Source organism: Anomaloglossus baeobatrachus, chromosome 1 (genome assembly GCF_048569485.1).
Source record: "Anomaloglossus baeobatrachus isolate aAnoBae1 chromosome 1, aAnoBae1.hap1, whole genome shotgun sequence".
Taxonomy (NCBI): Eukaryota; Metazoa; Chordata; class Amphibia; order Anura; family Aromobatidae; genus Anomaloglossus; species Anomaloglossus baeobatrachus.
In genome coordinates this window covers 630,666,521-630,788,416 of record NC_134353.1, presented here as the reverse complement: position 1 = coordinate 630,788,416, position 121,896 = coordinate 630,666,521, and the positions used below count along the sequence as shown (strand labels likewise).

The following is a 121,896-nucleotide window of genomic DNA, read 5'->3' as shown; positions in this document are numbered from 1 at the left end:
GACCGCCCGGGCGGTTTGGGGCCCGCGGGGACCCGGCAGATCAGCAGCCAGCTCCTCTCAGTGAGAGAGAAGCTGCGCTGATCTGTCACAGTGCACGCGCCCACTATATGACCCGCTGCCGCCCCCGACACCGGGGCCCCCCTCCCCCGTCACCGCGCACAGTAATAATGAAGCATAGAGCGGCCGGCGCCGCTCTGCATCATCATTCTCCCCCTGTGCCTGCGCGGTGACGTCACTCCTGTGCGACTGCTATGCTGAGTGCACAGAGCTCAGGGAGGGAGGACGCCGACCGCAGCACCAGGAGAACGAGGAGAGGGGAGGACGAGCAGCAGTGGAAGGAGGAGAGCAGGGAGTACAGCAGCAGTGGAACAAGGAGACGTCAGGACAGAGCAGCAGTGGAAGGAGGAGAGCGGTGAGTACTTGTTTTTTTTTTTATATATATATAAGTGAGTACACGGTGGTCAGAGGCCTGGAGTGGGGAGGCTGCATTATACTGTACATGGAGGCCTGGGGTGGGAAGGCTGCATGATACTGTACATGGAGGCCTGGGGTGGGGAGGCTGCATGATACTGTACATGGAGGCCTGGGGTGGGGAGGCTGCATGATACTGTACATGGAGGCCTGGGGTGGGGAGGCTGCATGATACTGTACATGGAGGCCTGGGGTGAGGAGGCTGCATGATACTGTACATGGAGGCCTGGGGAGGCTGCCAGCATTATTATAGATGGAGGCCTGGGGAGGCTGGCAGCATTATTATACATGAGGCCTGGGGAGGCTGGCTGCATTATTATACATGGAGGCCTGGGGAGGCTGGCAGCATTATTATAGATGGAGGCCTGGGGAGGCTGGCAGCATTATTATACATGAGGCCTGGGGAGGCTGGCTGCATTATTATACATGGAGGCCTGGGGAGGCTGGCTGCATTATTATACATGGAGGCCTGGGGAGGCTGGCTGCATTATTATACATGGAGGCCTGGGAGGCTGGCTGCTATATTATACATGGAGGCCTGGAGAGGTTGGCTGCATTATTATATATGGAGGCCTGGTGAGGCTGCATAATAAACATGAAGGACACCTTATACATTGAATATAGAGGTGTAATATACATAGAGGTCTATGAGGCTGCATTATACTGGAGGTCTATAGGGCTGCATTAAAATGGAGGTCGGGGGGGGGCTGTATAATACAAAATGAAGGGACACCTTATACATGGAATATAGGGGTGAATTATACATGGAGGAGTATGGGGCTGCATAATACCATCTGAAGTTTTATGGGGTTGTGTTATAATACATATAGGACTATGGGGGCTGCATTATAATATATGGAGGACTATGGAGGCTACCTTATACACGGACTATGGAAGTGCATTATAAAACATGGAGGACTATGTGGTGCAGTATAATATTTGGAGAACTATGGGGTGAATTTTAATACATGGAGAACTATGGGAAATGCATTATAATTGAAGGGCTACTTTATACATGGAGGATTATGGGGGTGCATTATAATATATGGAGGGCTATGTATCTGCATTCTAATATATGAAGGGTTATGTGGGACCCTTTATACAATTATTTGGAAGGCTATGTGGGGGCTGTTATAGTATTTTGAGAACTTTATACAGGGGGGACAAAGATACAAGTATGGGATGGAAATGTTTTGTGCTGAGGGAAAAAGGCTCTTTCCCTCAGCAGCCAACTTTCCCATGCTCTGCTATACATCTCTCAGCACCCAGCTTTCCCATGTTCTGATATACATCTCTCAGCATCCAGCTTTCTCATGCTCTGATATGGGAAAGCTGGGTGCTGAGGACAAGATAAATATCAGAACATAGGAAAGCTGGGTGCTGATAGAGGGATTTCAGGGTGCTGTGGGTGAGAGCGAAGTGTCAGCGTCATTATCCTGTACCCCGAGTGTCAGTGTCATTATTCCCTACCCCAAGTGTCTGTGTATGTGGAGGGGGGCCCCAGGTCTAAACTTTGCACCGGGGCCCATCCAACTCTAGTTACGCCACTGTGAGCTGGTATACATGGAAATTATAAGCGCACGTTCACACTGGCAATTAAACAAACAAAACCCAACATACAAATTATATGGACATGTACCCTGCTGTAAATAAGTAAAAAGCAATAGTGCATATAACAAATCCCATTCATTTACACAAAATATTTGCTTTCTTTGTACACAGACAGGTCTGAACAGTTCCGAGTATTACAGGAGATTTCGCAGCTCAGTGCGTCTTGGAATCCCCTTCGGTCTAGGATGTGCAGAGCTGTCTCTGAGGTATATACATATGTATATATATACACGCACACTCTGAGGTATATACTTTAACCCCTTCATCTCTCGTATGATAACCCAGCCTCTTTCTCTAGCTCCTCCTTCAAAAAAGTCCCTTCTTCTTTACTTTCACTTTCTCTTCAAGACTCCAACGTCCCTCCTAAGCAGAGGCAATCATACAGACACTGCATCTATTGTGCAAAAATAATCAGGAATGGCGAACGTAACTGTGTCCACAGCAGCCATCGAAAAGGTGAGCGACCCTGGTGTATGTCTGTAGGGTTTGAGAGCAGGTGTGAATGTGGCCCTAAATCTGCCCCGTCATGTCTGTCTGTCTGTCTGCATGTCTATATTTCCTTGAATAACAATTTGTTGACACCTTCTGATCATTTGTATATCCTTTAACATAGTGAATAAATATCTTTACTTTTGTGCATAGGAAACATTAGATCTGAGCGGTAGATATTGCCAGAGATAGTAACATTTATATGCGGTCAGTATATCATTTACAGGGACAGGGCAACTTCATAACAAAAACTTACAGGCCGGAAAAGGGAAGAAATCTGATCTGAAATGAAGTTACAGGAAGAGTCTAAGTGCTAGATACTTGTAGATTAAGTGACCTGCAGACCGAAGATTAAATGTCGCAGCAGATCTTTGGTCTGAGGCCAGGGATTTGCTTTCAAGTGCACGTTTTACCATATACCGAGGTATAAAATGGAGTTAGGCACTGAGTTAACATGCAGGAACAAGGCCAAGTGTTTCCTCACTTACTGAGTTACAGACATGTCACAGTAGTTATATCACAAGCAGCTTTTCTTGGGACTGCCGTACATTTAAAACCTGTAATGTAGTTTGATAAATGAAAAGCAAGAAACATTGTATGTAGACATTATGGGGATTGTGGTACTACAGGAACATGTACACAGCATTGTCTGCTTTACTCTTCACAGAAAGTTGTTTTTGTTTGTCAGATATATGATCATATAGCTGTCAAAAGTAAGGCTCATCCTACACAATAGATGGCTACTAGTGATGAGCGAGCACTACTATGCTCAGGTGCTCGGTACTCGTAACAGTTAGTGATGAGCAAGCACTACCATACTCAGCTGCTAGGTACTCGTAACAGTTAGTGATGAGCAAGCACTACCATACTCAGCTGCTAGGTACTCGTAACAGTTAGTGATGAGCAAGCACTACCATACTCAGCTGCTAGGTACTCGTAACAGTTAGTGATGAGCGAGCACTACCATGCCCGGGTGCTCGGTACTCGTAACGATAATGAGCAGTCAGATACTTGGATAGGCTTGACTCATGTACCAAGTATAATGGAAGTCAATGGGAAACTCAAGAATTTACCTGAAGTTCTTCGCCACTGACTTCCATCATACTCGGGTACTCGAGTCATGCCCGTCTGAGCATTAACTGCTCAATATGAGTATCGAGCACCCACAGCGGTAGTGCTTGCTTATCACTAATGGCTACCTGATGATTCGGTCATGGGGTCGGCAGCCATCTCGGCCAATTTTATCATTCACAAGAGCGATCATTCAGCTGAGTGCTCCTATGTTCTCTAGGAGACACATCTCCAGAACAAAGTGATTGTCTGTTCGACATCTTCCACAACAATCAGTAGTCCGAATGTCACGCTAGGTACGGGGAAGTACCAAGCGAGTGGCAAAAGGGAAGGGGACCCCTGCGTCTAGGGAAAGGGGAAATGGTGACCCTTGACTAAACATAGCGCTGGTCTCTGGGGTCCCTCACCACCCTAGATAGGTTCCGCACCTATGCGCTGAGCCGGTTACCTGACCAGGTATCAATAGTGCTGGACTCTAAATAGGGAACAGGTTGAATGAGCTCTTTGTCAACCCAACTAAATGCTACAGGAAGACTCAAAGAGGATACACAGGGAAAAGCATGAACTACATACAGTGGGAGAAATAAGTATTTGATCCCTTGCTGATTTGGTAAGTTTGCCCACTGACAAAGACATGAACAGTCTATAATTGTAAGGATAGGTTAATTTTAACAGTGAGAGATAGAATATCAAAAATAAAATCCAGAAAATCACATTGTATAAATTATATAAATTTATTTGTATTTTGCAGAGAGAAATAAGTATTTGAAATAAGTATTTGATCCCTCTGACAAAGAAGACTTAAAGGGAACCTATCACCAGTATTTTCGCTATTAAACTAAAAGGATCCCCTTCTTCAGCTCCTGGGCTGCATTCTAGAAAGGTTCATCGTGCTACTGGCCCCCCTTTCAGACCTAAATAAACACTTTATAAAATATTACTTTTCGGTATACTAATGAGGTTTGCTGGCCCTGGGGGGGCTGTATTTCGTGCGTTATTCCCTTTCCTGACGCTGTTCGCCATCCCCCAGTGTTCATTTACATAGATGAGGCTGCCGCCCTCATGTTATGCAGTGCTCCTGAAGTCTCGCGCATGCCCAGTGGCACTATCGCGGGACTGAGCACTGTTCAAAACACGAGCGCCGGAGATGTTATTGCGCAGGCGCGAGATTATGGGCGGGTGCTTGGATGACGCTGGTGATGACATTGTCATCCAAGTACCCTGTCATCACCAGCGTCATCCAAGTACCCGCCCATAATCTCGCGCCTGCGCAATAACATCTCCAGCGCTCGCGATTTGAACAGTGCTCAGTCCCGCGATAGTGCCACTTGGCATGCGCGAGACTTCAGGAGCACTGCGTAACATGAGGGCGGTGGCCTCTTTTATGTAAATGAACACTGAGGGATGGCGTAAAGCGGCAGGAGGGGGAATAACGGACGAAATACAGCCCGCCCCCAGGGCCAGCTAACCTCATTAGCATACCAAAGGGTAATATTTTATAAAGTGTTTATTTAGGTCTGAAAGGGGGGCCAGTAGCAAGATGAACCTTTCTAGAATGCAGCCCATGAGCTTCAGAAGGGGATTCTTTTAGTTTAATAGCGAAAATTCTGGTGACAGGTTCCCTTTAATACTTGGTGACAAAACCCTTTTCTTCATCGTTCCTTATGGGAGACCCAGACCATGGGTGTATAGCTTCTGCCTCCGGAGGACACACAAAGTACTACACTAAAAAGTGTAGCTCCTCCCTCCGAGCATATACACCCCCTGGATGACCACATCTAGCCAGTTCAATGCTTTGTGTTCAGGAGGTCACACACACATTCATTCTCATCTGATTTTTGATTTTTGATTTCAAAGAGTTGGAAGAAAAGCGGGTCCAAGCTGGACTCCCGGCATGTCCCTTCTCACCCCACTGTGTCGGCGGTGCTGTTAAGGTTGATTTACAAGGCTGGAGCCTTACATGCAGCGCTCCTTCACCATCCCTCGGGCTCTGGCTTGAAGTGGGAGCCATCACGGTTCTCTCTGCCTTGCAGGAGACCGGTCTCCATCCGCAGCCCTTTCAGGACCCTGCCGGACGGAGCGCTCACCCCTCAGGGACCTGGCCCTGCGTCTCATAAGCTAAGTATTGAGACGTTATTGAAGGGTCCCTTGTGCATTTATTGTGGGGAGAGTGTGTTATGTCACTGTGCTGTGATTTCCGGCCGGTTCTCTGGTTTTCTCCTGAGAACCGCGCCGAGGGTGCCTGCTCGTCAGCCGCATGAGAAAATTTAGGCCCCAGCTTCGGCTGCGGCCTAGTTTCGTTTTCACTGCCGCTGCATGTCAGTCATGCAGAGGGACAGTGCGGCGCCGCCCACCGGCCGTTCAGCTCAGGGGAAGACACTCCTCTCTGAGGAGATGTTTCCCTCCCCTGTATTTCTCCTTGGCCCTCCGGTTCCCGCTCTTGGACTAAACCCCGCCCCCCCTCCTCACTCCGGCGCCATTTTATCAGCGTGCTCACACTGATCGGCGCTGGCTGCTGCAGCTCTGCATCTGTCTGGGGGTCCAAGCTGTGGAATCCGGAGGGCACACAAAACTGTCTGGTAAGCCACAACCTCTGGTTGTGGACTTTATTATACAGTGGGTGGTTGTCTCTCTGGGGGTCATTCTGAAGGAGTGTGTTTCTTACTGCAGAACCTCCACCTCAGCAGCATGTCTCTCACTAGGAGCAAGGCTGCAAGGCTTTACTCTATATGCACTGCATGTCAGCTCATACTGCCTGAACCGAGCACATATCCACATTGTGATGCCTGCTCTAACATGGTGGTGCCTCAGCATGGAGTCTCCCCAGGGGTCCCTCCGGCTGCTCCAGCCCCGGTGGCTGAACCCCCGGCTTGGGTAGCATCGTTTTCTAAAGCTATCTCCCAGTCCTTTGCCGACTCCATGGGACAGCTGTCCCGGACTCTGCTGACCATGCATCAGCCCCCTTCTCAGGGCGCCTCTGCTGCTCCGCCTCGCTCTGCAGAGCTCACAGAGGATTTTTCATCTGTTCCCGGACCCCGTCCTCCTAAACGGAGACGCAGGGACTCTTCTCCTTCCTCGTCCAACGGCTCTGATTCACGAGCTGAATTGCAGGGCGAGGAGGATGCCTTTACTGTGGGCTCGGACACTACCTCTATGTACCCCATTGATCTATCTGAAGGGGATGCGGATGTTAGTGACTTGATTGCGTCCATTAATTCCGTACTGGACCTCAATCCACCAGTGTCAGAGGAACAAGCCTCTCTGGTAGAAAAACACCAGTTTACCTCACCTAAGAGAGCAAGGAGTATGTTTTTTAACCACTCCAGTTTTCAGGCCACTGTGACCAAGCCCAGAGCCTGTCCTGACAAACGCTTCCCAAAGCGTAGTTCTGATGAACGTTTTCCCTTTCCACCAGAGGTGGTCAAGGAGTGGGCTCATTCACCAAAGGTAGATCCTCCGGTGTCTAGAATCTCAGCCCGGACAGTTGTATCTGTGGCCGATGGCACCTCACTTAAGGATCCCACTGACCGCCAGGTTGACCTTCTGGCCAAATCTGTATATGAGGCGGCAGGGGCCTAGTTCTCCCCGTCTTTTGCAGCGGTGTGGGCTCTTAATGCCGTCTCTGCTTCTCTGGAGGAGATGCATTCCCTCTCCAGGGACTCTATGCCCGAAATGGTTGCCTTAACTTCCCAGGCTTCGGCTTTTTCATCCTATGCCATGTCTGCCATTCTGGAGGCTTCTCACCGCACGGCGGTGGCTTCCGCTAATTCCCTCGCGATCCGCAGGATCTTGTGGCTTCGAGAGTGGAAAGCAGACGCTTCTTCCAAGAAGTACCTTGCTGGGCTCCCCTTTGCTGGGTCCCGGCTGTTCGGTGAACAACTGGATGAAATTATTAAGGAAGCTACTGGCGGGAAGAGTACTTCCTTGCCACAAACTAAAGCCAGGAAACCTGTCCAGGGCAGGAACCAGTCGAGGTTTCGTTCCTTTAGTTCCTCTAACTGGTCATCCTCTAAGCCCTCAGCTTCGTCCACTAACTCAGCCAAGGATCGAAAACCCAGCTGGCGCACGAAGCCGCGTCCTCAGAAGAGCGGAGGAGCCGCTGCCACTAAGGCAGCCTCCTCTTGACTATCTGGCTGCGCCAGCAACGTCCTTGGTCGGTGGCAGGCTCTCCCACTTTGGCGACGTGTGGTTCCAACACGTCTCCGATCAGTGGGTGCGGGATATCATCTCCCACGGCTACAGGATAGAATTTTCTTCCAGCCCGCCAAACAGATTTTTTCTGTCCACTCCCCCCTGCTCCAAAGCCGCCGCCTTCTCTCAGGCTGTGGCATCCTTGCAGGCCAACGGAGTAATTGTACCGGTTCCCGCCCGGGAACGGTTCAGAGGTTTCTACTCAAACCTCTTCCTAGTCCCCAAGAAGGACGGTTCCTTCCGGCCCATCCTGGATCTCAAGCTTCTCAACAAGCATGTTCAGGTGCGGCACTTTCGCATGGAATCTCTGCGATCGGTCATTGCCTCAATGACCCAAGGAGATTTTCTAGCATCCATCGACATCAGAGATGCCTATCTGCATGTGCCAATTGCAGTTTCACACCAGCGTTGGCTACGTTTTGCAATCGGAGAGGAACATTTCCAATTCGTGGCTCTCCCCTTCGGGTTCGCCACGGCCCCCTCGTGTATTCACCAAGGTCATGGCAGCAGTGGTTGCGGTTCTGCACCTCCAGGGGTTGGCAGTGATTCCTTACCTGGACGACCTTCTAGTCAAGGCTTCATCCAGTGCAGACGGTCAGCGGAGTGTCTCGCTCACTCTCGCCACGCTTGTTCAATTCGGGTGGCTTGTCAATCTGCCCAAGTCCACTCTGACCCCGACCCAGGAACTTACGTACCTAGGGATGCAATTCGAGACTCTGCCGGCACTTGTGAAGCTGCCCTTAGTCAAACAGCAGTCCCTTCATCTGGCGGTACGCTCTCTGCTGAGGCCCCGCCGTCATTCCATCAGGCACCTCATGCAGGTGCTGGGTCAGATGGTGGCGTCAATGGAAGCGGTTCCCTTTGCCCAGTTCCATCTGCGTCCCCTGCAGCTGGACATTCTCCGCTGTTGGGACAAGCGGACCTCTTCCTTACACAGGCTAGTGGCTCTGTCGCCACAGACCAGGAGCTCTCTTCAGTGGTGGCTTCGGCCCCTCTCTCTGTCCCAGGTACGCTCCTTTCTGGCCCCGTCCTGGGTGATTCTCACCACGGATGCCAGTCTATCCGGCTGGGGAGCAGTGTTTCTCCACCACCGAGTACAGGGCACTTGGACTCCGTCCGAATCAGCCCTCTCGATCAATGTGCTGGAAATCAGAGCTGTGCTCCTAGCTCTCGTAGCCTTTCACCACCTGTTGGCGGGCAAGCACATTCGAGTCCAGTCAGACAACGCGACAGCAGTTGCCTACATCAATCACCAGGGCGGGACTCGCAGCCGCCTAGCAATGTTGGAAGTTCAACGTATCCTTCAGTGGACGGAGGACTCCAAGTCCACCATATCCGCAGTCCACATCCCAGGCGTAGAAAACTGTGAGGCAGATTATCTCAGCCGTCAAACCGTGGACAGCGGCGAGTGGGCCCTGCATCCGGCAGTGTTCCGGTCAATCTGCCGCAAGTAGGGCACTCCGGAAGTGGATCTAATGGCATCCCGGCACAACAACAAGGTCCCGGTTTACGTGGCTCGCTCCCACGATCCTCAGGCCTTGGCGGCGGACGCGCTGGTTCAGGATTGGTCCCAGTTCCGTCTGGCCCCGTTTCCCCCTCTAGCTCTCTTGCCCAGAGTCCTGCGCAAGATCAGAATGGAGGGCCGTCGGGTCATAATCATTGCTCCGTCTGTCCGTAGAGGTGCTGTGGCATCTCCCGAACCGCCCAGACCTTCTCTCACAAGGTCCGTTTTTCCGCCAGAATTCTGCGGCTCTCAGATTGACGGCGTGGCTCTTGAGTCCTGGATCCTGACGGCTTCAGGCATTCCTTCCGAGGTCATCTCCACTATGACTTAGGCTCGGAAGTCTTCCTCGGCCAGGATTTACCACAGGACTTGGAGAATTTTCCTGTCCTGGTGTCGCTCTTCCGGCCATGCTCCTTGGCCGTTTTCCTTGCCGACCATCCTGTCCTTTCTACAGTCCGGTCTGCAGCTAGGACTATCCCTCAATTCCCTCAAGGGACAGGTCTCGGCTCTGTCAGTGTTGTTCCAGCGGCGTATCGCCCGACTGGCCCAGGTGCGCACCTTCATGCAGGGCGCATCTCACATCATTCTGCCTTACCGGCGGCCTCTGGATCCCTGGGACCTTAATCTGGTCCTCACGGCCTTACAGAAACCCCCCTTTGAGCCTCTTAGGGAGGTTTCTTTGTTTCGTCTTTCACAGAAAGTGGTCTTTCTGGTGGCCATAACTTCTCTCAGGAGAGTCTCTGATTTGGCTGCGCTCTCTTCGGAGTCACCCTTTTTGGTTTTTCACCAAGACAAGGTGGTTCTCCGTCCGACTCCGGACTTTCTCCCTAAGGTGGTGTCTCCTTTCCACCTTAACCAGGACATTTCATTGCCTTCCCTTTGTCCGGCCCCTGTGCATCGCTTTGAGAAAGCGTTGCATACTTTAGATTTGGTGCGGGCGCTCCGGATCTATGTGTCACGCACCGCTGTTCTTAGGCGGTGCACCTCTCTTTTTGTGCTGACCACAGGTCAGCGCAAGGGTCTCTCGACTTCTAAACCGACCCTAGCTCGTTGGATTAGGTCGGCCATATCCGATGCCTACCAATGTTCTCAGGTGCCTCCCCCGCCGGGGATTAAGGCGCACTCGACCAGAGCTGTCGGTGCCTCTTGGGCTTTCAGGCACCAGGCTACGGCTCAGCAGGTCTGTCAGGCTGCCACTTGGTCTAGTCTGCACACCTTTTCGAAGCACTACCAAGTGCATGCTCATGCTTCGGCAGATGCGAGCTTGGGCAGACGCATCCTTCAGGCGGCTGTCGCCCATTTGTGAAGTTAGGTTTTGCCTACTTCTCAGTTTCTGTTTATTTCCCACCCATGGACTGCTTTGAGACGTCCCATGGTCTGGGTCTCCCATAAGGAACGATGAAGAAAAAGAGAATTTTGTTTACTTACCGTAAATTCTTTTTCTTATAGTTCCGACATGGGAGACCCAGCACCCTCCCTGTTGCCTGTTGGCAGTTCTTGTTCCGTGTGTTTTCACCGGCTGTTGTTGTAGACAGAGGTTCCGGTTATTCCGGGTTTTGCTCTATCTCTACTTGTGGGTGGATGTCCTCCTTCAGCTTTTGCACTAAACTGGCTAGATGTGGTCATCCAGGGGGTGTATATGCTCGGAGGGAGGAGCTACACTTTTTAGTGTAGTACTTTGTGTGTCCTCCGGAGGCAGAAGCTATACACCCATGGTCTGGGTCTCCCATGTCGGAACTATAAGAAAAAGAATTTACGGTAAGTAAACAAAATTCTCTTTTTTGGCAAGCTCAGCAGTCAGATGTTTTTGTAGTTGTTGAGGTTTGCGCACATGTCAGGAGGAATTTTGCTCCACTCCTCTTTGCAGATCATCTCTAAATCATTAAGATTTTGAGGCTGTCGCATGTCCATTCGGAGCTTCAGCTCCCTCCATAAGTTTTCTATGGGATTAAGGTCTGGAGACTGGCTAGGCCACTCCATGACCTTAATGTGCTTCTTTTTGAGCCACTCCTTGGTTGCCTTGGCTTTATATCTTGGGTCATTGTCGTTCTGAAAGACGCAGCCATGACCCATTTTTAATGTCCTGGTGGAGGGAAGGAGGTTGTCACTCAGGATTTTATGGTACATGGCTCCATCTATTGTGCCATTGATGCGGTGCAGTAGTCCTGTGCCCTTAGCAGAGAAACACCTCCAAAACATGTTTCCACCTCAATGCTTGACAGTGGGGACGTTGTTTTTTGGGTCATAGGCAGCATTTCTCTTCCTCCAAACACGGCGAGTTGAGTTAAGGCCAAAGAGCTCAATTTTTGTCTCCTCTGACCATAGCACCTTCTCCCAATCATTCTCAGAATCATCCAGGTGTTCATTGGCAAACTTCAGACAGGCCTGCAGCACATGTGCATTCTTGAACACTGGGACTTTGTGGGCACTGCAGGATTTTAAGCCAGTACGGCGTAATGTGTTACCAATGGTTTTCTTGGTGACAGTGGTCCCAGCTGCCTTGAGATCATTAACAAGTTCTCCCCATGTAGTTTTAGGCTGATCTCTCACCTTCCGCATGATTCTGGATACCCCATGAAGTGAGATTTGCATGGAGCCCCACATCGATGTCGATTGACACTCACTTTGTATTTCTTCCATGCAACAGTTGTCTCCTTCTCACCCAGCCTCTTACTTATGGTATCGTAGCCCATTCCAGCCTTGTGCAAGTCTATGATCTTGTCCCTGACATTCTTAGAAAGCTCTTGGGTCTTGCCCATGTTATAGAGGTTAGTGTCTGACCGATTAATTGAGTCTGTGGACAGGAGTCTTTTATACAGGTGACAATTTAAGACAGCTGCCTTTAATGTAGGTAACGAGTTGATTAGGAGTGTCTGTAGGGGATCAAATACTAGTAGGGGATCAAATACTTATTTTAAATACTTATTTCTCTCTGCAAAATGCAAATAAATTTATAGAATTTATACAATGTGATTTTCTGGATTTTATGTTGCATATTCTATCTCTCACTGTTAATATTAACCTAGCCATAAAATTATAGACTGTTCATGCCTTTGTCAGTGGGAAAACTTACAAATTCAGGAAGGGATTAAATACTTATTTCCCCCACTGCATCCACAAACGACAGAGTTAGACGTTCAGCAAAGCTTCAGCAATGATACCACGAATGAGTACAAGCCACCTGCTTGAAACCAGAGCTTGAACGAACTGAATAATATCGCAAGCACAAGTCCAGGGAAGATGGGAGTATTTAAGCCTAAGGGTCAGCACACACGGAGAAAAAATCGCATTCCACTTGGACCAATAATACTCTATGGGGTAGCTCCCATGAGCGATTATTTTTCGGCCCTAATCGGACCGTTTAAACATTCGCAGTTTGCTGCGGGTGCAATGCGATTCTGTTTCACTTGCACCCATTCAAGTCTATGAGGCGAGAGAAACATCGCACTGCACTCGTGTTACACCGGTGTACCGCGAGAGCAGTCTGATTCTCGCATCAGCTGGCAACAGAGGAGACAGTGAGATAAATCCCTCCCTCCCCTCCTCAGCGCCAGCCCTCCCCTCCGCAGCTGTGGTCTGATCACACGATCGGACCATAGTCGCATGTCACTCAACTCTCGCTGTGCTGCAAGCGTGTGCCGAGTGTCATGCGAACACTCGTACTAATCCCCGTGTGGCCTCAGCCTAAGGATAATACTGATAATCAGCGGCTGGACAAAAGTTTAGCTCCCCTGGCTCCTAAAGGGTAATAAATGAAAATCCAGCAGAAAAGCTACCTAGTACAATGAATACTAACAGCAGGAACAACAGAAAGTCAGGGAGGATATTGCGCAGCCAAACGCTGTGAACTTCTACTTCCAGAAACCATATGACTGTCTGCCACCCGTGACACACTCATGACACTGAGGCCCCTATACACATTAAACCAATGGCCAAATCCATCGATATCAGTAGGTTCAGACGACGTTTGTCTAATGTGAATGTGGTCCCTTAGGCGGGCTTTGCACACTACGACATCGCAAGCCGATGCTTGCGATGCCGAGCGCGATTGTCCCCGCCCCTGTCGCAGCTGCGATATCATGGTGATAGCTGGCATAGCGAACATTATCGCTACGCCAGCTTCACATACACTCACCTGCCCTGCGAAGTCGCTCTGGCCGGCGACCCGCCTCCTTATTAAGGGGGCGGGTCGTGCGGCGTCATAGCGACGTCACATGGCAGGCGGCCAATAGAAGCGGAGGGGCGGAGATGAGCGGGACGTAAACATCCCACCCACCTCCTTCCTTCCGCATATCCTACGGAAGCCGCAGGACGCAGGTAGATGTTCCTCGCTCCTGCGGCTTCTCACACAGCGATGCGTGCTGCCGCAGGAACGAGGAACAACATCGTAACATCGGTCATTTCCAAATTATGGAAATGACCAACGCTACACCGATGATACGATTACGACGATTTTGCGCTTGTTAATCGTATCAAAAAGAATTTACACACTACGATATCGTCTGCAATGCCGGATGTGCGTCACTTTCAATTTGACCCCACCGACATCGCACCTGCGATGTCGTAGTGTGCAAAGTACCCCTTACTCATAGCACCGATGTGGTTTATCTTTTGACATATCTCTCTTTTACCCCTTTTCAGAGTGTTCTCATTTTCAAACTGATCACTTTTATGATTTTACTTTGGTGTACCCATAGAAAGGGTCAGTTTATATGTTGCGTATTTGGTGAAGATTTTTCTGTAGCATATCTGCAACAAAATCTACACTTGTCACATGCTGATTTGGTGCACAAATAATTGATAGGTTGCAGTTTTTAAAATCATTCTGTATCTGTCAGTTACATGTAGATAACATTTGTTGAAATCTCATTTACGTTTTTTAGACAGTTCAATATTTTGCTGTGAATTTTCAGCGCACAAAATCCGAAGAAATTCCAACCAAATACGCACCATGTGAATTTATCCTAAATATTCTCCTGGAACTGGCTTGGTGCATTAATTTATGGGAATGTACTAGGGTCTGCAGTCTGTGAGATCCCTGCTGAAAGTGATGACTTCTGGCAGGCACCCGAAGCTTGTGAACACTGCATTTCTTAACCGCTTCACGGCATATGATGTCAGCCGAAATGTGCCTCTAGCATCCGCGGGTGGATCGGAAATCTGCCCGTAGTTGTTAACCTGTTATATTCGGCTATCAGACTCTGACAGCCGGACTCACCATGCGCCAGCAGGGGGCACGTCATTCCCTACACCCATCGATGCTCACGAGACTTGACCGCAAGGTGCCAATGGGTTGTCATGACCACCAGGGGTCAGCTGATGACCCCTGTGCCTGTCATGACGATATCTCGGTGTTCATAGGACATCATGATTTTTGCTATATAGAGCAGTTCTGATGCTCATGCACTGCTCTGTATAGCTCAAGCTATCGGATGATGAATTTCTGTTTTTTTGGTTGAAGCAACGTTACAATAAAATGCAATAAGAGGCGATAAAAACATTGTATCTACACAATAATAGTATCAGTAAAAAGCTCAGCTCAGGACACAAAAAATAAGCCCTCACACAGCCCCAAATCCCGAACAATAAAAATGTTACGGGCCTCGGAAAATGGCAACATTTTTAGATACAAATTTTTGATATTTTTTTTCACCACTTAAATAAAAAAAACTATACATGTTTGGTATCTACGTAGTCGTACTGTATGTCCAAAGACATACAGATAGGGATTTTAGATTGTGAGCCCCAATGGGGACAGTGTTCCTGATGTATGTAAAGCGCTGCGGAATATGTTAGCGCTATATAAAAATAAAGATTTGTTTTTTTTATTTTTTTTTTTATTTGTACTGACATCCAGAATCATACTGCCAAGTCAGTTTTACCATATATTGAACATATAGTGAACATGGAAAATATAAAACTCAAAAACAATGGTTGAATTGCATTTTGTTTTTTTTGTAATTTCAACGCACTTGGAGTTTTTTTCCCATCTTCCAGTACATTATATGGTAAAATCAGTGGCATAACTAGAGTTTGATGGGCCCCGGTGCAAAATGTGGACTTATGTGTCCCTCTCCCCCCCACCCCCGTATGTTGCCAAGATGTATGGGCCTGTGTAGCATTCTAAATCCTGTAAAGATATAAAGACATATGAGTCTCCCTCCCCCTTATGTAGTAATGTCCCCCATCCTATTTTAATGTCCCTCATCCTTAGCTCCTTCCTGGTAACTATGTCCTCCATCCTGATATATATGTTCTTATCCTAGGCCCCATCCTGGTGTATATGTCCCCATTCTAGGCTCCATCCTGGTGTATATGTCCCAATCTAACTAAGGCTCGGTGCTAGTATAAATATCCCCATCCTGGTATATATGTATGTATACATGTCCTTATCCTGGGCCCCTTCCTGATATATATGTCCCCATCCTAGGTCCCCTCCTGGTATGTATGTTCCCATCCTGGACCCCTCCTGGAATATATGTCCCCATCCTGATAAATATGTCCCCTCCCTGGTATACAGTACAGACCAAAAGTTTGGACACCTTCTCATTCAAAGAGTTTTCTTTATTTTCAGGACTCTGAAAATTGTAGATTCACATTGAAGGCATCAAAACTATGAATTAAAACATGTAGAATTAAATACTTAAAAAGTGTGAAACAACTGAAAATATGCCTTATATTCTAGGTTCTTCAAAGTAGCCACCTTTTGCTTTGATTACTGCTTTGCACATTCTTGGCATTCTCTTGATGAGCTTCAAGAGGTAGTCACCGGAAATGGTTTTCCAACAGTCTTGAAGGAGTTCCCAGAGATGCTTAGCACTTGTTGGCCCTTTTGCCTTCCCTCTGCAGTCCAGCTCACCCCAAACCATCTCGATTGGGTTCAGGTCTGGTGACTGTGGAGACCAGGTCATCTGGCGTAGCACCCCATCACTCTCCTTCTTAGTCAAATAGCCCTTACACAGCCTGGAGGTGTGTTTGGGGTCATTGTCCTGTTGAAAAATAAATGATAGTCCAACTAAACGCAAACCGGATGGAATAGCACGCTGCTGCAAGATGCTGTGGTAGCATGCTGGTTCTGTATGCCTTCAATTTTGAATAAATCCCCAACAGTGTCACCAGCAAAGCACCCCCACACGATCACACCTCCTCCTCCATGCTTCACGGTAGGAACCAGCCATGTAGAGTTCATCCGTTCACCTTTTCTACAAAGACACGGTGGTTGGATCCAAAGATCTCAAATTTGGACTCATCAGACCAAAGCACAGATTTCCACTGGTCTAATGTCCATTCCTTGTGTTCTTTAGCCCAAACAAGTCTCTTCTGCTTGTTGCCTGTCCTTAGCAGTGGTTTCCTAGCAGCTATTTTACCATGAAGTCCTGCTGCACAAAGTGTCCTCTTAACAGTTGTTCTAGAGATGAGAAGGTGTGTCCAAACTTTTGGTCTGTACTGTATATGTCCCATTCTGTCTCTAATGTAAGAAAATATAAACATTCTACTCACCTTCCCCTCCGCCCAAGTAACAGCGCATCCTCCTCTGTAGCCAGCGTGCAGTGGCCAGCAGCTTACATCCGCATCCGTGCTATAGCGACACATGACGTCACCATCATGCGCTCCCAGTCACAGTACCACTGATGTCAGCTGCTGGCCACTGTTTGGTCAGTACCTTGTATTGCAGGGCAGGGACCAGATGGGTCTTTGTGCTGCAATGCATTTCAGCTGGATATGTGTCCTCAGACACGCATTCACCTAAATCAGGTGCTAGGGTCGGTGGGCCCCCCACCCTTAAGCTCCTCCACCCCTGGGCCCCCCAACCATCGAGCCCATTCATGGTCACTACCCCTGTGACCAAGATCGTTATGCCCCTGGGTAAAATTAATGGTGTCATAATTTAAAACTACAACTCATCCCATAACAAAACAAGCTTTCATACAGTTATATTGGCAGAAAAATAAAAATGTTATGGGTCTTGGAAGAAGGGGAGGAAAAAACGAAAATAAATAAATGTATTTATTTTTTGCAGTATCTACTAGTTGAAGCACTATAAAGCATTGGTATTTAGGCATCTGTATGGAAGTTTGTCTTTGTCCTCCTATAGAGCACTGTAGGGTACATGTTTGCTGATACTTTGAATGACATTACACCTTACAGGTTGCCAGAAAAAGGTATCACACAGAGGTAAGTATCAGAATTTTTCAGAGTATGCTAAGCCATCTGTTATTGCTTCTTGTTACAGATAAATGGATTCCAAAGCCAACTCTGCAAGCAGGTAAGTTTTCAATGTTACTACTATGAGTTGTGTAAAAGTATGATGTATTTTCAATAGTTAATCAATAACCGTTGTTCTTCTTTACTCCTCATTTTTTATTGATATTTTAGGCTGATGAGCTAATCTCGGTGGGATTTCCTAAGAAAATTGATGAGTTAGACAAACTTCTCAGTGTAAGTTAAAATCTTAAAGGGAACCTATTACCAGATTTGAGGCCTATAAGCTGCGGCCACCACTAGTAGGCTCTTATATACAGTATTCTAACATGCTGTACATAAGAGCCCACGACGCTGTGTAGAACGTAAAAATCACTTTATAATACTTACCTAAATGGTCGGTGCGGTGCAGACTCGTTGGATGGGTGTCTCCGTTCTCCGGCTCTGGCGCCTTCTCTTTCGGCCATCTTTGTTCTTCTTCTGAAGCCGGGGTGCATGATGCACTGGTATTGAGATGCTGCACAGGCACACTATAATACTTTGATCTGCCCTGGTGCAGTTTGTAAAATTAGGTCACTTATTGGGGGCTATCCTTTCCTTGCATGTCAGAGGCTATGCCAATGTGACATGGCACCCCCAAACTATTCCAACTAAGTCTGCACTTTAATATGGTACTCCTTCTCTTTTGAACTTTGCATTGTGCCTCAAAAGTAGTATTCAACTACATATGGAGTATTGGCAAACTCAGAAGAAATTGTGTAACAAATTATATGGTTCATTTTCTCCTTTTACCCTTTTTGAAAATTAAAACTTTGGATTGGGGGCGTGGCCTGAGCAGCATGTGAGGAAGACCTGTGCAGAGAGAGCTCCTGCAAAAAACTCCTGTATAATCCTGTCCAGCTGGGGTTAAAGTTTGTTTTACTGCTTTCCTGGAGTGGTGACCTCTCCTAGACTGAGGAGGGGGCTTCAAAGACCTGAGTGATATGACCAGAACTCGGGCTGATAAGAAGCGCGGGACACAGGCCACACTCATGGACGCTGGAGCTTCATGTGGGGGCAGGGCGTCTGATGCAATAGCTCGCCTCAGCAAGTTTGCACGAGATCAGCCTGAGATACCTGAAGCTGTTAAGCAGTCTGACCCCAGCGTGGAGGAGTTGCAGATCCCAGGACAAGAACTGTTGGAGGAGGAAGAGCAGCAGGGAGCTGTGAGTATGTTGGCTGCTGCCAGTAATGTGGAGCAGGGGGACAACCTCAGAGCTGCAGATGAAGACACAGATCCTGGGAGAGCAGAGCCCACCCTCAGTGATGTGCTTGCAGCAGTAAACACCTGCAACAATATGCTAGCCACTTTGAACATACAGATGGGAGGAATTAAAATGGACATTTCATCTATCAGGCACGAGCTGCAGGGGGTCAATGTACGGGTGGGGGCCCTGGAAGACCGGGTCAGTGCCACAGAGGATAAGCTTCCCCCTCTGACTCGGGACCTTGGCAGAGCAATCCACAATATCTCATTGCTTAGGGCTAAGGTGGACGATCTAGAAAACAGATCCCGCAGAAGCAATCTCCGTCTGGTTGGGGTCCCAGAAAAGGCAGAAGGCAATAATCCAGTAGCTTTTTTTGAAATGTGGCTCCCCAAGACTTTGGGCATGGATCTGTTTTCTCCTTTCTTCACTATTGAGCGGGCACATAGGGTCCCCACTAGACCCCCACCATCAGGGGCACCCCCTTGTCCTATCCTCCTCAAGCTACTGCACTTCAGTGACAGGGACACTGCGCTCCACAGAGCCCGGGAGATTAAGGATCTGGCTATTGACGGCCATAAGGTCTCATTGTACCCGGATTTTTCCACTGAAATCCAGCAGAGGAGAGCGCAATTTATTGATGTCAAAAAACGCCTGAGGCAGCTGCGGATCTCTTACTCAATGTTATAAACTACCAGGCTGCGAGTGGTGGCGGATGGTGGGACAAAGTTTTTTGACACTCCAAAGGATGCAGCCGCATGGCTCGATACCAATGAAAAAGGACTGCGCAGAAATCACCGCTGAGGATTATTGCGGATTCCTTGCTGTTGGACTTGCTGAGGTGAACTTGCTATGTTTCCCAGCTGGAACACTTATGGACGGTTGGCAGGAGCCACCCAGATAGGTTACTATGCAGTTAATGACTGTTCAGGAATTTAAACTGTTATGTGCTCTTTGGGTTATGTTTAGCCCCACTTCCCTCTGTTTGAGAGGAATGTCCTGGTTTACTGTGTATGTTTTTATGTTGTTTGACCTTTTCGTTTTATGCACCTGTTTGGTCTATGCTCATCTATGGGAACTGCTGCAGATGGGTCCGGAGGTCCCCGCTTGCTGCCCCCTGCTGTTGCATATGTGCACTCACCCTTATGGCGAAGGAGGTTAATATAGTGGCCTGGAATGTGCGAGGATTGGGTGAAGCCACTAAAAGATGTGCAGTTTTTCTGTTTCTACAGCAGCTTAAGCCAGACATAATATTCTTATCAGAAACGCACTTGGTGAAGGAGCGGCTCCACTTGCTCCACAAAAAATGGATAGCCCATGAGTACCACTCTGTATATACCACACATTCCAGGGGGGTGAGTGTCCTAGTACACAGGACAGTGCCGTTTGAGTGTCTTAAATCTTCTGTGGATCAGGAGGGTAGATTTGTATGTCTTTACTGTGTCCTTCATAATGTGCGCTGTGTTCTAGTTGCAATTTATATTCCGCTGCCATACACAGGGGAACCATTGAAACGTATTCTCAATTTTGTTGCTTCCCTCCCTGAGGTCCCCACCCTATTAGTAGGAGACTATAATAATTACTTGCACCCGTATTGGGATAAGTTACACACAGGGAATATCTCAGTGGGGGCGGCAGCTACATCCCTTGCCAGACTGATGGAGGAGGTGGGATATGTAGATATTTGGCGTATTAGAAACCCGCAGGTCCGGCAGTACTCATGCTATTCTAGTTCTCATCATTCACTGTCCCGGATTGACATGGCCATTGGAAATGCTCAGCTGCTGCCTTGTGTAGCTTCAGTCACGTACCTGGCCAGGGGGGTGTCTGACCACTCCCCACTACAGGTCCGTCTAAGGCTTGGGGACCCAGACCGGCTGGCGGGGATACCGTGGCGGCTCAACCCTTTTTGGATACAACTGATAGGGGGCACTCTGACTGACACTATACGGGAATATTTTGTGACAAATGACGGTACTGCATCTAAACATATAGTGTGGGACACAATGAAGGCGTATGTTCGTGGGACATATATTAGGGAAATTTGCACCCGAAAGGCGAAAACCAGGGCTGTGGAGTCGGTAAGCCAAACCTTCGACTCCGACTCCGACTCCGACTCCTCAAATTCTCTTGCACCGACTCCGACTCCGGCTCCGACTCCGACTCCGGCTCCGACTCCGGCTCCTACATATATTGCTTATAGTTAGGTGAAAAATTTATTGTAGTACATGAATATGTGTATGTGAACATCAGACATTTAATAATTTTTATGATACAATAATCAAGATATTTGGATAGAACATAAAATATATTTATTGGAATACAACTTTAGAACACAAAAAACTGTAATAAATTGTAAATATGTAATACACTATGTAATATACAGTAGATTACATATATATCTTGTGTGTGTGTATATACACTGTATATATATATATATATATATATATATATATATATATATATTATATATATTACATATTTACAATTTATTAGTTTTTTTGTGTTCTAAAGTTGTATTCCAATAAATATTTTATGTTCTATCCAAATATCTTGATTATTGTATCATAAAAACAATTAAATGTCTGATGTTCACATTGTACTACAATAAATTTTTCACTTAAATATAAGCATTATACTAAATGTTGTTATTTAGTAAAATATTCAGCACATTCTGCATTGCACTCCTGTCCCCAATTTATTATATATTTTAGGAGTCGGAGTCGGTGCATTTTATACCGACTCCGACTCCGACTCCGACTCCACCAAAATGAGCTCCGACTCCGACTCCGACTCCACAGCCCTGGCGAAAACAAGGGAGCGCACTAAGTATCTGACGGACACTTTAGGTGATGCAGAACGACTTCTTATATCTAACCCTACAGATGATGCCAAGCGGGACTTAGAGAGGGCACAGAGAGCTCTGAGAGACCATATGACTTCCTTGGCCACTAACAAACGCTTTTTCCTTAAGCAGAGGTACTTTACGGAGGGGGAGAGTGTGGGACATCTCTTGGCTACAATTGCTAGGGCACAGGAGGGATTGACCTATATCACCAAATTGAAACTTGACACTGGAGAGGAGGTGAGGGACAGCGGGAGGATTGTGGAGGTCATGCAACAGTATTACACCCAATTATACTCCTCTAAATCGCATTATGGGGATGAGGAACTGCGGGACTTTGTGGAGGAGATCACTCTCCCCAGTCTGTCAGATAGTGAGAGAGAATCCCTGAATAGAGATATAGACCTGGAGGAGCTGGAGGAGGCGCTCGGTCAAATCCAAAATGAAAAGGCCCCAGGTGCGGACGGACTCCCGGGTGAATTCTACAAATTATATACCCATCTGCTGCTGCCAAGACTCTTGGATGTGTTCAGAGATGCTGAGGAGAAGGGATCCCTCCCTGCATCCATGAGGGAGGCTATTATTGTTCTGATTTTAAAACCCGGGAAAGATCCGACCGCGCCTGACTCCTATCGCCCCATCTCGCTGCTTACATTAGATATTAAATTAATCGCTAAAATTCTAGCTAACAGATTGTCCCGGGTGATCACGTCAGTGATCCACGAGGATCAGACTGGATTCATCCCCAATAAATCTACTTCCATTAATTTGCGACGTTTATTCCTGGGGATACAGCTAAGTTCTGAGGGGAGAAACAAGGAGAGAGCAGTCCTGTCATTAGATGCAGCCAAAGCCTTTGACAGTATTGAATGGAATTTCCTATGGGTAGTTTTGGAGAAATTGGGTCTTGGCTCCAGATTTATTGGCTGGGTCAAATTGTTATATGCCTCTCCGAGGGCCAGGATTCGAGTTAATCGTTGTACCTCCTCGTCTTTTAATTTGGCCAGGGGCACGAGACAGGGCTGTCCTCTCTCTCCATTACTATTTGCAGCGGCAATTGAACCATTGGCAGCTATGCTTCGTACATCCGCTGGCGTAAAGGGGTTTGAGATAGGCGGTCTGGAGCATAAGGTTTCTCTCTATGCGGACGATTTGTTGCTGTATCTCAGGGAGGTGGGGACATCGGTGGGCCCAGCAATTAATATTATTAAAGAATTTGGTAGGCGCTCGGGACTCCTAATAAACTGGAAGAAATCGGCCCTGCTCCCTATAGATCCACTCCCATCTAATTTTAGTACTCTGGGGCTGCCAATTCCGACGGTGGATAAATTTAAATACCTGGGGATTGTGGTTAGTGCCCGACCGCGTGATTACTACTCTCAAAATCTGGAACCAGTGTTGGCTCAGTTTAGGAACAAGATAGATGCCTGGTGTCGACTCCCACTGTCCCTTATTGGCCGTGCTAATCTACTAAAAATGGTACTGATGCCCAAACTTCTGTATCTTCTCCACAATGCCCCAATATGGATCCACTGGAAATTTTTCCGTAAAATCAGCACTTTGTTTCGGGAACTCTTGTGGAAAAAGCAGCAGGCTAGAATCCGCCTTGAGACCCTGCAGAGAGGGAAGGAGGATGGGGGTCTGGCAGTCCCCAACCCGTGGGTTTATTATGTTGCGGCACAGATGCAGCACTTCAGGGGGTGGGGAAAGGATGAGGCATATGACGCTGGGGGCAAATTGGTGAGGGGCCTTGCAGAATGGGGATACCCAGTGGCTTTTTTGGACGCAGGATACTCACCCAGAGGAGGAACATTATATCCAACATTATCATTGATGTACAAGGTGTGGGATAGAGGGAAGCAGTTGCTGGGAATATCAGGAATGACTGAGTACTGTCCCTTATGGCATAATCGTGGACTGGCGGAGCTGCAGAGACTCCCGGGTTGGAGAATGTGGGTGAGCAGGGGGGTGCATCAGTTGTCTCAGATTCTTCAGAATAATATACTTAAAAGATTTGACCAGCTTCAAGCTGAGTTTGGGATACCGCACAGTTCCTTTTACCAATACCTGCAGCTCCGTCATGCCTATGAGACACAGACACGTCGTATGGACATTAGGATAGAGCGGAATCACACTCTTACTCATTTGTTGACATCTGACCGCTCCTATGGTATTATTTCTAGGTTATATACAGTGATGTTATCTAGACACCTCGACAAATTCCCTTTGCAGGCTAGAGAGAAGTGGGAGAGGGACCTAGGCCCTATGACAGAGGAACAGTGGGGTGAGGTCCTGTCTCAGACTCCAAGCCTTGCTGTATCTGAAGGCCAACGACTGTCACAGCTATTCCTGTTACATAGAGTATATAGGACACCTAGTCTATTGCATAAGATGGGAGTTAGGATGGATGATCTGTGTCCCAGGTGCGGGCAGGAGGGTGCTAATCTGATGCATATGATGTGGTCCTGTGGGAACATTGAAGATTACTGGAGGGCAGTACTAGAATTGGTTAGACAAGTTTTCAATATCCGTCTACAGCCAAGACCTATTATATGTATCCTGGGTCTACTGGAAGGGGGGGTGGACTTGAGTTTGCCGGTAATGGTCGGTATTACACGTCTCTTGTACCAGGCTAGAAAACTGTTGGCCTACCACTGGTTGGACCCAGCGCCTCCGGTCATCGGGGATTTTAGGGAAAGAGTAAACGCTATACTTCGACTGGAGAGAGGAGTATACCTTAAAAGAAATGCATTGAAAAAGTTCTATAAGATCTGGGGGGCATGGTTGGATACCCCAGGCCTTCCCTCCTCGGCGTTATTGCAGGACAGTGCGAGTGACCAGGTCCTTCTCCTTCTGACCGGTTAACAAATTTCCTCAAATAGGGTGATATGCGTACTGCTGGAATATGTGTGTGTGTGTGTATGTGTGTGTGTATGTGTGTGTGTGTGTGTATGTGTGTGTGTATGTGTGTGTATATGTGTGTGTGTGTGTGTGTGTGTGTATGTATGTATGTATGTGTGTGTATGTATATATGTGTGTATATATATATGTATATATGTGTATATATATATAATGTCATAATGATGCTGGGTAAGCTATACTATGGAGAATATATTGGGAAATAATATGCACTTTGAGACCCATATTGAAATGAGACGTGGACTGCGGGTGCATTGTTTATTATGTTATTTGTGTGGTTTTTCTTATTGACGAAAGGTTTTTCCCCTTTCTGTGATATTTCTATGCGGGGAATTTATTTTATGTGTTGTATAATTTTGCTGTTAAATAAAAATGAACCTGATTTAAAAAAAAAAAAAAAAGAAAATTAAAACTTTGGGGTCAAAACAACATTTTAGTGTAAAAAAATGTTATTTTTTTATATTCACAACCAAAGTTATTCAATTTCATGAATGACCTGAGAGCGAAAATTACTCACTACACCCTTGATGAATTCCTTTAGAGATGTAGTTTCCGGACTGTAAACAGTTGGGGGGGTTTCGGCTGTTTTGGCATGTCAGGGATCTTCAAATGGGACATCGCGGTACACAATCTGTTCAAGTCAAAATAGTGCTCCTTCCCTTCCAAGCCCTGCCGTGTGCCTAAACAATAGTTTTCCACCACATACAGTTATAGCCGAAAGTGTTGGCACCTTTGAAATTGTTCCAGAAAATGAAGTATTTCTCCCAGAAAATTATTTCAATTACATACAGTATGTTTTGTTATATACATGTTTATTTCCTGTGTTGGATCAACACAAAAAAAGAGAAAAAGGGCACATTGGACATAATTTCTCACAAAACTCTAAAAATGGGCCAGACAAGATTGTTGGCAGCCTCCACTTAAAATTTGGCTGCGCACCCTTTGTATAACTGCAATCAATCACTTCATCTAACCATGAGCAAGCTCCTTACACCTCTCACCTGGAATTTGGACCACTCTTCTTTTGCACACTGCTCCTGGTCTCTCATATTTGAAGGGTGCCTTCTCCCAACAGCAATTTCTTTGTCGCTCCATTGGGAGACCCAGACAATTGGGTGTATAGCTTCTGCCTCCGGAGGCCACACAAAGTATTACACTTTAAAAAGTGTAACCCCTCCCCTTTGCCTATACACCCTCCCGTGGACCACGGGCTCCTCAGTTTTATGCTTTGTGTGGAAGGAGGCACACATCCACTCATGCATTCTCATACTTAGTTATGTCGGTTGGAAGAAAAGAGGGCCCCCACGGGGCCCCCGGCATGTTCCCTTCTCACCCCACTATGTCGGCGGTGTTGTTAAGGTTGAGGTACCCATTGCGGGTACGGAGGCTGGAGCCACATGCCGTCTCCTTCACCATCCCTTATGCGGCTCTGGGAGAAGTGGGATCCAGAGCGGTCTTCCATTTGCTGGGACCGTGCTCCATCCGCAGCCCCTGGTGGAACCTGCCGGACCGGAGCCTCTTCAACCTCAGGGACCGGGCCCTGCAACTTAAAGGTACTCTGTGTCTCCATAGGGGACTGTGCAGGGAGCGCACCTTCTTCCCGGAAGCCGCGGTAGTTGTGAAATTGAGGAGGCCGGTGGACTTCCGTGCCGACCGTGCCTGCTTGTCGGGCGCGGCCTCAAATTTAGTCCCCGGCTTCACTGCGGCCTAGTCGCGAAAATCCCGCCCCCGGGCCTGCCTGTCAGGGGTAAGGGCAGGATTACCGACATGATGTCGGATGTGAGGGCTGGAGCATCCTGCATGTCTTCCTCCCCCCTCACTGACCACTGTGGGGACCCCAGATTCCCGCTCTTTGCTGGCGCCGCCCTCGGCCCCACTCCTCCCCTGAGAGCTCCGGCGGCCATTTTCTGGCATTCTGCCGGTGGATGCTTCTCAGTGAAGCAGCTCTGCAGCTCCGGGGGATCCACGACAGGGAATCTGGAGGACACACTCCGCTCGTTAGCGGTCGGTAAGCCACACCGGTCACCCGGTGCTGGTTCCCCTAGGGTGCCGGAATAGATACATATATATATATATAATAGAAATATATATCTGTTCGGTCAGGCTGTATACCCTTTTCCCATATACCCTCAGTGGTCACTCTCCTAGGAGACAACAGCATGTCGTCCACAAGGAGCAAAGCTACTAAGGCACAGGTTTTTTTTGCGGCCTGTACCTCTTGTGGGGCTATGTTACCTGCGGGTTCCACCTACCCTCACTGTGAGCAATGCTCGACTCCTGCTTCGCTTGCTCAGCCGGAGCCTCGGGCACTGGTGGGCCCCTCGGCTCATGTAGACCCCCCTGCTCCCCCTGAGCAGGCTGCAGGGACAGAGTCACCGGTGTTGGCCTCTTTTGCTGAGAAACTCTCTCAGTCACTTTCCCAATCCATTGCACTGTCTATGGACAAATGGTCTTCTAAACTCCTTGAGGCATTGCAGTCCAGACCGGACCTTCCACAGGCCCCGGCCCCTGTTAGCTTGTCTCCTCCAGGCCCCTCTCGGTCCGAGCCGCAGCGCGCTCCCAGGTTGGCCCCTAGGTCTCAGGCGGAGGACTCCTGCCCGGACCGCAGTCCCAGACCGGCTAAGCGGACTCTTCCCCGACTTCCTCACGCTGCTTGGGATCCCAGCTTGAGGACTCTCAGGAAGACGAGGCGGACGTGGGAGCTCAGGGCTCTGACCCTGACTTCGCCCTTAACCTTGATACACCTGAGGGGGACGCCTTAGTAAATGATCTTATCTCGTCCATCAACCAGGTGTTGGATCTCTCACCTCCGCCTCCTCCTGTAGAGGAGTCGGCGTCTCAGCAGGAGAAACACCAGTTTCGGTTCCCCAAACGTACGCGCAATACGTTTTTTGATCACTCTAACTTCACGGATGCTGTCCAGAAGCCCAGAGCGGTCCCGGACAAGCGCTTTGCTAAACGTCACACTGACACGCGTTACCCCTTTCCATCTGAAGTCGTTAAGGGTTGGGCTCACTCTCCCAAGGTGGATCCTCCAGTCTCCAGATTGGCTGCTAGGTCCGTTGTGTCTGTTGCAGATGGCTCATCCCTGAAGGATGCCACTGACAGACAGATAGAGCTCTTGGTGAAGTCCATCTATGAGGCCACGGGCACGTCTTTCGCCCCAGCCTTTGCAGCCGTGTGGGCTCTCCAAGCAATTTCGGCTTGTCTGACTGAGATTAATGCTGTCACACGGAATTCTGCTCCGCATGTTTCGTCTTTGACCTCGCAGGCATCAGCCTTTTCGTCCCACGCCATGAACGCCATCCTGGACTCCACTAGCCGTACGGCTGTAGCATCTGCTAACTCCGTGGCAGTCCGCAGGGCCATGTGGCTGCGCGAATGGCAAGCAGACTCGGCTTCCAAGAGGTTCTTAACTGGTTTGCCTTTTTCTGGCGACCCTTTGTTTGGCGAACGATTGGATGAGATTATTAAGGAATCCAAGGGAAAGGACTCCTCCGTACCCCAGTCCAAACCTAAGAGACCTCAGCAACGAAAAATACAATCAAGGTTTCGGTCCTTTCGTCCCTCCGCCAAGCCACAATCCTCCTCGTCCAACAGGCCGGAGAAAGGCCAGAGGAACTCCTATGCGTGGCGGTCCAAGTCACGCCCCCAAAAGGCCGCAGGAGGCACTGCCTCCAAGACGGCCTCCTCATGACTCTCGGCCTCCCCTAGCCGCATCCTCGGTCGGTGGCAGGCTCTCCCGCTTTGGCGACGCCTGGTGGCCACATGTTCAAGACCGATGGGTGAGAGACATTCTGTCTCATGGTTACAGGATAGAGTTCAGCTCTCGTCCTGCGGTTCGTTTCTTCAGAACCTCTCCGCCCCCCGCTCAGGCCGACGCACTTTTTCAGGCAGTGGACGCTCTAAAGATAGAAGGAGTTGTGATCCCCGTTCCCCTTCAGGAACGTGGTCGCGGCTTTTACTCCAACTTGTTCGTGGTGCCAAAAAAGGACGGGTCATTCCGTCCCGTTTTGGACCTCAAGCTACTCAACAGAAATGTGAGAACCAGACGGTTTCGGATGGAATCTCTCCGCTCGGTCATCGCCTCGATGTCACAAGGAGACTTCCTAGCATCGATCGATATCAAGGATGCTTATCTCCATGTACCGATCGCACCCGAACATCAACGTTTCCTGCGTTTCGCCATCGGGGACGAACACCTTCAGTTCGTGGCATTGCCTTTCGGCCTGGCGACAGCCCCACGGGTTTTCACCAAAGTCATCCGTCGTGGCGGTCCTGCACTCTCAGGGCCACTCGGTGATCCCCTACTTGGACGATCTCCTAGTCGGGGCCCCTTCTCGGGTGGCGTGTCAACAAAGCCTTACCGTCGCTCTGGCGACTCTCCAGCAGTTCGGGTGGATCATCAACTTCCCGAAATCCAAGTTGACACCGACCCAATCACTGACTTACCTCGGGATGGAGTTTCATACCCAGCAAGCGTTAGTCAAGCTACCGAGCGACAAACAGCTTTCTCTGCAGGCAGGGGTGCAATCACTTCTTCGGAGTCAGTCACACCCCTTAAGGCGCCTCATGCACTTCCTGGGGAAGATGGTGGCTGCTATAGAGGCAGTGCCGTTCGCACAATTCCATCTACGGCCACTCCAATGGGACATTCTCCGCAAATGGGACAAGAGTGCGGCTTCCCTCGACAAGAACGTCTCTCTTTCCCTTGCAACCAAAACATCACTTCAGTGGTGCCTCCTACCCACATCTCTGTCGCGGGGAAAATCCTTCCTACCCCCAACCTGGGCTGTGGTCACCACGGACGCGAGCCTGTCAGGTTGGGGAGCGGTTTTTCTCCACCACAGGGCTCAAGGAACCTGGACTCCGATAGAATCGTCCCTTCAGATCAATATCCTGGAGATAAGGGCAGTATATCTAGCCCTATTGGCTTTCCATCGGTGGCTGCAGGGCAGGCAGATCCGTATCCAGTCGGACAACGCCACTGCCGTCGCCTACATCAACCACCAAGGCGGCACTCGCAGTCGTCAAGCCTTCCAGGAAGTCCGACGGATTCTGCAGTGGGTGGAAGCCACAGGCTCCACCATCTCCGCAGTTCACATCCCGGGCGTAGAAAACTGGGAAGCAGATTTTCTCAGTCGTCAGGGCATGGACGCAGGGGAATGGTCTCTGCACCCAGACGTGTTTCGAGAGATCTGTCGCCGCTGGGGAACGCCGGACGTCGATCTCATGGCGTCACGGCACAACAACAAGGTCCCAGCCTTCATGGCACGGTCTCAGGATCACAGAGCTCTGGCGGCGGACGCGTTAGTCCAGGATTGGTCGCAGTTTCGACTGCCTTATGTGTTTCCCCCTCTGGCGATGCTGCCCAGAGTACTACGCAAGATCAGGTCCGACTGCCGTCGCGCCATTCTCGTCACTCCAGACTGGCCGAGGCGGTCGTGGTATCCGGATCTGTGGCATCTCACGGTGGGTCAACCGTGGGCACTTCCAGACCGCCCAGACTTGCTGTCACAAGGCCCGTTTTTCCATCTGAATTCTGTGGCCCTCAACCTGACTGTGTGGCCATTGAGTCCTGGCTCCTAGCGTCTTCAGGGTTATCTCAGGATGTCATTGCCACCATGAGACAAGCCAGGAAGCCAACGTCCGCCAAGATCTATTACAGGTCTTGGCAAATCTTCCTATCATGGTGCGCTGATAACGGTTTTCCTCCATGGCCGTTTGCCTTATCCACTTTTTTTTCATTCCTTCAATCTGGAATGGACAAGGGTTTGTCCCTCGGCTCTCTCAAGGGCCAAGTATCGGCGCTCTCCGTGTTTTTTCAAAAGCGTCTAGCCAGGCTTCCGCAGGTCCGCACGTTCCTGCAGGGGATTTGCCACATGGTCCCACCTTACAAACGTCCGCTGGAACCCTGGGATCTTAACAGGGTTCTGTCGGCTCTTCAAAAACCACCTTTCGAGCCGCTGAGGGATGTCTCTCTCTCACGTCTTTCGCAGAAGGTGGCCTTCCTAGTGGCAGTCACATCACTTCGGAGAGTGTCTGAGCTCGCAGCGCTGTCATGCAAAGCCCCCTTCCTGGTTTTTCACCAGGATAAGGTGGTTCTGCGTCCTGTCCCGGAATTTCTCCCTAAGGTGGTATCCCCTTTTCATCTCAATCAGGATATCTCCTTGCCTTCCTTTTGCCCTAATCCAATTCACCAGTGTGAAAAGGATTTGCACTCTTTGGATCTAGTGAGAGCACTCCAGTTCTACGTGTCTCGCACGGCGCCCCTGCGCCGTTCAGATGCGCTCTTTGTCCTTGTCGCTGGCCAGCGTAAGGGCTCTCAGGCCTCCAATTCAACCTTGGCTCGGTGGATCAAGGAACCGATTCTCGAGGCCTACCGTTTTTCCGGGCTTCCGCTCCCTTCAGGGCTGAAAGCCCATTCTACCAGAGCAGTGGGTGCGTCCTGGGCATTGCGGCACCGGGCTACGGCTCAGCAGGTGTGTCAGGCAGCTACGTGGTCTAGTCTGCACACTTTCACGAAACACTATCAAGTGCATACCTATGCTTCGGCAGACGCCAGTCTAGGTAGGCGAGTCCTTCAGGCGGCGGTTGCCCACCTGTAAGAGGGGGCCGTTTTCGGCTTTTTTTATCGAGGTATTCTTTTACCCACCCAGGGACTGCTCTTGGACGTCCCAATTGTCTGGGTCTCCCAATGGAGCGACAAAGAAAAAGGGAATTTTGTTTACTTACCGTAAATTCCTTTTCTTCTAGCTCCTATTGGGAGACCCAGCACCCGCCCCTGTGCCCTTCGGGCTAGTTGTTCTTTTGTGTACACATGTTGTTCATGTTGAATTGTTCTTTTGGTTCATGGTCTTCAGTTCTCCGAACATCCTTCGGATTGAATTTACCCTAGACCAATTTATAAGTTTTCTCCTTCCTGCTTTTGCACCAAAACTGAGGAGCCCGTGGTCCACGGGAGGGTGTATAGGCAGAGGGGAGGGGTTACACTTTTTAAAGTGTAATACTTTGTGTGGCCTCCGGAGGCAGAAGCTATACACCCAATTGTCTGGGTCTCCCAATAGGAGCTAGAAGAAAAGGAATTTACGGTAAGTAAACAAAATTCCCTTTTTGAAGATCTTTCCACAGATGTTCAATTGGATTTAGATCCGGACTCATTTCTGAGTTTAATTGTATCATTTAAAAAAATATATGTATGAACAAAGTGAAATCTAAATTAAACCAATGTGTGGAGTGACCAGCCTATGCCCTGAAAACAACATTAGTTCTAGGAACACTTCCACAAAGCAGGGATTTTATAGGGTAAGGCTAGGACTACATGGTGACTTTGGCCATGACACAGTTCATGTTGCAAAAGATCAATATGTGTATGCTACAAAGGAGCATAATATGTGAATGGGGCCATATTGCAAGCCCTAGGGTACCGTGACTGCAACATGCACCAACTTGGATAATATTTTTGGCTACTTGCTTGTCACAGTCGCAGTAGGTGTCACAATATGAACCCATTCACTGTGATGTAGGAGCTACAAATACCAAAGTGATCTTTTGGAGCGTCACCTGTGTTGTGGTCATGTGGTCAGTGTCACTGCACAGTCCTAGTCTTATAGTCAGGCGCATCAGTAACCAGTTATACAGGTGCAGCCGGCATGGCTTCCAACATAGCTCAACATATATAGACCGGTGGCTGTATCCACCTCCAAGCACAATGACTGACAGCCATATCTGCAGTGTATCAGTGGTGGGAGTGGTGACTGAAGCCACACTGGCATACCTCTTTGACTGAAAGCCAGAGGCTGCCTGGAGGAATAAAGATAATTTCTTCCCACTAGCCGACCTTTCAGTGCGGTGACAGGGCAGCTTTAGCACACTACTAACCTACGCATTAACACCATATCTGCTGGCTAATAGTGTTTGGAGACATGTTCCCTCTTATATTTTATTTTTTCATTTGTTTATTTTTCTACAAAGCTAGAAACAAAGGTCAATGCCAGAATTCAAATCAGCAATCAGTGATATGAAAGGCAAAAGCTTTACTACGGAGCCCTGAGCTGCTACATTAAATATTTCTGCTCTCTTAAAGTCATAAATGTATCAACAGAGATTTAAAAAAAAAAAAAATTAAAAAATTCAGACATAATTGTAATTTTTGTTCAGTATAACTTAAACAACTTTTATTTGGATGCTTGTCCAGTATAATTGGTAACATTCTGCTAATCTTGTCAATCCTCGCCATATTAGAAGTGGTATGAATTGCGCAAGTCAGGAGCAAAGTATAGAGTATGTTGAAAAATACTATTCTTTCTGGTGAAAATATGAAATTTCTAAATATGTCTAATGTAAATGCACACTTTTGTTCATAAATATGCCCCGTTATTCTAGGCTTTTGGCTCTAATGTGTATTTTTTGTATTATCAGTCTCCAGAACTGAATGTTTCTGATTTGACAACATTAAAAGCTGAACTAGATATACCAATCCCAGACCCTGAGAAAGAAAAACAAAAGGAGAAAGAGGTAAGCGTGTTAGTCACTTACTATCAGTCTCCGATTAAAGAGCTGCAATATGGAGATCCTCAAGACAATCACTAAGAAATTGCATTATTTGGGATTCTTTAAAGGGGTTGTCCACTACTAGGACAACCCATTCTATTTCACATTTTCTCCAGGTAAAATAAAATAGGTTATACTCCCCTCCACAGCCGGCGCTGTTCCAGCTATGTCCAGGCTTACGTTTCGGGGCTCACGTGACGTCACCTGAGCCCCTTATCCAATCAGCGCCGGCCTCTGTCTCCCCGCCTTGGGACAAATTAGTTAATCAACAGGAAGTGAGCTCTTCGATTGCCACTCACTTCCTGTTGATTGCTAACGTGTCCAAAGGTGGCGAGACAAAAGCCAGCGATGATTGGAAATTGGTCTCACGTGACATCACGTGACTCACAATTTAATTTATCAGCTAATGTATCTCTGTAATCCATTTCTACTGACAGCAACCTGACACCTTACGTTCTAGGGGACTATTCAATTTCAGGTTTTTTTTGCTGCTTAATGGTCTACATAAAAAAACATGTCTTACTCCAATCTGACAGAAATTTCCCATTCAAGTGAATGAGCTGGACAAAAAAAAAATCACGCAAATGAAAAATGGTCACTTTTTTGTAGACACAAGACAAACTATGATGAATAAATAAAGCCTTAGGGGTACTTTGCACGCTGCGACATCGCTAGCCGATTGTAGCGATGCCGAGCGCGATAGTACCCGACCCCGTCGCAGATGCGATCTCTTGTGATAGCTGCCGTAGCGAACATTATCGTTACGGCAGCTTCACACGCACTTACCTGCCCTGCAACGTCGCTCTGGCCGGCGAACCGCCTCCTTCCTAAGGGGGCGGATCGTGCGGCGTCACAGCGACGTCACACGGCAGGCGGCCAATAGAAACGGAGAGGCGGAGATGAGCGGGACGTAACATCCCGCCCACCTCCTTCCTTCCTCAATGCAGGCAGGATGCAGGTAAGGAGATGTTCCACGCTCCTGCGGCTTCATACACAGCGATGTGTGCTGCCGCAGGAACGAGGAACAACATCGTACCTGTCGCTGCAGCGAAATTATGCAAATGACCGACACTACACAGATCACCGATTTACGACGCTTTTGCGATCGTTTATCGGTGCATCTAGGCTTTACACGTTGCAACGTCGTTACCGGCGCCGGATGAGCGTCACTTTCGATTTGACCCCGACGACATCGCAGTAGCGATGTCGCAACATGCAAAGTATCCCTTAGGATGACTACATTTCAAAGCGTTAAAAGACCACTGATCGGTAAATTATTTGATCAGTGGTCATTTAAAAACCTGAGCAAAAAGAGTTTCAGATACAAAATGAAAGATCAATAATTATTCAGAGGTCACAGGGTGCCATTTTGGCTTACAAATACTGAGTTAACAGTCCCGATAAAACAAAGTTAATGCTTAGAGAGCTCTTGCCAATAATAGAAGTGCTAGTCAATTGAGGCAGGGGAAATTAAGGTCCCTCGTGTATCACCGTTCCTGTAAGCAGCTTTCTCATGGTGACCTACCGATCTTCAATGCTGGAGAGTAGAAGGGGTTAATGCCGGGCTGTAGCCAAAGGATGATAAAAAAATTGTTGATTTAATGAAAGATTATTTTATTCCATAGGTCTGTGCTTTTAGAGGTGAGGACCTCTTCTTCAGGACCACAAAAATAAAAAAAATCAACAATTTTTGTGGTCCTGAAGAAGAGGTCCTCACCTTGAAACGCGTAGACCTATGGAACAAAATAATCTTTCATTAAATTAACAATTTTTTTTATCATCCTTTGGTGACAGCGCATCGTTGACCCCTTCTACTCTCCAGCATTGAAGATACCTACACGTGGAGCTGCGGCAGCGGCCTATTATCTGTGTGTTTTTTGTGTTGGTTGTCACTTTCACAACCATACTAGGTGAGTGAACAGTAACATACTCTTATTTTAATATCTGATAAGACACTATTTTGCGCTCTCTTTCTCTTAGTTTTACTATGGTGACCTATCTAAGCAGATAACATTCTAGCTATATGGTTAACATGGTGTCTCAGTGATTAGCTCTGTAGCCTTGCAGTCCTGGGGTCCTAGGTATCAAGGACTACATCCGTAAGGAGTTTGTATGTTCTCCCTCTGTTTTTCTTGGTTTTCTCTGAGACATACAGGAATTTAGATTTTGCTTCCCAATGGGGACAGTGATGAATAGGTCTATAAAACACTGTGGAAATGAATGGTGCAAATAAAACAAACTTATACTTTTACTTAAAAAAAACAATAGAAAAACATTTTTAACTAAGATATTGATTTTATAATCACACTTATTTACTTGCTATCTTTATCCTACAGAAGAAAGAAAAAGATGAAAAAAAGAAAGATGACGACGAGGAGAAAGGTAAAGGAATATAAATTTTATGTTCATACGGTGCCTCACTGAAAAATGAAATTAGTATATTTATATTGCACCATGTTTAACACATTTTATTTTACTATGTCCGCAAAATCCACATAGAGGGATACTGGATTTCGGCTTTAGTAAATAAAGTAGTGGGGCACAACTTTTTTTGGTCCAAGGGCCACATTGTCATACTGCACCAATCCCAAGGGCCATTTTTTTTTAAAGAGGTACTTACATGAATACGTCATCAGGGCATTTATTCAGCTCCTTCATAGAGCACTTACTGTTCAACCACGGTCTCCGCTGTCTCTGCAGCAATGTGGTGACAGTAGCAATGTGATGAGGTCAACAATGTGATGACCTCATCATGCTGCTGCACAAGCGCTCCTCTTCCCCTGTCCCAGGGTTCAAGTGTGTTTGCATTTGTAAGACAAATATACCTTTGAATACAGGAAGATGTCTGTGGTCCGCAAGAAGTCCTTTGGCTGGCTGCATGTTACCTGCAGACCCTATTTTGTGCAGGCCTAAAATAAATGTTATTGACATACTGAAATGTTTTCTATTTTTAACAATCCACTTTTGGTACTAATTCTACACAGTTAAGATCTTAGCTTGCAGTCATGCAACGGATAAAACGCTTGATCATGTGATTGGAGAGAGAATTACAGTATTACAGTGACTAACGAGAGCACCAACTTACGAATTTTTCAAGATACTATCTGTTGCTCTTTATCTTTTTTTGCTTTATGGTGTGAGCACAAATCTGAGTTACAAGTAGCTGCTGCATGATCATGTTTACCCACTCATTAAGACTCTTAATATTCCCTGCTCCCTCCACCAATCACTCCAGGCGTGGAGAACAGTGAGTACAGTATCCCGGCAGGTAACGGGATCTGGGTGTGTGGCACTCACACCTTGATCAGCTGTCTGCATCACACCGCACACTTTAGAAAACGTATACTCCACCTCCCTCCGGTCCTCCACAGCGCAGCATCCTCATCTCATGCAGGCAGCTGTCGGCATGTGGAAGGACGCCAGCTGATCAGCGTGAGAGCTCTGCGCTCCCACATGCCATCAGCTGCTCGTATGAGATTAGAACACCGTGCTGTGGTGTACCAGAGGGAGGGTAAGTATAATAGCTTTTTACAAGTATGTGGCGTGATGGGTGCAATGTACCAGGATGGGGGGCCATGTACCAGGATAAGGGGCCATGTACCAAGATGGGGGATCATATATACCAGAATGGGGGACCTTATATACCAGTATGGGGATCATATATACTGTACCAGGATGGGGGCCATGTACCAGGTTGGGTGATTATATATACAGTACCAGGATGGGGGGGCCATAAGTAAGGGATAGAACAGATTAATAGCATTTCAATTAATTTTAATGGGGAAATTTAATTTGATATAAGAGGAAATTGAGTTAAGAGCTCGGTCACAGAATGAATTAAACTTGTAAGTCAAGGTATTACCGTATTGTCAGAGTTACAGTGCCTTGAAAAAACACAATATATTAAAACTGAAACAATCCCATTTCCCAAAATTTTGGGACACTGTAAAATGTAAATAAAACAAGAATGCAATGATTTGACAATCTTCTAGCCATATTTTATTCACAACAGAACAAAAAACACATCAGTACTTTTAAGTCAGACATTTTTTCATAAAATGTGAAAAAAATAACTAATTTATCAACTGATGGCAGTAACAATTCTCCAAAAATTTGGAACAAGGAAAATGGGAGGCTGAAAAAGTAAGTGGTACTAATGAAAAAGAGCAGGAGAGTCAATTTTCAACTAAGCCACATGACAGTATATAAAAAGAGCATGTTAGAGAGGCAAAGACTCTCAGAATCAAAGATGGTCAGCGGTTCAATAATCTGTGAACAATTGCATGTAAAAATTGTGGAACAATTTCAGAAACATTTTCCTCAGTGTAAAACGACTTTAAATATCCCATCACTTACAGTATATAATATCATCAAAAGATTCAGAGATTCTGGACAAATCCATGTGCATAAGGGACAAACCTGACGGTTAATATTGGATGCTCATGATCTTTGAGTCCTCAAGTGGGACTTCATTAAAAACAGGCATGATTCAGTTGTGCAAATCACTGCATGGGCTCAGGAATACTCCCATAAATCACTGTCTGTGAACACAGTTCCCTGTGCAATTCATAAATACAAGTTAAAGCTCTATCACGTAAAAAAGAAGCCATATATGAACACAATCCAGGAACGCTGCCGTCTTCTCTGGGCCAAGTTTCATTTAAAATGGACTGAGGCAAAATTGGAACACTGTTTTGTGGTTCAATGAATCAAATGTGAAATTCTTTGTGGAAACCACAGATGGCTTGTCCTGTGGACTTAAGTGGGACCATCTAGCTTGTTATCAGCACACAATTGAAAAGCCTGCATCTCTGATTGTAATGGGTTGAATTAGTAGCCCATGGCATGGGCAGCTTACACATCTTGAGACTATCCATGCTGAGCATTATATAGAGGATTAAGAATAACATATGCTCATATTCAGACATCGTCTAGTTCAGGTAAGGCATTATATATTTCATCAAAACAATTCTGAACCACATACTGCATCAATCACATCAGCATTGACTGAGGTTTGACTGATGATCTGGCCACCTGCAGTTTAGACTTTTCACCAATAAAAAACATTTGGTGTATTATGAAACTAAAAATCTGGAAAAATACCCCAGACTGTTGAGAAGAAAGAAACCTACATCAGAGAAGAATAGAACAACATTCCTCTCCCAAAACTCCAATAATTGGTCTCCTCACTTCCAGATTTGTGAAAAGAGAGCATGCTACACAATGTTGGCCATGTCCAAACTTTTTTTTTAGATGTGTTCCTGTCATCAAAAAAAAATTCTAAAATTTTTCTTCAAATGAAATGGAAAAATGTCTAGCTTTCAACTTCTGATATGTGTTCTATGTTCTGAATAAAATATGACTAGAGGAGATTTCCCAATCAATGCAGTCACGTTTTCATTACATTTTACACAGCATGCCAACTTTTTGGAATTAGGGTTATATTATACTTTGATTAAGGGCTCGCTCACAGCACTGTAGAACACAGCAGAGTGCTATCCATTGTTTTATCAGATAGCACTCACTCCATTGTTATACTATGGGGCAGTACAAATCAACGTGTTTTTCTCATGCCGATTCGGCATGAGAAATAAATTGCTACGATTGGCGGCATATCTCAGATCACGCACACCCATACAAGTCTATGGGTAAGGGTGAAACATCGGACTGCATTCGGGTGTCATCCGAGTGCAGCCTGATATACGCCGAAACAGACAAGGGAGAAGATGGAGAAATAAAGCTCTCCATCTTTTTCACACCTGTACTCTGACACTTGGCTCACACTCGCAGCAGAGTTTGAGCCGAGTGTCTTTAACATATAGCATCCAATACTCTCGCATCAGATACTAGATGCCTGTGTGACCCCAGTCTAAAAGGATCTGTTCCAATATTTCATAATACTCACTTTATAGGTTATTAAATTGTTTAATTGAGTTGAATTAAATGTTTAAACTCAATCTTCGCTCACCTAGCCTGATTGATAGCTCCGCAATGTCCCTCTTCCCTGCTGCAGATGACATCTCACAGTCCTCAGTACAAGCTGCAGCTGTAAATCAGGCTTGTTGGAAGGAGATTGATTACATCTGGAATCATGAGCACTTTTACTCTTTAGCTGGACACATAAAATGCTTATATTAATATCATGATTATACAGATACTCTTACATTGATTTTCAAAGTCAGTATTCCAGGCTCATCAGGTTTTCCTATCTATTTAACAATGCACAGTATTACATTTGTATGTAGGACTCTGTGGACAAATGTGCTTAAAGCATTTTTATGCTAAAACCCACTTGTACCACCTGTCCCCTGCAATAATCTATCATAATATCTGACAATGAATATCAATCTTGTATGACTTAATATATAGAGGTTTACTGACCCTGAAGGAGCCATGGTAAAAGTTACCATTCAATGTACTATACTTCTCTCTGCAGGCCCTCCTTGTGGCCCAATTTCCAGTAATGAGAAAATCACAAGTTTGCAAAGAAAGATCAAGGTGGAAATTCAGCAATTAAAGGAAAATTTGGTTATGGTAAGAGATAGTGGTAAGCTGGACCTCAATAGCATTGAGCGTATGGGATGAAGAAAAAGAAGATGAGAAAATACGCTAGCTAAAAATGAAAAATGGAAAGCAATCGGATAAGCACTGCTATACTCTGTATGTTATGTCCTTCTCAGGTTACTTTTTGGCTGCAGCTTCAGATTCCACAGATTGAGGACGGGAATAACTTTGGAGTTGCAGTTCAGGTGAGCCATGTGAGCCTCGTACATGATGTAACGCTGTCATTTATATTGAAGGGGACTAAGATAGCCTCTTTCTGCTCTTAGGAAAAAGTATTTGAACTAATGACAAGTGTGAGGACCAAGATAGATGCATCTCATACTCAGATATCCAAGTAAGTGTCATTTCGAAATGGCAAGGACTGATGTAACCTGTATGTAATATAAAAGTTATCTTTTGCAGGCAATCCTTTCCTTATACAGTAGTAGATCATGTGGATAATTTAGTGTGTTTCCTGCTCAGGATCTGTAAGAGAAATTCAATATCTGTTTCTGAGGTTTCAGTGGACTGTTTGACCCAACTGTTAAAAGCGAACCCAGCAAGAGGTAAGGCCCAGTCACACACAACGACTTACCAGCAATCCCGACAACGATACGACCTGAAAAGGATCGCTGGGAGGTCGCTGGTGAGATGTCAAACAGTCAGACCTTACCAACGACGCAGTAACGATACAGGTCGCAGTAGCGACCTGTATCACGATCTCGGCAGTCATTGGGACCCTGTCACACAGCGTCAAACACAGCGATGTGTCCTGCCCAGCAGGACATCGCCTTTAAAGAAAATGGTCCGGATCATTCGGCAACAACTAGCGATCTCACAGCAGGGGCCTGATCACTGGTAGGTGTCCCACATAACGAGAGCACTGGTGAGATCGTTGCTGCATCACAGAAGCTGTGACTCAGCAACGATCTTGTTAGCGATCTCGTTTTGTGTGACGGGGCCTTTAGAAATGAAGACCAGACCTCCTGCTGAGTCGCAACAAAACACCTTAAAATTTGCTCCAATGATTGATTTGTCCTTTGTGTCTGACCCTTGGTTTCAGGGTGGTAAGCCAATCATCAGCTATCATTGCGTCCAAGACAAAAGCGGGATTCAGTGCTGAAGAGGATAGACCTCTGTTTCATAGGCCATTGCCTCCCTGCTTTGCAGCATATTTGCCAGCAGAGAGAGGGGTGAAGGCATCGAGTCCAGAGGTGGACCCTCTACCATTAGCATTGTGTATTCTGTTCGGTTTCGAGAAACAGCCACTTTAGAGGAAATACTTGGTTGGCGGACGTTTCCCCCTGCAAAATTTACTGTTCTGATTAAAAAAAAAAAAAGGTTTGTGTACACTATTACTTGTCACTGTGGTATACAATATGTTTGCAAAACGATACGTGAGTTTCGTAGACGGAGAGGTGAGCACATGGGGGATATCAGAAATGATCGTGACACCCCCTTTGCGCGGCACATGAATTTACGTCATAGTCAGAACAGGGAGGCCATTTTCTTCATGGGCATTCTGAAGGTAAAATTATCCCCTAGAGGTGGGAATCTTGATCACATTTTACTACAAAAAGAGGCAAGGATGATTTTTCGTCTTAGGACCTGTCATCCAGATGGCCTCAACGACCAAATTAATTATGGGTGTTTTATCTAATCCTGGACCTCTGTAATCGCTAGTTGTCATGTTCCTTTGGAGCGCAAATCTGGATCATTGACCAAATTTATTTTTGAGCCCTCTCTTTGGCCTTCACTTAATTATAAGATTAACCTAGGTCCAATGGGGAATATCACTAGGCTATTTTCCTTGTATTTTCTTTGGGATTTTGGTCTGGTATGTTTTTAGTATGGGAGTGGTATTGATCCTTCCCTTCTCTTCCCCTATCTTCCGTTTATTTGTACGGACTAATTTATGCAGTTAATCTGGCTGGTCACTGTCCCCTCCCCCTTTCTATATTGGTTACCCTTTTGCTCTTTATATTACCTATTAGCACCTGCTTTGTGTATTATGGATATAATAGTGCTCTTTTTTGAATCTGATGTATCACCTTATTCGGGATACAATCTTATAGTGCAGGTTTTTTATTATTACTCTGCCATCGCTATTTGATCATATCATCTAATCATTATCCTGCTTAGGAGCCCTGACAGCCCTCTACAGCCCTCAGTGTTATTTACTATATACGCTGGATACCGATAGTTTGCATAAATCACAGCATTTGTTTACTGGCGAAACCGGAAGTTACAATCGCATGCCTGTGTGTCCTGTGTATTTTCACTGCCTTACGTTGTATGGGCGGTGCTTTATCAGGCATCAACAAGGGGTGTCACCTGACTCTCGATGGCACGCCCTTGTTGTAATACAATTGGATGGGGAACGCTTTGAAACAGGGAACTGGGAGGTCCGGTGAACCGATATGACCTCACACGCTGGTACCTGCTGTTCTGCCTTATCCAATTGTCTTTTAAGCGTTCCAAAGTGGAACGCGGTAGTCTGTGGGTCACGAGACCGGAAGTGACCTCAGACGCCGACACTGTGAGTGCTAATGGAGGATCGTGCATGGAATTTTCTTCTACACAGCTGGAGGTAACCATAATTATTAAACGGGTATAAATTGGGATGAGGGTTCAGTGTCTGTGTACCACCGTTTACCTGGACACATAGGTTTCTTTACCCTTTTGGTCCCTGCCACTGCAGGTTGATCATTTTTGTGGTCCCTGCCATTGCAGGCTGATCATCCTTTTTTGGTCTCCCCTGAGGAACTCTTGCCATTAAGAGGGAAACGCGTCGGGAGGACGTTCTTTGTTTGTTTGTATGGTTGCGGGGCAGACAACTTACTTGGGTGCTGCCCTTGTCAGGGCGGAAGCACAATCACGGGGCACGACAGGGGTTATTATCCCATCTCCCAACGCTTTACCCCGGTTATTCCAGCCTGTGACCACTTCTGGATCGGTGTGTCTTCTTACCCCTGGAAAAGATCTGGGTGAGATCCTTCTTATATGTAGCCATTTGGCACTTCTTTTACTGCTCAATTTAAGTATATTTATATCAATTTTATTGATAAATTAAAAGTTAAGTTTTAGTCCCTGCTATTCTCAATACACTATTACATTACCACTACGCTTGCTTGGCAGCTGTTACATAAGTGAAATCCATTGCTTTGCAACAGATACCATATTTAGTGGTTAATTAAAATACCATGTAGCTGTGTAGGCCAGGATAGTCACCCAGTATTCTGTCTGTGATGATACACTACTAGCATATCTGCCCTGATGATTTCTACAGGAGTGTATGTCACAAATCAACAGGAGCAGTTGCATAAAAAGAAGGGAATTTTGTTTACTTACCGTAAATTCCTTTTCTTCATCGTTCCTTCCATGGGAGACCCAGACCATGGGGTGTATAGCTACTGCCTCCGGAGGACACACAAAGTACTACACTTAAAACGTGTAGCTCCTCCCTCCGGGCTATATACACCCCCTGGATGACAATCTAACCAGTTCAATGCTTTGTGTTTCAGGAGGATCACACACACACATGCATTCTCTGATTTTTTTTTTTAAGATTTTATTTTTAAAGATATGGAAGAAAAGCGGGTCCAATCTGGACTCCCGGCATGTCCCTTCACACCCCACTGTGTCGGCGGTGCTGTTAAGGTTGACTTTGCAAGGCTGGAGCCTTCACATGCCGCGCTCCTTCAACATCCTTTTCAGGCTCTGGTTTGAAGTGGGAGCCATCACGGTCCTCTCTGCTGTGCAGGAGACCGGTCTCCATCCGCAGCCCTGTCAGGTTCCTGCTGGACGGAGCATTTGACCTTCCCTCAGGGACATGGCCCTGCGTCTCAAAAGCTAAGTATTGAGACGTTTTTCAGGGGTCCCGGGTACTTTTATTGAGGGGAGAGTATGTTATTTGTCTTTTACTGTAATTCCGGCCGGTTCTCGGTGTTTTTCCGGAGAACCGCGCCGGGGGTGCCTGCTCGTCGGCCGCACGCTACTAATCTAGGCCCCGGCTTCAGTTTGGGCCTAGTTTCGGTTTCAGCGTCCCTGCATGTCACTCATGCAGATGCATAGGTGGCGCCGCCCACCGGCCGGCTAGCAGAGGGGAGGACACTCCTTTCTGTGGAGATGTTCCCTCCCCTGTATCTCTCCCTGGCCCTCTGGTTTCCCGCTCTTGGGCTTCTCCCCGCCCCCCTCCTCCTTCCAGCGCCATTTTCTCAGCGTTCTTACACTGATCGGTGCTGGATGCTGCAGCTGCTGCTTTTGGAGTAGGCTGACGCTTTACTGGGGGTCTGAGCTGTGGAATCCGGAGGGCACACAGAGAGCGGTCTGGTAAGCCACAACCTCTGGTTGTGGGCTTTTTTATTATACACTCTCAGGGCATTCTACAGGAGTGTATTCCAGCGGCAGAGCTTCACCTCAGCAGCATGTCTGTCACTAGGAGCAAGGCTGCAAAGCTGTACGCTATATGCACTGCTTGTAAGCTCATTCTGCCAGAGCCAAGCACATACCCACATTGTGATGCCTGCTCTAACATGGTGATCCCTCAGCCTGGAGCCTCCTCAGGGGTTCCTCCGGCCAATCCAGCCCCGGTGGCTGATCCCCCGGCCTGGGTAGCATCTTTTTCCAGAGCTATTTCCCAGTCTTTTGCCGACTCTATGAGACAACTGTCCCGGACACTGCAGACCATGCATCAGCCTCCTTCTCAGGCTGCCTCTGTTGCTCCGAGCTCTGCAGAGGCCTCAGAGCATGTTTTAGGACCCCGTCCTCCTAAACGGAGACGCAAGGACCCTTCTCCTTCCTCGTCCCACGGCTCTGATTCTCGGGCCGAGGTGCAGGGCGAGGAGGATACTTTTACTGTGGGTTCAGACGCTAGCTCTAGGTACCCCATTGCCTTGTCTGAGGATGATGCGGATGTTAGTGACTTGATTGCGTCCATTAACTCCGTTCTGAACCTCACGCCACCAGTGTCAGAGGAACCATCCTCTCTGGTGGAGATACATCAGTTTGCCTCACCTAAGAAGGCTCGGAGTACGTTTTTTAACCACTCCAGTTTTCAGGCCACTGTCACCAAACCCAGGGCCTGTCCTGACAAACGCTTTCCAAAGCGTAGTTCTGATGACCGTTTTCCCTTTCCACCAGATGTGGTAAAGGAGTGGGCTCAGTCCCCAAAGGTAGACCCTCCGGTGTCTAGAATCTCAGCCCGCACAGTCGTAGCGGTGGCTGATGGCACCTCTCTTAAGGATCCCACTGACCGACAGGTTGACCTTCTGGCCAAGTCTGTATATGAGGCGGCAGGAGCCTCCTTCTCCCCGTCTTTTGCGGCAGTGTGGGCTCTTAAGGCAGTCTCTGCCTCTCTGGCGGAGATACATTCCCTCACCAGGGACTCTATGCCTGAGATGGAGGCCTTAACTTCTCAGGCTTCGTCTTTTTCATCCTACGCCATGTCTGCCATTCTGGAGGCTTCTCACCGCACGGCGGTGGCCTCCGCTAATTCTCTCGCGATCCGCAGGATTTTGTGGCTTTGAGAGTGGAAGGCAGACGCTTCTTCTAAGAAGTATCTTGCGGGCCTCCCCTTTGCTGGGTCCCGGCTGTTTGGTGAACAACTGGATGAAATAATTAAGGAAGCGACTGGAGGGAAGAGTACTTCCTTGCCACAAGCTAAAGCCAAGAGACCTGTCCAGGGCAGGAACCAATCGAGGTTTCGTTCCTTTCGTTCCTCTAACTGGTCAGCCTCTAAGCCCTCAGCCTCGTCCACTACCGCAGCCAAGGATCGTAAACCCATCTGGCGCGCAAAGCCGCGTCCTCAGAAGTCCGGAGCAGCCGCTGCCACTAAGGCTGCCCCCTCTTGACTATCTGGCTGCGCCAGCAACGTCCTTAGTCGGTGGCAGGCTCTCCCGCTTTGGCGACGTGTGGTTTCAACACGTCTCCGATCAGTGGGTGCGGGATATCATCTCCCACGGCTACAGGATAGAATTTTCTTCCAGCCCGCCAAACAGATTTTTTCTGTCCACCCCTCCCTGCTCCAAGGCCGCCGCCTTCTCTCAGGCCGTGGCATCCCTGCAGGCCAACGGGGTTATTGTTCCGGTTCCCGCTCAGGAACGGTTCAGAGGTTTCTACTCCAACCTCTTTCTAGTCCCCAAGAAGGACGGTTCCTTCCGGCCCATCCTGGATCTCAAGCTTCTCAACAAGCATGTTCAGGTGCGGCGTTTTCGCATGGAGTCTCTGAGTTCGGTCATTGCATCAATGACCCAAGGAGATTTTCTGGCATCCATCGACATCAGGGATGCCTATCTACACGTGCCTATCGCGGTTTCACACCAGCGTTGGCTCCGCTTTGCAATCGGAGAGGAACATTTCCAATTCGTGGCTCTCCCCTTCGGGTTAGCCACGGCCCCTCGTGTTTTCACCAAGGTTATGGCAGCAGTGGTTGCGGTTCTGCACCTTCAGGGGTTGGCAGTAATCCCCTACCTGGACGATCTTCTAGTCAAGGCCTCATCCAGGGCAGACTGCCAGCGGAGTGTCTCGCTCACTCTCGCCACGCTTGTTCAGTTCGGGTGGCTTGTCAACCTGCCCAAGTCCACTCTGACCCCGACCCAGGGGCTTCTGTACCTAGGGATGCAATTCGAGACTCTGCCGGCACTTGTGAAGTTGCCCTTGGTCAAACAGCAGTCCCTTCAGCTAGCGGTGCGCTCTCTGCTGAGGCACCGCCGTCATTCCATCAGACACCTCATGCAGGTGCTGGGTCAGATGGTGGCGTCAATGGAAGCGGTTCCATTTGCACAATTCCATCTGCGTCCCCTGCAGTTGGACATTCTCCGCTGTTGGAACAAGCGGACCTCTTCCCTGCACAAGCTAGTGGCTCTGTAGCCACAGACCAGGAGCTCTCTTCAGTGGTGGCTTCGGCCCCTCTCTCTGTCACAGGGACGCTCCTTCCTGACTCCGTCCTGGGTGATTCTCACCACAGATGCCAGCCTCTCCGGTTGGGGAGCAGTTTTTCTCCATCACCGAGCACAGGGCACTTGGACTCCGTCCGAATCAGCCCTCCCGATCAATGTGCTGGAGATCAGAGCTGTGTTTCTAGCTCTCCTAGCCTTGCACCACCTGTTGGCGGGCAGGCACATTCGAGTCCAGTCGGACAACGCGACGACGGTTGCCTACATCAATCACCAGGGCGGAACTCGCAGCCGCCTGGCGATGTTGGAGGTTCAACGAATCCTCCAGTGGACGGAGGACTCCAAGTCCACCATATCAGCAGTCCACATCCCAGGCGTAGAAAACTGGGAGGCCGATTATCTCAGCCGTCAAACCGTGGACAGCGGCGAGTGCGCCCTACACTCGGCAGTCTTCAGGTCAATCTGCCGCAAGTGGGGTACTCCGGAAGTGGATCTAATGGCATCCCAGCACAACAACAAGGTTCCGGTTTACGTGGCTCGCTCCCACGATCCTCAGGCCTTCGCAGCGGATGCGCTGGTTCAGGATTGGTCACAGTTCCGTCTGGCGTACGTGTTTCCCCCGCTAGCTCTCTTGCCCAGGGTTCTGCGCAAGATCAGAATGGGCGGCCGTCGGGTCGTACTCATTGCCCCGGACTGGCCCAGGCGAGCTTGGTACCCAGACCTGCTCCGCCTGTCTGTAGAGGTGCCGTGGCATCTCCCAGACCGCCCAGACCTTCTCTCTCAAGGTCCGTTTTTCCGCCAGAATTCTGCGGCTCTCAGATTGACGGCGTGGCTCTTGAGTCCTGGATCCTGACGGCTTCAGGTATTCCCTCTGAGGTCCTCTCCACTATGACTCAGGCTCGGAAGTCTTCTTCGGCCAAGATTTATCACAGGACTTGGAGGATCTTCCTGTCCTGGTGTCGCTCTTCCGACCTTGCTCCTTGGCCGTTCTCCTTGCCGACCATCCTGTCTTTTCTACAGTCTGGTCTACAGCTAGGACTGTCCCTCAATTCCCTCAAAGGACAGGTGTCGGCTCTGTCGGTATTATTCCAGCGGCGTATCGCCCGACTGGCTCAGGTGCGCACCTTCATGCAGGGCGCAGCTCACATCATTCCTCCTTACCGGCGGCCTTTGGATCCCTGGGACCTTAATCTGGTCCTCACGGCCTTACAGAAACCCCCCTTTGAGCCTCTTAGGGAGGTTCCCTTGTTTAGACTTTCACAGAAAGTTGTTTTTCTAGTAGCCATAACTTCTCTCAGGAGAGTTTCTGATTTGGCTGCGCTCTCTTCGGAATCCCCCTTTTTGGTGTTTCACCAAGACAAGGTGGTTCTTCGTCCGACTCCGGATTTTCTCCCTAAGGTGGTGTCTTCCTTCCACCTTAACCAGGACATTTCTTTGCCCTCTCTTTGTCCGGCCCCTGTGCATCGCTTTGAGAAGGCGTTGCACACCTTGGATTTGGTGCGAGCGCTCCGAATCTATGTGTCACGCACCGCCGTTTTTAGGCGGTGCACCTCACTTTTTGTGCTAACCACGGGTCAGCGCAAGGGTCTCTCTGCTTCTAAACCGACCCTAGCTCGTTGGATTAGGTCGGCTATCGCCGATGCCTACCAGTGTTCTCAGGTGCCTCCCCCGCCGGGGATTAAGGCGCACTCGACCAGAGCTGTCGGTGCCTCCTGGGCTTTCAGGCACCAGCCTACGGCTCAGCAGGTTTGTCAAGCTGCCACTTGGTCAAGTCTGCACACTTTTTCGAAGCACTACCAAGTGCATGCTCATGCTTCGGCAGATGCGAGCTTGGGCAGACGCATCCTTCAGGCGGCTATCGCCCATTTGTGAAGTTAGGTTTTGCCTACTTCTCAGTTTGGTTTATTTCCCACCCATGGACTGCTGTGGAACGTCCCATGGTCTGGGTCTCCCATGGAAGGAACGATGAAGAAAAAGAGAATTTTGTTTACTTACCGTAAATTCTTTTTCTTATAGTTCCGACATGGGAGACCCAGCACCCTCCCTGTTGCCTGTTGGCAGTTTTTGTTCCGTGTGTTTTCACGGGCTGTTGTTGTAGACAGAGTTCCGGTTTTTCCGAGTTTTACTCTATCTCTACTTATGGGTGGATGTCCTCCTTCAGCTTTTGCACTGAACTGGTTAGATTGTCATCCAGGGGGTGTATATAGCCCGGAGGGAGGAGCTACACGTTTTAAGTGTAGTACTTTGTGTGTCCTCCGGAGGCAGTAGCTATACACCCCATGGTCTGGGTCTCCCATGTCGGAACTATAAGAAAAAGAATTTACGGTAAGTAAACAAAATTCTCTTTTTCTTCTAGCTCCTATTGGGAGACCCAGACACTTGGGTGTATAGCTTCTGCCTCCGGAGGCCACACAAAGTATTACACTTTAAAAAGTGTAACCCCTCCCCTCTGCCTATACACCCCCCCGTGCATCACGGGCTCCTCAGTTTTGGTGCAAAAGCAGGAAGGAGGAAACTTATAAATTGGTCTAAGGTAAATTCAATCCGAAGGATGTTCGGAGAACTGAAAACCATGACCCAAAAGAACAATTTAACATGAACAACATGTGTACACAAAAGAACAAACAGCCCGAAGGGAACAGGGGCAGGTGCTGGGTCTCCCAATAGGAGCTAGAAGAAAAGGAATTTACGGTAAGTAAACAAAATTCCCTTCTTCTTTGTCGCTCCATTGGGAGACCCAGACAATTGGGACGTCCCAAAGCAGTCCCTGGGTGGGTAAAAGAATACCCCGATAAAAAGAGCCGACAACGGCCCCCTCTTACAGGTGGGCAACCGCCGCCTGAAGGACTCGCCTACCTAGACTGGCATCTGCCGAAGCATAGGTATGCACCTGATAGTGTTTCGTGAAAGTGTGCAGACTAGACCAGGTAGCCGCCTGACACACCTGCTGAGCCGTAGCCCGGTGCCTCAATGCCCAAGACGCCCCTACGGCTCTGGTAGAATGGGCTTTCAGCCCTGAAGGAATCGGAAGCTCAGAAGAACGGTAGGCTTCAAAAATCGGTTCCTTGATCCACTGAGCCAAGGTTGACTTGGAAGCCTGTGACCCCTTACGCTGGCCAGCGACAAGGACAAAGAGCGCATCAGAACGGCGCAGTGGCGCCGTGCGAGACACGTAGATCCGGAGTGCTCTCACTAGATCTAACAAATGCAAATCCTTTTCACATTGGTGAATTGGATGAGGGCAAAATGAAGGTAAGGAGATATCCTGATTGAGATGAAAAGGGGACACCACCTTAGGGAGAAAGTCCGGGACCGGACGCAGAACCACCTTATCCTGGTGAAAAACCAGGAAGGGGGCTTTGCATGACAGCGCTGCAAGCTCTGACACTCTTCGGAGTGATGTAACTGCCACTAGAAATGCCACCTTCTGCGAAAGACGTGATAGAGAGACATCCCGCAGCGGCTCAAAAGGTGGTTTCTGAAGAGCCCGTAGAACCCTTTTGAGATCCCAGGGTTCCAGCGGCCGCTTGTAAGGTGGGACTATGTGGCAAACTCCCTGCAGGAACGTGCGGACCTGCGGAAGCCTGGCTAGACGCTTTTGAAAAAACACGGAAAGCGCCGATACTTGTCCCTTGAGAGAGCCGAGAGACAAACCCTTGTCCATTCCAGATTGAAGGAAGGAAAGAAAAGTGGGTAAGGCAAACGGCCAGGGGGTAAACCCCTTATCAGAGAACCAGGCTAAGAAGATCCTCCAAGCCCTGTGATAGATCTTGGCGGACGTTGGTTTCCTGGCCTGTCTCATAGTGGCAATGACCTCTTGAGATAACCCTGAGGACGCTAGGAGCCAGGACTCAATGGCCACACAGTCAGGTTGAGGGCCGCAGAATTCAGATGGAAAAATGGCCCTTGAGACAGCAAGTCTGGTCGGTCTGGGAGCGCCCACGGTTGACCCACCGTGAGGTGCCACAGGTCCGGGTACCACGACCTCCTCGGCCAGTCTGGAGCGACGAGGATGGCGCGGCGGCAGTCGGACCTGATCTTGCGCAACACTCTGGGCAGCATTGCCAGAGGAGGAAATACATAAGGCAGTCGAAACTGCGACCAATCCTGAACTAAGGCGTCCGCCGCCAGAGCTCTGTGATCCTGAGACCGTGCCATGAATGCCGGGACTTTGTTGTTGTGCCGAGACGCCATGAGATCGACGTCCGGCATTCCCCAGCGGCAACAGATCTCTTGAAACACGTCCGGGTGAAGAGACCATTCCCCTGCGTCCATGCCCTGGCGACTGAGAAAGTCTGCTTCCCAGTTTTCTACGCCCGGGATGTGAACCGCGGAGATGGTGGAGGCTGTGGCCTCTGCCCACAGCAGAATCCGCCGAACTTCTTGGAAGGCTTGACGACTGCGAGTGCCGCCCTGGTGGTTGATGTACGCGACCGCCGTGGCGTTGTCCGACTGTATGTGGATCTGCCTGCCCTCCAGCCACCGATGGAACGCCTTTAGGGCTAGATACACTGCCATTATCTCCAGAACATTGATCTGAAGGGAGGACTCTGTCGGAGTCCAGGTTCCCTGAGTCTTGTGGTGGAGAAAAACCGCTCCCCACCCTGACAGACTCGCGTCCGTCGTGACCACAGCCCAGGATGGGGGCAGGAAAGAATTTCCCTTCGACAGAGAAGTGGGAAGAAGCCACCACTGAAGAGAGGTCTTGGCTGCCAGAGAAAGAGAGACGTTCCTGTCTAGGGACGTCGACCTCCTGTCCCATTTGCGGAGAATGTCCCATTGGAGTGGACGCAGATGAAACTGCGCAAAGGGAACTGCCTCCATTGCTGCCACCATCTTCCCCAAGAAGTGCATGAGGCGCCTCAAGGGGTGTGACTGGGCCCGAAGGAGAGATTGCACCCCTGTTTGCAGCGAACGCTGTTTGTCCAGCGGTAGCTTGACTATCGCTGAGAGAGTATGAAACTCCATCCCGAGGTAAGTCAGTGATTGGGTCGGAGTCAATTTTGACTTTGGGAAATTGATGATCCACCCGAACCTCTGGAGAGTCTCCAGAGCAACGGTCAGACTGTGTTGACATGCCACCCGGGAGGGTGCCTTGACTAGGAGATCGTCCAAGTACGGGATCACCGAGTGGCCCTGAGAGTGTAGGACTGCCACAACGGATGCCATGACCTTGGTGAAGACCCGTGGGGCTGTCGCCAGGCCGAAAGGCAATGCCACAAACTGAAGGTGTTCGTCCCCAATGGCGAAACGCAGGAAGCGTTGATGCTCTGGTGCGATCGGCACATGGAGATAGGCATCCCTGATGTCGATTGATGCTAGGAAGTCTCCTTGGGACATCGAAGCGATGACAGAGCGGAGGGATTCCATGCGAAACCGCCTGGTTCTCACATGTCTGTTGAGCAATTTGAGGTCCAAAACGGGACGGAATGAACCGTCCTTTTTTGGCACCACGAACAGGTTGGAGTAAAAACCGCGACCACGTTCCTGAAGGGGAACGGGGATCACAACTCCTTCTGTCTTCAGAGTGTCCACCGCCTGAAAAAGTGCAACGGTTTGCTCGGGGGGCGGAGATGTTCTGAAAAAACGAATCGGAGGACGAGAGCTGAACTCTATCCTGTAACCGTGAGACAGAATGTCTCTCACCCATCGGTCTTGGACATGTGGCCACCAGGCGTCGCAAAAGCGGGAGAGCCTGCCACCGACCGAGGATGCGGTTTGGGGAGGCCAAAAGTCATGAGGAGGCCGCCTTGGAGACGGTGCCTCCGGCGGTCTTTGGAGGACGTGACTTAGACCGCCATGCAGAAGAGTTCCTCTGGCTCTTCTGTGGCCTGTTGGACGAGGAGGATTGGGATCTGGCTGAGGGCCGAACGGACCGAAACCTCGCTTGAATTTTTCGTTGCTGAGGTCTCTTTGGTTTGGGCTGGGGTAAGGACGAGTCCTTTCCCTTGGATTGCTTAATAATTTCATCCAATTGCTCGCCAAACAATCGGTCGCCAGAAAAAGGCAAACCGGTCAAGAACTTCTTGGAAGCAGAGTCTGCCTTCCATTCGCGTAGCCACATGGCCCTGCGGACTGCCACCGAATTGGCGGATGCTACCGCTGTACGGCTAGCCGAGTCCAGGACAGCATTCATGGCGTAGGATGAAAATACCGACGCCTGAGAAGTCAAAGACGCTACTTGCGGAGCAGAGGTACGGGTGACCGCATTAATCTCAGACAGACAAGCTGAGATAGCCTGGAGTGCCCACACTGCTGCAAAGGCTGGGGCAAAGGACGCGCCTATGGCTTCATAGATGGATTTCATTAGGAGCTCTATCTGCCTGTCCGTGGCATCCTTGAGCGATGAACCGTCAGCCACTGCTACTACGGATCTAGCCGCCAGTCTAGAGACTGGAGGATCCACCTTGGGACATTGAGCCCAACCCTTAACTACGTCAGAGGGGAAGGGGTAACGTGTGTCATTAAGGCGTTTAGTAAAGCGCTTGTCCGGAAAAGCTCTGTGCTTCTGGACAGCATCTCTGAAGTTAGAGTGATCGAAGAAAGCACTCCGAGTACGTTTGGGAAACCTAAACTGGTGTTTCTCCTGCTGTGAAGCCGACTCCTCTACAAGTGGAGTTGGAGGAGAAAGATCTAGCACCTGGTTGATGGACGCTATAAGGTCATTTACTATGGCGTCCCCTTCAGGTGTATCAAGATTGAGAGCAACGTCAGGGTCAGAGTCCTGGGCTGCGACCTCCGCCTCATCCTCCAGAGAGTCCTCAAGCTGAGACCCCGAACAGCGTGATGAAGTCGGGGAAGATTCTAAGCGAGCCCGCTTAGCCGGTCTGGGACTGCGGTCCGTGCCGGAGTCCTCCACGTAATAACTAGAGGCCACCCCAGGAGCACGCTTCGTCGCAGACCGAGAGGGGCCTGGGGGCGATCCCGCAGTGCCCGGGGCCTGTGTAAGGGCCGGTCTGGACTGCAAGGCCTCTAGTATCTTAGCAGACCATTTGTCCATAGACTGAGCCATGGATTGTGAAAGTGACTCAGAGAGTTTCTCAGCTAAAACTGCAAACTCTGTCCCTGCCACCTGGACAGGGGAAGCCGGCGGTTCTACCTGGGCCGAGGGTCCCACCAGTGCCCGAGGCTCCGGCTGAGCGAGTGCCACAGGGCCCGAGCATTGCTCACAGTGAGGGTAGGTGGAACCTGCAGGTAGCATAGCCGCACAAGAGGTACAGGTTGCAAAATAACCCTGTGTCTTGGCACCCTTGCTCCTTGTGAACGACATGCTGTTGTCTCCCAGGAGAGTGATCACTGAGGGTATATAGCCACAAGCTAACAATACAGCCGAACCGAGAAAATGTATACAAATATAATATATATATATATATACAGTTCGGCACCCTAGGGGGACCAGCACCGGGTGACCGGTGTGGCTTACCGACCGCTCAAGCAGTGTGTGGCCACCAGATTCCCTGCCTTGGGATCTCCCAGAGCTGCAGCCAGAAGTCCTCCACCGGCAGAATGTGTTTAAAACATGGCTGCCGGCGTTCACAGGGGAGGAGGGAGCCGTGGGCGTAACTAAAAAAGTGCGGGAATCTGGTGCCCCAGAGTGATTAGTGAGGGGGGAGGAGGACACCTAAAGTGTGCTCCAGCCCTCACTGTCGGCGTCAGGCCGACCGTCCCGCGCTTACCCCTGACTGGCAGGCCCGGGGGCGGGAGTTTAAGGCACTAGGCCGCAAAAGCCGGGGACTAAATTTAAAACCGCGGTAGTCCCGGTCGTCATACCAACACAGCAGCCGCTGCAGCGTCTGAGGCCAAAGTGCTCCATGCACCGTCCCCAAGGGGACACAGAGTACCTGTAGATGCAGGGTCCTGTCCCTGATGATACTCAGTCTCTTGTCCGTCAGAATCCCACAGGGGCTGCGGAGGGAGCCCGGTCCCAGTGCCTGGATGACCGGTTAGGATCCCACTTCTCCCAGAGCCCCTAAGGGATGGGGAAGGAAAACGGCATGTGGCTCCAGCCTTTGTACCCGCAATGGGTACCTCAACCTTAACAACACCGCCGACTCAGTGGGGTGAGAAGGGAGCATGCCGGGGGCCCTGTTAGGGGCCCTCTTTTTTTCCATCCGATACAATCAGCAGCTGCTGCTGACTAAAATGGGAGCATGAGTGAATGTGTGCCTCCTTCAACACAAAGCATAAAAACTGAGGAGCCCGTGATGCACGGGGGGGTGTATAGGCAGAGGGGAGGGGTTACACTTTTTAAAGTGTAATACTTTGTGTGGCCTCCGGAGGCAGAAGCTATACACCCAATTGTCTGGGTCTCCCAATGGAGCGACAAAGAAACAATACATTCCTCAAATCTGAAATTGCTATACCAAAATGGAAAAGTCATAGCATTATAGAAATTGCAGGCTCAATAGACAGGTTAATGATATACAAATGACAATAAAGTGGAAACAAAGTCTTCAACACATGTACATTTCTTTACTATCGACTATGACCACCACACATAGAAATATATGCACTGACACACCTTGGCATGTTGTTAATGATGTTATTAATAGTGATGAGCGAGCACTACCACGCTCTGGTGTTCGGTACTCATAATGAGCAGTTGGAGCATGACTCGTATACGTGAGTATAATGGAAGTCAGGGCAGAAATCAAGCATTTTTCTGGAATAGTCTCCGAAAACATGCTCAAGTTCCCTTTTGACTTCCATTTTACTCAGATTCTCGAGTCATGCCCATTCGAGCATCCAATTGCTCATTACGAGTACTGAGCACTTGAGCATGGTAGTGTTCGCTCATCACTAGTTATTCATAGTTGTCTGAGGAATGTTTTCACTTGTGCACAAAAATCATCAATATCCACTGCTGGCAGCTCCCTTTACAATTGCCAACCAAAGTTGATGCATTAGGCTTGGTATTTGACATCCAATTCACTTGCAGCACAGAATGGATGTATTATGCAACCAGTGGTATGGACATGTGTCCTAAGTGTCCCAGAAGCCATATTTCAACATGACAAAGGCAGGCTGCATGGCCTAAACAAGATTCTCAGGAGATTTGTCACCAATTGAGCACATCTGGGAGATGGTCAGCAGTTGCAAAGGGAGCTGACAGCAGGGGATCTTGATGATTTTTGTGCACAAGTGAATTCAGCATGGCAGAGCATTCCTTAGACAATCATTAATAACCTCATTGATATCCTGCCAAGGCGTGTGAGTGTATTTCTGCAGATAGCACTGATACTCAATGCTGAGTACATCAAGATGTTTTGCAAACTATTATTTTTTTATCATTTGCATATCATTAACATGTCTATCTATCCTGTAATTTTCATAATTCCACAACTTTTTAATGTTGCAGTTTAAATGGTAAGGAGTTTATTGTTTAATAGTAACTACTCTTGTTGCGGGTGGAATAAGCATGACAGACTTCAAATCATGTCATTATTGCCTTGTTTAGGTATCTCTCTGATCGAGGAGATGCAGTGGCCAAAGCATCAAAAAGCCCTCACGTGGTAAGCCTGAGCATTGCTTATCCTTAAAGGCAAGCTATCATTAGAATTAATTAATTAGTAATTTTGCAATTTTCACAGTGGTCACTAGGGCTTTTTTAGGCTCATACTTCTGTCCTTTCAGGAAGAGTTTCCAGCAAGGTTCCATATTGTTAGAGGCAGGATTGCAATGACAGGTACCATCTCCATACACATCTGATAACACAGGATCCACCATTCACAGTAGGTGATGTCACAGCTGACCATTCTCCCCCTCCCTTCATAATGACCATTAGGCCTCTTTCACACGTCCATGTCTCCGGTACGTGTTTGGTCCGTTTCCTCACGTACCGGAGACACGGGCACACGTAGACCGTAGACCCATTAAAATCAATGGGTCTGCGCTCACGTGCGTGTTCTGCCATGGACCGTGTGTACGTGTGGAGCATACGTGTGTCCGTCATCACGAGTGTCACACGGAATGCAAACGGACCACACGGAGGTGTTCCGTGTGACACGCGCCGGAGAAAACACACGTGTTTGAGGTAAAAAAAAAACAAAAAACCTTTACTCACCTTCTCCAGCCCTCCTGTCTCTGCCGCTGCTGTCACTTGCTTCCGACTACCGCTCATTATGCTCATTGAATATTCACTTCACTGCGGCCGGAAGCAGCAGCGGGGAGTCGGCAGGACTGGAGACCGAAGATCAGCACCACGGACAGCGACGCCAGGGACAGGTGAGCAGAAAGTTCCCATTCTCCGTGTGTTATCACGGATAACACATGGAGAACACACGTAGGCCATAAATACGGCTCACGGAGGGCAAAACGCACCTTTGACACGTCCGTGAAAAACGTGCGTGGTTTTTCACGGACGTGTGACAGAGGCCTTACACAGGCTCATTTAAAGCTTGAATATAAAATATAGGATATGGGAATCACTATGGTAGCAATTTACCGTACATGTACTGTTTCCTGAAACAACAATCGGTAATATCTAAATAAGCCCTAGTGGCCAATGTGAAAATTGCAATCTTTCTATATTTTTAATACAAATTGTGATATGGAAAAAAAACATTGCCAAAAATGTGATTTTCCTACTGCACATACTCACAGGCATCTGTCCTATTTATATTCTAGGACTAGTTTCTATCAGTGTTACAAGACTATAGCCATTTTAATTCTACAGTGATCAGGTCCCTTAACAAAACAAATATGATTTGCTAATTAAAGGTATTTAGGAATGTATTTATAATGACTTTGGCATTACTTTTTTTTCTATTCCCCAAAAACCCCTTTAAAGCACCACTCCAACCTTTTTTTTTTCACCCCTAGAGTGGTGCTTTTAATGTAAGTCCCCTAACCTGTCTTAGGCCTCTTTCACACGTACGTACCTCCGGTACGTGTTTGGCAGTTTTCTCACGTACCGGAGACACGTACACACGTAGACCTAGGTATTCCTATGGTTTTGGACACACGTAAGTATTTGCGCACGGAACGTGTCTCCATCCCGTACTTACGTGTGTCCGTGTGTTTCTCACACCGACATGTATGTTTTCTCTCCGCCATCACGGGTGTCACACGGAATGCAAACGTGTCACAAGTAATGCAAACAGACCACACGGATGTGTTCCGTGTGACACGCACCGGAGAAAAGACGTGTTAGTGAGAAAAAAAAACAAATCTTTACTCACCTTCTCCAGCCCTCCTGTCTCTGCCGCTGCTGTCACTTGCTGCTGACCGCCGCTCATTATGCTAATTGAATATTCACTTCACTGCGGTCGGAAGCAGTAGCAGCGGGGAGTCTGCAGGACCGGAGACCGAAGATCAGCATCACGGACAGCGAAGCCAGGGACAGGTGGGCAGAAAGTTCCTGTTCTCCGTGTGTTATCACGGATAACACACGCAGCCCATAAACACGGCTCACGGAGGGCAAAACGCACCTCTGACACGTCCGTGAAAAATGTGCGTGGTTTTTCACAAACGTGTGAAAGAGGCCTTATACTCACTTGCCGTCATGTTCATCTTTTTCCAACTTTGCTCCCTTCGGTCTCTGGCAATATGTGACCTGCTGGCAGCTCCAGTTTTTCATGGCACTTGCAAGAGATCACAAATCAATGCAAGTCTATGACAGACTTATTCTGGCTCTCATAGAGTTATAATGCGCTCTTGTGACATAACTTTGGACTTCCGGAGAGCCAGAAGTTACGAGCACAATATGGCGGTGTGGCGCTGAAAAAGGATGAAGACGGAGGTGGGTAATATAATACCAGGGGCAGGAGACTTACATCTAAAGTATCACTCCACAGCTGAAAAAAACCCCGCTGGAGTGATGCATTAAGGTATTTTATATTCTAAATTAGAATACAATACAATCATAAATTGCCGTATTTTATATTACCAGAACAGTTGTTTTGGTCTAAATACCCACTGAAGATCCTTTTCCCGTTTTTAGGGGGATTATCGTGCCCTAGTTCAGCAGCTGGATGAATCCCAATATTCTGAGCTCCGGATCACAGCTTTGGAAATAAGGAACTTCTATGTGAGTATTGGTCTGTCAGTAAGAGACAATGTGTTGGCGCTTTGGCAAGGGACCAAGCAGCTAATGCTCACAGCATATAGAAGGAACAGCTGATGAATAACTAATGCCCTACTCTGCCCCCAATAGCCCTACAATAGAGCTATGGATTACAAAGACACATAAATAGCAAGCAATAAAACTTCTATTGCTACTTGTGTCTAGAAGAAAAAGATCATTTTCATGTTTATCTAAATAATTGTGTAAACATGGTTCATTTCTAAGGCTGCTTTCACACTACGTTTTTTTTAACATGCGTCATGAACGTTTTTTTGCTGTAAAAGTGGATCCTGTTTTTACAAAGAAAAACGCAAGCGTCATTTTGCAGGATCCTGTCACTTGAAGTTTATGGGCGGGCATTGAAGTCATGTGATCGGGAGTGAGGGGAACTGAGCGTGATAGGCTGGGAGCCGGCATCTGAAAGCTGCGGACGCTGGTAACCAAGGTAAACATCGGGTAACCAAGCGAAGTGCTTTGCTTGGTTACCCGATATTTACCTTGGTTACGAGCATCCGCCACTCTCAGGCGGGGGAGAAAGAGGTGGAGAGAAGGAGGGGGAGAGACTGATCACGCCAGGATGGTTTCTGGGCATGCTCAGTAGAGCAAGCAGGATCCTGTCTATCAGAATGCCAGCGTTCACATGCGTTTGCGTGCAGTATAGTCAGGATCCAGTGAAAAACAGTATTTGGACGCAGCTCAAAAACGTTACAAGTAGCGTTTTTGAAAAAAGTTAAAAAAACTGCAAGTCGCTGGATCCTCACTATAACGCATGTGAACGCAGGTTGACGCGAGTCCATTGCAAATGCATTGAAATGAAAACGCATTTCCACTGGATCAGTTTTTGCGTTAAAAAAACGTTCATGACGCATGTTAAAAAAACGTAGTGTGAAAGCAGCCTTTGAGAGTAAATGACTGTTCCAGTGATGATTTATTAGGAATAAATATTTATTTATTGTAAATAAAAATAACCATTTAAAACTTTTACATAGTAAAGTTTAAAGTGTATCCAAACTTTCGTATTTTTTTTTTATTTTGTAGTCCCTTAAATTCTCAGTTGATTGGTCCTGAGACTTCCAATGATCTATCTTAGGCCCTGTGCGCACACTACGGATTTTACCGCGAATTTGCTGCAGAAAATGTATCTAACATTGCTGCTCTCTCATTCCCTAGTAAAACTTATGGGTATAAAAAATGCTGTACGCACACTGCGTTTTTTTTATACCTGCGGATTTACCCACAGATTTTCCGCTGCGGAATTAATGCGCATGTCACTTCTTTTCTGCAGGTACCTGCGCGGTTTGTGCCATAGATATTGGTAAAAAACCGCAGGGACCAACCTGTGGAAAAGCCACTGCAAATCCGCACCAAAACTACATGCGGATTTCGTTGCGGTCTTGGTCCATTTTTTTACCGCAGGTGCTGGATTCTGTAAGAGCGTCCGAATTTTCCTTGAGAAAAAGTCACTTTCTAGTGCACACATGGCCTAAGGCTGGATTCACACGATCGTATGGCATTCGATGTGAGTGCATTGGATGCGATATGTTAAAACCCTCGGCTCCTGCTATGCTGCCAGCGTGAGCAGAGTGTCATGCAACTATGATCAGATCACAGCTGTGGAGGAGGGGGCAGGAGCTACGGAGGAGATGGATTACTCTCCCCATGTCCTCGAATGTCAGCTGATGCGATTATTGCACTGCACTTGGATGTCATCTGAGTGTAGTCCAATGTTTCACTTGCACCCATAGACTTGTATGGGTGCGAGTGACACAGCTCTCGCTGACAATTGCAGCATGCTGCAACTTTTCGCTCATTCAGAATCTGGATGACAAAAAAGCTGACCATCTGCTCTCCCTCACTGAATAACATTTGTCTGAGTGCAATGCGAGATTTTCTTGCATTGCACTCGTCTGAGTCATACGCTGGTGTGAGCGTACACTCAGGCAGCAGAGAAGGAGACATGCACACAGTGTAAGGGTACAGACTTTCTATTGAGTCTGTACTCTGCTCTGTGGACACGCTCAGGAAGGAGATGTGTGATCCTTCCCCCGAAGCAGTGCTATTATGATCAGTCTTTCAAGCAACTAGACTCCTGCGAATCTTCAGGAAATTTAAAGAGTATTCATTTTTCATTTTATTTTATAAATCAATAGTCAACATTAAAGTAGGGAACTTTAGAAGCACTAGCCTATCTCCATTCTCAGTAATGGGTAAATTTGTATTCACTAAAGACAGAGTTTACCCATGAATTGAGAATTTAGAGAATAAATCAGTACATGAGGAGAAAGAAGCAGATATCACTAACAAGATATTTGACCAAGTTTCTTCATTTGGATGTGTATTAGTGATTTATGAAAAATAAATTAAAACAATGGTTATTCTACTACAAGCTATTAAAGCAAACATTTTATTAAAGTATAATTACACTTAAAACAGTCTATATTGGGTGAATATTCCTATATATGCATTGTAATAAATCTGTGCAGTTAGACATGGGCCCCTATAAAGTTGCTGCATATTCAGAACCGTTTGTGTCATTATGTAGTGATGATGAGAAACTGAAAATGGAATAATAAGATATGTTCTGGTGGATAATATTGTCTATACATATCTCACATATACATATAATATTGTCTATACATATCTCACAGCTTTTAAACTGTACATAAAATAGGTTTTCATTATCTTCAAATAAGCCAACAAAAATGTATAACAAGTCAGGAAGAAAGCAAAATGTGCAACTTTTGAATAATTTTCTATAGTAACTTATAAATAAGATCAATTTTTTGACACAAATTCATAGCTGCCTATAGACTTTTATAACTATATTGCCTATTGAATAGAAGCCTACATATACTTTGCAGAAAATGTATCCCATTCTTCGCTTCAAACAAGCCTGTGTACTCTTTGGACATGATGGGCTTATACAGTGGGTGTCCCAATGCATGAATCAACTGGTGTTATACGAATAATACCATTTATGTGCATAAATAAAAAAAAAAATCCCAGAATTTCTTTACAGGGGTATTCTTAACATCTGCAGCAGTCAGCGATCCCCTTTTTACTGGCTTCCTTCTTGCAAGGAGCAGCTCTTGTCTGAAAGTTTGAGGCAGCTGCATCATCTCGCTGCAGGCCTGAGCTATGTACTCTCTCATCCTAACATATAGATCATCAAAAGGAAACTGGAGGAAAAAAGAGAATTTTGTTTACTTACCGTAAATTCTTTTTTTTATAGTTCCGTATTGGGAGACCCAGACCTTGGTGTCTAGCTTCTGCCTCCGGAGGACACACAAAGTACTACACTTAAAAGTGTAGCTCCTCCCTCTGAGCTTATACACCCCCTGGTGAGCCAGTCCCAGCCAGTTTAGTGCAAAAGCTGAAGGAGAATAACAACCCACAAGTAGAACAGAGCAAGAGCCGGAACAACCGGAGACTCTGTCCACAACAACAGCCGGTGATAACACGCGGAACAAGAAAATTGCCAACAGGCAACAGGGAGGGTGCTGGGTCTCCCAATACGGAACTATAAGAAAAAGAATTTACGGTAAGTAAACAAAATTCTCTTTTACTTTATCGTTCCTTTGGGAGACCCAGACCTTGGGACGTTCCAAAGCAGTCCCTGGGTGGGAATAAACAGAAAAACTAAGAAGTAGGCAGAACCTAACTTCACAAATGGGCGACCGCCGCCTGAAGGATGCGTCTGCCCAAGCTCGCATCTGCCGAAGCAAGAGCATGCACTTGGTAGTGCTTCGAGAAGGTATGCAGGCTAGTCCAAGTGGCAGCCTGACAGACTTGTTGAGCCGTAGCCTGGTGCCTAAAAGCCCAAGAGGCACCGACAGCTCTGGTTGAGTGTGCCTTGATCCCCGGCAGGGGAGGCACCTGAGTACTCTGGTAGGCGTCCGAAATGGTCGATCTAATCCAACGGGCTAAGGTCGGCTTAGAAGCAGGGAGGCCCTTGCGCCGACCTGTGGTTAGCACAAAAAGAGAGGTGCACCGCCTAAGCGCAGCGGTGCGAGACACATAGATCCGGAGAGCACGCACCAGATCTAGAGTATGCAGCGCTTTTTCAAAGCGATGAACAAGAGCCGGACAGAAGGAAGGTAGGGTAATGTCCTGGTTAAGGTGGAAAGGAGAGACCACCTTAGGAAGAAAGTCCGGAGTCGGACGGAGAACCACCTTGTCTTGATGAAAAACTAAAAAAGGTGACTCCGAAGAGAGCGCAGCCAAATCAGAGACTCTCCTGAGAGAAGTTATGGCAACCAGAAAGGCCACTTTCTGAGAAAGATGATACAAAGAAACCTCCCTAAGAGGCTCAAAAGGGGGTTTCTGCAATACCGTGAGGACCAAGTTAAGGTCCCAGGGATCCAAGGGCCGCCGATAAGGCGGAATGATGTGAGACGCGCCTTGCATGAATGTGCGGACTTGAGCCAGCCGAGCGAGACGCCGCTGGAGCAGAACTGACAGAGCTGAGTCTTGTCCCTTGAGAGAGTTGAGGGACAGTCCTAGCTGCAGACCGGACTGTAGAAAATACAGAAGGGTCGGCAAAGAGAATGGCCAAGGAGGATGGCCGGTAGAGCGACACCAGGACAGGAAAATTTTCCAAGTCCTGTGATAGATCTTAGCGGAGGAAGACTTACGGGCCCGAGTCATAGTGGAGATGACTTCAGGAGGAATACCAGAAGCCGTCAAAATCCAGGACTCAAGAGCCACTCCGTCAATTTGAGAGCCGCAGAATTCGGGCGGAAAAACGGACCTTGCGAGAGTAGGTCTGGACGGTCTGGGAGATGCCACGGCATCTCTACGGACAGGTGGAGCAGGTCCGGATACCAAGCTCGCCTGGGCCAGTCCGGTGCAATGAGGATGACTCGACGGCCCTCCATTCTGATCTTGCGCAGGACTCTGGGCAAGAGAGCTAGAGGGGGAAACACGTAAGACAGACGAAACTGGGAACAGTCTTGAACCAGAGCGTCCGCGGCGAAGGCCTGAGGATCGTGGGAGCGAGCCACGTAAACAGGAACTTTGTTGTTGTGACGGGATGCCATTAGGTCCACGTCCGGAGTGCCCCACTTGCGGCAGATTGACTGAAACACTGCCGGGTGCAGGGACCACTCGCCACCGTCCACGCTTTGACGGCTGAGATAATCTGCCTCCCAGTTTTCCACGCCTGGGATGTGGACTGCGGATATGGTGGACTTGGAGTCCTCCGCCCATTGGAGGATGCGTTGTACCTCCATCATTGCCAGGTGGCTGCGTGTCCCGCCTTGGTGATTGATGTAGGCAACCGCTGTCGCGTTGTCTGACTGGACTCGAATGTGCCTGCCCGCCAACAGGTGGTGAAAAGCTAGGAGAGCTAGAAGCACGGCTCTGGTTTCCAGCACATTGATTGAAAGGGCTGACTCGGACGGAGTCCAAGTGCCCTGCGCTCTGTGGTGGAGACATACCGCTCCCTAGCCGGATAGACTGGCATCCGTGGTGAGAATCACCCAGGACGGGGCCAGGAAGGAGCGCCCTTGGGACAGGGAGAGGGGCCGAAGCCACCACTGAAGGGAGCTCCTGGTCCGTGGCGACAGAGCCACTAACTTGTGTAAGGAGGAAGGCCGCTTGTCCCAACAGCGGAGAATGTCCAGCTGCAGGGGGCGCAGATGGAACTGGGCAAAGGGAACAGCCTCCATGGACGCCACTGGAGTGACAGCTGTTTGTTTAAGGGCAACTTCACTAGGGCCGACAAAGTCTCGAACTGCATCCCTAGGTACGTGAGACTCTGGGTCGGAGTCAGAGTGGACTTGGGAAGATTGACAAGCCACCCGAATTGGGCTAGAGTGGCTAGAGTGGCGAGAGTGAGCGAGATACTCCGCTGACAGTCTGCGCTGGATGAAGCCTTGACTAGAAGGTCGTTCAGGTAAGGAATCACTGCCAACCCCTGGAGGTGCAGAACCGCAATCACTGCTGCCATGACCTTGGTGAATACCTGAGGGGCCGTGGCTAACCCGAAGGGGAGAGCCACGAATTGGAAATGATCTTCTCCTATTGCAAAACGTAGCCAACGCTGGTGTGAAACTGCAATTGGCACATGCAGATAGGCATCTCTGATGTCGATGGACGCCAGGAAATCCCCTTGGGTCATTGAGGCAATGACTGATCGCAGAGACTCCATGCGAAAGTGCCGCACCTGAACATGCTTGTTGAGAAGCTTGAGATCCAGGATGGGCCGGAAGGTACCGTCCTTTTTGGGAACTAGGAAGAGATTTGAGTAGAAACCTCTGAACCGTTCCCGGGCGGGAACTGGTACAATTACTCCGTTGGCCTGCAAGGCTGCCACGGCCTGTGAGAAGGCGGCGGCTTTGGAGCAAGGGGGAGTTGAGAGAAAAAATCTGTTTGGCGAGCTGGAAGAGAATTCTATCCTTTAGCTGTGGGAGATGATATCTCTCACCCACTGATCGGAGACGTGTTGAAACCAAGCTTTAATAATTTCATCCAGCTGTTCTCCGAACAGCCGGGACCCAGCAAAAGGGAGACCAGCAAGGTATTTCTTAGAAGAAGCATCTGCCTTCCACTCTTGAAGCCACAAGATCCTACGGATAACGAGGGAATTAGCCGAAGCCACCGCAGTGCGGTGAGAAGCCTCCAGCATGGCAGACATGGCATAAGATGAAAAAGCTGAAGCTTGAGAAGTTAAGGCAACCATCTCGGGCATAGATTCCCTGGTGAGGGAATGCATCTCCTCTAGAGAAGCAGAGATGGCTTTGAGAGCCCACACTGCTGCAAAAGTTGGGGAAAACGCGGCCCCCGCCGCTTCATACACGGATTTGGCCAGAAGGTCAATCTGACGGTCAGTGGAATCCTTAAGGGAGGTGCCATCAGCCACCGACACAACGGTCCGGGCTGAGAGCCTAGACACCGGAGGGTCTACCTTTGGGGAATGAGCCCACTCCTTGACCACCTCAGGTGGAAAGGGAAAACGGTCATCAGAACCACGCTTTGGGAAGCGTTTGTCAGGACAGGCCCTGGGTTTGGTCAAAGCGGCCTGAAAACTGGAGTGGTTAAAGAACACACTCTTTACTCTCTTAGGCGAGGTAAACTGGTGCTTTTCTGCCAGAGAGGGTTGCTCCTCTGATACTGGCGGATTGAGATCCAGTACAGAATTAATGGAAGCAATCAAGTCACTAAGATCTGAGTCACCCTCGGAAAGATCAATGGGGTACATGGAGTTAGCCTCCGAGCCCCCTGTAAAGGCATCCTCCTCATCCTGCGAGTGAGCTCTTGAATCAGAGCCGCGGGATGAGGAGGGAGAGGAAACCCTGCGCCTCCTCTTAGGAGGATGGGGTCTGGGCCCTGATGATGAATCCTCTGTGAGCTCCAGTGGACGGAGGTCAGATGATAGAGATCCTAAGGGACCCTTAGCAGTAGAGGCACCCTGTGAAGGGGGCTGATGCATATTCATCAAAGTCCTGGACAGAAGTCCTATGGACTCAGCAAAAGACTGGGAGATAGACCTAGAAAAGGATTCTACACAAGCCGGGGGTTCAGCCACAGGTGCAGGAGCAGCCTGAGAGACCACTGGGGGTGAGACTCCAGGCTGTGGCACCGCCAAGTTAGAGCAGGCATCGCAATGTGGATAGGTGCTCGGCTCAGGCAGCAGGAGCTTACATGCAGCGCATGCAGTATAAAGCTTTGGAGCCTTGCTCCTCGTGTGAGACATGCTGCTGGAGTGGGGACTCTACAAAGAGAATGAACCCCAGGGAGTATATACAGAGGTCCACAACCAGAGACCGGTTGTGGCTTACCAGACCGCTGGCAGCGGTGTTGTGTGCCCTCCAGATCCCGAAGCCCGGACCCCCAATGCACAGCACCTCAGCAGGGATGCAGAGTGCAGGCCAGAGCAGAGTGAACTCTGTCTGAGAAAATGGCCGCCGGAGCGAAGAGAGGGGGCGAGACGTGGGGCGTTCCTGTAGGAGAGTGGGATCTGGAGGGCCATAGAGACCTACAGGGGAGGAGACACGCACAGCAGTGGGGAGTGTCCCTCCCCTGTGCAGAACGGCCGCCGGGAGGAGCCGAGCCTGTCCCTCTGCATGAGTGACATGCGAGGGCAGTGAACAGAAACTAGGCCTCCGGCAAAGCCGGGGCCTAAATTTGAGCGGCGAGGCCGACGCGCAGGCACCATCGGCGCGGTTCTCGGGCGATAGCTAGAGAACCCGCCGGAAATGCCAAGATAAATACAGTAAGCACACTCTCCCCATACAATAAAGCACAGGGACCCCCAACATATAAACGTCTCAGGTACTTAGCTGCTGAGACGCCGGGCCAGGTCCCTGGGGATGAGTGCTCCGGTCCAGCAGGGTCCTAAAGGGCTGCGGATGGAGACCGGTCTCCTGCCAGGCATGGAGACCGCGCTGGCTCCCACTTCAAGCCAGATCCCAGGAAGGATGGTGAAGTAGCATGGCATGTAAGGCTCCAGCCTTGGAAATCAACCTTACAACACCGCCGACACAGTGGGGTGAGAAGGGACATGCCGGGGGTCCAGACGTGGACCCGCACTTCTTCAATCTCATTCCAAAAAGGAAAAAATCATATGAGAATGCATGTGTGGATGTATGCCTCCTGAACACAAAGTGATAAACTGGCTGGGACTGGCTCACCAGGGGGTGTATAAGCTCAGAGGGAGGAGCTACACTTTTAAGTGTAGTACTTTGTGTGTCCTCCGGAGGCAGAAGCTAAACACCAAGGTCTGGGTCTCCCAAAGGAACGATAAAGAAAACAGGTTTTTCGCCGCGCTTGAAGACCACAAACTTTGGTGTAAAACAGATGATTCTTTTTATTTCATTCCTACGCGTTTCGGAGACCCCAACTGTCTCCTTCTTCAGGGAGTAGAAGGAGACAGTTCCTGAAGAAGGAGACAGTTGGGGTCTCCGAAACGCGTAGGAATGAAATAAAAAAATCATCTGTTTTACACCAAAGTTTGTGGTCTTCAAGCGCGGCGAAAAACCTGTTTTTCCTCCAGTTTCCTTTTGATGATCTACTTGTACAACAGGGCTGCTGCTCGACCGCTCAGGCGCTCACTCCTGCTGTTGAAGGAGTTGTGACTGGCACAACCCGATTAGGTGAGTGCACCACTTCTATATGATTTTGCTCAGTATATCGGGTAAGACCCTATTGCGCCTTTTCTCTCCTATTTAGTTTTATCCTAACATATAGTCATTTTCAGATCCAGCTAGCTTTAGAACAGCGCCTACAAGATCTATAGCAGGGTCGGGAACCTTGTTGGCTGAGAGAGCCATGAACGCCACATATTTTAAAATATAATTCCTTCCGTGATAGCCATACTCACCAGGGGGGAGCAGCAGTGGTGGAGTGGCTCGGAAGGTCCCAGGAAGCAGGGTAGGTGATGCTGAAGGTACGGAGGAGGTGTGTCGCGACTCGAGGGTCAGTGTGCGGATGGTTAGAGATACTGCTGCGGGCTCGTGGGGTGTCACTGCGGCAGACGCCATTTATCTGTCGGCGTATGGCTTTGAATCTCCTGCAGTTGACTAGATCGACTTCAAGAAAGTGGCCGTGGTGCGTGCGCAGATCGACACAATGGACTTCAAGAAAATGGCCGCAGAGTCCTATCTGCAAACGCGCCGCCACCTCCGCGGCCATTTTCTTGAAGTCGATCTCGTCAACTGCGAAAGATTCAAAGAAGCCACAGATCAATGGCGCCCGCCGCCGTGACACCCCATGAGCCCGCAGTAGCGCCGCCCCGGTAAGTCATATATGGTTTGTAAGACGCACCCCCATTTTGGGGGGAAAAAAGTGTGTCTTACAAACCGGAAGATTTGTCTGCAAGCCAGATGCGGCCATTAAAAGAGCCACATCTGGCTCGCGAGTCATAGGTTCCCGACCCCTGCTCTATAAACAAAGAGCTTATATGTGCCATACTCCTTGCCAAGGAGATCAGCCACCACTGATAGACTGCAGAAGGTGCTGGTAACCTAGGGAACGAGTATTGAAAATCCTTTCATTCTGGACAACAGAGAGAATTTTTAATAACCAGTATAGTGCAAAGTTACTTATTCTCATAAGTGCTTTAGAATTTGACCAGTTCTCTTCATGAGAATAAGCCTTTAAATCACTTCTTTTCGTCCGTCTTATTAGCTGTGCAAAAGATAATTTTACCTGAAGAACAAGTGTTCTGCTCGTTCATCGAGTACCGTATTTTTCGGACCATAAGACGCACTTTTTTTCCTCCAAATTTGGGAGGAAAGTGTGGGGTGCGTCTTATGGTCTGAAGCTGCGGGGTAGGGAGCTGTGGGGAGTCAGCGCTATGCAGTGGGATCACAGGAGGCAGGGAGGGTCGCTGCTGCAGAATCCCGGCGGCTGGAGAAACCACGTGTGCCCGCTGCTTAAAGTAAACGAATATTCATTAGCTGCTCCCCGCCCACCTCTCTCTGCAGTCAGCGGGTGTGAGGAGCAGCTAATGAATACTTGTTTAATGTAAACAGCGGTCACACGTGGGAGCTCCAGACACCAGCTTCCTGCAGCGGCTGCGGAGACTGTGTGTCCGCTGTTTAGGAGGCAGGAGCAGGGTGCCGCTGCAGTCATGTCTGGCCCGGGGGAACTGCACATCACTGCAGTGTCCGGGCCAGAGCACGCATACTTTCACAGCACAGCCGCAGGCTCTGTGCTGAGGGCTCAAATTACTTTCACTTTGATCCTTCCTCTGCACTAGAAACAGTTTCCCGTTGCTGACAAGGACCTACAGTGATGTAATGCAGAGGGGTGGGCCAGAGCAGCACAGAACAGCACAGAGCCCGCCTCTTCATTACATCACTGCAGGTCCTCGAGCACATCAGTAAAAGTAAGTCAATAAATAATATAGTATATAAAGACATTACTGTACAACTGGATGGGGTTGGATCATATATATATTACACACACACTATAACTATATACACACACACACTATATATATATATATATATATATATATATATATATATATATATATATATATATACATACATACATACATACATACACACACACACAATATAACTATATACACACACACACACACCAGATTGGAGGATCACACATATAATGATGGGGAACATACATATTCCACGATGGGGGCCATATATACCTAGAAGGTACCCAGAATGGGGGATATGAGGACAGAATTTATGGATATTATTACCTCAGTTACACTGTCAGCAGTAAAATAACAGTGTGCCATGACCACATTCTTACTTTAATTTTATTTTTTTCTATTTTTTCCTCCTCTAAAACAAGGCTGCGTCTTATAGTCCGATGCGTCTTATAGTCCGAAAAATACAGTAATCAGCAGCCTGTTTACACTGAAAGATTAGATTAAAACAAGTGTTCTTAAAAATATTCATTCGCGATTATCTTTTAGTGTAAATGCAGCTTAAAGCACCACTCCAGTGGGTTTGTTTTTTATTTCACCGCTGGAGTGGCGTTTTAAATCTAAGCCCCTTCTCCCTGGTCTTATACTTATCCTCTAGTGTCTTAACTTTTTTTCAGTGTTGCTCCATCCTGAGACATTAACTTCTGACTGGCAGAAAGTCGCAAATTATGTCCTAAGGTCTCAGTACACGTCTACAAGAGTCAGAATGAGGCTCTCATAGAGTTGTATTGTGTTATGACCTCCAGCTTGCTCGATGAAACACTGGAGCTGCCGGCAGGTCACAAATCGCCGGAGCAACCTTGGAAAAGTTTGAGCACAACTGTACTTTTGTTTTTTTATTGACTGGGTTAAGAGTACAGAGTACTTGTGTATATACTATGCTGTCCTTAAACAGTATGATGATAGTTCCTAAGCCGATTACTCAGTGCTTTTATTGACATGATGATTTCTTTCCTCAGGCTACGCTATGTGATGTCGTTATAAAAAATTACAGCAAGATCAAAAAACCTCGTGGAGACACCAAGAGGCTCGTCTACTAAACATTTCCTACGCCGTTCATTCTGATCTGCGTAGATATGACATTTGTCACATAATATATTTGCATAAGATGTAGATTTGAATTTTTGTGATGTCACAATTCATGTGCAATTAAATACTTGGAAGCAAAATAAAAGAAAATGATGGTTCAAGAACTGAGGCGTCAAGATGGTCCCTTCCAATAAATAAAATTTCACATCTTAAATATGTTCCATATACCAATGTAATTTGAAAAATAGACAAATGCATGTTAGGGATACTTTGCACGTTGCAACATCGCCAACATCGGCTAGCGATGCAGAGCGCGATAGTACCCGCCCCTGTCGCACATGCGATATCTTGTGATTAATGTTCGCTACGGCAGCGTCACACGGACTTACCTGCCCTGCGACGTCGCTCTGGCCGGCGACCCACCTCCTTCCTAAGGGGACGGGTCGTGCGGCGTCACAGCGACGTTACACGGCCAATAGAAGCGGAGGGGCAGAGATGAGCGGGACGTAAACATCCCGCCCACCTTCTTCCTTCCGCATAGCCGCTGGACGCAGGTAAGGAGATGTTCCTCGCTCCTGCGGCTTCACACACAGCGATGTGTGCTGCCGCAGGAACGAGGAACAACATCGTATCTCCTATTGGTGCGACATTATGAAAATGACCGACACTACACAGATCACCAATTTTCGACGCTTTAGCGATCATTTATCGGCGCATCTAGGCTTTACACGTTGCAACGTCGTTACCGGCGCCGGATGTGCGTCACGTTCGATTTGACCCCGACGATATCGCAGTAGCGATGTCGCAGCGAGCAAAGTACCCCTTACACACATATATAATGTATATATACAGCTAATTTGTACAGTGCTGATTTACAGGCCAGTGTATACCTTCTCGGCACACGTGGAAAAAATTGCTGTAATGAATATTTTCAACAGAAGTGTTAATTTTTCATCAATTGGCAAAATGAATGCAATGAACAAAACAAATCTAAATCAATCTTTAGTGTGACCACTCTTTGCCTTCAAATAGCATCAAAGTATCAGTTCTTAAAGGTTCACTTGCACACAGGGAGGTTAATCCAAATATCTTGGGAGAATCAACCACTCATCTTCTGTGGAAATAGGATTGCACAAATTGTTTGGTCTCTTCATGTAATCAGGGTTCTGTGGGGTCCATATCATCACTTCCAGGACTTTTTGTTCTCCTTTACACGATCCAGCATAGTTCTTAATGACATTGGTTGTATGTTTGGGGTTGTTGTCATACTATAAATAAATCAAAGCAGAGAACTCCCTTATGGTATTGCATGATGGATAAGTATATGTCTGTATTTCTCGGCATTAATATTGACCAAATCCCCAACTCCATTTGCTGAAATGTAGGCCCAAACTTGCAAGGAACCTCCACCATGCTTCACTGTTGTCTGTAGACACCCATTTTTGTATTGCTCTGCAGCCCTTCTATGGACAAACTGCCTTCCGTTACAGCCAAATATTTTACATTTTAAATCAACAGTCAAGAGAACCTGCTGCCATTTATCATATGTTGTTGTGCATAGTTAAGTCACTTGAGAAATACATTCAGCGTAAAGGACATCTGAAACTGATTATATGGGCCCCACAGAATCCTCATCTCAAAATCATTCAGTCTGTCTGGGATTTCATAAACAGACAAAAGGATTTGCACAAGTCTCCCATCCAGAGAAGATCTGTGGTTAGTTCTCCAAGATGCTTGGAACAACCTCCCTGCTGAGTTCCTTCAAAAACCACATGCAAATGTAACTAAAAGAATAAATGCACTTTGGAAGACAAAGAATGATTACACCAAATTTGGATTTGATTTAATTTCTTTTGTTCATTCGCTTTGCATTTTATTAAGAAAAGTAAACCACTGTTTTGGGTTTTTTTAAGCATTTTTGCTTTGCAGTAAATTTGTTTCACACCTGCCTAGAACTTTTGCACAGTACTATATATAGTCTATGGACAAAAATGTTGGGACACGTTACTTAGCAAGTGAATTCAGGTTTTTCATTCAGTCCCATATGAGAAACTTTGGCACATGTGCAGATTTTTTAATTTTACATCAGCGCACACGCCAATGCTTCTCATAGTCTTTACCGCAGTGTGTTCAATAAAATTATGCCGGAATTTGTGGTACACACATGTGCGGACACCGGCACCATTTTAATTAAGACCTGAGTACTGTGTCAATGCGCATGCGCCGCCAACAACAGCAATGGCGGAGCGATATTCAAATAAAGAAAAGGGGGCATGCCAGAGGACGCCGGAGGAGGAGGAGGAGTAAACACGAGGACCTGACCTACAAAGAACCGCCCCCGTTGCACACATCAAAGTGCAGTGCTGTTCTGCAACATTGAATAAAGATATTTCAGCAACCAAGCATCGGATCTTTCTATAACCGGTATGCCTGGATTCAGCATCTTAGTGCCAATATGGCACTGCCTTTACGTCATATTGCAAAATCCTGCTGGCTGGTCTTCTTTAAGGAAATTTCTTCCCATTTAAATATTCCATATTTAATTATATGTGGTATCCTGAAAAGTGGAAGCGTTTAGGAACCACAGGAACTCAGCAACAAACTGGCCGACCACATATAAACCTATAAAAATGAAGACCACAAACAAAATGGAGTAAAAATAATCAGTCTTTATTGTAATATTTGTTAGACAATTAAAACCACAATTAAAAACACTGAGCATTCTCAAGTTAAAAATGAAAAGGGTGAGTATATAGGTAATTATATAGTCCAGCTACCTTGCCTGGGAGTCTTCTGTGCCTGATGTCACGATTGATACGTTGTGGCCATATCTCCCTGAATCTTTGGTTTGGGGCTCTATAAATGTAAGCACTTCACACCAATAGCTCTATGTAGCTTTCCTCATGGATCATATGATTTTTTTTAATAATTTGTAATATACTTAATATAAATAATTTATATATCATTGAGGAGGCTCTCAACTATAATAACATCCCCAGCATGTTTATCACGAAGGGAGCCCTTGATATGAGCTTTATTATCATGTATGAACAATAATTACATATACTCCCCTTTTAAATTTCTGTTAACCTGATGAGTATCTGTATTTTTAATCATCTAAAAATAGGACAATAAATATTGATTATACGCATTACTTTTTATTTGTTTTCATAATTTTTATAGGGTTATATATTCAGATTCTGGTGACTACATTAACAGTATGTAGTTTGTCATGTACCTCTGTGGTGTAGGCCATTTTTTTTTTAGGTTATTATTAAACTGGCAGATCATAAAGTTACAGAGCGGTGTCAGTGAGTGCGGAGGCGCATAGTACATAAAATCTGGCAATACTCGGCTGACTCGATAACTGCAGAGTACAAACCTCCACTGGCATTTTCATCAAAAAAAAAAACGTGCGCCGAGAGCTTCATAGCATGGGTTTCCATGGCTGAGCAGCCACATGCACAATGCCAAGTGCCAGATAATAATAATCTTTATATACCGCTAACATATTCCACAGCGCGTTACATACATCTGCAACACTGTCCCCATTGGGGCTCACAATCTAAATTCCCTATCTGTATGTCTTTGGAGTGTGGGCGGAAACCAGAGTACCCGGAGGAAACCCACGCAAACACTTGGAGAACATACAAACTCCTTACAGATGTTGTCCTTTGTGGCATTTGAACCCAGGACCCCAGCGCTGCAAGACTGCAGTGCTAACCACTGAGCCACCGGATGGAGTGCTGTAAAGCATGCGCCACTGGACTCTGGAGAAGTGGGAACATGTGTGAGAATCACACTTCACTATCTGTCACCCTGATGGACGAGTCTGGTTTTGGTTAACACAAGACGAATGTTACCTGCTTGACTGCATTGCGCAAAGTGTAAAATTTGGTGGTGCCTTGAGGTTTATCTTACAGGGACTAGACTAGGTCACACAGTTCTAGCGCATGGAAATCTAAATTTGTCCGCATACAAGACAATTGTATGGTTCCAAGTTTGTGGTAACAGTTTAAAGAAAGACTTTTTTTCTCCCAGTATGACTGTGCTCAAGTGAAGTCGATAAAAACATGGATGTGGGAGTTTGATGTGGAAGAACATGTGTAGCCCGCAGAGAGCCCTGACCTCAACCCTAACCTGTGAGACAAACTAGAACGGAGATTGGGAGGAACATCCTCTCCCCCAAGATCAGTGTCTGAACTCACACCATATCTTCTGCATGAATTGGAAAAATATCCCAGACACAATCCAAAATCTTATGGAAAGCCTTCTCAGAACCATGGGACCTATTATACCTGTAATGAAGGGGGGGGGGGGGGGGCAGGGTGTAACTATATACTATTGCCTATAGATTTAGAATGGGATGCTGTATGGTGTAATGTGTCCCAATACAATGTATATAAATACATACGACAATGATATAGTGTATAATTTATAGTATAGCCTAGTCCCTATCCTTCAATTACTTTCTGAGGTCATGTGCTTCCATTTGCTACAGTAGCAAGACGGCTTATTTCTGAATTCAGTGCTTCATTGGTCCAGTCAGTTCTGATATCTTCAAGATGGGTATCAAAGTCAATGAGTCTCTGGTAAGCTTTGTCATGAAGAAGGTGCCTTGTGATACGCCGAGTCTCCTCCCAATGACCCCACATTACCCTATGAGAACAATAAAGAGTAATTACAGTAAGTAGAACAGGATGGATATGCTGCAACACTTGGAGAAAAATTCATCTGAATATTTATGGCAGTTTTATGGAATATAAAAAAGTACAGAACTCACACATTTTGAAAAAAAAACCCAAAACAGAACAAAGCTTTAAAACATAAAAAAAAAACAACAAAAACTGACTCCAGCAGGATTTCAATTAAGACAGGTTGTATGAAATGGCAGTCTTGATATCTCCTTAAAACTCCTTCACACATCTGTGATTCTGGTACGTATGACGTTCGTTTTCACACGTCCCGGAGACACGGACATACACTCCCTGACAGACGTTCTGTCACTTATCCATGTAATGTAAATAAAAGCTTATAACCTGACCTTGAATTCATCCATTGGTTTTATAAATTACTCTTTTGAAAGCTGAAACCCTCCCAAAATTGGTTTAGGTTATGAAAATAAAGTTGCTGGAAAGCTGAAATATTGATCATTTAATGAACACAGAAAGGTCAGATTTTGGCAAGATAAAAGTTTTGTCGCCCACAGAAAGTAATGTGAAATTCAAACAAATAATTAAACTTGTAATACAAAGATATGTTGCATACAATTGGTGAATGAAGTTGTGCTGCTATTAGAGCCATATTTAATATTTTGTGTGACTTCCATGAGCCTGAAGGACTGCATCCATGCGGTTCAACAATGATTCATGCAATTTATTGATGACGTCATCAGGAATAACAAAGAATGCAGTCTTACATGTCTCCCTGAGTTCATCTAGATTCTTTGGTTTTGTCATCCAAGCTTCCTCTTTCATCCTACCCCAAACATGCTCAATGATGTTCATGTCTGGTGACTGGGCTGGCCAGTCCGTTTTTCTTCGGTAGCACTGATATTATATAGACCACACGTGTTCCACTGATGTAATCCATATGACATCAGTGTGACATATACCGGAGAAAACAAGCATATTTGAAATAAAATTATTTTTTTATACTCCAGTCTCTCTCACTGCTATCACCTGCTTTCAGAACAGCATATTCACTGCGCCGGAAGCAGCAGTGCCAGAAACAGGTGAGCAACAAGTTCCTACTCTCCATGTGTTATCATATTAAGCTGGAGAACTCTTGACAAGAATTGCATTAATATGCTGCTAACTCATCCATACCTTAGAAAAACTTCAGCTTTTATTGAAAACTTCTTAAAAACCATGAGACACTTGCTATTTCTCCTATTGACTCTTGGTTATTGATATTTGTGTGACTATTGTGGAGGCTAATATTGGTTTGCACAAGGAGTGGGATTGAGTCGGTTCTGTCTGGTTCTGGCGAACCGGTTGTTAAAATAGCAGCCGTTTCCCCGAACCGGCAAGAAACGTCTCTGGCGATCCGGTTCCCTGTATTCACTTGTGTTAGTGTCTTTAAGACACTAACACAAATTAATTCCCATACCTCCGCGCCGCACTTCCGGGTTCAGTGAAGCCTGTCTGCTCCCTGACCTGGCATGCAGCGACGCACTGACGCTGCAGAGGTCACAGCAGCGTGGGAAGGTAGCTGCTCCTCCTGCCGCCTGTCAGTGTGACCGCAAAAAGTCGCGGAGGAAGGAAGACAGAGGAGCAGCCGCCGATGCTTGGAGCAGGTAAGCGCTCATAGAGCCGAAGATGCAGGGAGAGGAGCTGCATAAAGATGGCAACTAGATGAGAAAAGGAGCCATATGGGACAGGATCTGCGAGGGAAAAGGAGCCATATGGGATGAGATCTGCTGGGGAAAGAGGCCATGACGGGATCCGAAGGGGAAAGAGACCATAATCGGATGGGCTCTGCAGGGGAGGGGGGAAAAGAAGCCAAGATGGGCTCTGCAGGGGAGGGGGGAAAAGAAGCCAAGATGGGCTCTGCAGGGGAGGGGGGAAAAGAAGCCAAGATGGGCTCTGCAGGGGAGGGGGGAAAAGAAGCCAAGATGGGCTCTGCAAGGGAGGGGGGAAAAGAAGCCAAGATGGGATCTGCAGGGGAGGGGAAAAGAAGCCAAGATGGGATCTACAGGGGAAAGAGGCCATAATGGGATGGGATCTGCAAGGGAAAGAGGCCATAATTGGATGGGATCTGCAGGGGAAAGGATTTGTATGGGGAAAGAGACCACATGGGATGGGATCTGCACTGGAAAAGCAGCCACATGGGATGGGATCTGCACTGGAAAAGGAGCCACATGGGATGGGATCTGTATGGGGAAGGTTGTCCGTTCCAATTTTAGTAGGGCTCCTTTAGTAATAATTTTTAAAAATTGTAGAAAAAAAGTTCAATACAATATGACCGACAGTGACTGGAACAACTGGTGCTGGACAGGAGAGTGACTGTAGAGGAAGGGAAGAAGGGGAAAGAGATTATACTTTAAATTACTTGTATTTTTTGGTTGCGGAAAGTGTGTGAAAATGGGTGTGGCTAACAAAATGGGTGTGGCTAATGAAATGGGTGTAGTTTTCAACTGGGCGGGGTTTACAGAGAACCTGTTGTTAAAAATTTGAATCCCACCCCTGGTTTGTGCTGTATAATGAATACAATGTAAAAGTGCTTACAGAGTTTTTTCTTTGGGAATCCACTGTTTGTTGCTGTTTTGATGTAGAACTGTGAGAGGAGGGACCCCCGGACAGGGCGACAGGCGCTCATTATCCATCTAAATAATAAGAAAATACTCTGAGATAACTGCTCAGTGAATTAAGCTTTTTACTTGTAATATCATCTTACCAATATTAGCACTGCATCGTCTTGATATTCAGCTATCAGCGAGGCTGATCGAAGGGTGGCAGAGTGGATACTGAAAAGATAACACAGGAATAAATAAGTGTTTATTCACAGAGTGTGGGCAGAGTTATCTTCACAGAGATATGCACAGAGCCTATGATTTTTACATAAACAAGGTATCTGGAATTTGTGTAATGCAGGATCAAACAACATGATCTGTGCACTTCATGAAATAAATCAGCTAATCCTGATGACTAAAGCTGCATTTATACTGAAAGAATGGTCAATGAGTGTTCCTAGGAATGCTTATGTCACAATATTCTTGCAGTGTAAACAGGCTGATGATCACCTCATGAACGAACAAAACGCTCATTCATAAAGCTGGTGTCACACATAACGACGACGACAACGACGTCGCTGCAACGTCACCATATTCTGTGACGTAGCAGCGACCACAGATGATCGTTAGTAAGCTGTCAAACATGTTAGAAAAAGCAGCGACGGAGCAGCGATCATAGCAACGTCGACGGTCGTTGTGTGGTTTCAGATGTAGCGTAGCGTCGCTGCTGCGGTGTCAAACACAAGGATTATCAGCTTATCAGCATGGCGCAGCGGGATAGCAGCGATCAAAAAATGACTTCGAGCATTCAGGAGCGAGCAACGATTTCGCAGCAGGGGTCTGATCGTTGTTATGTGTCACACACAGCGACGTCGCTGTTGAGGTCGCTGCAACGTCACAGAATATGGTGACGTTGCAGCGATGTCGTTGTCGTCGTCGTTATGTGTGACACCAGCTTAAGGCAAAATTATCTTGTGGGTTGCACAACAGATCATCGTTCTCAGCAGCACATCATTATGTGTAAAGGTCCGTTCACTGACCGATTGGCGGCACTAAACAACCACCAATCAGTAAATATTTACAGTTAAGTGGTCATTTAGTAGCCTGTTTACACGAGCAGACTGTGGTAAACAATGCATACTGAATAATCTGTAGTAGATTGCTCAGTGCGCATAGGCTGCCTTTGTTCTCAGTAATGCAACTCTTTTTTAGACAGGACAATGTGCTGCAGAGAACAATACTCTTTTGTTCAGCACAAAATATAATTTCACCCAATGAACGAGCATTTTGCTTGATCACTGGGTGATTGGCAGCCTGTTTAAGTTACATGATTATTGGGAAATGGGTGTTCTTAAAAATTCTCCTTGTTTTCAGTATAAATGGACCTGTAACAGAACCTGCGCTTTCGAGAACAATGGCGGCTTATGTTCAATAAATGGTCTAATACGGTGCAAGTTCGATCTGCTTGTGTGAACAGGCAATTAAACGACCGCCGATCAGTAAATAAGTGTAGCAACCCTGGTCATTAGGTGTAATACTGGCACTGTAGATTTTAGTAAATGTGTTTTCAGAGAAACACTCTTGGTATGGCTAAGGGCTTGGTGCGCACTTCCGCCCTCTCAGCCTCATGCCGGATTCTCAGTAATAGACCACACCGGCCATGTAAAGGTGTTGCTGGATTTGTATGTGGAACAGCTATAGGCGCATATAATTAATTTGAGGGTGTGAAATCCTGCTGACAGATTATTTTTAATCTTATGCTGGGTTCACACAAAGCGACGCAGCAGCGATCACGACGGGCGACCTGACCTTATCAGGATCGCTTCTGCGTCATTACATGGTCGCTGGTGAGCTGTCAAACAGGCAGATCTCACCAGCGACCAGTGACCAGCCCCCAGCCAGCAGCGACGGGTGGAAGCGGTGCTGCGCTTGGTAACTAAGGTAAATATGGGGTAACCAAGGGCTTGGTTACCCGATATTTACATTGGTTACCAGCGCACACCGCTTAGCGCTGGCTCCCTGCACGCCAGAGTACACATCGGGTTAATAAGCAAACCCTTGCTTATTTACCCGATATGTACTCTGGCGTACAGGGAGCAGGGAGCCGGCAGCACTGACAGCGTGAGAGCGGCGGACACTGGTAACGAAGGTAAATATCGGGTAACCAAGGAAAGGGCTTCCCTTGGCTACCCGATGTTTACCTTGGTTACAGCTTACCGCAGGCTGCCAGAAGCTGGCTCCCTGCTCCCTGCTCACTTCAGTTCGTCGCTCTCTCGCTGTCACACACAGCGATGTGTGCTTCACAGCGGGAGAGCCACGAGCAAAAAATGAAGCTGGACATTCAGCAACGAGCAGCGACCTCACAGCAGGGGCCAGGTCGTCGCTTGAAGTCACACACAGCAACAGCGACGGGACGTCGCTGCTACGTCACAGAAAATGGTGACGTAGCAGCGACATCGTTGTCACCGTCGCTGTGTGTGACACCACCTTAATGCTCATAGGAGACATGTCAAGTGGTTATCCAGATGGGACATTCCCTTTAAGAAGCTTTGGATATCAGTCTTTATCAATTTTCTGTATAGATATAAGATGATAATGGTGAGAAAGTGTTGGCATTAAATAGAGCTGGTCACCTTGTATCTCTTAGGATGGAATTTGCTTGGTAGAAGCCTGCTATAACCAGTCCTTGAAGAGCGCTCCAGGTGTCTATCTGTGGGAAGGCAGGACGAGGGAGAAAATCAAGGGCAGAAGAAGAAACAATGGCACATAGTGAGATAAAGGCAATTAATATGCATAAACAGGTACATAAAGTATAGGGAGGAGGAGTTGGGTTCAGCACACATTGGATGCTTTATGTTTTATGCATTTTTATGATTGTACTTTATCACATCATCCAAATAACAGGAAACTCATGTACACATTGCATTGTTTTGCTGAGCATTGGCAGCAGTGCTTTTTCTAATACCAGCATGCTTCATGTGAGTTTTCTCTTAGGCCTTGCTTTGGTGCATACGCTGCATGTGTCCTTAGGCCGCCATTCACCCAGTGTCTGATTGGCCTATAAAGGGCCGGTATGTGTTGCATTTGTGATCGGTGGGACTGGAGCAGAGGACAGCATATAAAGACTATAGCTGTCTCCATAAGTTATTTAGTTTGATAATTTTGTCCCTTGATGCATTAAACCATATGAATCAGTGAGAAAAATCCCCTGACTCCATATGATATTAGGCCGGGTACACATATCCGGGTTTTCGCCAGTTTGACGGATGAGGCGCACGCCAGTACAGTATGTTACAGTACTGTGGCAGCGCCGCAACTTCTGGGTCACATGCTCCGGTCACATGACAGTATGTGACCGGCACTTGCTGCGCTGCCAGTGTACTGTATACACTGTACTGATGTGCGCCGCATCCGTCAAGCCGCAGAAAAGCCGGATATGTGTACCCGGCCTATCACATACCAAGGACCCATAATACAGCCGGATATAGACGGCAGATGCAATATTCCAGATTTCTGTCCACTTTCTTGATATACAGCAATGATAAAAAAGCCTATAAAGCTACATCAATAAGAAAACTCAAGTACCTGTGTTAGCGCCACCTCTAGACTGAGCGCCAGTGGCAGCTGGTGACTGATCGGCACACAGTCACATAATGTAAGGCAGCCGGGTGTTCTGCGCCCCAGAAGAGCCCCAGTCACTGTGCTGTGAGGGTAGTGGGCTGCATGTAAAATCATCTTCACGTACACACGTGTGCTCAGTTCTACCTCACACATTGTCCTGCAAAATATCAAAAATGTAACTATACATACATCAATTATGGACGTTCTGGCCTTACACTCTGCAAGGGTAAACACTTATTGTAAAGGGCAGTTGTAAGAAAGCTTTTGCCATCTAATCTAAGAGCAGCATAATATGTGGGTAGAAAGCTTGATTCCAGGGATGTGTTGCGTACTGGGTTGTCGGCTGAAGTTTCACTACAATCAGTGTTTTATCAGCAGGAGATTATCACTACTAGGATACATCTTGTGATGTCCAGTCCAAGTAATGTGTGTAACTGGCCCCAACCACTGATTAGCAGATTGCACACAATTCATAGTGTACACAGGAACCTGCCAGTCAAGGGTGTAGGCCGGGTTATACACAGCCTAAAATTAGCTCCGCTACATCAGACAAACAAGGAATCTATCAAAACTGCAGCAAGCAACTCAGTAAATGATACATCCCCATAAGGCTAGTTTCACACTTGCGTTGTTTTCCTTCAGTCGCAATCCGCCGATTTGACAAACAGCGGAATCAGTTAACAGATTCCGCTGCTTCCCATAGACTTGTATGAACAACGGATTGCGACTGATGGACCTGCGTTGCTTCTGCTGGCCGACTCTACGTTGCTTCCACCGGGCGGAAGAAACGCAGCATGTAATGTTTTTTTGAGCAGCGGAATCCTTAGGATTTCGCTGCTCATGCTCTCTCTGGCTCCCTGCACACGTAACCAGGGTACACATCGGGTTACTAAGCAAAGCGCTTTGCTTAGTAACCCGATATTTACCCTGGCTACGTGTGCAAGGAGCCAGCGCTAAGCGGTGTACGCTGGTAACCAAGGTAAATATCAGGTAACCAAGCAAAAGCAAAGTGCTTTGCTTAGTCACCCGATATTTACCCTGGCTACGTGTGCAGGGAGCCCGACACTTCCCCGCTCGGCTCCGCCCCCTCCCGCACTCCACTTCGCATGTACACTCACACTCACCTATCCCCAGCCATGCAGTCCCCGCGGCACTGACTTCCTCAGCGCCATGGCCCCGCTCAGCTCCACCCACCCCGCACAAATTCTCAGCGGCTGAACGATCAGCTGAACACCCGGCGGCCGGCTGCTGTGAGCGATCAGCTGATCGTTCACAATAGTCTGCCACAATAGTCTGCCGCCGGTAAAACTGTAAATAAAAAAAACCCAGCAGATTCAGTTATTTTGTACGATCTGTTGCATCCGTTGTGCCACTATATGCAACACATCCATTGAATCCGTCACACAACACAATGCAACGGATGCCGTTCAATGCAAGTGTGAAACTAGCCTTAGGCCCTGTGCGCACTGGAAAGAAGGGAATTTTGTTTACTTACCGTAAATTCCTTTTCTTCTAGCTCCTATTGGGAGACCCAAACAATTGGGTGTATAGCTTCTGCCTCCGGAGGCCACACAAAGTATTACACTTTAAAAAGTGTAACCCCTCCCCTCTGCCTATACACCCTCCCGTGCATCACGGGCCCATCAGTTTTGGTGCCAAAGCAGGAAGGAGGAAACTTATAAATTGGTCTAAGGTAAACTCAATCCGAAGGATGTTCGGAGAACTAAACCATGAACCAAAGAACAATTCAACATGAACAACATGTGTACACAAAAGAACAACAGCCCGAAGGGAACAGGGGCGGTTGCTGGGTCTCCCAATAGGAGCTAGAAGAAAAGGAATTTACGGTAAGTAAACAAAATTTCCTTCTTCTTTGTCGCTCCATTGGGAGACCCAGACAATTGGGACGTCCAAAAGCAGTCCCTGGGTGGGTAAAAGAATACCTCGATAAAAAGAGCCGTAAAACGGCCCCCTCCTACAGGTGGGCAACTGCCGCCTGAAGGACTCGCCTACCTAGGCTGGCATCTGCCGAAGCATAGGCATGCACCTGATAGTGTTTCGTGAAAGTGTGCAGACTCGACCAGGTAGCCGCCTGACACACCTGCTGAGCCGTAGCCTGGTGCCGCAATGCCCAGGACGCACCCACGGGTAGAATGGGCTTTCAGCCCTGAAGGAACCGGAAGCCCAGAAGTACGGTAGGCCTCAAGAATCGGTTCCTTGATCCACCGAGCCAAGGTGGACTTGGAAGCCTGCGACCCCTTACGCTGGCCAGCGACAAGGACAAAGAGCGCATCAGAACGGCGCAGGGGCGCCGTACGAGAAATGTAGAGTCGGAGTGCTCTCACGAGATCTAACAAGTGCAAATCCTTTTCACATTGGTGAACTGGATTGGGACAAAAAGAAGGTAAGGAGATATCCTGATTGAGATGAAAAGGGGATACCACCTTCGGGAGAAACTCCGGGACCGGACGCAGAACCACCTTATCCTGGTGAAACACCAGGAAGGGGGCTTTGCATGACAGCGCTGCTAGCTCAGACACTCTCCGAAGTGATGTGACTGCCACTAGGAAGACCACCTTCTGCGAAAGGCGTGAAAGAGAAACATCCCTCATCGGCTCGAAAGGTAGTTTCTGAAGAGCCGTTAGCACCCTGTTAAGATCCCAGGGTTCTAGCGGACGCTTGTAAGGTGGTACTATGTGAAAAACCCCCTGCAGGAACGTGCGTACCTGCGGAAGCCTGGCTAGACGCTTTTGAAAAAACATGGAAAGCGCCGATACCTGTCCCTTGAGAGAGCCGAGAGACAAACCCTTGTCTAATCCGGATTGAAGGAAAGACAGAAAAGTGGGCAAGGCAAACGGCCAGGGAGTAAAACCCTGATCAGAGCACCAGGATAAGAAGATCCTCCACGTCCTGTGGTAGATCTTGGCGGACGTTGGTTTCCTGGCCTGTCTCATAGTGGCAATGACCTCTTGAGATAACCCTGAAGACGCTAGGATCCAGGACTCAATGGCCACACAGTCAGGTTGAGGGCCGCAGAATTCAGATGGAAAAATGGCCCTTGAGACAGCAAGTCTGGTCGGTCTGGGAGTGCCCATGGTTGACCCACCGTGAGATGCCACAGATCCGGGTACCACGACCTCCTCGGCCAGTCTGGGGCGATGAGGATGGCGCGGCGGCAGTCGGACCTGATCTTGCGTAACACTCTGGGCAGCAGTGCCAGAGGGGGAAATACATAGGGCAGACGAAACTGCGACCAATCTTGCACTAATGCGTCTGCCGCCAGAGCTCTGTGATCTTGAGACCGTGCCATGAATGCCGGGACCTTGTTGTTGTGCCGGGACGCCATTAGGTCGACGTCTGGCGTTCCCCAGCGGCAACAGATCTCTTGAAACACGTCCGGGTGAAGAGACCATTCCCCTGCGTCCATGCCCTGGCGACTGAGAAAGTCTGCTTCCCAGTTTTCTACGCCCGGGATGTGAACTGCGGAGATGGTGGAGGCTGTGGCTTCCACCCACAGCAGAATCTGCCGAACTTCTTGGAAGGCTTGACGACTGCATGTGCCGCCTTGGTGGTTGATGTACGCCACCGCCGTGGCGTTGTCCGACTGAATTCGGATCTGCCTGCCTTCCAGCCACAGCTGGAACGCCTTTAAGGCTAGATACACTGCCCTTATCTCCAGAACATTGATCTGAAGGGAGGACTCTGTCTGAGTCCAGGTTCCCTGAGCCCTGTGGTGGAGGAAGACCGCTCCCCACCCTGACAGACTCGCGTCCGTCGTGACCACAGCCCAGGATGGGGGCAGGAAGGATTTCCCTTTCGACAGGGAAGTGGGAAGAAGCCACCACTGAAGAGAGGCTTTGGTTGCCCGAGAAAGAGAGACGTTCCTGTCAAGGGACGTCGACCTCCTGTCCCATTTGCGGAGAATGTCCCATTGGAGTGGACGCAGATGAAACTGCGCAAATGGAACTGCCTCCATTGCTGCCACCATCTTCCCTAGGAAGTGCATGAGCCGCCTCAAGGGGTGAGACTGGGCTCGAAGGAGAGATTGCACCCCTGTCTGTAGTGAACGCTGTTTGTCCAGCGGGAGCTTCACTATCGCTGAGAGAGTATGAAACTCCATCCCGAGGTAAGTGAGCGATTGGGTCGGTGTCAAATTTGACTTTGGGAAATTGATGATCCACCCGAACCTCTGGAGAGTCTCCAGAGCAGTGTTCAGGCTGTGTTGGCATGCCACCCGGGAGGGTGCTTTGACTAGAAGATCGTCTAAGTAAGGGATCACCGAGTGTCCCTTGAGAGTGTAGGACTGCCACCACTGCTGCCATGACCTTGGTGAAGACCCGTGGGGCTGTCGCCAGGCCGAAAGGCAGTGCCACGAACTGAAGGTGTTCGTCTCCGATGGCAAAACGCAGGAAGCGTTGATGCTCTGGTGCAATCGGCACGTGGAGATAAGCATCCCTGATGTCGATTGATGCTAGGAAGTCTCCTTGGGACATCGAGGCGATGACGGAGCGGAGAGATTCCATCCGGAACCGTCTGGTTTTCACGTGTCTGTTGAGCAGTTTGAGGTCCAGAACGGGACGGAATGATCCGTCCTTTTTTGGCACCACAAACAAGTTGGAGTAAAAACCGCGACCACATTCTTGAAGGGGAACAGGGATCACCACTCCTTCTGCCTTCAGAGTGTTCACCGCCTGAAAAAGAGCATCGGCTCGCTCTGGGGGCGGAGATGTTCTGAAGAAACGAGTCGGAGGACGAGAGCTGAGCTCTATCCTGTAACCGTGAGACAGAATGTCTCTTACCCTTCGGTCTTGGACATGTGGCAACCAGGCGTCGCAAAAGCGGGAGAGCCTGCCACCGACCGAGGATGCGGTCTGGGGAGGCCGAAAGTAATGAGGAGGCCGCCTTGGGGGCGGTTCCTCCGGCGGTCTTTTTAGGACATGACTTAGACCTCCATGAAGCAGAGTTCCTCTGGCCCTTCTGTGGCCTGTTGGACGTGGAGAATTGAGACGTGGCTGAGGGCCGAAAGGACCGAAACCTCGGTTGTATCCTCCGTTGCTGAGGTCTGTTTGGTTTGGACTGGGGTAATGACGAGTCCTTTCCCTTGGATTGTTTAATAATTTCATCCAATTGCTCGCCAAACAGACGGTCGCCAGAAAATGGCAAACCGGTTAAGAACTTCTTGGAAGCAGAGTCTGCCTTCCATTCGCGTAGCCACATGGCCCTGCGAACTGCCACTGAATTGGCGGATGCTACCGCTGTACGGCCCGCAGAGTCCAGGACGGCGTTCATGGCGTAGGACGAAAAAGCCGACGCCTGAGAGGTTAAAGACACAACCTGCGGAGTAGAGGCACGTGTGACTGCATTAATCTCAGACAGACAAGCTGAGATACCTTGGAGTGCCCATACGGCTGCGAATGCCGGAGCAAAAGACGCGCCTATGGCTTCATAGATGGATTTCATCAGGAGCTCTATTTGCCTGTCAGTGGCATCCTTGAGCGATGAACCATCTGCCACTGCTACTATGGATCTAGCCGCCAGTCTAGAGACCGGAGGATCCACTTTGGGACACTGAGCCCAACCCTTAACTACGTCAGTGGGGAAGGGGTAACGTGTGTCATTAAGGCGCTTAGTAAAGCGCTTGTCCGGAAATGCTCGGTGTTTCTGGACTGCATCTCTGAAGTTGGAGTGATCGAAAAACGCACTCCGTGTGCGTTTGGGAAATCTAAATTGGAATTTCTCCTGCTGAGAAGCTGACTCCTCAATCGGTGGAGCTGGAGGAGAAAGTTCTAGCACCTGGTTGATGGACGCTATAAGGTCATTTACTATGGCGTCCCCTTCAGGTGTATCAAGATTGAGAGCAGCGTCAGGATCAGAGCCCTGATCTGCCACCTCCGCTTCATCCTCCAGAGAGTCCTCATGCTGAGACCCTGAGCAGTGTGAAGAAGTCGAGGGAAGCTCCCAGCGAGCCCGCTTAGCCGGTCTGGGACTGCGGTCCGTGTCGGAGTCCTCACCGTGGGACCTAGGAGTCACCCCAGGAGCACTTTGCTGCTCCGACCGAGGGGGCCTGGGGGCAATGAATCAACAGTGCCCGGGGCCTGTGTTACAGGTCTGGACTGCAAAGCTTCTAGTATCTTAGCAGACCATCTATCCATAGACTGAGCCATGGATTGTGAAAGTGACTCAGAAAGTTTATCAGCCAACACTGCAAACTCTGTCCCTGCCACCTGGACAGAGGTAGCCGGTGGTTCTACCTGGGCCGGGGGTCCCACCCGTGGCTGAGGCTCCGGCTGAGTGAGTGTCACAGGGGCCGAGCATTGCACACAATGAGGGTAGGTGGAACCTGCAGGTAACATAGCCGCACAAGAGGTACAGGTTGCAAAATAAGCCTGTGCCTTGGCACCCTTGCTTTTTGTGGACGACATGCTGTTGTCTCCTCTTAGAGCAATCAGTGAGGGTATATAGCCAAAAGCAAATAATGCGGCCGAACAGAGCAATGTATACAGTATATGGATATATCTATATATACTCTTCGGCACCCGGGGGGGCCAGCACCAGGTAACCGGTGCGGCTTACCGACCGCCCTCAGCGGTTGTGTGTCCACCAGATTCCCTGCCTGGGCCTCCCAGAGCTGGAGCTCGGTCTGAAGTTCTCCACCGGCAGAAGTGCAGATAGCAATGGCTGCCAGCGTTCTCAGAGGAGGAGGGAGCCGTGGGCGTGCCTCAGAAAGTGCGGGAATCTGGTGCCCCACGGTGCTCAGTGAGGGGGGAGGAGGATACCTAGTATGCTCCAGCCCTCACCGCTGACGTCCAGTCTAGCGTCCCGCCCTTACCCCTGACTGGCAGGCCCGGGGGCGGGAGTATGCGGTACTAAGCCGCAGAAGCCGGGGACTAAAGTTAGTAACCCGGCCGGCAAACAGGCGCGGTCGGCGCGGTAGTCCCAGCGGTGGAGCTGGAGGTGTCAAAACACACAGCAGCCGCTGCAGCTTCTGTTACACAGGAGCTCTATGCGCCGTCCCCAAGGGGACACAGAGTACCTCAGAGTAGCAGGGCCTTCACCGCTGACGTCCCCTGACGATACCCGATCTCCTGTCCGTCAGATTCCCCCAGGGGCTGCGGAGGGAGCCCGGTCCCAGTGCATGGTGACCGGTTAGGATCCCACTTCTCCCAGAGCCCCTAAGGGATGGGGAAGGATAACGGCATGTGGCTCCAGCCTTTGTACCCGCAATGGGTACCTCAACCTTAACAGCACCGCCGACCAGAGTGGGGTGAGAAGGGAGCATGCCGGGAGCCCTGTTAGGAGCCCTCTTTTCTTCCATCCGATAAAGTCAGCAGCTGCTGCTGACTAAAATGTGGAGCTTGCGTGCATGTGTGCCTCCTTCAACACAAAGCAAAAAACTGATGGGCCCGTGATGCACGGGAGGGTGTATAGGCAGAGGGGAGGGGTTACACTTTTTAAAGTGTAATACTTTGTGTGGCCTCCGGAGGCAGAAGCTATACACCCAATTGTCTGGGTCTCCCAATGGAGCGACAAAGAAACGGAATTTTCTTAAGAAAATTCCACAGGGTCTGAAAGATTACTGCACCCGAGGTAAAAACACGCGGCAAACCGCACCCGAAAACCGCATGCGGTTTGCCGCGGTATTTTTACCGCGGGTTGGTACATGTGTTTTAATGCATTCAATGCAATAAAGCACATTGAAAAACAAAGAAAAAAAAAGTAATTTCCTTCTGAGATAGATAGTAGATAGATAGATAAATAGACAGATAGAAGAATAGATAGAGGGATAGAGAACAGATCAATCAACAATCGACACGCTGCAGTTCTCCTGAGCGATAGTGTGTTCACATTACCGGCCGTGGGAAATGACCTCTCGCTACCTCTCTGCAGGCTCGTTACGAGGCTGCATTCAGTACAGTGTCAGTCGCGGCTGGATGCAAGCATCGTGGGACATCGCTGTGAATTACGTCAGAGCTGTGTGTTGGGGGGGGGGGTTAATAAAGTGGTGACAGAGGGGGCTTTTTTGTGTTTTATTTAAAATAAAGGATTTTTCGCTGTGTGTGTGTTTATTCACTTTACTTACAGGTTAATCATGAAAGCCGTCTCATAGACTCTGACATGATTAAAGCCTGGACTTAGTGGCGGCGATGCGCTGTCATTAACTCATTATTACCCTGATTGCCACTGCATCACGGCAACAGGAAGAGCCGGGGACACTTCGGGACTGCCGCATAATGGATGCGACGGTCCAGGGGCAGCTGTGGGCTGATATTCTCGGCTGCGGGAGGAGGGGGGCATTAACCCTGGCCCTTGCCCTCCCCAGCCTGAGAATACCGGGCCGCCACTGTGTGTTTAACTCGGTTGAAAGGTAAAAATAAGGCCGATCCCACGCTTTTTTATTTTGATATGTCCGTTTGATTTGTATGTGTATTCTATATGTCTGTGTGTGAGTGTGATGTGTGTGTGTATTCTATATATCTGTGTGTGAGTGTGATATGTGTGTGTATTCTACATGTGTGTCTGTGTGTGAGTGTGTATTCTATGTGTCTGTGTGAGTGATATGTGTGTGTATTCTATATGTCTGTGTCTCAGTGTGATATGCGTGTCTATTCTATATGTCTGTGCCTGTGTCTGAGTGTGATATGTGTGTGTATTCTATATGTCTGTGAGTGTGATATGTGTGTGTATTCTATATGTCTGTGTCTGAGTGTGATATGCGTCTGTATTCTATGTCTGTGTGTGAGTGTGATATGCGTCTGTATTCTATGTGTGTGAGTGTGATATGCATGTGTATTCTATATGTGTGTCTGTGTGTGAGTGTGTATTCTATGTGTCTGTGTGAGTGATATGTGTGTGTATTCTATATGTCTGTGTCTCAGTGTGATATGCGTGTCTATTCTATATGTCTGTGCCTGTGTCTGAGTGTGATATGTGTGTGTATTCTATATGTCTGTGTGTGATATGTGTGTGTATTCTATATGTCTGTGTGTGTGTGTGATATGTGTGTGTATTCTATGTCTGTGTGAGTGTGATATGCGTGTGTATTCTATGTCTGTGTCTGTGTGTGAGTGTGATATGCGTGTGTATTCTATGTCTGTGCCTGTGTGCAAGTGTGATATGTGTGTGTATTCTATATGTCTGAGTGTGATATGTGTGTGTATTCTATATGTCTGTGTGTGTGATGTGTGTGTATTCTATATGTCTGTGTGTGTGTGTGATATGTGTGTGTATTCTATATGTGTGTGTGTGATGTGTGTGTATTCTATATGTCTGTGTGATATGTGTGTGTATTCTATGTCTGTGTGTGATATGTGTGTGTATTCTATATGTCTGTGTGTGTGATATGTGTGTGTATTCTATATGTGTGTGTGTGAGTGTGATATGTGTGTGTATTCTATATGTGTGTGTGTGATGTGTGTGTATTCTATATGTCTGTGTGATATGTGTGTGTATTCTATATGTCTGAGTGTGATATGTGTGTGTATTCTATATGTGTGTGTGATGTGTGTGTATTCTATATGTCTGTGTGTGTGATATGCGTCTGTATTCTGTGTGTGAGTGTGATATGCGTGTGTATTCTATGTCTGTGCCTGTGTGTGTGTGTGATATGTGTGTGTATTCTATATGTCTGTGTGTGAGTGTGATATGCTTGTGTATTCTATGTCTGTGTGAGTGTGATATGCGTGTGTATTCTATATGTCTGTGTGTGATATGTGTGTGTATTCTATATGTCTGTGAGTGTGATATGTGTGTGTATTCTATATGTCTGTGTGTGTGTGTGATATGTGTGTGTATTCTATATGTCTGTGTATTCTATGTCTGTGTGAGTGTGATATGCGTGTGTATTCTATGTCTGTGCCTGTGTGCAAGTGTGATATGTGTGTGTATTCTATATGTCTGAGTGTGATATGTGTGTGTATTCTATATGTCTGTGTGTGTGATGTGTGTGTATTCTATATGTCTGTGTGTGTGTGTGATATGTGTGTGTATTCTATATGTCTGTGTGTGAGTGTGATATGTGTGTGTATTCTATGTCTGTGTGTGATATGTGTGTGTATTCTATATGTCTGTGTGTGTGATATGTGTGTGTATTCTATATGTGTGTGTGTGAGTGTGATATGTGTGTGTATTCTATAGGTGTGTGTGATGTGTGTATTCTATATGTCTGTGTGTGAGTGTGATATGTGTCTGTATTCTGTGTGTGAGTGTGATATGCGTGTGTATTCTATGTCTGTGCCTGTGTGTGTGTGTGATATGTGTGTGTATTCTATATGTCTGTGTGTGAGTGTGATATGCTTGTGTATTCTATGTCTGTGTGAGTGTGATATGCGTGTGTATTCTATGTCTGTGCATGTGTGCAAGTGTGATATGTGTGTGTATTCTATATGTCTGAGTGTGATATGTGTGTGTATTCTATATGTCTGAGTGTGATATGTGTGTGTATTCTATATGTCTGAGTGTGATATGTGTGTGTATTCTATATGTCTGTGTGTGAGTGTGATGTGTGTGTATTCTATATATGTGTGTGTGTGATATGTGTGTGTATTCTATATATGTGTGTGTGTGATATGTGTGTGTATTCTATATGTCTGTGTGTGTGATATGTGTGTGTATTCTATATGTGTGTGTGATGTGTGTGTATTCTATATGTCTGTGTGTGAGTGTGATATGCGTCTGTATTCTGTGTGTGAGTGTGATATGCGTGTGTATTCTATGTCTGTGCCTGTGTGTGTGTGATATGTGTGTGTATTCTATATGTCTGTGTGTGAGTGTGAAATGCTTGTGTATTCTATGTCTGTGTGAGTGTGATATGCGTATGTATTCTATGTCTGTGCATGTGTGCAAGTGTGATATGTGTGTGTATTCTATATGTCTGAGTGTGATATGTGTGTGTATTCTATATGTCTGAGTGTGATGTGTGTGTATTCTATATGTCTGTGTGTGAGTGTGATGTGTGTGTATTCTATATATGTGTGTGTGTGATGTGTGTGTATTCTATATGTCTGTGTGTGTGATGTGTGTGTATTCTATATGTCTGTGTGTGTGTGTGTGATATGTGTGTGTATTCTATATGTCTGTCTGTGTGTGATGTGTATTCTATATGTCTGTGTGTGTGATGTGTGTGTGTGTATTCTATATGTCTGTGTGTGTGTGATGTGTGTGTGTATTCTATATGTCTGTGTGTGAGTGTGATATGTGTGTGTATTCTATATGTCTGTGTGTGAGTGTGATATGTGTGTGTATTCTATATGTGTGTGTGTGATGTGTGTGTATTCTATATGTGTGTGTGTGATGTGTGTGTATTCTATATGTCTGTGTGTGTGTGTGATATGTGTGTGTATTCTATATGTCTGAGTGTGATATGTGTGTGTATTCTATATGTGTGTGTGATGTGTGTGTATTCTATATGTCTGTGTGTGAGTGTGATATGCGTCTGTATTCTGTGTGTGAGTGTGATATGCGTGTGTATTCTATGTCTGTGTGTGTGTGTGATATGTGTGTATTCTATATGTCTGTGTGTGAGTGTGATATGCTTGTGTATTCTATGTGTGAGTGTGATATGCGTGTGTATTCTATATGTCTGTGTGTGATATGTGTGTGTATTCTATATGTCTGAGTGTGATATGTGTGTGTATTCTATATGTCTGAGTGTGATATGTGTGTGTATTCTATATGTCTGAGTGTGATATGTGTGTGTATTCTATATGTGTGTGTGATGTGTGTGTATTCTATATGTCTGTGTGTGAGTGTGATATGCGTCTGTATTCTGTGTGTGAGTGTGATATGCGTGTGTATTCTATGTCTGTGCCTGTGTGTGTGATATGTGTGTGTATTCTATATGTCTGTGTGTGAGTGTGAAATGCTTGTGTATTCTATGTCTGTGTGAGTGTGATATGCGTATGTATTCTATGTCTGTGCATGTGTGCAAGTGTGATGTGTGTGTATTCTATATGTCTGAGTGTGATATGTGTGTGTATTCTATATGTCTGAGTGTGATATGTGTGTGTATTCTATATGTCTGAGTGTGATATGTGTGTGTATTCTATATGTCTGAGTGTGATATGTGTGTGTATTCTATATGTCTGTGTGTGAGTGTGATGTGTGTGTATTCTATGTCTGTGTGTGTGTGTGATATGTGTGTGTATTCTATATGTGTGTGTGTGATATGTGTGTGTATTCTATATGTCTGTGTGTGTGATATGTGTGTGTATTCTATATGTCTGTGTGTGTGTGTGATATGTGTGTGTATTCTATATGTCTGTCTGTGTGTGATGTGTATTCTATATGTCTGTGTGTGTGATGTGTGTGTGTGTATTCTATATGTCTGTGTGTGTGTGATGTGTGTGTGTGTATTCTATATGTCTGTGTGTGTGATGTGTGTGTGTGTGTATTCTATATGTCTGTGTGTGTGTGATGTGTGTGTGTGTATTCTATATGTCTGTGTGTGTGATATGTGTGTGTATTCTATATGTCTGTGTGTGTGTGTGATATGTGTGTGTATTCTATATGTCTGTGTGTGAGTGTGATATGTGTGTGTATTCTATATGTCTGTGTGTGAGTGTGATATGTGTGTGTATTCTATATGTCTGTGTCTGAGTGTGATATGCGTCTGTATTCTATGTCTGTGTGTGAGTGTGATATGCGTCTGTATTCTATGTCTGTGCCTGTGTGTGTGTGTGTGTGATATGTGTGTGTATTCTATATGTCTGTGAGAGTGTGATATGCGTGTGTATTCTATGTCTGTGTGTGAGTGTGATATGCGTGTGTATTCTATATGTCTGTGTGTGTGTATATATTCTATGTGTGTGTATATATTCTATGTGTGTGTGTGATATGTGTGTGTATTCTATATGTCTGTGTGTGTGATATGTGTGTGTATTCTATATGTCTGTGTGTGTGTGTGATATGTGTGTGTATTCTATATGTCTGTGTGTGTGATGTGTGTGTATTCTATATGTGTGTGTGTGTGTGTGTGTGTGATATGTGTGTGTATTCTATATGTCTGAGTGTGCTATGTGTGTGTATTCTATATGTATGTGTGATATGTGTGTGTATTCTATATGTCTGTGTGTGTGATATGTGTGTGTATTCTATGTCTGTGTGTGAGTGTGATATGTGTGTGTATTCTATATGTCTGTGTGTGTGTGTGTGTGTGTGTGTGTGTGTGTGTGTGTGTATTCTATATGTCTGTGTGTGTGTGTGATATGTGTGTGTATTCTATATGTATGTGTGTGATATGTGTGTGTAGTCTGTGTGTGTGTGTGTGTGTGTGTGATATGTGTGTGTATTCTATATGTCTGTGTGTGTGTGTATTCTATATGTCTGTGTGATGTGTGTATTCTATATGTCTGTGTGATGTGTGTATTCTATATGTCTGTGTGTTGTGTGTGTGTGTATTCTATATGTCTGTGTGTGTGTGTTGTGTGTGTGTATTCTATATGTCTGTGTGTGTGATGTGTATTCTATGTCTGTGTGTGTGTGTATTCTATATGTCTGTGTGTGATGTGTGTGTATTCTATATGTCTGTGTGTGTGTGTGTTGTGTGTGTATTCTATATGTCTGTGTGTGTGATATGTGTGTGTATTCTATATGTCTGTGTGTGTGTTGTGTGTGTATTCTATATGTCTGTGTATTCTATATGTCTGTGTGTGTGTTGTGTGTGTGATATGTGTGTGTATTCTATATGTCTGTGTGTGTGTTGTGTGTGTGTATTCTATATGTCTGTGTATTCTATATGTCTGTGTGTGTGTGATATGTGTGTGTATTCTATATGTCTGTGTGTGATGTGTGTGTGTGTGTGTGTGTGTGTGTATTCTATATGTCTGTGTGTGTGTGTATTCTATATGTCTGTGTGTGTGTGATGTGTGTGTGTATTCTATATGTCTGTGTGTGTGTGATGTGTGTGTGTATTCTATATGTCTGTGTGTGTGTGATGTGTGTGTGTATTCTATATGTCTGTGTGTGTGTGATGTGTGTGTGTGTATTCTATATGTCTGTGTGTGTGTGATGTGTGTGTGTGTGTGATGTGTGTGTGTGTATTCTATATGTCTGTGTGTGTGTGATGTGTGTGTGTATTCTATATGTCTGTGTGTGTGTATTCTATATGTCTGTGTGTGTCTGATATGTGTGTGTATTCTATATGTCTGTGTGTGTGTGTATTCTATATGTCTGTGTGTGTGTGTATTCTATATGTCTGTGTGTGTGTGTATTCTATATGTCTGTGTGTGTGTGTGTGTGTATTCTATATGTCTGTGTGTGTGTGTGTGTGTATTCTATATGTCTGTGTGTGTGTGTGTGTGTGTATTCTATATGTCTGTGTGTGTGTGTATTCTATATGTCTGTGTGTGTATTCTATATGTCTGTGTGTGTGATTTGTGTGTGTATTCTATATGTCTGTGTGTGTGATTTGTGTGTATTCTATATGTCTGTGTGTGTGATTTGTGTGTATTCTATATGTCTGTGTGTGTGATTTGTGTGTATTCTATATGTCTGTGTGTGATATGTGTGTGTATTCTATGTCTGTGTGTGTGTGTGATATGTGTGTGTATTCTATATGTGTGTATTCTATATGTCTGTGTGTGTATTCTATATGTCTGTGTGTGTGATGTGTGTGTATTCTATATGTCTGTGTGTGATATGTGTGTGTATTCTATATGTCTGTGTGTGTGATGTGTGTGTATTCTATATGTCTGTGTGTGATATGTGTGTGTATTCTATATGTCTGTGTGTGTGTATTCGATATGTCTGTGTGTGATATGTGTGTGTATTCTATATGTCTGTGTGTGATATGTGTGTGTATTCTATATGTCTGTGTGTGTGTATTCTATATGTCTGTGTGTGATATGTGTGTGTATTCTATATGTCTGTGTGTGATATGTGTGTGTATTCTATATGTCTGTGTGTGTGTGTGTTCTATATGTCTGTGTGTGTATTCTATATGTCTGTGTGTGATATGTGTGTGTATTCTATATGTCTGTGTGTGATATGTGTGTGTATTCTATATGTCTGTGTGTGTGATGTGTGTGTATTCTATATGTCTGTGTGTGATATGTGTGTGTATTCTATATGTCTGTGTGTGTATTCTATATGTCTGTGTGTGTGTGATATGTGTGTGTATTCTATATGTCTGTGTGTGATATGTGTGTGTGTGTATTCTATATGTCTGTGTGTGTGTGTGATATGTGTGTGTGTGTATTCTATATGTCTGCGTGTGTGTGTGTGTGTATTCTATATGTCTGTGTGTGTGTGTGATATGTGTGTGTGTATTCTATATGTCTGCGTGTGTGTGTGTGTGTGTATTCTATATGTCTGTGTGTGTGATTTGTGTGTATTCTATATGTCTGTGTGTGTGATTTGTGTGTATTCTATATGTCTGTGTGTGATATGTGTGTGTATTCTATGTCTGTGTGTGTGTGTGATATGTGTGTGTATTCTATATGTGTGTATTCTATATGTCTGTGTGTGTATTCTATATGTCTGTGTGTGTGATGTGTGTGTATTCTATATGTCTGTGTGTGATATGTGTGTGTATTCTATATGTCTGTGTGTGTGATGTGTGTGTATTCTATATGTCTGTGTGTGATATGTGTGTGTATTCTATATGTCTGTGTGTGTGTATTCTATATGTCTGTGTGTGATATGTGTGTGTATTCTATATGTCTGTGTGTGATATGTGTGTGTATTCTATATGTCTGTGTGTGTGTATTCTATATGTCTGTGTGTGATATGTGTGTGTATTCTATATGTCTGTGTGTGATATGTGTGTGTATTCTATATGTCTGTGTGTGTGTGTGTTCTATATGTCTGTGTGTGTATTCTATATGTCTGTGTGTGATATGTGTGTGTATTCTATATGTCTGTGTGTGATATGTGTGTGTATTCTATATGTCTGTGTGTGTGATGTGTGTGTATTCTATATGTCTGTGTGTGATATGTGTGTGTATTCTATATGTCTGTGTGTGTATTCTATATGTCTGTGTGTGTGTGATATGTGTGTGTATTCTATATGTCTGTGTGTGATATGTGTGTGTGTGTATTCTATATGTCTGTGTGTGTGTGTGATATGTGTGTGTGTGTATTCTATATGTCTGCGTGTGTGTGTGTGTGTATTCTATATGTCTGTGTGTGTGTGTGATATGTGTGTGTGTATTCTATATGTCTGCGTGTGTGTGTGTATTCTATATGTCTGTGTGTGTGTGTGATATGTGTGTGTATTCTATATGTCTGCGTGTGTGTGTGTGTGTGTATTCTATATGTCTGTGTGTGTGTGTGTATTCTATATGTCTGCGTGTGTGTGTGTGTGTATTCTATATGTCTGCGTGTGTGTGTGTGTGTGTGTATTCTATATGTCTGCGTGTGTGTGTGTGTGTATTCTATATGTCTGCGTGTGTGTGTGTGTGTGTGTATTCTATATGTCTGCGTGTGTGTGTGTGTGTATTCTATATGTCTGTGTGTGTGTGTGTATTCTATATGTCTGTGTGAGATAGGTGTGTGTATTCTATATGTCTGTGTGTGTGATGTGTGTGTATTCTATATGTCTGTGTGTGATATGTGTGTGTATTCTATGTCTGTGTGTGATATGTGTGTGTGTATTCTATGTCTGTGTGTGATGTGTGTGTGTTCTATGTGTCTGTGTCGTCTCTGTGTGTGTGTGATCTGTGTGTGTGATTACTCTCTGCTCCGCTTCCTCTTCCTGTAATGACATCACTTCCCTGCAAAACCGCAGGCAGCGATGTACATTACCGCAGGTAAACCGCGAAATACCGGAGGGAATAACGTAGGAAAACGCAATTAACCGCACAGAATTTGCTGCCTGCGTTGTTCCCTGCGGGATTTCACAATTACATTGGAGTCAATGGAGTGAAATCCCGCAGGGGCCTGCGGAAAAGAAGTGACATGCAATTGTTTTTGCTGCGAGAATCCCACAGCAGAACATGCAGCTGTCAAAATCTGCATAGTGTGCACAGGATTTTTTTTTCCCATAGGTTTTGCTGGTGATTCACTGCAGAGATGTTATGAACATAACATGCAGCAAAACCGCAGGAAATCCGCGGCAAAAAACGGCAAGTGCGCACTGGGCCTTAGGCTGCTTTCACACTACGTTTTGTTTAACATGCGTCCTGAACGTTTTTTCAACGCAAAAACGGATCCAGTGCAAATGCGTTTTCATTTCAATGCATTTGCACTGGATTCGCATCAACATGCGTTCACATGCGTTTGCGTGCGTTATTGTGAGGATCCAGCAACTTGCAGTTTTTTACCTTTTTTTTTAAAAACGCTACTTGTAGCGATCCCCGTGACAGCTTCCTGATCACTGGGGGTCCGATTGCTGAGTGTCCCACAGATCCCAAGAACCAGGGATCTGAAGTGCCCTACTTGAAGGCACTGTGGTCGAGCATGCGCACTGCTGCTCCAGCCATGCTTCTGGGAGTCCCAAACTTCAACTGAGAGCAGCATTTGGCTATTTCTGGTGGCCTGGAAGGTTGGGAGCCAGCAATGGATGTGGATGTATTGGAGGCGGCCGGCTAGCTGCACGGAGAACATCCGCTCCTGCACTCACTGCTGCTTCTTTCCGCACACACACGGTCATCGCCCCTGTAATTCCCCCAGCAGACATTCCGACCGTCGGTGATCTCATTCATCCTGACACCAAGCATGCCCGGACACTGACCTGTCACCTCCTGCTTCCCCGGCAGCTGATCCCACCCTGGGAACACTCTGATTGGTGGAGACGTATAAACACGCCGAGGAGCCGAGCCGTGACTGCTGGAGCCCTGCTCACTTCCGCTTCTGCTTACTCCAGAGCGGTGATGTGAATGAGGCAGAGACCCAGGAGCCTCTATCGGTGAAGCTGCGGCCGGATTGATACACAGACACTGGCAATAAATCACGTGATGACTCTGCTGCCCGTAAATGCTAAAGGACCTTTGATGATGTAGCGGCCATGTGATCAGTCACGTGTGGGGGCGGAGTCACCCTCCTGGCTGCTGATACAGGTCACGTGGTTCTGTGTGGAGTAGGAGCGATGTCCTGCAGAGTGCAGAGCCGAGCATCTCCCCAGTGAGGGCTCAGTGGTCAGGGCAGTCACACTGCTCCCATGTATTCCCCTGTACACACATGAGCCTGCACTGCTCTCTGCTGCACTGCTCTCTGCTGCACTGCTCTCTGCTGCACTGCACTCTGCTGCACTGCACTCTGCTGCACTGCACTCTGCTGCACTGCACTCTGCTGCTTCTGGGTTCCTGCATTGTGCACATCCCCAGTCAGTGAGGTGATGAGTCTTTCAGGCTCCCTGGGATCCAGGCTATGTATATATAATAAATCATAATAATAATAATAATGTGCCCACAGTGCTTCTTTTTTTCTTGCTTTTTTTGTTGCTAAAAAAAGAAGCAACACGTCAATTGTTTTTTTTTCCCTGCTTTTTTCCCTATCTCAATACCTAAGAAGAAGCATGAAAAAAACAGTTTTTTTGTGCTGAAAAAAAGAAGCACTGTGGGCACATAGCCAAAAAGCAAGGAAAAAATAAGCACTGTGGGCACATAGCCAAAAAGCAAGGAAAAAAGCACTGTGGGCACATAGCCAAAAAGCAAGGAAAAAAGAAGCACTGTGGGCACATAGCCAAAAAGCAAGGAAAAAAGAAGCACTGTGGGCAGATAGCCAAAAAGCAAGGAAAAAAAAAGCACTGTGGGCAGATAGCCAAAAAGCAAGGAAAAAGAAGCACTGTGGGCACATAGCCAAAAAGCAAGGAAAAAAGAAGCACTGTGGGCACATAGCCAAAAAGCAAGGAAAAAGAAGCACTGTGGGCACATAGCCAAAAAGCAAGGAAAAAAGAAGCACTGTGGGCACATAGCCAAAAAGCAAGGAAAAAGAAGCACTGTGGGCACATAGCCAAAAAGCAAGGAAAAAAGAAGCACTGTGGGCACATAGCCAAAAAGCAAGGAAAAAGAAGCACTGTGGGCACATAGCCAAAAAGCAAGGAAAAAAGAAGCACTGTGGGCACATAGCCAAAAAGCAAGGAAAAAGAAGCACTGTGGGCACATAGCCAAAAAGCAAGGAAAAAAGAAGCACTGTGGGCACATAGCCAAAAAGCAAGGAAAAAAGAAGCACTGTGGGCACATAGCCAAAAAGCAAGGAAAAAAAGAAGCACTGTGTGCACATAGCCAAAAAGCAAGGAAAAAAGAAGCACTGTGGGCACATAGCCAAAAAGCAAGGAAAAAAGAAGCACTGTGGGCACATAGCCAAGAAGCAAGGAAAAAAGAATCACTGTGTGCACATAGCCAAAAAGCAAGGAAAAAAGAAGCACTGTGGGCACATAGCCAAAAAGCAAGGAAAAAAGGAGCACTGTGGGCACATAGCCAAAAAGCAAGGAAAAAAGAAGCACAGTGGGCACATAGCCAAAAAGCAAAGAAAAAAGAAGCACTGTGGGCATATAGCCAAAAAGCAAGGAAAAAAGAAGCACTGTGGGCACATAGCCAAAAAGCAAGGGAAAAGAAGCACTGTGGGCACATAGCCAAAAAGCAAGGGAAAAGAAGCACTGTGGGCAGATAGCCAAAAAGCAAGGGAAAAGAAGCACTGTGGGCACATAGCCAAGAAGCAAGGAAAAAAGAAGCACTGTGGGCACATAGCCAAAAAGCAAGGAAAAAGAAGCACTGTGGGCACATAGCCAAAAAGCAAGGAAAAAACAAGCACTGTGGGCACATAGCCAAAAAGCAAGGAAAAAAGAAGCACTGTGGGCACATAGCCAAAAAGCAAGGAAAAAAGAAGCACTGTGGGCAGATAGCCAAAAAGCAAGGAAAAAAGAAGCACTGTGTGCACATAGCCAAAAAGCAAGGAAAAAAGAAGCACTGTGTGCACATAGCCAAAAAGCAAGGAAAAAAGAAGCACTGTGGGCAGATAGCCAAAAAGCAAGGAAAAAAGAAGCACTGTGGGCACATAGCCAAAAAGCAAGGAAAAAAGAAGCACTGTGGGCACATAGCCAAAAAGCAAGGAAAAAAGAATCACTGTGTGCACATAGCCAAAAAGCAAGGAAAAAAGAAGCACTGTGGGCACATAGCCAAAAAGCAAGGAAAAAAGAAGCACTGTGGGCACATAGCCAAAAAGCAAGGAAAAAGAAGCACTGTGGGCACATAGCCAAAAAGCAAGGAAAAAAGAAGCACTGTGGGCACATAGCCAAAAAGCAAGGAAAAAAAGAAGCACTGTGTGCACATAGCCAAAAAGCAAGGAAAAAAGAAGCACTGTGGGCACATAGCCAAAAAGCAAGGAAAAAAGAAGCACTGTGGGCACATAGCCAAAAAGCAAGGAAAAAAGAATCACTGTGTGCACATAGCCAAAAAGCAAGGAAAAAAGAATCACTGTGTGCACATAGCCAAAAAGCAAGGAAAAAAGAAGCACTGTGTGCACATAGCCAAAAAGCAAGGAAAAAACGAAGCACTGTGGGCACATAGCCAAAAAGCAAGGAAAAAAGAAGCACTGTGGGCACATAGCCAAAAAGCAAGGAAAAAAGAAGCACTGTGGGCACATAGCCAAAAAGCAAGGAAAAAAGAAGCACTGTGGGCAGATAGCCAAAAAGCAAGGAAAAAACGAAGCACTGTGGGCACATAGCCAAAAAGCAAGGAAAAAAGAAGCACTGTGGGCACATAGCCAAAAAGCAAGGAAAAAAGAAGCACTGTGGGCAGATAGCCAAAAAGCAAGGAAAAATAAGCACTGTGGGCACATAGCCAAAAAGCAAGGAAAAAAGAAGCACTGTGGGCACATAGCCAAAAAGCAAGGAAAAAGAAGCACTGTGGGCACATAGCCAAAAAGCAAGGAAAAAGAAGCACTGTGGGCACATAGCCAAAAAGCAAGGAAAAAAGAAGCACTGTGGGCACATAGCCAAAAAGCAAGGAAAAAAAGAAGCACTGTGTGCACATAGCCAAAAAGCAAGGAAAAAGGAAGCACTGTGAGCACATAGCCAAAAAGCAAGGAAAAAAGAAGCACTGTGGGCACATAGCCAAAAAGCAAGGAAAAAAGCAGCACTGTGGGCACAGCACGCAGGGCCGGCGTCAGCACCCGGCAAACCCGGGCAAATGCCGGGGCCCTGGAGAGCCGGGGGGGCCCACTCGGCCTCGTCAGTTCTCCTGTCCCTTGGCCGGGGCCCACTCGCCTTTACAGTTCTGCGGTCCCCGGCCGAGCTCCGGGGACCGCAGTCCTCGGCAGCAATCTGTGGCGCCGTCACTTTAAGGCGCGCAGACATCCTCGTTTGAATTTCACCTGTGGGCGGAGCTACCGCCTTCTCAGTCCCACAGATGAAGGAGGCGAGCTTCTGTCCGGTGCTGTGTGGGCCCCCTCTGAGCCCTCTCCACCGTGACCTAATCGGGTAAGTGCCCTCCCCGCCTCCCCATTATAGGCCCCGGTGAGCTGCTTCTACCCCCTGGATGTATGCCCTGGCCCCTGCCAATGCCCCCACCCGCCGATTCCGCGGGTGCGGGCCCCGCCGAGCCGCGGGTGCTGGCCCCGCCGAGCCGCGGGTGTGGGCCCTGCCGAGCCGCGGGTGCTGCCAGTGCCGCGGGTGCTGTACCCGCCGAGCCGCGGGTGCTGGCCCTGCCGAGCCGCGGGTGTGGGCCCTGCCGAGCCGCGGGTGCTGCCAGTGCCGCGGGTGCTGGCCCCGCCGAGCCGCGGGTGCTGGCCCTGCCGAGCCGCGGGTGTGGGCCCTGCCGAGCCGCGGGTGCTGCCAGTGCCGCTGGTGCTGTACCCGCCGAGCCGCGGGTGTGGGCCCTGCCGAGCCGCGGGTGTGGGCCCTGCCGAGCCGCGGGTGCTGCCAGTGCCGCTGGTGCTGTACCCGCCGAGCCGCGGGTGTGGGCCCTGCCGAGCCGCGGGTGTGGGCCCTGCCGAGCCGCGGGTGCTGCCAGTGCCGCTGGTGCTGTACCCGCCGAGCCGCGGGTGTGGGCCCTGCCGAGCCGCGGGTGCTGCCAGTGCCGCGGGTGCTGCCAGTGCCACGGGTGCTGGCCCCGCCGAGCCGCGGGTGCTGCCGCTGGTGCTGTACCCGCCGAGCCGCGGGTGTGGGCCCTGCCGAGCCGCGGGTGTGGGCCCTGCCGAGCCGCGGGTGCTGCCGCTGGTGCTGTCCCCGCCAAGCCGCGGGTGTGGGCCCCACAGAGCAGCAGAGTTGTGTGCATTTGTCTGAATGTAGCAGAGTTGTATGTGTTTGTATGTAGCAGAGTTGTATGTGTTTGTCTGAATGTAGCAGAGTTGTATGTGTTTGTCTGAATGTAGCAGAGTTGTATGTGTTTGTCTGAATGTAGCAGAGTTGTATGTGTTTGTCTGTATGTAGCAGAGTTGTATGTGTTTGTATGTAGCAGAGTTGTGTGTGTTTGTCTGTATGTAGCAGAGTTGTATGTTTGTCTGTATGTAGCAGAGTTGTATGTGTTTGTATGTAGCAGAGTTGTATGTGTTTGTCTGTATGTAGCAGAGTTGTATGTGTTTGTCTGTATGTAGCAGAGTTGTATGTGTTTGTCTGTATGTAGCAGAGTTGTATGTGTTTGTATGTAGCAGAGTTGTATGTGTTTGTCTGAATGTAGCAGAGTTGTATGTGTTTGTCTGAATGTAGCAGAGTTGTATGTGTTTGTCTGTATGTAGCAGAGTTGTATGTGTTTGTCTGTATGTAGCAGAGTTGTATGTGTTTGTCTGTATGTAGCAGAGTTGTGTGTGTTTGTCTGTATGTAGCAGAGTTGTATGTGTTTGTATGTAGCAGAGTTGTATGTGTTTGTCTGTATGTAGCAGAGTTGTATGTGTTTGTATGTAGCAGAGTTGTGTGTTTGTCTGTATGTAGCAGAGTTGTATGTGTTTGTCTGTATGTAGCAGAGTTGTATGTGTTTGTATGTAGCAGAGTTGTGTGTTTGTCTGTATGTAGCAGAGTTGTATGTGTTTGTCTGTATGTAGCAGAGTTGTATGTGTTTGTCTGTATGTAGCAGAGTTGTATGTGTTTGTCTGTATGTAGCAGAGTTGTATGTGTTTGTATGTAGCAGAGTTGTGTGTGTTTGTCTGTATGTAGCAGAGTTGTATGTGTTTGTCTGTATGTAGCAGAGTTGTATGTGTTTGTATGTAGCAGAGTTGTATGTGTTTGTCTGTATGTAGCAGAGTTGTATGTGTCTGTATGTAGCAGAGTTGTATGTGTTTGTCTGTATGTAGCAGAGTTGTATGTGTTTGTATGTAGCAGAGTTGTATGTGTTTGTCTGAATGTAGCAGAGTTGTATGTGTTTGTCTGTATGTAGCAGAGTTGTATGTGTTTGTCTGTATGTAGCAGAGTTGTATGTGTTTGTATGTAGCAGAGTTGTGTGTGTTTGTCTGTATGTAGCAGAGTTGTATGTGTTTGTCTGTATGTAGCAGAGTTGTGTGTGTTTGTCTGTATGTAGCAGAGTTGTATGTGTTTGTATGTAGCAGAGTTGTGTGTTTGTCTGTATGTAGCAGAGTTGTATGTGTTTGTCTGTATGTAGCAGAGTTGTATGTGTTTGTATGTAGCAGAGTTGTATGTGTTTGTCTGTATGTAGCAGAGTTGTATGTGTTTGTCTGTATGTAGCAGAGTTGTGTGTTTGTCTGTATGTAGCAGAGTTGTATGTGTTTGTATGTAGCAGAGTTGTGTGTTTGTCTGTATGTAGCAGAGTTGTATGTGTTTGTCTGTATGTAGCAGAGTTGTATGTGTTTGTATGTAGCAGAGTTGTGTGTGTTTGTCTGTATGTAGCAGAGTTGTATGTGTTTGTCTGTATGTAGCAGAGTTGTGTGTGTTTGTCTGTATGTAGCAGAGTTGTATGTGTTTGTAAGTAGCAGAGTTGTGTGTTTGTCTGTATGTAGCAGAGTTGTATGTGTTTGTCTGTATGTAGCAGAGTTGTATGTGTTTGTATGTAGCAGAGTTGTATGTGTTTGTCTGTATGTAGCAGAGTTGTATGTGTTTGTCTGTATGTAGCAGAGTTGTGTGTGTTTGTCTGTATGTAGCAGAGTTGTATGTGTTTGTATGTAGCAGAGTTGTGTGTTTGTCTGTATGTAGCAGAGTTGTATGTGTTTGTCTGTATGTAGCAGAGTTGTATGTGTTTGTATGTAGCAGAGTTGTATGTGTTTGTCTGTATGTAGCAGAGTTGTATGTGTTTGTCTGTATGTAGCAGAGTTGTGTGTTTGTCTGTATGTAGCAGAGTTGTATGTGTTTGTCTGTATGTAGCAGAGTTGTATGTGTTTGTCTGTATGTAGCAGAGTTGTATGTGTTTGTCTGTATGTAGCAGAGTTGTATGTGTTTGTCTGTATGTAGCAGAGTTGTATGTGTTTGTCTGTATGTAGCAGAGTTGTATGTGTTTGTATGTAGCAGAGTTGTATGTGTTTGTCTGTATGTAGCAGAGTTTGTGTGTGCGTTTGTCTGTATGTAGCAGAGCTGTATGTGTTTGTATGTAGCAGAGTTGTATGTGTTTGTCTGTATCCAGCAGACTTGTGTGTGTGTGTGTGTGTGTGTCTGTAAGTGTATATGACTGTATATATTTGTCTGTTTATATGTATTTTTGTGAGTTTGTCTTTAAATATGTATATGTTCGTATCGGTGTCTGTGTGTGGATGGGGCCCACTGGGACTCTTCCGCCCGGGGCCCACAAAAACCTGGAGCCGGCCCTGACAGCACGTCATGATTCTCTATACTTTGCTGGCATGCATTTTCCTTGCTTGTTATCAGTTAAAAAAGCATGAAAAAAAGTCCTGTGGGCACAAGGCCTAAAGCCGCTTCTAGCAAACCGTATTCCGGCCCATTTTTGTATTTCACACACCAGTTTTGCCCAGTTTAATGTCTGCACTCTGCAGCTGTTGGCTTCATAGTGGTGTCCATCCACCTGTCTGTCCGTCCGTAACATAATGGGCTAATCCCTAGTGGCTGGAAACACATGGGGCCAATTCGTTTTTTCTTATCAGTTATCTAGTGTAATACTGCGATCCAACGAGGGCCGACACAATGAGTTTAGCATGGCTGGCGACATTCTGGATTCAGGGATTCCCAGCCAGTCTCCCACGCTGGTTCTTGCCAGGCCTCAAACTAAGTAAGGCTATGTGCACACGTTGCGTACAGTCACTGCAGAAATTTCTGCAGCGATCTGAAGAGCACACGTGCGCTTCAAATCACTGCAGAAAATGTCCGTAGTGAAAAAAAAAGCCGATTCCATGCGCTCTGCCTGCAGCTCCTCCCATAGACAGAGCAGGAGCTGCCGGCAAAGCGCACGGAAGAAGTGACATGTCACTTCTTAGAACGCGTGCTCCGGGCAGCAGCCGAAGCGCTGCGCTCTAAGACGCCACGTGCGCACGGCCCCTGCACAATCTCCATAGACTGTGCAGAGGACGCAGGACGCATGCAGTTACGCTGCGCTACAAAGCGCAGCGTAACTGCATGAATTACGCACACGTGCGCACATAGCCTAACGTCTACGATCCAACAAGGGCAGGCACAATGAGTGGATGGCCATGCTGAGCCCATTGTCTACCCTCTAGTGTCAAACACCTTGAAATGTTGCAAAGTTTTTGTGCATCACAAAGTTGCTAAAAACTGTTGTGACCTTTGTCCCTGCCATCCGCGCCACAGTGAGCAGAGCCGGCGATGCGCGCCCGGGAAGTGCATCATAAGTTATGCCAATTCAGCTGCGGAAATTACACTATAAGGCCCTGTGCACATGCTGCATTTTTTATGCGGTTTTTGGTGCAGTTCTGAGAAATCTGCGTGTTTCTCTTCCCAGCAAAGTCAATGAGAATTATGAAGTCCTGTGCTCACTGTGCTTCTTGTTTCCTTGCAGTTTTGGGTTCAGAAAAAATCTGCAGAGTGTCAATTGTTGGTGCTTTTTTTTCCCCTGTATTTTTTAGCCCTTCAAGTCATTGAATTCACACAAAAAAACCACACCAAAAAACACATGCCTTTTTTGGTGCATTTTTCTACCACAAGGTGTTTTTTGTGCAGAAAATTTCTGCACCAAAAACTCAGCGTGCGCACATAGCCTAACTGTACATCAGCCCCTGACTAGAGTAAAAAATATTTAAATAATTTAAATAGCCGGCATGCAGTCCCCCTTAATTTTGATAACCATCTAAAATAAAGCCATACAGCTGGGGGCTGGTATTCTCAGGCTGGGGAGACCTAGAGTTATTGAGAGCCACCCAGCATAAAATTAACAATGTGCAACCGCCCAGGATTCTCGCATCCATTAGATGCGACAATCCCAGCACTTTACCCGACTCTTCCCGATTGCCCCAGTGTGGTGTCAATCGTGGTAATTAAGGGGATATTGGAAGTCCACAGCTGCAACTAAACCCTAGATTAGTAATTGGGAGGGTCTATGAGACCCCCATCACTAATTCTATAAGTAAAAAGATGTAAACATTAACACTGAGAAAATATCTTTATTTGAAATAAAATACACCATCCTCTTTCCCCTCTTTATTAACCCCAAAAAGACCCTTGAAGTTCAGCCGTAATCCACACGACATCCCACAAAGATCCTGGCTCATCTACATCTGAGCCTGAAGAGACCAAAAACAGGTCCGATCTGTCCTGGCTCTGGGAAACACTGACAAGAGGGACCTGGCTGGCAGCAGTGACGTCACTCAGTTCACCAGAAGTCATACCCAGGGTCCCACGGTATGACCTCCGGTGACCTGAGTACTGCACTCTGGCTTAAAGTGTGCACCTCGCTAGCCCATTAACACTGACAGTGCTGGCTGGGGGTCAAGGAGTGCGGGCAGCCCAGTATCCTCCCCCCCGGCAGGCAGTGTCAGTATTAAGGGTCTGGCGGGGCATGGCCCCACGTTTTAACAGTGGCATTGCTGGCCGGGTGGAGGGGGGTGTGGGGCTTCAGTGATCTCACCTGAGTTCACTGAGGTCCCCTGAGGTCAGCTTACCTGCGGTCACAGGTGGAGGACCGTGAGAACCTCCAGCCATGGCCGCTGCTAACCTTAGTGAAGTCACCACTGATTGCGTGGCTCACTCAGTCTCTGCCTGAACCTCACAGTGAGCGGTCATGATATAACTTATATGGCCACATGGTGTTAATTCAGATGTAATAGAGCTGAATAGTCGTGGGGCCTTGTGTGGATTATGTTGGATTTGGTGGTTAATAAAGGGGTGAAAGAGTCTTTCTTTGTATTTTAATTCAAATAAAGGATTCTTGTGGTGTTTGTGCTTTTTTATTTTCACTTACAGATTAGTGATAGGGGGTCTCATAGACTATTCTCATTACTAATCTAGGGCTTAAGGTGGTGTCACACACAGCGACGGCGACAACGACGTCGCTGCTACGTCACAATTTTCTGTGACGTAGCAGCGACGTCCCGTCGCTATCGCTGTGTGTGACATCCAGCAACGAGCTGGCCCCTGCTGTGAGGTCGCCGCTCGTTGCTGAATATCCTGCTTCATTTTTTGCTTGACGCTCTCCCGCTGTGAAGCACACATCGCTGTGTGTGACAGCGAAAGAGCGACGAACTGAACCGAGCAGGGAGCAGGAGCCGTCATCTGGCAGCCTGCGGTGAGCTGTAACCACTGTAAACATCGGGTAACCAAGAAGCCCTTTCCTTGGTTACCCGATATTTACATTAGTTACTAGCACCGCACTCTCACACTGCCAGTGCCGGCTCCCTGCTCCCTGCACACGTAGATGGAGTACACACCGGGTTAATTACCCGATGTGTACTCCAGCTACGTGAGCAGGGAGCCGGCACTGGCAGCGTGAAAGCGCACCGCTTAGCGCTGGCTCCCTGCACGCGTAGCCGGAGCCGGAGTACACATCGGGTAATTAACCCGATGTGTACCCTGGCTAGGAGAGCAGGGAGCCAGTGATAAGCGGTGTGCGCTGGGAACCAAGGTAAATATCAGGTAATGGTTACCCGATATTTACCTTAGTTACCAAGTGCAGCATGGCTTCCACAGCGACGCGTGTCGTTATGATCGCTGCTGCGTCTGCTGTGTTTGACAGCTAAGCAGCGATCATAACAGCGACTTACTAGGTCGCTGTTGCGTCACAGAAAATGGTGACGTAAAAGCGACGTCGTTGTCGCTGTCGCTATGTGTGAACCCAGCTTTAGTGGCAGCTGTGGGCTGCCATTAACTCCTTAATTATCCTGATTGCAACCGCACCAGGGCAATTGGCAAGAGCTGGGTAAAGTGTTGGGGTTGTCGCATCCAGGGTTGAGGACTGCAGCCTGTAGCCGTGGCTTTATCTGGGTATCTTAATATGAGGGACCCTATGCCAATTTGTTATTTATTTATTAATTTTTATACTGATATAGAAGGGTTAATAGTTTCTCTATTTCTTCATTAAAGATATTTTATTGTTATTAGTAAGATAATCTGTTGTCCGTCCATTAACTGCTTTAGGAAGCAGTGAAAAATGTCAGACCGATACTCAAAAAGGCAGACATGCCAGAGTACGGATGTTTGGATGTTGAGAAATGGCACAGATTCAATTGGTGACAATGGTAGCAAGTGAGGATGAATACTTTGACATGACGCACGAGCATGACTGCATAGAGCTGATGAGTCAAGTGAACAGCTGCGCGATTTTCTGCACTCTCTGAGAAGTCAGCTCTGAGGATTGTTTTGGTTTAAGGCTATGTTCGCACGTTGCGTTTTTTCCCGCGTTTCTGCAGCGTTTTTAGCAGCAGCGTTTTTGCGCTAAAACACATGCGTTTTTGTTTTCCAGCAAAGTCTATGGGAAAAGCAGAAATCCTGTCTGCACTTTGCTTTTTTTTCTGCAGCGTTTAATTTGCATATTTGTGGTCAAAAACCATGCTGAAAAAGAAGCAGCATGTCAGTTGTTTTTGCCATTTCTGCAGCGTTTCCTTAACATTGGAGTCAATGAGAAATGGCAAAACGCAACCAAAAGCACAATTCCTGCGTTTTTCATGCTTTTTACCTGCTTTTCCACTGCGTTTTTGGCTCAAAAAACGCATGCTTTTCTGGCCAAAAATTAATGGTTTCTAATGTTCCTTTACACACACACAATAACCGAAAATTTAAATGTTAAAAAATATTATACTTTACCTATTTTTCTGTTAAAATGTGCATAACCACTATTATTTCATTAAAATTGATAATTTTCCATATAGCTTTATTAAAAGTTAATTTTATCCTTTTTTTATCTTTTTTCATTCTTTTTGACTATTTCAACTTTATTTCTCAGTGTCTTGATCTACAAAATGCATCTGCAGAAACGCAGGTGAAAACGCAGGTAAAAAGCGCTGAAAACGCACTAAAAACGCGATAAAAACGCATGCGTTTTTATCGCTAAAAAATGGTCAAAAACCAAGGGAAGGAAAACGTGCAGAATAAACTGCAGGTACTCCGACGCAACGTGCGCACATAGCCTAACTCTAGTTTACTTTCACTGCTTCCTAAAGCAGGAAGGACCAGCATGGAGTACCCAACTGCACATCAGGTTTGAAGTGGGTTAGAGAGCATTGTGGCCTTCCCACTTACATGGAGGTGGTCTAGCAGGTGAGAGGACTATCACACCTGGTCCTTCCTGCTTTAGTCATCTGGTCTATTGGGTGAGAGAGGTGGGGGTTTTTTAACCCTTCCCAATACGCCCTACAAGTGTAGCAGGTGAGAGTGAATGCTGATTTAGCCTTCCAGCTACCACTTGAGAGCCCATTCTGACTTGCCAGGAGACTTGTGGCCTGTTAACAAGGTTCAGGGACACTGAGAGGGAATTTGCAGAAAGGTGGGCTGTGTGGGAATAAGTTGAAGCCATGGGCAACTTGTTCAGTGTGCAGCGTGGGGCTCCAGCAGGATCCAAAACAGCCAAACAGATAGTGCAAGAAAGAGAGCACAAGGAAGACAGTGGAAGCAGAGAGGGGGGGCACCAGGTGACCGAGCGACCGTACAGTGCTGGAATTGTGGACAGAATGGACATTATGCCAGACAGTGCAAAAACTCCAAAAAGGAGAGTGAGCAGACTGATTTCCCTCCTCCCTTGCCTCTGACCTAGGAAACTGGCAACCCAGTGACAAATGTGTACCCTGTTTTCGTTCCCTCAGGACCTGGTCCCACCTTACTTACGACCATAACAATGCCAGGGGGGAAAGAGGCAGAATTTTTAATTGACACTGGGGCAGCCGGCACTGTGGTACATAAAGACCTGAGAAAGCCAGATATGATTACTGACGAGACTGTGGAGTGTGTCGGGGTGGAGGGATTGGTGTCTGAAACTCCCTTGACAAAACAGATGAAGCTGAGATTACAAGATAGCCAGGAAATTCTCACAAAGCTTATTGTTAGTGAAAATACTCCTATGAATTTTCTGGGGGCTGATGTGTTAAGTGCTATCCAGGCTACCATACAATACACCCCAGAAGGTATTACAGTCACAAGTCCCCTCTCTGACAAACACTTGTGCAAGATTGCAGCAATGGTGTACATGTCCAAATCTGCGAGAGTGTCCGATACCAGAACTAGTAAAGACATAGCAATGCAACAAGTTCCAGACATTGTATGGGCAAAGGGAAAAACTGATGTTGGTCGGCTTCCTATTCCCCCAGTCATGATAAAATTAAAAGAAGGCTTCACTCCTCCTTGTTTAAAACAGTATCCCTTAAGCCCAGCCAAATCAATGGCCCTGACCAGAGATATAAGAGAATATGTGCAAGCAGGGGCTCTAGTACAAAGGTCCTCCCCCTGTAACACTCCCTTGTATCAAATCAAGAAAAAAGGGCCCAAAGGTTCCCCTGACACGTACAGAATGGTGCATGATTTGAGAGCTGTCAATGCTGTCACTGAGAGTGTAACACCAATTGTTCCAAACCCACATACCTTACTGTCACAAATCCCAGGGACCTCCAAATGTTTTACAGTAATTGATTTGGCAAATGCATATTTCTCTGTGCCTCTACACCCTGACTGTCAGTATCTTTTTGCCTTTACACATGAGGGGAAACAGTACATGTGGACAGTCCTCCCGCAAGGAGGAATGAATTCACCTACCATTTATTCTACAGCTATGGCAGGAATTCTGGAGCAGTGGCAACCGCCTCATCCACAGGTTACGCTATTGCAGTACGTGGATGACCTTTTGCTCTGCTGTCCAGACCAGACGTCCTGCATGGAAGCCACAATTTCTTTGCTGTGTTTTCTGGCAGAGAATGGTTGCAAAGTTTCACGTGAAAAATTACAATACTGTAAGCAAAAGGTAACCTTTTTGGGTCACTGTATCTCTGAAGGTACAAGACACCTGACTGAGGAGAGAAAACAAGCAGTCCAAAATCTCTCCTTACCCAGGTCCCACCGGCAACTGCGCACCTTTTTGGGCTTAGTGTCATACTGCAGGCCTTGGATAAGGTCTGCCTCGCAAATGATGCAACCCCTCTATGATTGTCTGTCATCTGACCCCTTTGACCTCACTCAGGAAGCTATTGATTCCTTTCATTCCCTTAAACTACTCATTGTATCTGCCCCGGCCCTGGGTATTCCAAATTACGATCAACCATTTTTCTTGTTTTGCACAGAACAGGGAGGGCATGCGACAGCCGTCCTCACACAGCAACATGGTGACAAACAAAGACCAATAGCTTACTACTCAGCGCGATTGGACCCAGTTGTCAGAGGGTCACCCACGTGTGTCCGTGCTGTATCGGCTGCTGCAGTACTGCTAGGGAAAGCTTGCGAGATCACATTGACATTTCCCTTAACAATTTACTCCCCGCATGACATTCATGCTATACTTGTGCAAGTCCAACCGAAACACCTGTCTATAGCCAGACAGCTCAGACTTGAATGTGCCCTTCTGATTCCTGAGTATGTCACCCTCAAGAGGTGTAATGTTCTGAATCCAGCCACCCTTTTGCCAGTAGATCCAGAAAAGGGGGAATTGGTGACAATGGTAGCAAGTGAGGATGAATACTTTGACATGACGCACGAGCATGACTGCATAGAGCTGATGAGTCAGGAGACAGCAGGTTTTCCACATGTCTATGATACACCTATTACTAATGCAGATTTTGAGTTTTTTGTAGATGGCTCCAGATACCACCTGGATGGGAGACTCTACACTGGATATGCAGTAGTATCCTCACATGAGGTAATCCGAGCTGAACCACACCCGCCGCACATGTCCGCGCAGGAGGCGGAGCTAACAGCGCTCATTGAGGCGTGTAGAGCGGGATCAGGTAGGAAAATTAATGTTTATTCAGACTCAAATTATGGATTTGGGGTCTGTCATGATTTTGGCCCTGTCTGGAGAAGTGGAGCTTTTCTTACGTCAGCTGGTAAGCCTATTAAAAATGCAGAATTGGTAAAACGGTTAATGGAGGCACTAATGTTACCAGTCCAGGTTGGCATCATTAAGGTGAAAGCACACACAAAAGGTGACTCACTGGAGGTAGCAGGCAATAGAAGGGCGGATGCAGCTGCGAAAGCAGCAGCAAAGAGGCCTAGGGATCAGAGGATAGTGGCAGGGAGCCAGCAAGTCCCAGCCACAGTGAGTCTGGATGTCCTGCTGAAATCCCTCCAGCATCAGGCTGCCCAAACAGAGAAGGAACACTGGGAGAAAATGGGAGCTGGGCTGAACTCGAATGGAGTATGGGAAAGTAAGGATAGGTTGTGTTTACCAAGGTCCCTGTTCCCAATGATGGCACAAGCAACACATGGCCCCACTCACGCCTCAAAAAGTCACATATGTAACCAGGTGAATGCCTTCTGGATCGCTCCTGGCTTCAGTTACGTAGCCTCCAAACACGTACAATCCTGCATTATCTGCGCACAACACAACCCAGGTAAAACAGTAAAAGTCCCTAAGAAAGCAACACCCAGACCGCTCTACCCGTTTCAACGACTGCAAATAGACTACATACAACTACCCAAGGTAGGAGTGTATGAATACGTCCTGGTATGTGTAGATCTCTTCTCAGGATGGGTTGAGGCCTATCCAGTAAAATGTGCAAATGCTAAAACAACTGCAGAAAAACTGATGAAGGAACTAGTCTGTCGGTATGGCATCCCAGAAGCCATAGAAAGTGACAGGGGTACACACTTCACTGGAGAAATAATGAGGGACATTATGCAGGCCCTGGGAATAGAGCAGGCATTCCATACCCCTTATCATCCACAGAGCAGTGGAAAAGTAGAGAGATTAAACGGGACACTTAAACTAAAAATTCAAAAGGCCATGGCAGAGACAGGAAAGAATTGGGTAGAGTGCTTATCCCTGGCACTCTTTTCAGTCAGACACACTCCAAATAGAAAGACAGGCTTGTCTCCTTTTGAAGTCCTTTTTGGTAGTGCCCCAAAAACAGGTCTCTACTTTCCACAAGTGTTACAGATGCAACACGGCACTATGACAGCCTACGTCCAGGCCTTACAGGAAAGACTTAATGTGGTGCATAAACATGTCTTTTCATCCATTCCAGATCCCAATGCAAGTGCAGATGTGCATCAGCTGAATCCAGGTGATTGGGTGGTCGTGCGCAGACACGTGAGAAGGAGCCTAGATCCACGCTTTGATGGCCCATTCCAAGTCCAGCTGACCACATCCACCTCAGTGAAACTTGAGGGAAAACCCACCTGGATCCACGCTAGTCACTGTAAAAAGGTCACTCCACCGGCAGAATGAGTTTTGCTAATTATCCTGCTAGGTGTAGCAGGGTTGCTGCACCAAACAAAGACACTGAGCGAACTTTTAAATACGGACTGGGATAATAAACTCATTCGCCACCATATTTCTCTTACTGAGGACATGGAAGGAGAAAAGCCAAAAGACTGTTGGATCTGCACACACAGTCCTATTTCTTCAAAGACTATGCCTTATTTAGCCTTACCTCTGGAACCACAGGAGGTATTGGTACTAGACTGTATACACACTGAAACCTGGACTCAATCTAGATTTTTGGGAGAAGATGTACCTCGTGATGTATCTGCTACATTGACTATAGTTGGATGAGTCACTAAACCCTGGTTCCAGCTAAATATCACACGGCCCGATGGATACTCGTGGTGGATGGAATACGATTCAGACAAGGGCATAATTGCCAAAATAAAGACTAAGATTCCTCATTCGGGCCCCATTCCCCATGATGGATTATGGTTCAGTCTTCAATACAATGGTGTTGGAAATTGTGGAAAAGACAATAACTGTTTCTATATACATACACATGACTTAACCAAGGACAATGAGACAGTATATCAGAAGGGTATTGAGGGCTGTACATCATCATTTATTAGACGGACTTTTAGGAGGGAGTGGGGTAGCTGTATCTCGGGTATGACGGGAAAACAAATGAACAATACGTGGTGTGCTCATAAAGTCATGAAGGGGCTTCTGAATCTGCTTTATTGTGTACAAAGTCAAACTCACTTTTGTATTTTCCCAGAGGGAGTGTTTTTGGTTTGTGGGAATCGTGCTCACAAGTGGGTGAGCCCTGACATGAGAGGGGTTTGCACACTTGCCAGACTTACACCTGCCACTTTCATAGTTCCTCATAGTAAAGTAGATGTAGCAGCTGTCCCAATTCATACCTTGTATAAACAAGCAGCAGATAATAAACCCCGGCCAAATGGTAGGCCTCATGTAGTAGAAATGGGAAAAGCAAATAAGGTATTTAGTGCTATTTTCATACACCCTTTCTTAATGCAAATGTGGGACAAGCTAGTAGAGTCCACTGACTACCTGGATGATCAAATTTTTCAGGTTCTTGAGATTCTAAATGCTACCAATGCTATACAAAAACAATTAATTGTAGTCACTAACCAGCATACTATAGTGCTAGACTTTGTGACAGCAAAAGACGGCGGAATGTGTCAAATAATTGGTCCTGCCTGTTGCCATTACATTGACCCTGCAGGCAACCTCCAGGTTAGAGCAGATATACAGAAAACAAGTGAACTTAGGGATAAATGGTTAAAAGAGCACGATGCCAACAAGCACTCCTGGTGGGGAAATACATTTTCTTTTATGAATCCAGCCAATTGGTTTAAGGGCCTAGCAGGTTGGGTTTCTGGCATTATACAAACCTGTATGCAAATATTGTTGTTCTGTCTACTGCTTTATATAGCTGTAAAAACATTGATATATGCATTACCTAAACTAATGAATAATGTATGTGCTAAGAGTCCCAGCATTGAACCCTCTGTAGTTTACTACGGACCCCAAATGGCCTCTACTGACGGGGAGTAGGTGTCCACACTGAGGGTGGATGGGTGAAGTGGTAGGAAGACCCCTCATGGGTACTAGGCCCATGAGCCAGCAGCTCCTGTTTGGACGCCTACTGACCCTGTAGTGAAGGTTATACCATTTACAAAAGGGGGAAATTGATATAGAAGGGTTAATAGTTTCTCTATTTCTTCATTAAAGATATTTTATTGTTATTAGTAAGTATATCTGATGGTAGTTCATAGTCATGGAGCCTACGGAATAAGAGACAGGCTCAAGGATTATTATTGTCTCTAAATGTTCTTCTTATCTTCTTCTTATCTCATATGCATGACTCTAGATTTTTGTTTTGCTAAAACTTAAAGGTCATATAAGCAACTTGTGAAGTCCAGCTAGAAGCTTTTTTTTGCAATATCACATTGATCTGTAAATGGTATAAATAAACTGTACTTTGGTTAAATAAACAGAAAAATTGATCATGCCCACATGGATGCAGGTCTTTTTCTCCGAGCGCTCGATCTTGATTAGGTCTGAAGAGGCCTAATTCAGAGGACCTCACTGGTGATCCCATAAGCTGACTTGTGACAAAACAGAACAGCTACAACAATACCATGATAGACCCACAGACAGGGTCTGTGATTGGCAGCATCAGACAGGCTGTCACTCAGTGTGGGGGCACGTCTGACTGCAACCAATCACAGAAGCCGGTGGGCGGGGGAAGCAGTCAATATGTATGAGCCTAATGAGCGGCCCAAGAAGAAGAATGAGCGGCCGCGGGAGCAGTGTGACAGCCGCGACAGTGATTCGGTACGTATGAAGCACTTGCTCTTCCCCCTTTGGGCCAGATTCTGGTTCCCATAGATTATATGGGGAGCAGCATTCGGACAGATACCAGGAATCAATCCTCTGCCAACCTGAGTCGGCGGGGGATTGATTTGCAAGTCCTTCCATCACTAGCGAGAAACACGAGGACAAAACGCAAAAAGAACATGCTGCAGTTTGTCAGAAGTTTGTGTCAAATAAACTGCAGACACAAAAAACTGCAATGTGCGCACAGCAAATCTGAATTCTCAGACTTTGCTGTGAAGTCAAAAGTAAGAACTTTCTGACAAAAAAACTGCACCAAAAAATGTGGCAAAAAAGCAGCGTGTGCATGTAGCCTAAAGGTCAGTCTTCCATGGCTAAGATGGGAATAAAGGCCGCTTTACACGCAACGACATTGCTAACGAGATGTTGTTAGGGTCACGGAATTTGTGGTGCACAACCGGCCTCGTTAGCGACGTCGTTGCGCGTGACACGTACGAGCTACCGCTAACGATGCAAAATACTCATCAAATCGTTGATTGTTGACACGTTGTCCATTTCCCAAATATCGTTGCTGATTTTGGACGTAGGTTGTTCGTCGTTCCTGAGGCAGCACACATTGCTACGTGTGACACCCCGGGAACGACGAACAACAGCGTTCCTGCGTCCTCCGGCAACAAGATGGGAGTGACTTTCATGCGGCTGCTCTCCGCCCCTCCGTTTCTATTGGACGCCTGCCGTGTGACGTCGCTGTGATGCCGCACGAACCGCCCCCTTAGAAAAAAGGCAGTTCGCTGTCCACAGCGACATCGTTAGACAGGTAAATATGTGTGATGGGTCCTATCGATATTGTGCGCCACGGGCAGCGATTTGCCCGTGACGCACAAACGACGGGGGCGGGTGCGAACGCTAGCGACATCGCTAGCGATGTCGCAGCGTGTAAAGCAGACTTAACTCTGCTCCTGCTCTGATCCCTGGAGATAGAGCTACAGAAACAGCCACTACCAAAATGACAGCCTTTCAGGGCGAAAATCGGACTCTGAGCACTTATAGAGCCCATCTAAAACAGAGGTTCAAATGATCAATTTGTAACTATAATCCTTAAAGGGAACCTGTCACCTGGTATATGCTATTACCCTGCAGTTCCCTGGCACTTTAATTGACAGCTGTATAGCTCAAGCCATCAACCTATAGTGCCAGGGTGAGCTTACAGTTGCTGCTCACAGTATAGTGACTGAAAGCTGGCAACTCCTGGGTGGAATAAAGTTAATTTTCTCCCCGTATCCACATTTTTAGTAAAGCAGCTGAACTCCATTTTAATGCTATTTACCTGCAAATTAACCCTATAGCTTCAGGTAAATAGCATTTTTCGAGGTGACTGGTTCCCCTTAAAAACTCATTCAAGAAACGATGCAAAAGGCATTTAAAGGGCTTCAGTCTGCTGTACTATGCCTACGATTTCATACTGTTTGTCTGATTTCATATATAATTGAAAGAAATTGTCATGCTCCATCAGACTGTTATTCTGTATCTAGATGGAGTCTGATTAAGCCTATATGGCTTCATACAAGAGGGCAAAGATGGCTGCAACCTGCATGGGTCTCTCGGGATAAGAGCGCTGGAGTACTGGCTATAAGTTCAAACTGGTATCAATCCATTCTGGAGAAAATCAGCGCTGCCTGTTACATTGTAGCAAAGTTATATACTTTGTCATATCTCATAGGGATGTAATAGAAAGTTTATTATCACAAAGTAGAACGAAGGGAATTTTGTTTACTTACCGTAAATTCCTTTTCTTCTAGCTCCAATTGGGAGACCCAGACAATTGGGTGTATAGCTATTGCCTCCGGAGGCCACACAAAGTATTACACTCAAAAGTGTAAGGCCCCTCCCCTTCTGGCTATACACCCCCAGTGGGATCACTGGCTCATCAGTTTTAGTGCCAAAGCAAGAAGGAGGAAAGCCAATAACAGGTTTAAGGACCAATTCAATCCGAGGAACATCGGAGAACTGAAACCATTCCACATTAACAACATGTGTACCCGAAAAAACCGAAAAAACCCCAGAGAAAACAGGGCGGGTGCTGGGTCTCCCAATTGGAGCTAGAAGAAAAGGAATTTACGGTAAGTAAACAAAATTCCCTTCTTCTTTGTCGCTCCATTGGGAGACCCAGACAATTGGGATGTCCAAAAGCAATCCCTGGGTGGGTAAAAGAATACCTCATGATAGGGCCGTCAAACGGCCCTCTCCTACAGGTGGCCAACCGCCGCCTGAATAACTTATCTACCTAGGCTGGCGTCTGCCGAAGCGTAGGTATGCATCTGATAATGCCTGGTAAAAGTAAGTAGACTCGACCAGGTGGGTGCCTGACACACCTGCTGAGCCGTAGCCTGGTACCGTAATGCCCAGGACGCACCCACGGCTCTGGTAGAATGGGCCTTCAGCCCTGAAGGAACCGGAAGCCCAGTAGAACTGTAGGTTTCAAGAATTGGTTCCTCGATCCTCCGAGCCAGGGTGGATCTGGAAGCTTGCGACTCTTTACGCCGACCAGCGACAAGGACAAGAGTGCATCCGTGTAGAACCTGAGTGCTCTCACCAGATCCAACAGCTGCTTAAATATTTCTGAAGTTGGTGGACTGGATGAGGACACAAAGAAGGTGAGGTGATATCTTGATTGAGATGAGAGTGGGATACCACCTTATGGAGAAATCCCGGAATCGGGCGCAGAACTACCTTGTCCTGGTAAAGGACCAGGAAGTAAGATTTGTATGAGAGCGTTACTAGCTCGAAAACTTCTCCTAAGAGCCGTGACCGTACTAGAGAGGCCACTTCCCGTGAAAGGTGGGAAAGGGAAAATCTTTCCTAGGCTCGAAAGGCGGCTTCTTAAGAGCAATTAGAACCTTGTTCAGATCCCAGGGCTCTAACGGCCGCTTGTACGGAGTGCTGAGAAGATAAACTCCCTGCAGGAACGTGCGTACCTGCGGAAGTCGAGCTAGGCGTTTCTGAAAAAATACAGATAGCGCTGAGACTTGTCCCGAGAGGGAGCTGAGCGACAACCCAGTTTCCAACCTAGATTGCAGGAAGGAAGGAAACATAGACGATGGAACCGGCTTGGGAGAAACCCCTTGAGCCGAGTACCCAGATAAGAATATCTTCCACATCCTGTGGTCAATCTTGGCGGACGTTGGTATCCTAGTCTGTCCCATGGTGGCAACCACGTCCTGAGATAATCCTGAAGACGCAAGGCTCCAGGACTCAATGCCACACCGTCAGGTTGAGGGTCGCAGAATTCAACTGGAAAAATGGAAAAATGGCCCTTGAGACAGCAAGTCTGATCGGTCTGGTAGTGCCTCCGGTTGGCCCACCGTGAGGTACCACCGATTCGAGTACCACGTCATCCTCGGCCAATGGAGCGACGAGGATGGCGCGGCGGCAGTCGGGCCTGAACTTGCGCAGCACTCTGGGCAACAATGCCAGCGGCGTGACCCATAAGGTAGCTAGAACTGCGACCAATGCTGAACTAAGGCGTTCGCCGCCAGAGATCGAAGATTGTGAGACCGTGCCATGAAGCCGGGACGATGTTGTTGTGCCGTGACGCCCTTAGGTCGATGTCCGGCATCTGTCAGCGGCGACAGATCTTGAGGCGACCATACGCCTGCGTCCATACCCTGGCGACTGAGGAAGTCTGCTTCCCAGTCTTCCCCTGGGATGTGAACTGAGGATACGGTGAATGCCGTGCCTTCCACCCACGTCAGAATCTGCCGGATGTCCTGGAAGGCTTGCCGGCTGCGTGTTCTTCCTTGGTGGTAAATGTATGCCACCGCTGTGGAGTTGTCCGATTGAATTCGGATCTGCTTGCTTTCCAGCCACTGCTGGAAGGCTAGTCGAGCAAGATACACTGCTCTGTTTTCCAGAACATTGATCTGAAGGTTGGATTATTTCTGAGTCCAAGTACCTTGAGCCCTGTGGTGGAGAAGAACTGCTCCCCACCCTGATAGACTCACGTGTGTCGTAACTACCACCCAGGATGGGAGTAGGAAGGACCTTGGGAAGTACATGAGGCGTCTCAATGTGTGCGACTGGTCCTTAAAGGAGAGATTGTAGCCTGGTCTGTAGTGAACGCTGTTGATTTAGCGTAAGCTTCACTATCGCTGAGAGAGTATGAAACTCCATGCCTAGATATGGTAGCGATTGGGTCAGGGACGGATCTGACATTGAAAGTGGATGATCCACCCAAAACTCTGGAGAGTCTCCAGCGCAACATACGGGCAGTGTTCCCTAAGAGGGTGCCTTGACCAGGAAATCGTCCAAATACGGGATCACAGAGTGACCTTGAGAGTGCAGAACTGTCACTACTGCTGCCATGAACTTGGCGAAGACCCGTGGGGCTGTCGCCAGCAGGAAGGAAGAGTTACGAACAGAAGGTGTTCGTTTCCTATAACGAAGCGCAGAAACGCTGGTGCTCTGGATCAATCTGCACGTGGAGATAAGCATCCTGTCTATTGATGCTAGGAAACCTCCTTGGGACATTGAGGCGATGACGGAGCGGAGTATTCCATCCAGAACCGCCTGGTGCTCACGAGCTTGT

General features: G+C 47.3%; 2 protein-coding genes across 4 annotated transcripts; one reads left to right on the top strand and one right to left on the bottom strand.

Annotated features, from left to right (window-relative positions):
• The first annotated feature begins 2,308 nt into the window (after positions 1–2,308).
• PSME1 (proteasome activator subunit 1) lies at positions 2,309–70,696 on the top strand. Of its 2 annotated transcripts, XM_075319056.1 has the most exons (12): positions 2,309–2,326; positions 2,431–2,538; positions 17,571–17,603; positions 17,714–17,776; positions 32,969–33,064; positions 35,437–35,482; positions 39,537–39,634; positions 39,781–39,849; positions 39,931–39,998; positions 55,997–56,051; positions 58,481–58,567; positions 70,463–70,696. In XM_075319056.1, the coding sequence occupies exons 2-12, from the start codon at positions 2,500–2,502 to the stop codon at positions 70,541–70,543; spliced, it is 735 nt and encodes a 244-aa protein (XP_075175171.1). In that variant the 5' UTR covers positions 2,309–2,326; positions 2,431–2,499; the 3' UTR covers positions 70,544–70,696. The 2 variants fall into 2 exon arrangements, with proteins under 2 accessions (XP_075175171.1, XP_075175166.1); XM_075319051.1 differs by lacking the exon at positions 2,309–2,326 and having other exon boundaries at positions 2,398–2,538.
• Positions 70,697–73,181: 2,485 nt separating this feature from the next.
• EMC9 (ER membrane protein complex subunit 9) lies at positions 73,182–99,313 on the bottom strand. Of its 2 annotated transcripts, none has more exons than XM_075319062.1 (6): positions 99,056–99,313; positions 81,352–81,544; positions 80,400–80,476; positions 77,931–78,000; positions 77,762–77,859; positions 73,182–75,191 (listed from the first exon to the last, which is right to left on the bottom strand). In XM_075319062.1, exons 2-6 carry the CDS (start codon positions 81,538–81,540, stop codon positions 75,011–75,013), a joined length of 615 nt encoding a protein of 204 aa, XP_075175177.1. In that variant the 5' UTR covers positions 81,541–81,544; positions 99,056–99,313; the 3' UTR covers positions 73,182–75,010. The 2 variants fall into 2 exon arrangements, with proteins under 2 accessions (XP_075175177.1, XP_075175185.1); XM_075319070.1 differs by lacking the exon at positions 99,056–99,313 and adding an exon at positions 98,646–99,023.
• Between the last annotated feature and the right edge of the window lie 22,583 nt (positions 99,314–121,896).

Coding starts and splice junctions, on each gene's coding strand:
- PSME1 (XM_075319056.1), top strand. CDS start 2,500: ATGGCGAACGTAACTGTGTCCACAGCAGCCATCGAAAAG. Junction 17,604..17,713: donor AAAGCCAACTCTGCAAGCAG/GTAAGTTTTCAA, acceptor TTGATATTTTAG/GCTGATGAGCTAATCTCGGT. Junction 56,052..58,480: donor CATCAAAAAGCCCTCACGTG/GTAAGCCTGAGC, acceptor TCCCGTTTTTAG/GGGGATTATCGTGCCCTAGT.
- EMC9 (XM_075319062.1), bottom strand. CDS start 81,540: ATGTGTGAGGTAGAACTGAGCACACGTGTGTACGTGAAGATGATTTTA. Junction 80,477..81,351: donor TAGAGGTGGCGCTAACACAG/GTACTTGAGTTT, acceptor GCCTTCCCACAG/ATAGACACCTGGAGCGCTCT. Junction 78,001..80,399: donor TCCATCCTAAGAGATACAAG/GTGACCAGCTCT, acceptor TTATCTTTTCAG/TATCCACTCTGCCACCCTTC.